The following is a 144,179-nucleotide window of genomic DNA, read 5'->3' as shown; positions in this document are numbered from 1 at the left end:
TTCTTCCAGCCTCCTGCTTGCCTACTTTACATACTCATGTCAGTCTTTCTAGAAACATGGACATGTAATTCAACATTGAGGATTCATATTTTTGCCTTAAGATTTTTTTCTTGATCATTTTTTAATGGAGATACCTTATGACCATAAATCAATTCAAATAGATTCAACCTGGTAGATTCATTTGAGAAATCACTGATAGTAAATAGTAAGAAATCTAAACCTTTGAAAGACTGGAGCAACTGGGCTTGTATACCCTTGAGTTTAGAAGACTGAGAGGGGATCTGATTGAGACATATAAGATTATTAAAGGATTGGACACTCTGGAGGCAGGAAACATGTTTCCGCTGATGGGTGAATGCCGAACCAGAGGACACAGCTTAAAAATATGGGGTAGACATTAAGGACAGAGATGAGGGGAAACTTCTTCACCCAGAGAGTGGTGGCTGTGTGGAATGCTCTACCCCAGAGGGCAGTGGAGGCCCAGTCTCTGGATTCATTTAAGAAAGAGTTGGATAGAGCTCTCAAGGATAGTGGAATCAAGGGTTATGGAGATAAGGCAGGAAGAGGATACTGATTAAGGATGATCAGCCATGATCATATTGAATGGTGGTGCAGGCTCGAAGGGCAGATTGGCCTACTCCTGCACCTATTGTCTATTGACTCAATCCTATCAATTTTCATGACAGTATGCCTTAATCATGGTTTTGAGAGTCTGATACTACCTCACCAAAGTTCCATGACTGCAGGTGAAATACAGTTTGTAGAATCAATGAATCCCTACATGATGGAAGGAGGCTATTTGGCACATTGAGTCCACACCAACCCCCCCCGAAAGCTTCCCAACAGGACCTATCCCCATACCCAATCCCTATAAACCTGCACTTCCCATGGCTAACCCACTGATTCTACACATGCTTGGACACTATGGGCAATGTAGCAAAGTCAATCCACCTAATGTGCACATTTTTGGACTGTGGGAGGAAATCTGAGCACCCGAAGGAAACCCACGCAGACACGGGGAGAACGTGCACTGAATTGCCCTCTTCAATTGACTTCCAATTGTTTTAATCCAAACTACTGATGATGACCTGGAAATCTGATCAGATTGTATTTCAATTTGTTGTCCATAATGAGTGTAGTAGCATCCTGTATCACCTTCAGTCTCAGCTTCAGTGTGAGCTGTATTTGCTAACTTACATAACTCTATATCTGCTATCTGAACCTCAATTAATGAAGACACACAAACATGTCTTTTAAATTATCCTCATTCTTAAAGAGAGTTTTGACCACTGTAACATCTGCTTGTGTTGTTATCCTGGCCTCTGGTGAAGACATTTGCTCTGATCACCAAATATGATAGAAAAATACTTGAAACCTGTACTTGTAACTGTTCCATCTCTTTAACCTCATTTGAACTTTCCATAATAATAAGGAAAGTTATAGCTTTCATTCCAGCCATCCCCAAGACTATTCACTCCATTCACAGGTTGTTTTTAATGACTGCTGGTCCAGGTAATAAGTCACATTCCAATTAGAATTTGTACAATGGAATCAGGATATACTCTCCACTTTTCACACACTTCAGTTTTCATTGAACTCCCTGGAAGTAAAACGAAACACTTTTCAACAATTAAAGTTCAAATAGCCCATACCCCTAATATATCGTTGTATTATTTGATGTAAACAGGGTTATCTTCCCTTTAGGAAAAAGAACCACGGTTCTTTGGGCGGCACGGTGGCATAGTGGTTAGCACTGCTGCCTCACAGCGCCAGAGACCTGGGTTCAATTCCCGACTCAGGCGACTGACTGTGTGGAGTTTGCACATTCTCCCCGTGTCTGCGTGGGTTTCCTCCGGGTGCTCCGGTTTCCTCCCGCACTCCAAAGATGTGCAGGTCAGGTGAATTGGCCATGCTAAATTGCCCGTAGTGTAGGTAAGGGGTATGGGTGGGTTGCGCTTCGGCGGGGCGATGTGGACTTGTTGGGCTGAAGGGCCTGTTTCCACACTGTAAGTAATCTAAACAAACCAATTATTTCATTACACTAATCACCTCTCCTGTGCTAAGAAGCAGTGTTTATCTATGGTCTCTGACATGTATCTACTCTTTGATCTGTGGCATTTTCCTACGTATTGCTTTTATGATGTATACTGAGGAACCTAAAAAGTCCCATGGGCTTCCCTCACAATTTCAGAATCCTAAATAAATGTGTTCCACTTTATTACAATGGAAACACTTCGGTTTTCAATTTTCATGTTCACCCTCTGTATTTTCCTTTCAGAGAAGGAGAAGTTGAGGGTATTCCCAACTGTCCATTCTTTACCCTAGCTACTTGCGTTCCTCGCATTTTCCCACTTTCTATACCTTCCATATATGTGGGAGTGACTCAGAAAAGGTTTAGTTTTTGAATAAAATCATAATCATCAGTCATTACTGCTGCCTGTCTAACAGTTTCAACCATTTGATCTTCAACATGGGTTCTTATCACAAATAGACTGATCACTCAAAGGGTTTTATATATGGTGTCAACTTCTCATGCTCATCACCAACTAATGTGTGACAAGGAACAACATTAGGCCACTTGACACTTACAGGCAAAAGTGAGGAGTGCAGATGCTGGAGATTATAGTCGACAGTGTAGTGTTGCGGTTGCGGTTGGAGGGGTGGGGTTCGAGGGCGGAGATATGGGAAGTGGATGAGATGTGCTGGAAGGCATCATCAACCACGTGGGAGAGGGAATTGTGGTCTTTAAAGAAGGAGGCTATCTGGTGTGTTCTGTGGTGGAACTGTCAGTGTTGATGTGTTGAGACGGTCACCATTGATGGAGAAACATGGACATTTTCTACAAACCCACCGACTCCCACAGCTACCTGGATTACACCTCCTCCAACCTACATCCTGTGAAAATGCTATCCCTTATTCCCAATTCCTCCGCCTCCACCGCATCTGCTCCCAGGAGGACCAGTTTCACCACAGAACACACGAGATGGCCTCCCTCTTTAAAGACTACAAATTCCCCTCCCATATGGTTGATGATGTCCTCCAACGCATCTCATTCACTTCCCGCACCTCTACCCTCGACCCCCACCCCTCCAACCGCAATAAGGCCAGAATGCCCTGGTCCTCACCTTCCACCCCTCCGTATACATCACATCATCCTTCGCCATTTCCACCACTTACAAACGGACCCCACCACCAGTGATATATTTCCCTCCCCGCCCTATCTGCTTTCTGTAAAGACTGTTCCCTCCATGACTACCTTGTCAGGTCCATGCCCTACAATAACCCACCCTTCCCTCTTGGTACCTTCCCCTGCCACTGCAGGAATTGCAAAACCTACACCCACACCTCCCCCTTCACCTCCATCTAAGGCCCCAAGGAGCATTCCACATCCATCAAAGTTTCACCTGCACTTCAACATATATCATTTACTATATCCATTGGTCCTGATGTGTTCTCCTCTGCACTGGGTGAAACCGGCCGCCTACTCACAGAGCACTTCAGAGAACATCTCCGGGACAGCCGCACCAACCAACGCCAACGCCCTGTGCCCAAATACTTCAACTCCCCCTCCGCCAAGGAATTCAAGTCTTGGGCCTCGTCCACCACCAAATCCAAGCCACCCGGTGCCAGAAGGAAGAATGCCTAATCTTCCATTTTGGGACCCTCCAACTACTTGGGATCAATGCCAATTTCACCAGTTTCCTCATTTCCCCTCCCCCCACCTGCTCCCAGATCCAACCCTCCAACTCGGCACCACTCTCTTGAACTGTCCTACCAGTCTGTCTACCTGCTCCACACTTCCCTCTGACCTATCACCATCATCCCTCACTTCCATCTGCCTTCCCAACTATCTTTCCCCACCCCACCCCAACCCTCCTATCCTCACCCACATTGCTGATGAAGGGATATGCTCAAAACATCGATTCTCCGGCTCCTGGGATGCAGCCTGACCTGTTGTGCTTTTCCAGCATCACACCCTTGACTCTTCTAAACTCCAGAGGATGTAGTCCTAGCCTGTCTAGCCTTTCCTTATAAGACAGTGGTTTTCAATCAGTATGCAACAGTGTGCCGTGAGAACTGTCCAAGTGTACTATGAAATTTTGTACAAAGATAATAGAAATCAAGAGAAGAAAGTGAGGACTGCGGATGCTAGAGATCAGAGTCAAAAAGTGTGGTGCTGTAAAGCACAGCAGGTCAGGCAACATCAGAGGAACAGGAGTGTTGACGTTGATATAACATTGTAAAACAAACTTGAAATATTATTGTATTTGATCATTCTTGATTTGTTGAATCCACTCTGTTACAAAATTTACCAGTAAGACAGTAACCACAGTCAATCTAATTAAACATGACATTTATGAGCACCCAATTCAGCTGAAAAAAAAGTGTGTTTGCCATGGAATTGCTTGCGTCAATGAAATACAGTCATAGAGTTGTACAGCACTTAAACAGGCCCTTTGGTCCAACTTGTCCATGCAGCCAGATATCTTAAATTAATCTAGTCACATTTAAAGAATTTGGCCCATATCCCTCTAAACCATTCCCATTCATATATCCATGCAGATGCCTTTTAAATGTTGGAATTTTACTCGCCTCTGCCACTTCCTTGGTAGCTTATTCCATAGTTCGCACCACCCTCAGCGTGAAAAAGTTGCCCTTAGGTCCCTTTTAAATCTTTCCCCTTTCACCTTCAACCTATGCCCTCTAGATTTGGATTCCCTGCCCTGGGAAAGAGACCTTGGTTTTACACCCTATCCATGCGCCTCATGATTTTATAAACTTCTATAAGGTCACCCCTCAGCCTCTGATGCTCCAGGGCAAATGGTCCCAGCCTATTCAGCCTTTCCCCATACCTCATAACACTCCAACCCCAGCAACATCCTTGTAAATCTTTTCTGAACCCTTTCATGTTTAACAATATCTTTCTTGCAACATTTTACCTGAACACATTTCACTAATCACCTTTGTTTTGCATTTTGGATATGAACCTCACCTTTCCAGCTTCTCATTTTACCTATTCCCTTTATAGTTCAAAGGTGTGTATATTTTCTTCTGATAAGACTGTCAGTTCCTTTGTTTACTTTTAAATCACTTGATCTTTTACTTGTTTAAGTCCATCAGCATTGTAGATCCCTCACCTCACTTCTAGGTGATTTGAAATGCTCCTTCACTGATCGTTGCAGTCTTCTTTGTTCTTGCTGTTTCTGTTTCAAAGTACCTTCAAAAGTCTTTTCATGTAATATTTTTAATTTTAGTTCAGCAACTAACACTCCTATGTTGCAAAAAGCAGCTCTGCTTACTCCATTTTTTAAATGAGTAATAACATGAATTTTCCTTCGATGTATCCAGCTCTCATGTGCACAGAATTTTGAAGAGGTATAAAATGTTCAATGCACAATCTTTCTTCATAAATTGAATCAAACAGAATCTTTTCACAAGAGGTCACTAGACTTCCAATTCTAAAGTTAAAGCTGACATTAATTCAAACTCTGATGGAGAATTTGGTATTATCCAGACATCCAAAATCAAAATAATGAAGCAATTCCAGTGTGAGAAAGAAATCTTGATGGCAGTTAAAAACAACAAAAGCTCTGATCAATAAAGTTACATTTTGTGACATCTTTAAGTGCAGCAAGAAATACTCCCTTTAGTTGTAGATGTAGTTTCTAGTCATATAATTAGCAATTTTTGAGTTGTCTCACTGAAAAGATTGGAATCACTGTTATAAGGCAATCTGCTCATTCCAGATATTTGTCTTGTAACGCTTCTTTGAAATGCTTCCGATGCATTAACATCCTTCCAAAGGTACAATGACCAGTCCTGTACACAATACTCCAAATGTGGCCCTCGATAACTGAAGCACAATCTCCCTATTCTTGCATTCAATTCCCCTTGCAATAAAGCATAACATTCTATTAACTTTTCTGATTATTTGTTGTACCTACATCCTAACTTTCTTGCACTAGGACACGAAGACCTCTCTGCATCTCAGAGCACTGCAACATCTCACATTAGATTGTATGCTTTTTTATTCTGTCAAAATGGATAATTTCACACTTTAGCTATTTGCCTCTAGCACTAACTCAAACACAACCAATATAGCTTTTTATAACCCTAGAAACCTTCCCCAACAACATTTATTTCTTGTGCTCTAGCTCCCAACTGCATGAGTAATGTCCAGTGTTCCCCGATCAATTAATTTGTCCCTCTATTTTCAAAAAAGACATAAAGAATGCCTGCACATCCATTTCCTTAAATTGTGTAAAAGCTTGTACAAACATCCCTAAAACATTTTAATATAAACATTTTGTTTATTGGAAATTAGATCATGACTAAGAATCTCCCCATTAGAGCCTAAATTAGCATCTAGTACCTTTCCCAATTTACTTGCCAATTCAATGAAATTGGCTTTTGAAATTTCACTTAAATTCACTGGGGACAACACTGCCACCTGCAGGTAATCCTTCACAATTTCCTGCACCATATCTATTTTGTTATAAAGAACCTCGTGCTCCTTTAATCCCTTATCACTTACTAATGCTACACCCAATCATCATTGTTTCAAAATAATCTCGCAAGAGCATTTAATCTTTTTCAGAACCCACTTGAGAAATTGTGCTCATACTTAACCTTTCGTAGCACAGTGGTAGTATCCCTACCTCTAGTTTGGAAGGCCCAGGTTCAAGACCCACCTATTCCAGACTACCATCTCTCAACAAGTTGATTATCTGGGTGAAGCTTGCTCTGCACACACCCATAGCACCTCAAGCTCCTTGAACAAAGCAACAGTGTAATCCAGCTCAGAGTAATTGCAGTAATTTGCTTTTAAAAAGTACAGCTACTTATACATAGTCATAGAGTTGTTCAGCACGAAAACAAACCCTTCATACAGTTCTTGATTTAAATAATTTCCCATTTTGGACCACCATCCAAAATAGAGAAAAATAAAAAGAAAAATGTGATCTTTACAGAGAAACAGAGAAATTGAGGGGAATTATCAGTGCAGCCGGGGAATTGGAGGAGGATTATCACTGTGATAGTAGGAATAGAGGGGACTGGAGAAGGAGGAAATGGATGGCATTAGCCCATGTGGAGCAGGGTATTCAAACAAGGAGGTGAAATGGAGGGATATTATCATAGCACAACATTGGAACACCACCAGAAGAGTGGGATATGTAGTTGGAAAGGAGGGTGATTGTCTTGGGGAGGGAATGGAACAGGGAATGGAGGGGAATGTGGGAGGATTTTCATAGGGAAGAGAATGAAGGTGAATTATCACATTGAGACTTTCACAGGGAAGGAAAATATTAGATGCAGGTGAAATGGACAGGTATTATCACAGTGAGAGAGGTAATGGAAGTGCATTATCAGTGGGATAGGGAAATTGTAGAAGTATTATAGAGTCTTAGAGTCATGGAGATGTACAGCACAGTGACAGACCCTTCAGTCCAACTGGTCCATGCCGACCAGATATCCCAATTTAATCTAGTCCCATTTGCCAGCACTTGGCCCATATCCCTCTAAACCCTTTCTATTCATATACCCATCCAAATGCCTTTTAAATGTTGTAATTGTACCAGCCTCCACCACTTCCTCTGGCAGCTCATTCCATCCAAGTATTATCCAGATTGGGGTGCGGGGATGGGGCGCGATGGAGGTAGATTATCCCAGCAGGAGGAGAATTGGAGATGTATTGTTACAGGTGAGGAGGGATGTAAAGGAACTCTTACTGGAGGGTGGAATGGACAGGGGGTTTTCCCAGGGAGAAAATTGGGAGGGGATTATCACAGGGGATTGAGGGATATTAACACAAGAGGAGTAGAATTAGAGATGTATTACCGCAGAAGAGGTAAAAAGAGGGGCTATCACAGTGGAGAATTCAGGGAGATTAACAAAAGGAGAAATTGGAAGGGGATTATCAAAGGATGAGGGGGTAATGATGCAATTGTTTCCTTGTTCCACAAGTTTTTCGCTGTGGGTTTTGTTTCCCTGGTGTTGCTGGTTATCATTTCTTTCTCGTTAATGAAAGAAAGTAAAACTGAAGTGTGGCCTCGAGATCTTTGAACAAGTTCGCACACCTCGTCTCATCCTCAAATACGCAGACACAGCAATTGCCACCCGGCTGTCCACCGGAAATGACGCCGATGCCAATCATCGTTTCTCCATTGAATTAATAGATGGCTTTCTGAAAACGTCACAAGATCACGCCTCCAGCCGCCATTGAACTGTAGATGTTGCCTCTACATTCCAAAGATCACCCCTGGACTTTAAAATAAGAATAAAAGATGCGTTGTACGCAGTTTGATTTTGTTCTACGTTGCTTTTTTGAAGATACTTCTACATGATATGCGGGAAAGTGGAACTAAGCTCGACTGCTCTTTCCAAAGACCCAATACTGGATTGATTTGCCGAAAGGGCGAGTTCTGTACACCTGGTGTTTATTATTTAGATATTTGTATCTGTAAAATACGACAATCTGAACGTTTCTGATGTCAGATCTAACAGAAAAGTACTAAACAGACACCAAAAATAATTTGTTTATTCAGTTCAGGTTAATTTATGAAAGATTTTGAATTTGCTTTTCGTGAACACTTTTGATACTGAATTTGGCATTTCAGTATTGGTTGGTAGACGAAATATTTTTTAAAACTTGCATTTATTCAGCGCCCTTTTCGACTTGAGGTGGCTTAAAACGTTTTACGACGTAACGAAAACTTACTCTAATCAGTATTGTAATGTAGGAAGATTCCCTCAATGTCGATTAGCCGCCATCATCTTTTCAAAGGAAAGAAACTACTTATTTTTCTAACAACATTTAACTTTAGTATTGATATATAATATCCGAAATCCTCCTTTCGATGTGATGTAACCTCCAACTCATCTTTACACTTTTTATTGTGAATTTTGTGCTTCGGAGAATCAAAAATTACGGAAACAAGTTTTTGAATTGCTATCGACTCCGCAAAACCTAAAACTACGCGATATTTCTCAGAAATATATATTTCAGCTGAAAGCATTTTCCACACTTTTTAACATCATCAGTATTGCTACGAGGAGCAAATTGCCATGTTTGTAAAAACAAACTTTTTTGTGTGTTCCTTTCGCAACACTTAGTGAGCCACATGAATGTAGAGCTAAATATCACATTTTTGTAAGAATGATTTCGTGCGAGATTCCAGCATCACCTCAACAAAATCGATCTTTTCTACACATTTCCGGGTTTCGTTGCACTATCCGAAAACACGTCCGGAGTTATCGAGCGGGAGTATATAGCTTTATCGTGGTTTTCTCCAATCAAAATGCGGGTATAATATTTAGCAGTGAATAAAAATAAAATTAAGGAAGTACCTTGGAGCTTGTATTTTCATTTGTTTTGCATACTTTGATTAGTGACACTGCGACATTCTAGAAACGCGTTAAGCAGTGAATCGGGCAAATGTATTCTCAGTGAAATTTATGTGTCAATTAAAACTTAAAAATCGAGAACGAATGATTATTCAGAAAACTAATTTCGTGGGATTATATCAATTCATTTCAATCTTGCGTTCCTTTCTTTGTCTCCCTATTTGCTGTGGCGGATGTACTCACTTCTAACTATTGAGTTTTCTGTTCATATTGGGTCTGTGATTCGGCTCCTCACTTTTGGCCCAGTGGCTCCATGACGTCGTCGAAGTTGGCGACGCAAAGTCTGCGATTCAAAATCCCAGTGAATTTGTATCCACATCACCGCAAAACAATACAACATCTGGAGCTGGCACATCAAACTTCAAGGTGATTTTCAGCGGTGATTTAGCACTTCTTAATTTTACTTCAAAGACTTTAAATTCACGCAACAGCGGAAAAAAAACCTAATTTTCCATTCTTTACGTGTGCGATTTTAAACATTTTCTGTAAAAGGCACTAAGCAGAAAGTTTCACAAATATCATACGTTACTTTATCTGCACACTATTCGAATTTTTAGTTCCGTTGTAAATTTATCAGCATTTACTTTTTAGTAGAATGCAAGTTACTTGATGGGTTGTATAAATTATGATACATTAATATTAAAAGTTAAATACATGGTGTCAAGCTGGTTTAGTTATTGTCAATTAAAACTAAACGTTGTTAAATTGTTTGTGTTATCTTTTTCTAAGCATATTTATATAAATGATTTAGATGAGAATATACAAGGCATGGTTAGTAAGTTTGTGGATGACACCTAAATTAGTGGTATAGTGTATGGTGAAGAAGGTTATCTAAGGTTACAAAGAGGTTTTGATCAATTGAGTCAATGGGCTGAGGAGTCGCAGATTGAATTTAATTTGGATAAATGCAAGGTACTGCATTTTGATAAAACAAAAAAGGGCAGGACTTAAACAGTTAGAAATAGGACCTTGGATAGTGTTGTAAAACAGAGAGACCTAAAGGTTCAAGTACATAATTCTTTGAAATTTGTGTCACATGTAAACAGGGTGGTTAAGAAGGCATTTAGCACACTTACCTTCATTGCTCCAATTTTTGAGTATAGGAGTTGGGACCATGCATTGAAGTTGTATGGGATGTTAGTGAAGTCTGTTCTGGAGTGGAGAAATTTGTAAAGAGAAACACCTTTGACCACAAGCCCATCAGGAAGCGGTCAATGTGTAGCATCTTCGGGACCTTATCGGAAAGGTAGAGGCTGGATACTATTGGATTGTTCTCTGAGCAGACTATCAAAGTCATTTGGCAGAATGCTTCATCATCAGAATTTTTCAACAAGCACCAAAACATTGCTTGGCTGGTGGTAAGAAGGGCTGTCAGATCCTTCATGTACACCCAGACTCTCTGTGCCATCACTGGCCTCGAACTGGCTGCAGTGGGATAGAGACATCCCACATCTTCTGCTGGAATGTTGCTTTGCAACGGAAGTCTGGAGAAAGATGCAGTAGTCCCGAGCAACTCTGTGATGCAGGTTTCTCTGCTGTATGGTTGGTTCCCCAGAATGAACATTGAGACAAACATTGACTGTGCCTGAAAGAGCATCAACTTGGTGAATGATGTTCTTTGGTATGCCTGCAACTTGTAGGTCTTTCAGAGCAAAACATTGACCTCGACCAAGTGTCACAGATTGGCACATTCCAAGGTCTAGCTTGGGACAGCTGCTGCCAAGGTACAGCGGGGAAAGACCACCGTCTAAAGCCTTCCTGCTGAAATGAAATGGGAGCACATTTAGTTATTGGACCCTCCCGCTACCTTAAATATATGTAGATATAACCTTGTATAAGTAAGATGTGACTTTGGCTTGTTTGTTGGATTGATTCAAATTCCAATGTTTGTTTGTTTTGTCTTATACTACTGTACAGAACCAAACTGCTTTAGTGACTGTGTACGCATATAAAGATATTTTTAGGAATAAAGTATATTTTTGAAATTAAAGAAAAGTGATGCCTCTTCTGGAGTACCTTGTCCAGTTCTGGTTGCCCTGTTATTATTATGCTGGAATGTGTTCAGAAAGGTACTGGTACGTAGCTAGGAATGGAGGATTTGAGTTATAAGGAGAACTTGGACAGGCTGGGATTTTTGTCACTAGAGCTTAGGAGGTTGAAGGGTGACCTAACAGAGGTTTATAAAATCAGGAGGGGTATAGATAAGGTGAATGGCAAGTGTCTTTTCCCTAGGATGGGAGAGTTCAACTCTAGGAGGTATATTTTTAAGATGAGAGGAGAAAGATTTCAAAAAACATCAGGAGCAACTTTTTCACTGGTTTGAGTGTGGAATAAACTTCCAGAGGAGATGGTAAATGCAGACACAGTTGCAACGTTAAAATACATTTGGATAGGTACATGAATAAGAAATGTTTGGAGTAATATAGGCCAAGCACAGGCAGGTGGGACGAGTTTAGTTTGCGATTATATTCAGCATGGACTAGTTGGACTGAAAAGACTGTTTCCATAGAAAAGACTCTATCACTCCAAGTGTTATTTTTGAATTTGCAAATTTTGAAGAGGCAAGTATTGGAAGTTCTGACCTAAATTGCTGCTTGTTTTGTATCAAAGATCATGGTGAATTTCCTCGGGACTTTTCAATCTCATAGCTCTAACTTAATTACCCAGCTTGAAATACAATGTTATGGTCTTCACCTGTCACTGTAATAACAAGAGGTGTTTTTTTAAAACAACCTGTTCATACCTGTTATTTCATACCTCTGGAGATGGGGGTGGGGGGACTTGAAACTAGACCTCCTGGTCAAGAAATAGAGATTACTGGACCACAATGAGTAATAACAACAGGATCCTCTCTTCCCACAGTGACTTTTATTTCGAGGGACAGTAACTCAATATTGCAACTCCACCATTTATAATTGTGTCAAATCTCTTGTCTCCCATTTCAAATGAAACAATAACTAGAATTAGTTTATGTATCAAACCATTTTATATTAGCACTTATAAAAATAGCAATACATTTCCAAATGTTTAAGGGACTGTTTATAACTATGGCTACTGATAACAGGAAAGTGGAAGTTTGTGAGGGAGATGGTCAGAGACTGTTTTGGTGAGTTCTTTGCCTACAGTGGAAAATGAATAGTTTCCAGGCAAAAACTCATACTCTTCTCATAATAAAATGTGGCATGGGGAGTGTTATGAGGTTGCATTTGCAGCTTCTGCTGCAGTTACTTTAGTGTTTGATTTTCCAAATGAACATGCTGTAACAGCAGGTAATTAAGCACAGAAGTTAAGATAACATAAAAGTTATTACATTGTTCAGCCAGAAAGGTGGTTTACTTGAGGATAGTCATGATATCAAATAAGTATTTTCACAGGAAACTAAAAGCTATCTTTCTGAGAACCTGTAGTTTGACTCTTTGTATAAACTAAAACATTTTAACCAGATCGCAGAGGAGGAAAGGCTAAAAGGACATTTAATAATAGTGTTTAAAATCATGAATGGCTTAAATGAGTAAATAAAGAGGAGACTGTTCACAATGGTAACAGGATTGATAACCAGAGATCACAGGTTTAAGGCGATTGACAAAAGAATCTGAAGACACGAGGATAAAACTTAGACCAGTAGTTACGATTTTGAATGCACTGAACATCCGGAAACAAAGCTACTCTACCAGCTGCTCCTACCACACAACACAACCCTGAACCATCAAAATCCACAGAAAGTCCCTGGACAACATGATTCATTTCCCTTACCTTGGGAGCTTCCTTTCCAAGTGAGCAGACATTGAGAAATCCAACATTGACTCCAATGCAGCTGACAGACATGTGAGGAATAGTATTCGAAGTGCTTTCCTGAAGTTCAGTACCCCAACTCATGAATTACAGAGCAGCCGTGGTTCCCACCCTCCTGTAATGCATCAAGAAATGTGAACCATGTACAACAGACACTTCAAATCACTGGATAAATATCACCAGCACGGTCTTCGCAAAATCCTGCAAATCACACATGACCAGTTGAAATGGGTGGGTCACATTGTCTGCATGCTGAACATGATACACCCAAAACAAGTACTCAAGTACCAGCTTGTTGTGAATTGAGTACAGACTTGAGAAGGGACTTCATTTGCCGAAAGAGTAGCGCTCCGAAAGCTTGTGATTTCAAATAAACCCATTGGACTACATCCTTTCTGGCTCTGTCCACCCCAGTCCAACACTGGCAGTTCCATATCATGTCTAAATCTACCCAGACAATTTAGGATTAGAAACACTAACTTTGTATTTACAAATACAACTCAACCCTGTGTCCTGTCTGTTGATCTGGCTTAAGGAGGTAAGTGATGGTGTCATTGGAGATGTGAGCTGGTTGGATTTTTCTTCTGCCCATGTTATTCTCTAGCAGTTGTTGTGAATATAGCATCCACCAATCATCCCAAACATGTTATTGTCCAGGTTCATTGTAGCCTGGAAAGTTTGGAATCTTTGGAATTGTGAACATTGCTTTGACAAATGTAGTTGTTGTGTGTCAATCCTTTTTTCTCCTGCAAGTCCATATGCACCTATTCAGCAAGATTTGAATAGAAGAAACAAAGTGAACGTTCAGGTATCGCAAGCAATTGGAAACATATGTGATACGCCAACCTATATTGGAAAGGATTAAACAACAAGATTTGATTTTATTTGATTTATTACTGTCACATGTACTGAAATACATGTACCAAAATGAAAAGTGTTGACTCACATGCTTGACAGGCAGGTCATACTATACAAATTCATTAGGGTAACAGAACATAATGCAGAATACGTTCTGAAAAGGTGCAGAGAGAGAGAGATCAACATTAACATTGAAGAGGTCCATTCAAAAGTCTGATAATAGCAGGGAAGAAGCTGTTCTTGAATCTGTTTGTACATGTTTACAAGTTTTTATATCTTCTGCCCAATGGAAGAGGGTGGAAGAGAATATAACAAAGATGGATAAAGATTTGATTATGTTAGTTACTTTCCTGATGCAGTGGGAAGTATAGATGCTTCTCTTCCTGAAGTCAATGACCAGCTCCTTCATTTTGCTGACAGTGATGGAGATATTGTTGTTTTTACACCATGCTATTAAGCACGCAATCTCCTTCATGAGCAAACTTGTAAATAGAGTTGGGGCGGAATTTGGCCACACAGTCGACAATGTATAAAGAGTATAGTAGGCGGCTGAGTACGGAGCCTTGCAGGGCACCAGTGTTGAGGATTATTGTGGAGGTGATGTTATCTCCTTACGGACTGTGGTCTGTTGGTCAGGAAGTCTAGGATCCAGTTACAGAGGAGGGGAAGCAGAGACCTAAGTCCCAGAGTTTGGAAATTAGTTTGTTGAAGGTGGAGCTATAGTCAATTTGTAGGAACCTGACGCAAGTATCCTTGTTAGTCACAGGTTCCAGGGATGAGTGAAGGGCCAGGGAAATGGTGTCTGCCATGGACCTGTTGCGCCGTTAGGCAAACTGCAAAGGATCAAGGCAGTCTGGAAGCTGGAGTTGATGTGAGCTATGACTAACCTATCTAAGCACTTCATAATTATGGAGGTTAGAGCTACCAGGTAGTAGTTATTGAGGCACACTGCCTGATTTTTATTTGGCACCAAGATGATGGTAGTCTTCTTGAAGCTGGTAGAGATTTCAGATTGTAGTAAGAAGAGGTAAAAGATGTCTGTGAATATTCCCACTAGCTGGTCCACACAGGAACTAAGTCCACAGCCAGGACTCCATCCAAGTTGGTCGCTTTCTATGGGTTCACCCTTAAGAAGCCAAGCTAATGTCTGCGGCAGTGACCATGAGGCTGCCGGGACAAGTGACATTGTTTCACTGACCTGTTCAAAGTGAGTGGAGAATGTATTGAGCTTGTCAGGTGGAATGTACTGTTGCCCGCAATTCTGTTCAACTTCACTTTGTAGCCTGTTATGTCACGTAAGCTTTGCCACAAATGATAGGTGTCCATGTGGTCAGTCTGGATCTCCACCTTAGTTTGTTATTGCCTCTTGGCCTCCCAGTTGGCTTTGCGAAGGGCATAACCGGATTTTCTGTACAGGTCAGGGTCACCCAACCCATGGGATGCCTCAGACCTGGACTTCAGTAGAGAGTGGATCTCCCAGTTCACCCTTGGTTTCTGGTTGAGCAACGTTTGGATTAACTTCTTTGGCACGCAGTCATCTGCACACTTAATAATTAAGGCTGTAACAGTAGCGTGATACTTATTCAAGAACTCAATGGCCGATTTAAACATGGATCATCCATCAACTCTAAGCAGTCCTGTAGATATCCTTCAGTTTCCTCAGACCTAGACTGCACTAGTTTCTGCATTACATCCTCATGCTTCAATTTCTGCTTGTAAGCCAAGCAGTGGAACACAGAATTGTGGTCTGATTTTCAAAATGTGGATCGGGTAGGAGTGGTACGCGTCCTTTACGGTTATGTAGCAGTGATCAAGGATTTTCAGACCTCTGGTAGGATAGGAGATTGTTTGTGGAATTTTAGTAGCAAATTCTTGAGGTTGGCCTGGTTGATGTCACCAGCTATGATGAACAAAGTTTCAGCGTATTTCGTCTCAAGACTGTTTGTAGTGTTGTATACTTCATCAAGTGTAGTCTTTACTTCTGGGTTGGGGGGGTGGGGCAGAAGAATGTGGACTGCTGTTAGGATAGTGGAAGTGAACTTGTGCGGCTGGTAGCATAGACAGCATTTCACTGTCAAACATTCTAGGTCGGGGGAGCAGTAACTCACTGGGGTCACCAGGTCTGAGCACCAGGAGCTGTTGATTAGGAGGCAGATCCCACTGCCCCATGCCTTGTCCGAGAATGTCGAGCAGTCCATTCAGTGAATTGGGAAGCCCCCAGGTTGTCAGGCACAGTCAGCTGAAGCAAGAGTGAGCCAAGTCTCTGTGAAACAGAGCACACAGCAGTCCCTCAATTCTCTTTGGGAAGTAAATCTAGCTTTAAGTTTATCCATTTTGGTCTTAATGGCTTGGATATTTGCAGGAGTATGCAGGAAAGGGTGGGCTTGAAACCTTGGAGTTTCAGATGGAGTTTCAAAGAGCAATTAAGTCATGCTGCAGCCTTACAGGGATTTAGTGAGAGTGCATCAGTAATGAAGTTTTGTTCAGTGTGTGGTTTTGTAAACCACAACTACAGATGTACATAATTGCCTTAATTCTGATGCAGTGAAGGTTCACTAGATTGATTTCTGCATTAGAGAATTGCCCTTTGAAGAAAGACTGAGTAGAATGGGCCTATATTCACTGGATTCTGGATTAGTGGTGCTGGAAGAGCACAGCAGTTCAGGCAGCATCCACGGAGCAGCGAAATCGATGTTTCGGGCAAAAGTCCTTCATCAGGAATAAAGGCAGAGAGCCTGAAGCGTGGAGAGATAAGCTAGAGGAGGGTGGGGGTAGGAGAAAGTAGCATAGAGTACAATAGGTGAGTGGGGCTCCCTGACCTATCACCTTCTTCTCCTCCCCCACTCACCCATTGTACTCTATGCTACTCTCTCCCCACCCCCACCCTCCTCTAGCTTATCTCTCCACACTTCAGGCTATCTGCCTTTATTCCTGATGAAGGGCTTTTGCCCGAAACGTCGATTTCGCTGCTCCTTGGATGCTGCCTGAACTGCTGTACTTTTCCGGTACCACTAATCCAGAATCTGGTTTCCAGCATCTGCAGTCATTGTTTTTACCTCCTATATTCACTGGAGTTTAGACAATCTCATTGAAATCTTTGAAGGCTTCACTGTGTAGATGCTGAAAGGCTATTTCAGGAGAAGGGTACAACCATTTCAAATTGAGATGAGAACTTTCTTCAGAGTGGTGCTAATCTTTGCAATGTTTTATCCCAGAGGGATGTTGATGCTCAATCCAGGTGTACATTCAGTACTGAAATCAATAGGTTTTAGGTCTGTAAGAAAATCAAGGAGATCAGGTGAGAATGAATTGAAGTTGAGGATCAGTCAAAAATCTCTGAATGATAGAGAAGGCTCAAATAACTTACTCCTGCTCTGAGATCCTACTTACCATGCTTTTGTAACGTAAACCATACAGGTGTTAGATAGACCACTGCTAGAATAGTACAGTTTTGATCCCTTTATCTGGGATATACTGGCATTGGAGTAGTCTAGAAAAGATTCACTAGATTGATCCTGCGTACAGAGGAATCTTCTTAGGAGGAGTTGTTAATTAAGTTAGGCCTAAGGGGATTGACAAGCTAGATGTAGAAAGGTTATTTCCCTTTGTGGAAGAGTCTAGCATCAGAGGGTATAATCACTGAGGAAGGGGTTACCCAGTTAGGACAAAGATAGAACATAGAACAGTACAGTGCAGTACTGGCCCTTCGGTCCTTGATGTTGCGCCACCCTGTCATACTAATCTGAAGCCCATCCTACCTACACTATTCCATGTATATCCAATTGCCTGTTCAATGCCGACTTAAATGCACTTAAAATTGGCAAATCTACTACCAATGCAGGCAAAGCATTCCATAGCCTTACTACTCTCTGAGTAAAGAAACTACCTCTGACATCTGTCTTATACCTATCCCCCCCTCACTTTAAAGTTGTGTCCCCTCGTGTTTGCTGTCCCCATACTTGGAAAAAGGCTCTCCCTATCCACCCTCTCTAACCCTCTGATTATCTTGTATGTCTCTATGAAGTCACCTCTCAACCTTCTTCTCTCTAACAAGAACAGCCTCAAGGCCCTCAGCCTTTCCTCGTAAGACATTCCTTCCATACCAGGCAACCTCCTAGTAAATCTCTTCTGCACCCTTTCCAAAGCTTCCACATCCTTCTTATAATGCGGTGACCAGAACTGTACCCAATACTCAAGTTTGGCCGTACCAGAGCTTTGTACAGCTGCAGCATAACCTCCTGGTTCCGGAACTCAATCCCTCTATTAATAAAGGCCAAAACACCATATGCCTTCTTAACAATTCTGTCAATCTGGGTGGCAACTTTCAGGGATCTGTGTACATGGACACTGAGATCTCTCTACTCATCTGCACTTTGCATTCCGATTACTCCGGCCAAAGTGTATCACCTCACACATGTCCACATTAAACTCCATTTGCCAACTCTCAACCCAGCTCTGCATCCTATCTATGTCTCTCTGCAACCTACTACATCCTTCGTCACTATCCACAACTCCACCGACCTTAGTGTCGTCCGCAAATTTACTAACCCACCCTTCTAAGCCCTCATCCAGGTCATTTATAAAAATGACGAACAGCAGTGGACCCAACACCGATCCTTGCGGTACGCCGCTAGTATCTGGACACCAAGATGAACATGTTCCATCAACTACAACCCTCTGTTTTCTTTCAGCAAGCTAATTACTGATCCAAACTGCTATGTCTCCCACAATCCCATTCCTCCGCATTTTGTACAATAGCCTACTGTGGGGAACCTTATTGAACACGTTGCTGAAATCCATATACACCACATCAACCGGTTTACTCTCATCTACCTGTTTGGTCACTTTGCCAAAAAAGTCAATAAGATTCGTTAGGCACAACCTACCCCTCACAAAACTGTGCTGACTGTCCCCAATCAGATTATTCTTTTCTAGATGGTTATAAATCCTATCTCTTATAACCTTTTCCAACACTTTACCAACAACTGAATTGAGGAATTTCCTCTCAGAAAGTAGCAAATCCTAGGAATTCTTTACTGCAGAGTGCTGTAGAAACTGCATCATTAAGTATATTCAGTGCAGAGACAGACAGATTTTTAATCAGTAAAAGAATTAAGGGATACGGGGAAAAGGCAGAAAAGCAGAGCTGCAGATCATCAGATGAGCTATGATCTCACTGAATGTGAAGCAGAATGATTAACTGAATGGTGCACATCTGCTCATGTGACTTCTGCAGAAACTTTAAAATTCAAAATGTTGACCAATGTAAATTAAACTACTATTAGTATAATTTAGTTTAATTTCTTATTTCTTCTTCAACGATAGCAGGAATTAATAGGTCATCTTATGAGGATGTGTTAGACAGGCAGAGTTTGTTTCCACTGGAGCTTAAAAGAAATAACTTGATTCAACTGTATAAATTCCTGAATGGTCTTGACATGGTGGCCCTGGAAAGGCTACTTTCTCTTGTGGGTAGTCCAGAACTAGGGGGCATTGCGTTCAAATTACGAATAACCCTTTCAGGGCAGAGATTAAAATATTTTTTTCTGAATATTGTGAGTTTGGAAGTCTCCGGAGATGGTTGGAGCAGGGTCATTGAATAATTTTTAAGACAAAGGTAGTTTGACCTTCTTGCCTGACAAGAACCTAAGATTAAGGAATGTGGAATTCAAAACACAAATCACTTACTGAAGAGCAGACCACACCTGAGGGACCAAATGATCGACTTCAGCTCTTAATTTGTTTCTGAATTTTTAGAATGTTATCAAATTGTATTTCCACCATTTACAGTATCATCTGATGAAAAAACCCAACAACTCAGTTTTAAAGTGTGATCTTTTCCCCTGAATTACAAGTCTTCAGAATCTAGTATTTACCAAATTATTTCTTATACGCACTAAAATATGCAAGCTGCAAAGCACCAAGACCACTGATCTCTGAATTCACAGGTTAAATTAATACAATTCTACATCAAATTGGTGAATACTAACTTGTTTTCATTTTTATATAAATTCTAGCCAAAGGTGGTTCAACAATAAAAGTACTAGCAAATGACCAATTGATATTTAGTATTGCTGCTTGATGATGCGTTCAGTCACTCATTAATTTTGAACATTCAATAAAAGAGGTTATAAAACCCATTGCTCAATGGGTTGTACAATTAACAATTGTTAACAATAAACAGATAGCAGAGGCTATAGAAATCATATGAAGAAATAGATATTTTACTCCAAATGAAAACTAGATTGAGCTCATTGAAAGGAATATAGCAATTTTAAAGATAGTTGTACATCATTTGCTCCAGAATAGCATTACTATTGATAACTACTGAAGGGTTTGTTGCCATGGGACAGAGAGAAAGTAGAGAGTAGAATAACTCAGCATACAAACGAGGTAATAAACATGCACATAGCATGTCAAATAAGGAATGGAGGACCTGCAACAGAATCAGCTATGTAGACATAGCAAAGAAACAAAGCACGCAAGGTACAATGAGATAGTAACTAAAGTGTGTTATTGGTCTAAGATCTGCAGAAATAATTATTCTTTTGTATTTTATTAGTAGCAGTGAAGATCACCCTCTACCCTCCACATTTAAGTTGATTTTCTTTTTCATTCATTCATTCATTAGTGAGATGTGAACACTGGCAAGACTGAGAATTTACTACTTATCCTACAATACCTTTGCAGAAGTGGTGTTAAGCTGGGTTCTTGAACTGGTGTAGTCTATGTGGTGTACGTCAGGTTCGTGACGTGTGATCTGCTAACCATGTTAGTGTAAAATACAAGTTATTGATGTACAATGCCATGATTGGGATCATCTTGATGAGATGGGCCAATGGGCTGAGGAGTGGCAGATGAAATTTAATTTAGATAAATGTAAGGTTCTGCATTTTGGAAAAGCAAATTAGGGCAGGACTTATACACTAATGGTAAAATCTTGGGTAGCATTGCTGAAAAAGAGAGATATTGGAGTGCAAGTTTATATTTCCTTGAAAATGGAATAGCAGGTATACAGGATAGTGCAGAAGGCATTTGCCTTTATTGGTCAGTGCAATTATTATATGAATTGGGAGTCATGTTGCAGCTGTACAGGACATTAGTTAAGCCACTTTTTGAAATACGGTGTGCAGTTCTGGTCACCCTGCTATAGCAAGGATGTTGTGAAACATGAAAGGGTTCAGAAAAGATTTACAAGGATGTTGGCAGGGTTTGACGGTTTGAACTGTTGGGAGAGGCTGAATAGACCAGGGCGGTTTTCCTGGAATGTCGGAGGTTGAGGGGTGACCTTATAGAAGTTCATAAAATCATGAGGGTAATGGATAGAGGAGAGACAAGATCTTTTTCCCCAGGGTGAACAAATTCAAAAATAGAGGACATAGGTTTAAGGTGAGAGGGGAAAGATTTAAAAGGGACCTAAGGAGCAACTTTTCCATGCAGAGAGTGGTGCATGTATGGAATGAGCTGCCAGAGGAAATGTTGAAGGCTGGTCCAATTATAGCATTTAAAAGGCGTCTGGGTGGGTACATGAAGAGGAAAGGTTTATAAAGATATGGACGAAGTGCAGACAAGTGGGATTAGATTAATTTAGAATATCTGGTCAACATGGACGAGTTGCATTGAGAGAGTTTACAGCATGGAAACAAACCTATGACTCTATATTAGAAACACTCATTCTCACTGCTCTCTTAACATCACAAACAAGACCAGCTACACCAGCGTAGTACAAATGATCATGTGAGAGCCACAGCAATATAGTTTATAAAGCTTTGTTATTATAGGGTATAGAACATTACAGCGCAGTACAGGCCCTTCGGCCATTGATGATGTGCCGACCTGTGAAACGAATCTGAAGCCCATCTAACCTACACTATTCCATTCTCATCCATATGCCTATCCGATGAGCATTTAAATGCCCTTAAAGTTGGCGAGTCGACTACTGTTGCAGGCAGTGTGTTCCGTGCCCCTACTACTGAGTAAAAAAACTACCTCTGTCATCTGTCCTATATCTATTACCCCTCAATTTAAAGCTATGACGCCTCGTGCTGGCCATCACCATCCGAGGAAAAAGGTTCTCATTGTCCAAAATATCTAACCCTCTGATTATCTTATATGTCTCAATTAAGTCACCTCTCAACCTTCTCTCTAATGAAAACAGCCTCAAATCCCTCAGCCTTTCCTCGTAAGACCTCCCCTCCATACCAGGCAACATCCTCAAAAATCTCCTCTGAACCTTTTCTAAAGCTTCCACTTCCTTCTTGTAATGCAGTGAGCAGAACTGTACGCAATACTCCAAATGAGACTACACCAGAATTTTATACAGCTGCAGCGTGGCCTCACGGTTCCAAAACTCAATCCCTTTACCAATAATGCTAACACACCAAAAGCTATCAACCAGGGTAGCAACTTTCAAGGATCTATGTACCTGGACACTGAGATTAGATTACTTAGTGTGGAAACAGGCCCTTCGGCCCAACAAGTCCACACCGCTCTGCCGAAGCGCAACCCACCCATACCCCTACATCTACCCCTTACCTAACACTACGGGCAATTTAGCATGGCTAATTCACCTGACCTGCACATCTTTGGACTGTGGGAGGAAACCGGAGCACCCGGAGGAAACCCACGCAGACACAGGGAGAATGTGCAAACTCCACACAGAGAGTCGCCTGAGGCGGGAATTGAACCCGGGTCTCTGGCGCTGTGAGGCAGCAGTGCTAACCACTGTGCCACCGTGCCGCCCACAGAGATCCCTCTGCTCCATCTATACTATCAAGAATCTTACCATTGGTCCAGTACTCTGCATTTCTGTTACTCATTCCAAAGTGAATCACCTCACATTTTTCTGCATTAAACTCCATTTGCCACCTCTCAGCCTAGCTCTGTAGTTTATTTATGTCCCTCTATAACCTATAACATCCTTAGTCACTATCCACAACTCTACTGACCTTAGTATCATCCGCAAATTTACTAATCCATCCTTCTACATCCTCATGAAAGTCATTTATAAAAATAACAAACAACAGTGGACCCGAAACAGATCCTTGCAGATCTTCTTCCAGCTAGCCAATTTCTGATCCAAATTGCTAAATCACCCTCAATCCCATGCCTCTGTATTTTGCACAATAAACTGTAATAACGTGCATTTGCAGTAATGGATTTTCAAAATTGAAACTGAAGGTAAGGAAGGATCACCAGTGAACTTGAAGCCAGACTGAAGATATTCTAAATATCAAAGGATATATAAAGTATCTTCCAAATATCCAAGTGTCTGTATATAAATTGCTCCTGAATAGGACCACTGTCATGAATTTTGAAGGGTGTTTCACAGCAGGAGGGAAGCAAGGATAAAGAATCAGAATTCAAACATGGTGTAATAAACATAGATTTCAGCTTGGAATCAGACATGGGGTCTCATCAAAAGCAGCGCTATTCGCGCCATTAATTCTAATGCGTTTTTTTTCCCCAGTGGCCAGTGAACGTGAGTTGTTAGGATTAGTACCTAAATATTCATCTAGGCAAAAGTGAGGACTGCAGATGCTGGAAACCTACAGCAAGTGGACTGCAGCAATTCAAGACGGCAGCTCACCACCACCTTCTCAAGGGCAAATAGGGATGGGATATCAATGCTGGCCAGCCAGCAACACCCAAGTCCCACAAATGAATAAAAAAACTGCTTGAACTCTTCTTACTGTTTATATTCTGTGCAAAAGTAAGAAACATACTTACATTGACAAAGCACTAAACACAACCTCAATGCTCCAAAAATGCTTCAGAAATGATAGTCGCCAGTGATTTGTGGGAGAAGAAAGCAGATAATTTGTGCACAGCATAGTTCCAAAAACATAATTAAGAGAGATTTTGTCTGTTGTGGTGATAATCACGAATGATGTATACTGATCAAAACAGCAAAGTTATCTGATTATTTCTGCAAGGTCCATGGAATCTCAAGTCCTTCCAAAATTAATGGATTTGAGTTTAATATTTCAAGCAACAGGGCCTTACAACAACGGAACACTCCAGTATACCTACCAACCTAAATATATTTGCTCAAAAACCAAATTTGATTGCAACCACAATCTTTGAATCAGGAGCAAGAGCATTGCCACTTACCCATAATGACACGATAATCTAAATGGTTTCACTTTAACTTTACAGCCTTCTGTTAAATCACACTTGGTTAAGAAATCAAAGAAATGTTTCATCTTATTACAACTTTCAAAGTTGAAATAACAAATTATACAACATGGAACTTGCTCACTGCTATTCAACGTGGATTAGTGTAAAACATCTCCAATTGCAGCAAGGGTACATATAATCACTTTAAAGTACTTATAATGGAGAGGATTAAATCAATCAATCAATTTCCTTAATCACTGGTCTAGCTTACTACTGCATCAACTGAACCATTATGCTAGTAGAGTATCATGGAGAAATTCAGAATTCATACTATGATTGATACAAATTAAGTTATTCAACAATCTCACTAATGACTTTGAGAATATAGTAGTAAATTTGCAGATGACAACATGGAATAGCAGTCATATGACTGATAAAAGAAACAAGCAAAATGGAAGAGACAAATGCAGAATTAGAGTGAGTCAGAGGTGTCAAATGTCAACTTGCACTTGAATCAAAACTTTTAAGAGTCTCCCATGGCACAATTCGGAAAAAAAAATTCATTCTATAACTTCAAACTTTGTGCACAATTATTAATTTGTATAATTGAAAATGTATGGATGTATACCAACACTGCATTTTATTATTCTTTGTTGCTAAACTGGACTGTCAATTATACACTTGTTTTACGAATCAAACTTTTAATTTACAAACTTATTTAAATTACATTGGTTCAGTTTTTATAAGATTCAGATAGCTTGCAACGTAACCAAAATATTAAATACAATGAGTTAATTTTTAAAAAGGAGCTTTCTGTAGAGGGAAGTGCTTTAAATGAAAAGGCTTTCATCTGTTATGAAATATCAATAGCTACGTCTTGCACTACTTTTTAAGTTAAGATCCATTTTTGTAAGTTGGAATTAATTAAACACAAAATATGAAGTTAAACATTTTACATGTAAAACTACTTCCATCAACAGAGACCCCTCTCCAGCAACATTAAGAGATTGACTGTATAAGGGAAACTAACATTTAAGTTTTTGTTCAAGTCCATATACAAGTGTCTCTTTTCATTCAATTCAAAGCAAAACTGTAATATTTAACCAATGGGACTTGGATCAATTGATCATCCCTGTGGTATTAGCAATGCAGTCATTAATCATATCAGAACAAAAAGCACATGGCTCAGGCATCCAATTCAGTTCACAAAGGAAAATGGTACATAACCCACTATTCAATATCACATTTCAGGTCTATGATACAAACACAGTGAATGGAATGAACTAATTGCAAAATTAGATTTATTTTCTACTGGATACTCAGATGATGAAAAGGTAAAGAGTTACAATTAACAATTTTATTTTAAAAATTGATGTAAAAAATCTTAATTCTATTTCTTACTTTAAACAGGATAAATTACAACATTAATAACAAGAATTTGATAAAAGCATAAACAAGAACAATGTTTTAAATGAACTCATTTATGTTGAAAATTAATAACAGGACTGTCATAAAATAAGCTAAATACCCCAGTTGAAATTCCTGCTTTTAGCTGTTTAAGTCAATTGAATTAGCATAATAATAATTTATAGGGCATGAGTGGAACTGGAAGCTTTTTCCCTTCCATTCTAATAGTGAAAATTCCACTCTACAAGGCATTAAAATACTTTGTGAACACTGCACCACACAATAAACATGAACATAAAAAGGTCTAGCCCTGAAATAATTTTATACCCACAGCCATCCTTCAGGAAGAATGCTTTTTCAGGCATGGATATGTAATCTCAAAATAAAACCACAAGGTTATTACAATGCACAAGTCCATGTTGCTACAGCTTATTATTCTATAAAACAAGCAAAACAATGTGATGTAATTTTCACTGCAACTCACCTGTTCAAGAAAAACAAAGAGGAAACAAAAGGAAAACATAAAGTGGGGGGGGGAAGAAATAGTGATTAATAAAGATAAAAACAAATAAACTTAGATCAAAGTATAATCCAAAGGGTCCTACTGGACCGCTGCAGATTGACTCTAGCCTGGCTTCCCTCTCATGTCACATACTGATCTGGAAAACAATGAGCAACAGCACAGCATTTACAAATGTTAAATGGCAAATGTTTTCTTCTTTTAATAAAAAAGCAGCCACGTTTAATACCTCTAGGCAGTACAATGCCAAATATCTCCAAACTGTGTGTTAGGAGAATAACACTCATTTTGTAGTAAAATGTCTGTCTAAAAACATCAAGATTTGATAAAACGTCTCAGCTGTGGTCAGTGCTGTTTGCTGTTGGTTTCTTCTTCTGATGTCCCAGCTGTGCCATTGTGGTTGTTAGTTAAACCTGATCCAAGACCATACAAATGTCCACAGTATTTTGTGTCATCAATGTTGTCTTCAAAAAATAACTGAGAAATAAAAGTATAAATATTTAGGGTAAATTTACAACAAACAGTAAACACTGGACAGGCACTTCTCAGGATCACCTGTGAACAAAGCAGTAATCTAGCCCCAGAACCCAAGGTTAACTAATCTAGTTTGTGTACTGCATGGTACCATATCACAATTAATGCACTTGGAGGTGCAGTGGAACCAAAATTTGGGCAGCAACGATTACCAAATTTCTGTTGGCCAAGCCCACAGCATTAACATTTATTGTGTCCAAGAGGGAAGCCACAATTCTGAATGTGCGCACTTGTTTTTCCTTTAGATAAATAAATTTTAGTCTTTGATTTCATGTAGTTTTAAATACAGTAACTTCATATTAAAATTGCATCTGGCAACAATAACGGAGATAAACTGAGTTTCTCATGAAACTTCCAGTCAAAAACTCTTCTCACCCCATACCTCAGGAAAACAGGTTTACTATTTGTTTATATCATAGTTAATGGATTGATTTGACTTCTGTAAAAGTTTGTGCCAGTGATCAACTCTTAATATAGATTAACATTTTTAAAATAGCTTTTTCTTGACATTTGTCACTTCCATACCTCCCTCATTCTGAAGAAAGCCATGCCTGTCAATAGTGAATCTGAGCCTGCCTGGTGCTGTCGTCCAATTCGCTCCAACTCAAGCTGTTCAGCAACTTCTTGTAGACCACCCTGTGGAAAATGTCCACTCACTGTTAAATGTGACTGATTAATTTATATTAGACAGCTATTTCAACAACTAAATTTGCTAGCACTGTTTTAGTTCAGAAGAGAATGTTATTAGGAAGATGACAAACTGGGATAGAAATTGGATTGAGCCAGCCTGCTGATGCAGAATGAACATGAGGTATCATCCCTTTCTCAGAAAGAGGAAACCTAAGGCTGTAATGGCCAGAAGCCTCACTTATGTTCGACTGACAAGCTACAAGTACCTCCTGGATGCCCTCAAGCAGATTGCCAGTGAGGACCATTTGGATTTCAGCTGCTCTGTTACTGGCAGTGGGAGGAAACAATGATCAGGAGTGAAAATTGAGGCAGTTGGGAATGGGGTCCTCAGGAAGGAGACAGATAAAATATTCAGTGGTGAGCTGTGGTTGCCATGTGCAGTTGGGAAGATGTTCCTGCGCTTGAAAGGAAACAAAACCACAGTGAAATGAATCACTATGGTTGATATAAACTGAAGATTTTCATGGTTTTAGATATTAAAAGCATTAAGGGTATGGAGAGTAAGTGGAAATATGGCCTTAAGATAAAGGATCTGCCATGATCATATCAAATAGTCAGGGCACTTCAAGATACCCCCCTACTCATAGTTTCAATGTGTTCTACTCAATAAATAATAAATGTTTAGACTTCAGAAGAAATTTTGCCAAGTGCATTACAATAATTTTAGCCAATGACAATTTCCCTAACATTTGTAAAATACTGACATATAGATAAGTACACACTGACAAAAATTCACAACACCAGCCTACTTGAAATGATTTCCCTAACATTGATGGCACCCATCACAGACACATTTGCCGAATTACTACTGTTAAGTTGTGATTTTCAACCTAATCAGAAAACATGCAATTTAATTTCAACTTCATGCAAATACCTTAAGATTTTTACAGCTTTTCATCAAATATTTCACATCATAGATAGCAGGAAAGAACAAATGCAGGATATCAAAGAATTCTTGCTCTTCTTCTGGTAGTCGTGAATGGGTTAGAAGCTTGATCAAGTAGCCAAAGTCATAACCACTGTATCAGATACAAATTTCTCAAGGTTAATACAATTTTAATAACTTGTATATTAAAGTGGCACTTTGATGCTTAAAATGTAAACTTACAAGTTTTAAATAAAAACAAGTGTTACAAGACCAGAAGAACAAACAGAGATCATAAAGATTGTGAAAATAAAGATTACTGAAAGGAAACGCTCTTTTCCCCATACATTTTCACCCAATGCAACACACATCTGACATATTAACTGAAAAGGTAGCAATGTTTCTGTGAATATTTTTATTCAGCTGTTAAGTCATAAATCTGTGAAAACAGTTGAATATTCCGAAGGATTCTCCTTCTCAACCTCTTCCCTCACCTGAGGCGGGTGACCCTCAGATTAAACCACCTGTCATCTCTCACTGATGAGAACAGAGTCCTCTGGTTCATGTTTATTATGGTGACTTCACTGCTGTCAGTGATCTGTGGATACACACTAAGATGGCTCTGTTTTGTGACACCTCAAATCAACACCTGACCAGTTATTGTGCAATCCTTTGCCTTGTTTTCCCTCCACCTTCTTTGTGCTGAATTCCTCCTGCAAATTCCTGTCCACCTGGTGAGTACATCTTCCTACAGTTCCAGTTTGCTTCCTCACTATCAACCACATGGCCAATTTCATTATCATCTATAAACTTATTAATCTGGGTCCCTACATTTATATCTAAATTGTTGATATATATCTTGAAAAGGAATTTATCTGGCACTGAGCGCTGAAGAACCCCACTGGAAACACCATCACAGTCTCAAAAACAGCCATCAGACATTACCTCTTACTTCCTGCCACTGAGCTAACTTTAGATTTAACCCTAACAAAAAGATCTTGGAGTGCAAGTTCATAGTTCCTCGAAAGTGGAATCGCAGGTAGATTGGACAATGAAGGCGACATTTGGTATGCTTGCCTTTATTGATCAGTGCATTGAGTGCAGGAGTTGAGAGGTCATGTTGCAGCTGTACAGGACATTGATTAGGCCAATTTTGGAATACTGCATGTAATTCTGGTCTCCCTGCTATAGGAAGGATGTTGTGAAACTTGAAAGGGCTCAGAAACGATTTAAAAATATGTGGGAGGGTCTGAATACACTGGGGCTGTTTTCCCTGGAGTGTCAGAGGCTGAGGGATGATGCTATAGATGTTTGTAAAATCATGAGGGGCACAGATAGGGTGAATAGCCAAGATTTTTTGCCCAGGGATGGGGAATTCCAAAAGTAGAGGGCATAGGTTTAAGGTGGGAGGAGAAAGACTGAAAAGGGACCGAAGGGGCAACTTTTTCACACGTGTATGGAATGATGTGTGATGGAGGAAGTGATGGAGACAGGTATAATAACAACATTTAAAAGGCATCTGGATGGGGAAATGAATAGAAAGGGTTTAGAGGGATATAGAACAAATGATAGGAAATGGGACTAGATTAATTTTGGATACCTATTCAGCGTGGACAAATTGGAGCGAAGGGTCTGTTCTGAGCTGTACAACTTTATGCCACTTTCCCTTGGACAACGTGGGCTTTTATATTTTAGACATGTGTGCCATATGGGATATTTTTCAAAAGCCTGACTAAAGCCCATGTCTGGTTATCAACTTACATTGTTACCTCAGCTTTTCATTTCATCAGCTTATAATTAGAAATGATCTACCTTTAACAAGTCTATGTATCTGTCTCAGAGTTATAGAGATGTACAGCATTGAAACAGACCCTTCGGTCCATCTCATGGCTGACCAGATATCCTAACCTAATCTAGTGCCACTTGCCAGCATCCAGCCCATATCCCTCCAGACCCTTCCTATTCATATACCCAACCCGATGCCTTTTAAATGTTGCAGTTGTACGAGCCTCCACCACTTCCTCTGGCAGCCCATTCCACACACACACTACCCTTTGCACGAAAGAGTTACCCCTTCGGCATCTTTTATATCTTACCCCCCTCACCTTAATCTATGCCCTGTGGATCTGGACTCTCCCAACCCCAGGGAAAAGACTTCATCTATTTATCCTATCCATGCCCCTCATGATTTTATAAACCTCTATGAGTTCACCCCTCAGCTTCTGACGCTCCACGGAAAACAGCCCTAGCCTATTCAACCTCTCCCTATAGCTCAAATCCTCCAACCCAGGCAACACCCTTGTTAATCTTTTCTGAACCCTTTCAAGTTTCACAACATCCTTCCGATAGGAAGCAGACCAGAATTACACACAATATTCCAAAAGTGGCTTTACCAATGTCCTCTACAGTCGCAACATGACCTCCCAACTCCTGAACTCAATACTCTGACCAATAAAGTAAAACATACCAAATGCCTTCTTCACTATCCTATCTACCTGTGACTTTACTCTCAAGGAGCTATGAACCTGCACTCCCAAGGTTTCTTTGTTCAGCAACACTTCCCAGGACCTTACCATTAAGTGTGTAACTCCTGCTAAGATTTGCTTACCCAAAATGCAGCATCTCGTATTTATCTAAATTAAACTCCATCTGCCACTCCTCAGCCCATTTTAATCTGAGGTAACCTTCTTCGCTGTCCACTACACCTCCAATTTTGGTGTCATCTGCAAACTTACTAACTATATCTTCTATGTTCATATCCAAATCATTTATATAAAGGACAAAAAGTAGTGGACCCAGTACCGATCTTTGTGGCACTCCACTGGTCACAGGCCTCCAGTCTGAAAACATCCCTCCATCACCACCCTGTCTTCTACCTTTGAGCCAGTTCTGTATCCAAATGGCTAGTTCTCCCTGTATTCCATGAGATGTAACCTTGCTAACCAGTTTCGCATGGGGAACCTTTCCAAAGCCTTACTGAAGTCCATATAGATCACGTGTAATGCTCTGCCCTCATCAATCCTCTTTGATTTTTATTTGAAGAAGCAACATTCAAGTTTGAGAGACATGGTTTCCCACACACAAAGCCATGCTGACTATCCATAATCAGTCCTTGCCTTTCCAAATACATGCACATCCTGACCCGGAGGAAGTGCTGGATGTCTTGAAAAAAAGTGCATAAATCCCCAAGACATGATCAGGTGTACCCTCAAACTCTGTGGGAAGCTAGGGAAATGATTGCTGGGCCGCTTGCTGAGATATTTGTATTATCGATAGTCACAGGTGAGATGCCGGAAGACTGGAGGTTAACTAACGTGCTGCAACTATTTAAGAAAGATGGTAAGGACAAGCCAGAGAATTATAGACCAGTGAGCCTGACGTCAGTGGTGGGCAAATTGCTGGAGATAATCCTGAGTGATTCAATTAGCTACCTCTTGATCATTGTCGAGAATGTAGTTAGAAAACTGGTGCTTTCAACGAGTTTCTCTTGCTAGTAACCATCTTTCACTTTTTGGATTGTGAAGACCTTTACCAAGAAACTTCTAGCAAAATTCCTTCAATGATCGGCAAGATGTAATGAGGTCTCTTCAGAACTTTAGTTCAGTTCTTTGGGTTAGTGACTATTCTCACCTTTCCAGATTATTTCACTACTACTATACTGTTAATACATTTTGTAGAAGTTATCACCGTCTTAACTCCACCTTATTTTTCTCGCTACTCAATCCTGCCTTGTAGGCTGGCCTTTTTGAAAGGCTGGAGTTTTCCTTGGCAGATGCTGAATTGATCTTACACTGTTATCTGCTTAAAAATTATATTCCTCAGGAAGATATCCTAAATGTGTAAGTACATGATTTTACTTCTCTAGGCCTGTTCTGCAGTTTATGGCGTAATACAAGTTGCATATTGGAGAAATGCACTTACTGAAGGCATGGAAATTTATTCAGTTCAAAACTAATGTCATACGACATCCAAACTACTCTTTGAATAACAAAAAGCTATTGAAACCTTAAGCAGTAACAGGCGTGAGTGGCTACATCAATATGAAATAACAGAAAGCCAACCATTGCTCGAGTTGAGTATTAAGAGACAGCTCAAGTAGTAACTGGACATATATGGAGTAACAGTCATCTTGATCATGTATGGTGGAAGAGAATGACCATAGGTATTGTTGCAACCTTGGGCAGTTACAACTGGAGAAACTGGCCTCCATCAGTGAAAAATCAAATCAGGAAGATATTAACTCATCATCTGCACAGAGCACAGATGAACCATCAGTCCCAGAGGTCCACACCCCTCCAACAATAGAAATGAAACAACAGGTACTTTTGCAACTGTAATTTGGAATTAAAACTGTAATTTGGGTGAAGGCATTGTTACAAAGATGAACATTAAGAGATCTGCACAATTTAAAAACTACAAATACAACGCATCTTCAGAGAGATATTCCAATTCTGCTTCAGGCAAAGAAACAGAGATTATGTTTAATTATTAGCACTGTTTTAAGAGATTAGGGGATACAAAAGTCTCAGTTCACATGTTATCCACTAAAATGTTAATTAATTTTTAACATTTTGTTGTGAGAAAGGTTCAGCTGCGATTGGAGTATGTTTTACTTCAAGACTATACACAGAGAAGAACAGACTTCTTGTCAATTCCGAATAATTTCCATTGTCATCCTTGCTTCTGTTGACACAAGGTCTAGATTACCTAATTTAGCTTAGGTGATTAATCTTTCTACCCAGTTTTAAACTCACACAAAGAATGGCCATAGGGATGAAATGGCAGCTGGTTCCTACTGTACTGTTGCAACATAAGCCAGTGTTTTCAGGACAAGAGTAAAAAACAAAACTAAAGGGAAGTGAGAAGCAAATGATTGGCTCATAAACTAAATAAATCAGTGTCAAATACTCCATTTTGTTTGTAGGGACCAACCTGTGAAACGAAAGCCATTTGACATTATCACACAGCACCACCCCAGATGTCATGAGGAGCTCTGCAAAATAAGAAGTTTCAATTCCTTCTTCTTCATGTTTTTTGAACTGTAGCCCAGACGTTCTCAGCAGATCTATCGAGTCTTGTGAGTACATGTCCTCCCTTTAAGATAAACAATTTTCAAAGTATGTCTTTCACTTCCATTAACAATAGAACATAGAACAATACAGCACAGAACAGGCCCTTCGGCCCACAATGTTGTGCCGAACATTTGTCCTAGCTTAAGCACCTATCCATTTACCTATCCAATTGTCGCTTAAAGGTCACCAATGATTCTGACTCTGCCAATCCCACAGGTAGCGCATTCCATGCCCCCACCACCCTCTGGGTAAAGAACCTACCCCTGACATCCCCCCTATACCTTCCACCCTTCACCTTAAATTTATGTCCCCTTGTAACACTCTGTTGTACCCAGGGAAAAAGTCTCTGACTGTCTACTCTATCTATTCCCCTGATCATCTTATAAACCTCTATCAAGTCACCCCTCATCCTTCGCCGTTCCAATGAGAAAAGGCCTAGCACTCTCAAACTATCCTCGTACGACCGATTCTCCATTCCAGGCAACATCCTGGTAAATCTCCTCTGCACCCTCTCCAAAGCTTCCACATCTTTCCTAAAATGAGACGACCAGACTGCACACAGTACTCCAAATGTGGCCTTACCAAGGTCCTGTACAGCTGCAACATCACCTCACGACTCTTGAATTCAATCCTTCTGCTAACGAACGCTAATACACCATAGGCCTTCTTACAAGCTCTATCCACCTGAGTGGCAACTTTCAAAGAGCTATGAACATAGACCCCAAGATCCCTCTGCTCCTCCACCTTACTAAGAACCCTACCGTTAACCCTGTATTCCACATTCTTATTTGTCCTTCCAAAATGGACAACCTCACACTTGACAGGGTTGAACTCCATCTGCCACTCCTCAGCCCAGCTCTGCATCATATCTAAGTCCCTTTGCAGCTGACAACAGCCCTCCTCACTATCCACAACTTCACCAATCTTCGTATCGTCTGCAAATTTACTGACCCACCCTTCAACTCCCTCTTCCAAGTCATTAATAAACATTACAAACAGCAGAGGACCCAGAACTGATCCTTGCGGAACTCCACTTGTAACTGGGCTCCAGGCTGAATATTTACCATCTACCACCACTCTGACTTCAACCGGTTAGCCAGTTTTCTATCCAACTGGCCAAATTTCCCACTATCCCATGCCTCCTGACTTTCCACATAAGCCTACCATGGGGAACCTTATCAAATGCCTTACTAAAATCCATGTACACTACATCCACTGCTCTACCCTCATCCACATACTTGGTCACCTCCTCAAAGAATTCAAAAAGACCTGTAAGGCAAGACCTACACCTCACAAATCCGTGCTGGCTGTCCCTAATCAAGCAGTGTCTTTCCAGATACTCATAAATCCTATCCCTCAGTACCCTTTCCATTACTTTGCCTATAACCGAAGTAAGTCTAACTGGCCTGTAATTCCTGGGGTTATCCCTATTCCCTTTTTTGAACAGAGGCACAACATTCGCCATTCTCCAGTCCCCTGGTACCACCCCCGTTGACAGTGAAGACGTTAAAGATCATTGCTAACGGCTCTGCAATTTCCTCTCTTGCTTCCCACATAATCCTAGGAAAAGTCCCGTCACGCCCGGGGGACTTGTCTATCCTCAAGTTTTTCAAAATGCCCAACACATCTTCCTTCCTAACAATATCTCCTCTAGCTTACCAGTCCGTTTCATACTCTCCTCTTCAACAATACTGTCCCCCTCATTTGTAAATACTGAAGAAAAGTACTCATTCAAGACCTCTCCTATCTCTTCCAACTCAATACACAGTCTCCCACTAATGTCCTTGATCGGACAATTGTCAATAGAATAACAATGTTATTCTATTGACATTAAAACTCAACAGTTAATTTAGTTATTTTTCAATAAATTGAAGTAACCTTTGGAAGTTTTTTCACCCATTATGCATGAATGATTTCTATAGTAAAAACAGAGTCTCTAAGTGTGAAGAACTAAATTTAAAATCTTGAAGCTAATACACATTAAGGAAATTAAATAACAACCAATTAAAATGCATCAAGAATCCCCCAATCATTTAGCATGTTTATCCAGTAAAAAGGGGCTACATAAGAGATAAATCTTCAATAAAGGTCAGTCAACCTCATGCAGGGCACTACAACCTCCATTCATACATTTGGACAGGAGAACTGGAATCCTGCTCCCAAATACTATCCAGCAAGCCCTATTGCAAGTGTGTTTGTGACACTGGCTCAGGTGCAATAGGATTGAAGTAATTTGTTGCATAGCATCCACTTAGCTGTGATTCTCGAGGAGGAAGCAAGGACTGCAGATGCTCGAGATCAGACTCAAAAAGAGTGGTGCTGGAAAAGCACAGCAGGTCAGGCAACATCCGAGCACAGCAGGAAAGTTGACTTTACAGGCATAAGCTTCCTGACCTGCTGTGATTCTCAAGGGTTGACTAGGACGAGCAACCAAACACAGGAACAAATCACAGGAGAACACAGTACAACATTTTCCTTACTTACGTAAGGTTGAATTTAAAGTTGAATTGCCAAGTGGAGGTTCCAGGAGGATACTGGTTTTTCTCATTCATAAATGTCAATCCCAGTTGAATGATTTTCAGCAAGTCCACATTACATCGAAGAAGCTGGTACTGGTAATCTACAGTGCTTCGGAATTCTCCGATTGGTCTTACCACAACACCAGGAAACTCCGTATCCTAGTAAATGTTAAATATTTATTATCAAAAGTTGATCAACTATTAATAATTCAAAAATGTCATAAATTAATTATCTAAGCGATATAAAATATAAACAGCTCATGAACTAAGAATACAAGTTATAATATGGATTACAGATAACACTTGTTAACTGAACACAGAAGAATTTCATTTGTGCTGAGAACCAGTACTGAAATAACTATTGTAACAATTTTCACACTGGATAGACATTTCAGTAATTAGGTAAAAGAATCAGAGGGGACAGAAGAAAAATATTTTTGGACAATGGTATGATCTGCAATTTGCTATCCGAAGGAATGGTGAAAGCAAATTCAATGATAAACATTTTCTGAAAAAAAAGAGGTAATTATAATACTGGAAGGGGGACCATTTAAGGACAATGAAGAACAATGGAGGGGGACTAATGGATAGCTACTTCAAAGAGCAGGCACAGACACAATGGGTCAAATGGCTCCTTTAATGCTATATGATTCTATTACTGTGCTAAAACCCATTCATACTGTTTGGCAATTTCAGGAATAGTATTTCTGCTGTTGATCTGCATGCTGGCTGATATCCACAAAGCATGAAGGTTAAAAGACAAGAAATATAATAAAAATGTGGAAAAAACATATAAAGTAGTTGGAGAAGAGGCAGGAACAACAGTTGTGATTATATTTACAGTACTGTTTGCTAATTTGGGTACTTAGATACTTTCAAAACATCACTGATGAACTGATCATCAAGGAAGATAGAGAGAAACAAGTTGAAAGTGCAGAAATTGGAACCGCGCTTGATTTTATTGTAACCGTGATGTGGAGGTGCTGGTGTTGAACTGTGGTGGACAAAGTTAAAAATGACACAACACCAGGTTATAGTCCAACAGGTTTATTTGGAATCACTAGCTTTCAGAGCGCTGCTCCTTCATCAGGAACTCATGGGGCAGAATCATAAGACACAGGATTTATAGCAAAAGATCATGGTGTCATGCAACTGATACAATACACTGAACAAACCAAGATTGCGATTAAGTTCTTCATCTTTTAGAATGATTTTATTGTGGAAAAGATGTAGTGGAAGTCACTAAAATGCAGAATCCAGTTACCAATAAAGATTATAGGGAGCCTTGATTTTGAATTTAAAATTATTGGCATAGTGGAATGAGTCAGATTTGAAATGAAACTGTTACACAGGTGGAGGGAATTACTACCTCATGTTTACAACGCAACAACATGGTGAATGTAGTCTAAGTTTACAGCAAAACAACTAGAACTATACCAGTTAATTCCTCCAAAGATTATCTAAATTAATGCAGACACAGATCATAATTATTCCAAGTGTTCATTAATTTCTACACAATTTGGTTGTCACTATTAAATTATTGGAAGTTTTAAGCAGTTCCACAGAATAATTTGTTGGAAGAACTTTTTAAAGGAACTTTAACGTAAATGAAGTTAAACAGTGGCTAGAAGGTAAAAGTAATATTCAAGAATAGACAGAAATTTGTTTTTAAAATACTTGAGTTTCAAACTAGGCATTGTCAACAATAGAGTATACAGAAAAGAATTTAGCATTCCAACATAAAAACCAAAGAGTGCACTTTTCGCCATACTAGGGAAAACAAAATTGTCTTGCATTATTTAATTTCTAGACTGAAAAATTATTTTCCTTGGCACAGGAGTCATGATAAACAGGTTTGAGGAATTCTGCATGTTTTGGTACATGCTAATTCATGAAAAACTGTGATATGTATTCTAGCAGTAAGGCATGCCACCTACTATTACTTGTGCCTGAATTCACATCAGGAGTGCTATTCAAATTTTACCCCTGTACTGACTGATATAAAAAGGTAGTTTCTAATCCAGGAAGACTTCAGGTTGAAAATTCTCATTGTTTTCACATTCCTCCATGGCCTTACTCTTCCCTATACCTGTAACCTCCTCAGCTCCATAACTTTGAGACATCTAAGTTTTTTTTAATCCTGGCCTTTTGAAGTTTTCAGATTTTAATTATTCTACTACTGGCAGCTGTACTTACTGTGTTTGTGCTACATAATGTCCTTGAGATACTTAGGACATAGTGCAGCACAAAAAAAAGCTGCATAAACACAAATTATTTTAAGTAACCAACAAATTTATTTCTTATTTCTTTTCTCACTGTGTTTTGGTACAAAATGAATAATTAGAAAGCCATTGCAATGTTGCAACTTTGGCTTTGTTCAGCTTTTCTAGCATATGCAAACACATACCTTTTCATTAGTTTTCTTGAAAAATATCAATCTCATTCATCAGGCAAAAGGTCTTTATTTTATACCCACTACTATATTGATGTGGCAATATTCAAAGAGCAGGAATTTTTCCCAATTGTCCTAGCATTTATTCCTCAGCCAACTTAATTGAAAGGTAGGCGAATGATATCAAGTCGTAATGCTAATCCCATGTTTTCATACAACACAAAACAGTAATAGTACATCATTAGCTGTGAAGCCACTTTGGAACTCAGATCAAAAATGTGCTACATAAAGTTAATTCTCTTTCTTCATTCTATGAAACAGTATGTATAACAATTTTTCTTTTGAAGAAAATACATCTCAACCTTACCAATAAAAGTTTAAAACTTCAAACCTTTTTAAATTAGTGCTTACCCAATTGATTTTCCTATCTATGCTTTTGGCTCACCTTTCTAAGAGTTGCAGCATGATATTCAAAGCTAGGAATTAAGATCTCTAAAGTGGCTAACTCACGCTTTTGTCTACATATTATAACCCAATCTCAATTGTACAGAACCCATTCATCACTTTAATATAAACTACAGCCCTTAATTTCTAGTCCATCTCATGAAAATTTATGTCTAGTGAATACCATCATATAACAATGTAATATTAAGAAACATACACAGCAAGACTTACTTCAATTCATTCCCTAGGCTTTTAACCAGTTTTTTTGCTCCACTGACAAAAGTGGAATATTAGATACTTATAATTGAAATACTCTTTCACATGGTTCATGAAGACTTACCATAGCTATATAGTTATATTTTTGAATAATTAAGCGAATTTTTCTCATCTCTTCTTCCAGGTTATTTGCCCATACCTCACGGATTATCTGACTGTGGTCTTCTTCTGCAGCTGGCATTTTGAAGAGGTTGCCAAAGTGGACTGATGGGCACTGGAAACAGCAAAGAACATAAACTGTTTAAGTCATGCTAATTCTAGCAAATTCAAAGGTTTTGCTCATGATTTTGTGCTGGAACTTTAAAACCACCCTTTTTTAAAAAAATGACTGGTCTGCTACTGTAGAAGTCTGCAAAATAAACTCTCTAGTGGTGGTGGTGGGGGGGGGGGGGGGGGGGGGGGCGGGGGGGGAGAAAAACAAAACAAAAAAAAGCCAACCAAATTGAATAAGTTCACAGTAATTAGTCTAAGACCCATGTAAGCATTTTACAGATCACACCCTGGTATTGGCCAAATTAGTATTCATAGCAATAACATATTTGGATATTTAACAAGCTCAAGACAGATTCTTTTTGTATAAAAAAAACTTCTCAAAATTAGAGTTGCCTTCTCTTCAGTTCCATTAGAGTACTCACTTGAATATAACACTGCCAGGAACATTTTACAGACCTGTGCAAATCTAACCCAGTTTCTATGTATTATTTGATGATTTAAGGAATATAAATTGCTACAACTTAAAGGAAGATTTAAACAAGGTAAAAAGATAACTGTGCCATGAAAAATAAAAATAAGTGATGAACTTAAATGGAAATGCTGATAATTTGGCTATATTTGGATACCATTTGCAGATAAGCTTTAAATACATTAAAAACAATTCAGTTGACATGCACTATAATTTTAATATAGTCTTAAATTATCGTTTATCTTTGCTTTATCTGTCACTGTCTAAATCGGTGAAAGAGTCCTCAAATTGCCATCAATATTTGAGAATAAGAACGAGGGCATGAAAAAAACCATTTGCTCCTTTCAGCCTGTTCTGTTGTTCAGGAAGATCGTGCTGATCTTCAGCCTTAACTTCATCATTGTTCCTGAATCCCTCAAGTTTTTTAATATTAAAAGCCAATCACAACCTTGAACGTACTCAATAAGCGAGCATTAGTGACTTCAGAGACAGAAAATTCCAAACAGTCACGTACCTTTCTGTGAAAAAAGCTTCTCACTTCGGTTCTAAAAGAGTGATAATTTATTGAGACTATGATCCAGATTCCCCAACCAGGAGAAAATTTTCTCCAACATCTAGTCTGCAAAGTCCCTTAAGAATTTTATGTTTGAATTAGATCATGTCTGTTTTCCAAAACTTCAGAGAAAACATGCTTGGTCCATTCAAACTCTCCTCATTGGTTTTTGGAATACAGGATTTCCAATCTGATAACTCACTCAAAGTGACTAAGGTAAGATTAAATCTGCATGGCATTCCAAGTATGATGTAAACAATGCCCCTACAAAATTGGAGCAACACTATTTTATTCTTATACACCAATCTCCTTATAACAAAAGTTAACATATCACTTGCCTCCTTCAGTGCTTGCTGTGTGTTTGTGTGTTAACTTCGGGATTCATTTGCAAGGCCCTCTGAATGCAAATATTTCCCATTTTCTTACCATGCATAAAATATTCCACTTTATTTCCCTACTAAAGTGGATAATTTCACATCTTGCCACATTTTATTTCAGCTGACGTGTTCTTGCCACTCATCCAACTTCTTTATAACAAGTCTTTTTTGTGTCCTCCTCACCATTCACTTTTCTCCTAATTTTGCTATCAGCAGCAAATTTGGATTCATTTAGCTCTGTCTCCTCACTTAAGCAATATTGATTGTAAATAGTTGAAAGCCAGCAAATACTGTTCCTTATACCAGTTAACCTGCCTATGTCCAATTTTCAGTTTACTCCTGTTTTCTGTTACCCCAATCTTGTAAACTGTTATCATTTACATGAGAAGTCCCTGATTGCTAATCTATCGGATAGGTTTTAGCCACTTTCTCTGAATTGTTAGCATTTTACAGTGTAAGAATTGAGAAAATGCATTAATGCTCATGTTGTGCATGTTCCACAAGCATTTTTTGCAAGCTGCATACATCTAATTTGTGAAATTCTTTACTACAGAGGGCTGCAGAGGCTAGTTCTTTAAGGCTATTGAAGTCTGAGATAGACAGACTTTTAATCACGAAAGGAATCAAGGGATATGGGAAAAAGCAGGAAAGTGGAGTTGAGGATTATCAGATCAACCATGGTCTCATTGAATGGCTGAGCAGATTCAACAGGCTGAATGGACTGCTTCTTCTGTTCCAATGGCCTGTTGTGTAGCCAACTGCATTTTGCATTCAGCCAACTGTTTTTCTAATCAAGTACAATCATGGCTAAATCACAATGAATAATTCATTGTAAATTACTTTTATTAAATCCTGTCCAGACTTATTGTGGTTTTCTTCCTAATTGGTGAAAGATATAATAAATTCATATAATATTGAAGTTAGGCAGGAGACATGTTTTCCTTTTTGACCATTATGGTTCCATCTTTTCATATCTGTTTATATGTGTTTGGGGCAAAAAAAAAGCAGCAACTTGATTTATCGCTTGAGCTTCAATTGTTTGTCTCTTGGTTTGAAATGACATTGGCATTAATGCAATGTTAAAATCTTGACACTGGGATCCAACACCATTTTCACTCTATCAGGAAATAACTTTTCATGTACAAGACTTAGCTTGTATGCTTTAATTCAGAATACAGATGACCTAAACATGTTCCATCATCTTCAATGCTACACCAAATATCGAGTGATCGAAGAATTTTGCGCAGATTTTATCATATTCAGTGGCACAGCACTATGTCCCATAACTAGTCATCTAATCCAAACTGAAGTTTACGTAAAATAAATTCCTTGATGCGAAATCTACGGAGATGGCAACGTCGTCTTGATAACGGATTGCTGCAATAAGATGACATTCAAGTAGAGACTATTGGTGTAATAGCTCTTGAATCAGCAACATCAAGGTCAGGTATAAAAGAGAGTCCCAGGAAAAAGTAAAAGCGCGCTGGACGAGTTAACGGGCGGACCGTCTGTACTGCGCCCGGGTAGTAGCGGGAAGGTTTTAAACGTTGGGCTCCCCTCCCTCCCGCCCGCCCGGGAACCACGTCGCTTCTCAGCATCCGCTTCAACTCCGACAGGCCAAGACAGGCCAGGACAGCCGTACCCCATCACTGCAATTAAAACCCACCGCTTACCTTGTATCCGTCACTTGCCAAAGTTAAATATGACCTGCACTCACAGAGCGGACCAGCTTCCCATCTGACTAACAGATTTCCTTGTTTTAATGTTGATTCGTGAGGCTCCAGCAGTTTGCCAACCACCCGGAGCGAATTGTGAAAGGACAATGACGGCAGCCGTGGACATGCGCACTGGGGGCTCGGGGCGGGGCTAACGTAAACGGAAACTGTCAATCATTTGACAATGAGCTCAGAGCCCGCGCGGATCAGGGAGATGCTCACGATGTGGTCATGTCCCTGCTTCTGGGTCAGGGGGGAACCGGCTTCAAGGCTCATCTGGCCTGGAGTTAGCTCATAACATGTCTGAGCAGGTTGATTTAATAGTATCTTAATGTGCCTATAACCGTGTAGAATGGGCTCCGCCATTCAGGCTTTAATCAGACATACATGTAATTCTTCCACCAATTCCAATTGTAAATCAATATTTCATGTTTTGGCTTTATTCAAAACAGTTTACGTGGACTTTACACACCAATGAGGGAATCAAGGCATGATATTATGGTGGAATTCAGGTTGAAAATCAGCCAGGATCTCGATGAATGGCGATGTAGCCTCAATAGATCTTCTTGCTTACTCTCTCTTCCATCAACCTCCTCAAGTGGGACTTTCCTCACTACTCAGACAAATAACCGCACGGTCATAGAGAAACTGTAGCAATGGTTTCCGATCTTGTTATTCTCTGCATCACTACTGAATAATCTCCTGAGTATCCATCATTAGCAACTCTAAAGATTGCAAACTCTACAAGAGACATCCCTGATGAAGGGCTTATGGCCGAAACGTCGACTCTCGCTTCTTGGATGCTGCCTCACCTACTGTGCTTTTCCAGTGCCACACTTTTTGACTCGAGAAACTGTTCATGCAGAGTCAATCGCTTCATGTATTCATCATGCAAAGTATGCAATTGTTGTTGCATTTACCGTATAATGGTTGGTTTTGCTAAATATCTTTGCTTGTAGTCATTTAGCAGAACATATGTTCATGAACATTGCTGACAGTTTGTCAAGATGTTTCATCTTACACTCATCAGGACATTTTGCAACAACAGCGGTTCAAGGGGAAACGAACATTTATACTGCATTAGAGGAGAGCAAACCTCTAATTTTCCATGACAACTTCTCCACCAATCAGAGTTAACTTGTCAACCAATCAGTCCTGTCATTGAGCTGTACAACATGGAAGCAGACCTTTTGGTCCAACCCGTCCATGCCGACCTGATATCTTAAATTAATCTAGTCCCATTTGCCAGCTTTTGGCCCATTTCCCTCAAAACCCTTCTATTCATTTTCCCATCCAGATGCCTTTTAAATGTTGTAATTGTACCAGTTTCCACCAATTCCTGTGGCATCTCATTTCACATACGCCCCACCCTCTGTGAAAACGTTTCCCCTTAGGTCCATTTGAAATCTTTTCTCTCTCACCTTACACCGATGCGCTCCAGTTCTGGACTTCCCCAACCTGGGGAAAAGACCTTGGCTTTTCATCCTATTCATGCCCTCATGATTTTATACACTACTCAGCCTCCGATGCTCCAGGGAAAATAGCCCGAGCCTATTCAGTCTCTCCCTATAGAACAAACCCTCCAATCCTTGTAACATCCTTGTAAATCTTTTCTGAACCTTTTCAAGTTTTACAACATCCTTCCTAGAATTGCACACAGTATTCCAAAAGTAGCCTAACCAATGTCCTGTACAGGCACAACATGTCCTCTCATGAAGTATCAATGTTGGTTTTCATTTTGAGTACATATTCTTGCAAATGTCCTGATGAGTGCAAATTGAAAAACTTTTAACAAAATACATTTTTCAGCATTATTCATCTTCATTTATAGTTTATTTCTTCTTTCAGAGGATTTGGCCAGAGCTGGCTGGGCCAGCATTTATTGCCCAAACCCATATACCTTTGAGAAGGTGACTTCTTGAAACCTTGCAATCCATTTGGTGTAAGGACATCCACATGGCTTTAGTACATCTTCTAAATGGTATATATTACTGCTATTGTGTTGGAAGGAATGAATGTTCATAGATGTGCCAATAAAGTGGATTGCTTTGTTAAGTTTCTTGACTGGTATTGGAGTCGAACACATCCAGTCACGTAGCGAATATTCCATCACACTCCTGACTTGTGCGTTGTAGTTGATGGACAGGCTTTGGGGAGTCAGAAAATGAGTTACTGGTTGTAGGATTCCAACCTTCTGACCTGTTCCTATGGACACTATTTATATGGCACGTCCAGTTTAGTTTCTGGTTAGTGGTAACTCCCAGGCATTGGTGGTGGAGAATTTAATGATGGTAACGCTTTTGAATATTAGGGCAGTGGTAAAATTCTCTTTTGTTGGAGATAGTTATTGCCTGGCACTTAAGTAGCATTAATGTTATTTGATACATCAGTCCAAACATGGATATTTTCTAGGTATTGGATATGGATAGGTCTAGGTTATGAATATAGAGTTATAGTCATCTATGGATTGCTTAGTATCTGAGAAGTTGTGAATAGTGCTGAACATCTCCACTTCCAACCTTATGATGGAGGGAAGGTCATTGATAAAGTGGCTGAAGATGTTTAGCTCTGGGACACTTCCTTGAAGAACTCTTGCAGAGATGTCCAGGAGCTGAGATGACTGCCCTCCAACCATCATAACCATCTTTCTATGTGCTAGGTATGACTCCAATTTGCAGAGAGTTTTCCCTTGATTTCCACTGACTCTCACAGTCAGATGCATCCTTGAGGTGAAGGAGTTTCACTCTCCCAGTGTGGAATTCAGCTGTTTTGTATTCATTTGAACCAAACCTGTAATGAAGTCAGCAGCTGCGTGACCCTGGCGGAACCCAGACTGGGCATCAGAAAACATGCTTTACGTATTCAGCCTGTTGCTAGACGTTGCATGACAACAACTTTAAACAACCGCTTTTCATTTTCCCTCACTAGATTTAGATTGACGGTGTGAGGAATTTGTATTGGTCACTCCAAGACAACTACACAAAAGTTACTCCTGAATCCTTTACTATACGAAGTGACTCAAGTTCATATACCAATAGCTTATTCCAAAGTATTTCAGATCTAAATTGTGTTTTCTACATTGTCAAAATATTGGTTACTTTTCCTATTCTATTTTAATTAGCATTTAAAACTATTTTTCCTTGTTTCCACTGATCTTAAATCGTTGGTGACGTTACAACACAATCAATCCTTCAAATTTCACAACAGAACTGTAAAGATGCAGCACAGCAAATCCCATTAAGGGATTTTAGTACATCAATTTCTAAAAGACATGATGAACCATAAAGCTATAGCTAAAGTGAAAAAGTTATTCATGTATATTTCCAATGCAATTCATTATAAAATGAAGAATAACATTTTATCCTTGTATAAGACGTTGGTTAGGCCCTGGAGTATTGTGTTCACTTAAGGATTCCTCATATGTAGGGTGACGTTGAAGCTTTGAAAAAGGTGCAGAAAAAAGAATTTCCAGTTTCAAGGATCTGCATTATTTTAAAGAAGTCTGCATGACATGATTTGATCAACATTTGTAAGATGACTAAAGGACTTGTTTGTGTATTCGTGGACGTATTATATTAACTAAATAGATTAGGATTGATGAGGAGTCAGTCTTACATAAGGTCATAAATGTGCTCAATGTTCTGAAATTCATAGTTTTTTCAACAAGTATTGGATCTGTGAAATAGCAACTCATACTTCCAAATGAAAAACTGGAAAAATAAGTCCCTAACTGCTTCTGTACTGTTTTGATTGGATATGACATCTGGTGTAGCTAAACAGCCATCCAGTTTTTCAGTTTCAATAGACTTCATTGCTTGCAGCTCCCAAGGCTTATTATTGTTACGAATGATTGGCTGAATTTCAAAAAGGTCCAAAAAGACATAACTCAGGACAGTTTAAGGAATTTATTAAAAGATAATGTGACTTTCATGTGTTAGTGATATGTTTGATTTTACAACAGACTGACCACTAGAGGGAATTTACATTTTCAAAATTGAATTTCAAATGCTTCATTTAATAGTAGAAAATGTACAATAATTTTTTTAACCATTTCAAAAAATATAAGTTTCCAAAGTGTGTATTGGGTGGGTGTTATGGACGTTGCATGACGTGCAAGGAGGATTATGAGGTAGTGGAAGTAACTCAGGGAATGAGGGGACATGGAGTTATGAAGGTGCAATGGCATTATGAGGATGCACATGGGCAGGGTGAAGGCCTGATCTTTGTCATTAAAACTGGTAAACTGAAGAGGGTGTTATAGCCTGCCAGCCTCAACGCCTACCTACCTTAATTTGGGCGGCACGGTGGCACAGTGGTTAGCACTGCTGCCTCACAGCGCCTGAGACCCGGGTTCAATTCCCGCCTCAGGCGACTGACTGTGTGGAGTTTGCACGTTCTCCCCGTGTCTGCGTGGGTTTCCTCCAGGTTATCCGATTTCCTCCCACAGTCCAAAGATGTGCAGGCCAGGTGAATAGGCCATGCTAAATTGCCCATAGTGTTAGGTAAGGGGTAAATGTAAATGTAGATGTATGGGTGGGTTACGCTTCGGCGGGGCGGTGTGGACTTGTTGGGCCGAAGGGCCTGTTTCCACACTGTAAGTAATCTAATCTAATCTAATCTAATCTAATTGTTGGTTTGGACTCACCTCCAGAGGTAATCCAGTCACAGCCAAATTGCAGATGCCTTTTAAACAGGATTGGTTGGGCAATGTCCTGATTTGGCATATTCATTTAATCCTTGAAAATTCAACAAGTTGTGTCCGATTCAGAGCATTTACAGATGATTACAGAAGTGAAGAAAGACCACAATAATTATTCCAGAAAAAAAAAGGAATTCAGTTAAATTGATAAAGCCAAACAGTTCTTCATGAAGATTTTGAGAGAGATTTGACAGAGACGCTCAAAATCACAACGTGTCTAAACAAAGTAAATTTCATAGAGAAAATCAGTTACCACTGGCATTAATGTAGAGAATAGCAAAAGATACACAACAGTATGATGAAAACAAATTAAATAGTAAATGGTTAGAATCTGGAATGCACCACCCGAACGACACTTTCAATACTGGATGTTAAAGGCAGATTTAATAAGAATCGGAAGTTTTAAATAAAATGCTGAGACTGTCGGAGCAGGAGCAGGAATTTGTGTGAGACAAGTTAATTAGCTCTTGGAGAGAGCCAGCACAAACAAAATGGGCTAATTAGCCTTGTGTGTTACAAAAGAATAAGACATTTTTTAAAAATCTAATACCAGGTAAGACCAACTCTTATTACTCGCTGAGAATCTATGGGACTGTAAGTGTAGTTTCGCTGTGGGAAGTCGCAGGTTGATTATGGAGCAGCTCAGACTCAATACTTTCCTACGCTGGCCGCCATCTTGCCTCCCACGTGTCGGCGTAATTTGCATCCATTGACGTCAGGACAACGAGCGGCCTCTTGGCCTGTTCCCAGGATACCGCGCGGGCGGCGTCTTCCATTGGCCGCTGCCCAGAGCGTGGTCACCTGACTGGTAACCTGCTTTCGGTGACGTTGGTGGGAGGCAAGTTACAAGGTCATCGGTTTCGAAGCTGTAGCTTGGCAGCTGCTGGCAGCCTGTGCCAGCTGGCTTTTAAACCTCTCAGACATTTCCAAAACAAAAACTAGAGCACAGATACAAAGTTATACAGAAAGGGAGGGAAATGGGAACAATGACTCTTGAACAACCTTCTACAAGTACATCTATGACAGTCACTGGAGAAGATAGATGCCAAAATCTCACAGTACCTGAAAATCAAAATACACTGAGGAAGACCCTTGTGGACGTGAGGCTACTGAATTCATACCTCAGTTCCATTGGAGAGACCAGACAAATTTATGAAATAAAGCTTGACAAACTTGATTGCATCTTGGCAGATTTTATTGTCTCTGTACGTAAAAAGAACGGGGACGAATTTGAACCCAGTTCACTCCGAGGAATTTTGGGTAGTATTGACCGGTGGTTGCGACGTCACAAGTATGGCCATTCTATCTTTCAAGGAACTGGAAACCAGTTCAAAAAAACAAAAGATTCTCTGAAGGCAAAGCAAAAGCAACTTAAGGAAGAAGGCAAAGGTAATCGACCAAATCGTACGGAAGCACCAACAGAGGAGGAATTAAATAAGTTGTATGAGTGTGGAGCAATTGGTCTACAGGACCCTGCTGCATTAATTCACATGCTATTCTTCAATATCAGCATATATTTTGGTTTAAGTCCCAAGGAGCAATATGATTTAAAATGGGGAGATGTTAAATTACATGTAGATTCGTCAGGATTGGAGTATCTTGAGTATTGGGAAAGGCAAAGATCTAGTAATGGGGTTGATGTTCATGATATAGATGCATTTAGGCTACGCATGTATACAAATCCTAACCCAGAACGCGATCCAATAAAGGCGTACAAAATGTATTCCAACCAACGCCCTCCCGATATGCAAAATTCAGAATCTCCTTTCTATATTGCCCCAAACTACATGTACAATCCTTCTTATTCATTATGGTATCGAAACATGAGAATCGGTAAAAGCACCCTGCGAGCTATGGCAAAACTTGTGAAACAAATGGACACTCTAACAAATGATAATCATTTCACTGGTCATAGCCCAAATGAAGCTTCAATCCAGGAACTTGTGGAGATTTGTGTTCCTCCAATGGAGGTTCCTCAATTATCAGGAAATAGAAATCTTCAGAATATTAACAATTGTTCTGAATTGTCTGATGGAAGAGAATATATTGCACATATTCAAACTCGATCCATTCAGAATTCCAGCCTAAATGCTACAGTAAAGCCTAACGTGTCTTGTTTTGACAACGGTGGACATGTGACTGGAAACTCTCACTTAGAAGATACTCTGAATTCCAGCAGCATGTATAAACAAATCAAGGAAGAACCACAGAGCAATAATTCGCCTAATAAGTTGCAAGTAAGAAATCTTCCACTTATATCACAGATCCACAAGGGAACAGATGGAGTTAGTGCACACAACACATCTGGAATTATGTCCAGTACAATCCAGTCTATCCTTGAGCTTCATAAATCACATGGTGACATACATGTTCATATTCATGATAGTCCACCACAGACACATTTTAAGTGTATCATCATCAGATCTGAATGTGATGATGACTAAGTTTTCTTCCACCAAAAAAACTAAATCTTTACAATGTAAATATGACATTATTAATGTTGCATTTATAATTTTGGAATTTAAATATTTCAATTTGGTATCTGTTGTGTCATTGTTTATTTTGTTAAGAGATTTAACCTCTGCTGTATTGCCAAGTTGTATACTGTATTGTACATAATAATGAATGAAATACTGTATCAGGTATTTAAACATTAGTTTGACTTGCCATTGGTTAGGTAAGATTCCTTTTCAGTATTTAGACTGCTGTGAAACCACAAGAGATAAAACCATCTAGGATCATTTATACTATTCAATTTAGATTATTATTCTTGATTGTAAATGCTACCATGGAAATCTTGATGGACATCACCTATACTGACATATATCATGCAAAACATTAAATACTGACTCTGTGTACTGTCTGTATATATGCTGTTTCTGTTGTGAAACTAAAGTTGCTCAATACCTTTTAGTTGCAACCACTGAAATGGAGCCCACAGATTTAAAATTAATTGACTGACATTCAATCCTGACTGTGAAATTATCTTATTGATTTAATGTAAGGGGGAAATATTTACATTAGATTGAAAGATTTTCAGTGTGATGTATGCCAGGATTGAAGTTAAATTCACGGTCACTTTATTATACTACTCAGTGCACCCAGAATTCTGAACTCAATTTTAATCAGAAGAAAGATTGTACTTTATTTAATGGGAAAAAAGCATGTTATTTTACCTTTAGGATCTGGGTTTAGACCCAGCCCTGAATTAAACTGCAAAGCTATTGTCTTTTTGTAGTCGTTAGTAAAAAGCTTGGACATTCTGAAGCCTTGTTGCAGCACCAATAGTTCAGAACAGAACACTTTCTGTATTTTGATGTCTTTCAGTTGTTTCACACAGAGACCAAACAGTATACCAAAAATAAAAACAGTAATTTCTGTAGAAACTCAGGGTCTGGCAGCATCTGTGAAGAGAAAGTAGAGCTAACATTCTGGGTCCAGTGACCCTTCTTCAGAATTAGCAGGAGCTAGGCAAGTTGGCCTTACGACTCTGAGTTCTGAAAAAGGATCACTAGATGTCACTGCACCCAAAATGGTAACTCTGCTATATCTCCATAGATGCTGCTAGAATTGCTGAGTTTCTGCAGCAATTTCTATTTTTGTTTCAGATTACCAACATCCACAGTTTATGTCTTATATCAAAGACGACTGAATGTAGTCTTTAAAAGAGACCCAATCTATTTGCAATAATGCTATGGGATTTTATGAGAACCTTTTGGCATGCATGTGTCTGAAACATATAGAGTATATGATTACTCATTGTTGAATACAAAGCATGAGCTGCGAACAATTACTCAGCAATATAGCAACTTCTTTCATTATGATTGGCTTAACCAGAATTTCCAGTTCAGTTTTGTTAAGTTTCTAATTTTAAATTGTAGTATCTAATTGATGAACATACAAAAGGTTAATAAACCTTTTGACTTCAGTCTTTTAACTCATTCACTGCCATTTTGTTTGTTCATATGTATTTCTTCTAAAGAATTTGGCAAGATAGGACCTAATATGGAAGATTAATGCACAAAACAATCTGTCAACATAATTCATCATGTTCAGATAGGGATTCACATTATTATTAATTTGCGACTGAAAGCTAGTGACTAATAATGTTAAATAAAACGTTCACATGAATAACTTTGTTTTCCAGTTTCTGGTTATATAAAAAATGTGCTGTCACTTACACCACTTGGAATGTGAAATGTGTCGAGCTGAGGAGTTGAATTTTGACTGGGGGATCACTTCTGTATGAGTCAAAAGATTGTAGGTTCAAGATCCATTTTGGAGAGCAGCATAAAATCTAGACTGACACTAAAACACATTAAAGGGGAGCTTCTCATATTGAGGATAAGACATTAAACCAAGATCCTTCGTGCAGCTGAGGTGAACAGAAAAGAATACATGACAGCTGAAGGGGAGCAAATGAGTCCTCCCTGATGTACTTCAAATATTCATGCCTTGCTCAAATAATCAGAACAATAACTTGTATTTAAGTAGTACCTTTAACATTGTGACATGTTTTTGGACATTTTATAAGAAAGTTATAAAATTTGATTCTGAACTGCATAAGAGATATTAGGATCCATAAAAACTGTCAGATAGTAAGGATATGCATAGCAATGTTTTGGATTATTTAAAGCTCACAGAACATGTAGTATCAGAAACCAGCCAGGAGTGCATAGATGTAACAGAGAACTTCCATGGTCCTAGATGGTGGTGGAGAAAGACACTCCAGCCGGAGCTCATCCACTCCACATGTTCTTCCTGTTCTTTTCTTTCTTTTCCTATTAGTGTTTTTTCTCTTCTTCTCTCCTGGCCTCAGATGACTCTTAGCCTCCAACAACTCCTGGCCTGGAACAGTAGCCTCCCGTAGCAGCCTTGTGACATGGCATTGTGACCTCCCGGCTTGGCACAGCGGTCTCCCGGCATGGTGTGGCAACCTTCCAGCCTGGCACAATAGCTTCCCCAGATGGCCTCGTGGCATGGTGTCCTCCTGGCATGGTGTGGGCATCTTCAGCTCAGCGTGACGGTCTGAAGTGATCTCTCAGCCCTACGATCCTCAAGGTGAAGCCCGACACAGCCTGGAATCAGGCACCAGCGCGGACTGGAGGCTAGGTGCCAGTGTGGTCTGGGTTGGAAGACCATGGTTCTGAACTTTTATTTCTACAATACTGTACCATTTATTTCTCTATTTTCTAAGAGGATTAAAGTAATTAAAGTTGTAGAGTCGAAGAGTGCGGTGCTGGAAAAGCACAGCCAGTCAGGCAGCATCCGAGTTTCCTGATGAAGAGCTTATGCCTGAAATGTCGACTCTCCTGCTCCCTGGATGCTGCCTGACTGGCTGTGCTTTTCCTGCACCACTCTTTTTGACTCTGACCTCCAGCACCTGCAGTCCTCAGTCCTCAACCTTATATGGTTGATTGTAACCTTACTGCGAAGCCTCTTCCAAGCATGCCTACCTTGAACAAGTTCTCTTCGTCCCTTTACGAGGATCTCAGTGAGTCTCTCTCTCTCACTCCCCCACCCACCAAGGTCATTTCCTCTGCACTGAAGCTCTTCAGCCACATCCTGAAGCAGACTCTCTACCACAGCCACATCTTCGACAGCGCCTGCCTGCAGAATGGACCAATGGCGCATGGACTCTGGACTACATTCAGACCATCACATTTTGGACCTGACCAGGACAACCAGTACCTACAGCAAATCCAAAGCCTCCAGAAATGACTCTCCCTCCGGATTCTCCACTCCATGCTTGCAGCCATACACTGCCACCTACACTCTGCAGTCATCCCTGCCCCAGCTCAGGGCCACACTCTCCCAGATGTGCAAAGGACCTCTGTTATTCTCCATCCTTCGATGAATTCACACCCTCAACAAATGTTTTTTTTTTCTCCATCATATCAGACATCAAGGAACTTTCATGTACTTACCTCTGAACTCGCGATTTCTCAACCATTCCAGAAGCTTCCTCTGGCCCTGGAACCATTTGGGTGCCGTTAGCCATGTGGCTGCTCCAGCCAACACCACTTCAGTGAATGATGACATCACTCCTGCACCCGTCACCCCACAAACTGTAGTCACTGCTGACTATGCTGCCTCCGTGATCTTTGTCCATACAACTACCTCCGCGACCGCTGCAAGATCCACCACTGCCGAAACCAAGGTGAAGTATACCCAGCATATCACTTCTGCCCCCATTGTTGCTGCCTTTGCAGCCACTTCCGCCCCCACTGATGTCACTCACCTGAACACAGACAGCAACATTGCCTACGTCCTGAAGGGCTTATGCCCAAAACATTGACTCTCCTGCTCCTCAGATGCTGCCTGACCGGCTGTGCTTTTCTAGCACTACACTCTTCGACTAGACAGACAATAAAGGCTAATTCTAAAAATTACCACAGTCAGGCAAAGTTGGGTCTTATAACTGAGGCAGAAACTGGTCATCTTTGTAATGTCTTGCATATGTGCTCAAAAGCTCATCTCAGGATCAAATATGATATCAAGATTGTGAACAGCCTGGTTCAATGTTAGGTAGATGCCAGGGAGAGATATAATGATGAGGTACCAGGACTAAAGGCAACAGCTTTGTGCCTTTCAAAACTTAATCAGGAGATATTTCTGTTCCTCCAGCACCAGATATTGGCCATGCAGTCTAATCATTTACCAGTAGACAGTTGAGAAGTCAAAAGACACGATGGTGAGGTGGAGTTGAATGTTGTCAGCATTTGTATGAAAGCACATGCACTTCTGTTGATGTCACCAAGGCAAAGTATATCATTGCGAAATGGGAGGCAGTCAAAGATGGATCATCCAGGCACACCAGTGGCAACTAGGAGAAAGTGAGGACTGCAGATACTGGAGCTTAGAGTCGAGTGTGTAGTGCTGGAAAAGCACAGCAGGTCAGACAGCATCTGAGGAGGAGGAGAATCAACATTTTGGGTATAAACCATTCATCAAGAATGAAGCTTGTGGGTTGGGGCTGAGATAAATGGGAGGACGTGGGGTTTGGGGGAAGGTAGCTGAGAAAGCAATAGTGGATGAAGATGAGGGAGAAGGTCATAGGTCAGAGTGATGTGTGATGGACGGGTCCAGAGGGTAGTGCTAAGTTGGAGGCTTGGGACTGGGATAATGTGGGGGGAGGGGAAATGAGGAAGTTGCTGAAATCCACATTTATCCCGGGTGTATTGCAGGGACCCAAGGCGGAATATGAGGTGTTCTTCCTCCACTCATCAGGTGGTAATGGTTTGGCGGTGGAGAAGGCACAGGACCTGCATATCCTTGACAGAGTAGGAGGGGGAGTTGAAGTGTTCAGCCATGGGGTGTTTTGCCTAGTTGTAACTTGGCAAGAGAAGGCAGATAAGTAATTACAGAAGTAATTAAGGCTAGAATTAAATAAATGTGCACAGAATCTACAGAGGACAGTTCCACATAAACGAATAATGGAGGAGACACTTTGGAAAAACAGAGTGTTATGATTGTTGGCTTTTAATCACACAGGTTGTAATTGTGATATGAACATAACAGTATAATGGAAATTAAATAAGATTTCATAAAAAGGGGTTACAACAACAAGACAAATTTTCTGTTCTAGTCTTTGCACAAGAATGAAATAACAATAGATGTATATAAATGTCAATGAAGTTCTGTACATATTGGATTGGTTAGATCAAGATTGGATGGATGTGGGCCACAAACAACAGACAGAGATCAGAGAGAGGTGGAACAGAGCTGGGATAGAATATTACATAAAATTCTGTTTAGCCAGTCTAAAACTGAGATTGTTTGAACAAACACAAAATTAATCTACATGTTGTAGCCTTTTGTGATTTGTGTGAGAATAACTACAACAATTGGCACAGGTGGCAGGATATTTATACCAGATCCTTGGTTTGGCTCCCTGGCAATTATTAGTTATTTGGTTTCTTTCAGAGCCGCAATCATTTTTGTTTTCATATTTTATACAGGTTCAAGCACATATGAGAACTATGAACTGACTGCAATCACTTACGTCTTGAATATAAAACCACGAAGCCTAGACATAATTGTTTCTGAAAAGGAGATTGATAAAATTACTTGAAAAAATTATTAAGTGCATGCACACAATGGGAAATTTAATTGAAGTTGGGATAAATTTAAATTTATTTAAAACAAGAGCCAATGGAAATAGCCTAGGTGGTTTTAATTTCTATCAAAAATGGAAAAGATTGTTTGGAAAGAAAACTAATCGACCATTTACAAAACCTGTCAGCCCAACAACACTGCTGTTAAACAACAATGACAAAGGAAAGGTGGCAATATCGAATGGGAATGAGTCATTTGAGGTTTAGTTAAAATGTAATATATCAAGTAAAAGTAAAATGTAGTCTTTACCCTGAGGCTTTATTTTTAAACACAACTGAATTGGATGATTTGACAGAAACAAAAAGCGAGGATTCACATGCCGTGCCACTCCTTCCAACCTCCCCAAATTTCGATTTTTCCCAAAATATTATCTGAAAGTCAATAATGCATGCTGTGATCTTCGGATGCAGATGTAAGTGTACAGAAGTGATTGTAACATTTGAAGTAACTAACGGGAGGGAACGCATGGTGTAAATGCACTAAAGAACAGGTCTCAGACATGCGTACCTACTTGCAAAATGGTTATTGTGGTCTGAACAAGAAGAAAACATTTTTAATGATAACAGTTTGATGTCTTTTGCCAAAAAAGTGTCGTTACATGAAAGAAGAACAACAGTCTTCTGTGATTATTTTTAGTAATGATCCACCACGGTAATCAATTGCAAATATTAAACTTCAGCTATCAAGCATCATTTTACCATAGGAGTTGACTAGTCCAGAATTATCAGAATCTTAACAGATCACAACATGAATTGAAAATAACTAAACTACAGTTGTGGTTTTGTCCAATTCCACTTTGGATCCTTCTCTTTTCGACAAACTACCACACCCAGTTTTGATTATTTTCAAAGCCATCAGATTATCATTGGTACGCATATGTCGAAGTTGATAGCTGGCATTAACTGCAGAATTCACTCCACTTACAACCAGTATACAATTGATTAACACAATTGTTCCTCAATTTTAGGATAAATTCCATGACCAGACAAACAGATAGACCAACAGATTTTTTTGAGATCACAGGCTTTCGAAATGCTGCTCCTTTGCCGTACTTCACCTGACAAAGGTGCAGCTCTCCAAAAGCTTTAAAATACATCTGTTGGACAACCACCTGGCATCTCATGACTTCTGACTTTATTTCTGAGCATTATTTATATATTACAACAGTGTTCGGGTTGTTTCAGTTTGTTGGTAGGTTTGTGGGCTCCCATGATGCCAAGGGGCCAGAGTAGTCTGGTCATCATCTCAGAGGTGTCTTTAATGTATGGTAGTGTGGCTAGAGTCTCTGTGCATGTTGTGTCTCCTTGCTTAGGTTTGTTGTTTAAGAATGAGGGGAATTGTGCTTATCCCATACCTGTTGTTCTTGAATACAGTGTAAAGGTGTTTTCCTTTGGCTTCTCGTAGTTCCTGGATGCTACAGCATAGTGTGGCTGTACAGGACATTAGTTAATGTCCTGTACAGCCAAAACATGACTTCCCAACTCTTGTACTAAATACTCTGACCAATAAAAGAAAGCATACCAAACACCTTTTCACTATCCTATCTACTCCAAGGTCTCTTTGTTCAGCAACACTCTAGCACCTTACTGTTAAGTGTATAAGATCTAAGATTTGCTTTCCCAAAATGCAGCACCTCGCATTTATCGGAATTAAACTCCATCTGCCACTTCTCAGCGCATTGGCCCATCTGGTCAAGATCCTGTTGTAATCTGAGGTAACCTTCTTTACTGACCACTATACCTCCAATTTTGGTGTCATCTGCAAACTTACTGACCGTACCTCTTTTTTATATAAATGATTTGGGGATGCGAGCATGACAAAAAATAGAGGACCCAGCACCAATCCTTATGGCACTCCACTGGTCACTGGTCTCCAGTCTGAAAAAACAACCCACCACCACCACCTTCTATCTTTTACCTTTGAGCCAGTTCTGTATCCAAATCGCTAGTTCTCACTGTATTCACACAGTGGGTGGTACGTGTAAGGAATGAGCTGCCAGAGGATGTGGTGGACGCTGGTGCAATTGCAACATTGAAGAGACATTTGGATGGGCATATGAATAGGAAGGGTTTGGAGGGATATGGGCCGGTTGCTGGCAGGTGGGGCTAGATTGGGTTGGGATATCTGGTCGGCGTGGACGGGTTGGACTAAAAGGGTATGTTTCCATGCTGTACATCTCTATAACTCTATCTAACCTTGCTAACCAGTCTCCCATGGGGAACCTTGTCGAACGCCTTACTGAAGTCCATATAGATCACATTTACCACTCTGCCCTCATCAATCCTTTTTGTTACTTCTTCAATAAAACACAATTAAGTTTGGGAGACATGATTTCCCACGCACAAAGCCATATTGACTATCCCTAATCAGTCCTTGCCTTTCCAAATACACGTACACCCTGTCCCTCAGGATTCCCTCTAACAACTTGCCCACCACCGAGGTCAGGCTCACTGGTCTATAGTTCCTTGGCTTGTCTTTACCACCCTTCTTAAACAGTGGCACCACATTAGCCAACCGCCAGTCTTCCGGCACCTCACCTGTGACTATCTATCTATGATACAAATATCTCAGCAAGAGGCCCAACAATCTTCGAGCTTCCCAGAGTTCTAGGATACACCTGATCAGGTTCTGGGGATTTATCCACTTTTATGCATTTCAAGATATTCAGCACTTCCTCCTCTGTAATATGAGCATTTTGCAAAGTGTCACCATCTATTTCGCTACTTTCTATATCTTCCATATCCTTTTCCATTTAGTATCTCCCCTATTTTCTGTGGCTCCACAGAAAGGCCGCCTTGCTGACCTTTGAGGGGCCCTGTTCTTTCCCTAGTTATCCTTTTGTCCTTACAAGTATTTGGAAAACCCGTTTGGTTTCTCCTTAACGCTATTTGCCAAAGCTATTTCATGTCCACTTTTTGGTCTCCTGATTTCCCTCTTAAGTATACTTCTTTAGATTAGATTACTTACAGCGTGGAAACAGGCCCTTTAGCCCAACAAGTCCACACCGACCCGCCGAAGCGCACCACCCACACCCATTCCCCTACATTTACCCTGCATCTAACACTACGGGCAATTTAGCATGGCCCATTCACCTAACCTGCACATTTTTGGACTGTGGGAGGAAACCGGAGCACCCGGAGGAAACCCACGCAGACACGGGGGAGAATGTGCAAACTCCACACAGTCAGTCGCCTGAGGCGGGAATTGAACCCGGGTCTCTGGCGCTGTGAGGCAGCAGTGCTAACCACTGTGCCACCGTGCCGCCCATCTACTGCCTTTATTAAGTAAGGTCCTTGTGCAGCTCCATTGGTGGGTTGCTCCTGTAGTTCAGCATTTGGTCTGTGTGTCGCTTTCCTGTAGATGCTCATCTGCAGCTCTACATTGGCGGTTTGCTCCTCTGTGGCATTTAGGAAGGAGAGTTTGTTGTTGTTCTGTTCCTCTCGGGTGAACTTTATCCCAGAAGGATGTTGTTCGTGTTTCTTCTAGTTTGTTCCATTTCATGACAACAAAGGTATCATCCACATAGTGGATCCAAAGCTTGGGCTGCATCATGGGGAGGGCTATTTGTTCCAATCTCTGCATAACTGCCTCTGCCAAGAATCTGGATATTGGTGACCCCATGGGTGTCTTGATTTGTTTGTTGGTCTTGTCATTGAATGTGAAGTGGGTAGTGAGGCACAGGTCTACCAGCTTGAGGATAATGTCCTTGATGGGGTTGGTGCTGTCTGGTGTTTGTGTCCTTGGTTCATCTAATAGTGAAGCCAGTTTTTCTTTGGCCAGGGTGATGTTTATGGATGAAATGAAGGAAACCTTGACCTCATCATCCTCTACTTTAGTGTTGCTGATGTTCAGGAATTCCTAGGTGGAGTGGCGTGAGTCTTCGAATAGGTATTTCAGTTTACATTGCAGTTCCTTTGCTAGTCTGTATGTTAGTGTGCCAGAAAGTGAGACCATGGATCTGAAGGGGGAGAGATTACCTTTGGTAATCCATAGAAACAGAGTGTGTTGGATCCATAAGGTTTCATATTTTGGAGGGGTGTCTTGTTAATTTCACCTAATTGTTGAGTTTCTTCAGGTGATGGTGTAATACAGTTTTCTAGCTGTTGAGTCAGATCTAGCGCCACTGTTGGTAGGTGTTGGTATCTGTAAGTAGGGTGTTTTTTCAATGTACGGTGTTCTGTTCAGGATGACGGTCATGTGCACTTTGTCTGCTGGTAGGATTACAATATTGGTCTTTTCTGACTCCTTCCAGGGAGTTCGTTTCCTGTGTCTTTCTCCCTGCTTAGTGTTGATGTTACTGCCTGTCTGATGTCCTGGTGGGTTTCTTCAGCAAGTCCATTGTCCTTCAGGGTTGATTTTAGTGTCACTAGGAAGTCTTTTTGTCTGCCTACCTGTAGTTGTAGTTCATCCCTCATACTAGGACAGCTTTTTCCGTATCGGAATGTGGTCGGTCCAACAGGTTCTTTATCCAAACTTCTGAAGTGTCTGTTATTGTCCTGATGAAGGGCTTTTGCCCGAAACTTCTATTTTCCTGCTTCTCGGATGCTGCCTGACCTGCTGTGCTTTTCCAGCACCACTGTAATGTGGACTGCTATTGTGTGAAAGTTTGTCCAGTTTTTCTTGTAGAGCTAGTCTTTTCTTTGTCTTGGTCAGCTGTTTAGTGTTGATGGCTCATTCTAATATACTTGTCCATTCCTGGATGGTAATGTTAGTGTAGTTTTTTGGCTCAAAATTTCCCCTTTGTATTTGTGTACACCATTTATCATTTCCTGTAACATTCTGCAGCCGTTCTGTTCTGCTGTTCTTCTGGCTTGTGGAGTGTTGAGAGGTAGTCTATATTTGACACATCGCAGTAATAACTTTTTCCTGACATAGTGATGTAAAAAGATTTACAAAAAAAAGGAAGCTTACATAAATGGATAACATCAATAAATAATAATGTTCCATTTATTTTTATAAATGAAACCAAAATTGATATACATCACTACATATTACAGATTCTAAATTAAAATGCAGAATATTTACGACAAAATGAATTAAGTTCCCCTTACTCCTTGGTGACTACCAACTTCCTGATATTGAAAATAAGATTTAGTAAATACTATTTTCTCTAGGCAATATCAGACTCAGTTAAAGGAAGAAGGTGCTATAACTAATGAATGGGAACCCAAGGAACTAAGAATAATATATCCTCCATTTGCTGGATGTGAATGTAATATTGCTGCTACTGCAGGTGAGTGATTAAACTTAATTTAAGATGATATATTAAAAGGGTTGTATAACTAGATAGGCCAGCACCAAAAGATCAGGCTTGAACACCTAAAAACCTCTTAATTCCTTCACAGAAGAGAAGGAAATGCTATAAGTTGTGGCAGCTACAATATACTTTACCCATAACTATAAGCTGAACTCACAGATTAGATTACTTACAGTGTGGAAACAGGCCCTTCGGCCCAACAAGTCCACACCGCCCCGCCGAAGCGCAACCCACCCATACCCCGATATTTACCCCTTACCTAACACTACGGGCAATTTAGCATGGCCAATTCACCTGACCTGCACATCTTTGGACTGTGGGAGGAAACCGGAGCACCCGGAGGAAACCCACGCAGACACAGGGAGAATGTGCAAACTCCACACAGTCAGTCGCCTGAGGCGGGAATTGAACCCGGATCTCTAGCACTGTGAGGCAGCAGTGCTAACCACTGTGCCACCGTGCCGCCCACCAAGCTATCTTGATTTACATAGAAACATGTTTATATAAAATGCACATTTTATCCAGAAGATTCATGGGCCATTGCATTTTACATATAATGAATTACTTTGAACTGCATCTGCTTTAACACACAAGATGAGGGACTAGTTTATCTTTTTTTAAAAAAAGTTATGGTTGAACAAAGAATCAGGTATGACACTGACACAGCTCCCTGCTGCTCTCTGAATGGTGCCAGAAGAGCTTAAACTATGGCATTATGAAAAAATCTAGAACATGTTAATAATAGCTCATCTGGATAAAAGGCAGACAAAGCTCCATGGGTTTCTCTCAGCATGAATTTAGATCTATTTATGGGTCAATTCTTAGTGTATTCAAAATAACTCACTGAATTATCTCAAATGTTTGAGATGCAAAATAAGAATGTTTAAATGCATCTAAAGTGAATTTAGTTAAATGATCAGACTGGCAACCGACATTAAACTATAGTGAAATACTGCCACTAGGTTAATTACTTCTGTGCATTCTCCATTACTGTATTTACTTTTATAAAAGCTGATTTCATGTAAACTTAACTTCAAAATTTGTGGCCTAAAAATAGAAAAGTTTCATTTAAAAGTCACCCCTAGAGTTTGAAGGTTCAAATGACCAAATATTTCAGAACAAAAATATAATGCTGGAGACCTTAAATGACTTGATTTTACTGTAAATATATAAATACTAAATGAAAATAGAAGTGTAAATAAAACCTGATTTATTTACAAAGTGGGTAATGTTTAAAAATGTTAGCTAATCAATACGAAGTCTTTAGTGTTTTTTTTACTTTATTCCATTACAATGTTTGTTTATGTATTTCATTTGGGGCCTAATCTCAAATATTTGATTTTTACACAAGTCCTTTATATTGTATATAACATACTTACAAATAACATTTCATTTTGTACAAATGCAAGTAATAACTGAAAAAATATGTATTTTGTACTGGACAAAAATATATTTAGAGGCAATTAAGGCATGAAGCATTCTGTCACTTAAAGACAAAAGCTTTAATTTCAGGAAATCTGAGCTAACTCTTATCCTGACTCTAATATCGGAATCTTGCAAAAATCAGACCAAAAGAAAGAAAAATGTTTTTCCAAAAAACATTCAAACTCATCGAATGTCCAGCTTTTATTCAGAGCAGGATTGCTTTTCCTTCACTGTTAAACTCCACCTCCCATTAGGATCTATTTCTAAAACAGCCTCCACTGCTCACAAAATGCAACCTTAAATAATCCGCACTTGTTAATCAAGTTTTGGCAGAGAACTTGAACAAAAATTTCGTATCAGGCAAATGAATAAAGTCAGTGTACAGTGATGTCTGAGCGAATCTGGATTTCAGAAATTTGAAGAACTGGAAGCAGGAGCTGAAATGCATCCTGAATGTAGGTTGCACTATTGGAAGCCTGAAAGAGAAGTATAAATATGTTACAAATACAGCTGGAGAGACTTACCTTTGCACAAAAATACATGGATATTGACTAGCATGACTGAAGAAGGATGAACTGCTAAGTTTTGCAGTTCTGCCTCTTCATTTGAATTATTGAATGAATCTTACTAGCATAATATTGAGATCTCAAAGTTTGAATGCTTCCAACTTTGACTATTCTCCCTGCCCCAAGTTTTATTTTATAAGCAATCCAGGGTAAAAATCAATACTGATGATCAGACATCCCCAAATGTTAAAGGAAATTGAGTGAATACCAGGTAAATTACAAAATTATGTTCAAGCAAGATCAAGTCTTCTGGCTCATCAGAAATAGCAAACACCAAAAATTGCAGGAGGTGCACTTCAGGATCAGCATTTCACGTGGCCAGCAGTGTTTTCAATATTTGATCCTCTGAATAATTTGATGTTTTCTTTTTTGCTGTTAATGGCTGCTTTACACAAAACAGTTGTTTCAACTGACAGTTTTCTTTTGTGGTGGTGATAGAATTGCAAAAATAAAAGATATGCATTTTAATATTTCACTTGTGTAACTTTGCAAGTTAGATGCATATAAGCACAACATTTAATAATTGGGGAACAGTTGCATTGGAAGAGCAATGGGCCACAGGCACAGGATAGGTGATACCTTTTATTAAAAAGCATTTAAAGGAAATTCTCTCCAGTTAATTACTTAATTTCCCAATATATTTTATGGTATCCTATCCACATTGGCTCTTTTTACTAGCCTTGCTGTAGACAAATATATTTACAGAGTTGTGCAAAATGTACTAATAATATTTCTGCACAATGAAATGTAGTGGTAACTCAACTTCAATAAAAAAAACTTGCCTATATGTTATATACCTGGGATGTTCTAAACCACTGGTGATGCAATGAAGTACTTTTGAAGTGTCACCACTATCATAAAATCCCTAAAGTGTGGAAGCAGGCCATATTGGACCAATAAGTCCACACCAGCCCTCCAAAGAGTAACCCGCCCTTTATTCAAGTAAATTGAGCAAACACCTGGACATGGGGCAATTTTCTCAAACAATGTGAAATGACTAATAGTGTTCTTTGTGATACTGTGAACAGAGATATTGTGCTAAATTTGTTATTGACGCGAGTTAGGTTTTCCTTAAAATACATAAACTATCTTCAATAACAAAATAATTACTTTAACATTTGACTGGATGCTTTGATATTTCAACTAAATGATGCAGAAAAAAAGCATTTTGCACTTGTGTAGCAGGTGACAGATCCTTAGGTCTTTACAAAATGTATCACAGCTAATTAAGTGCAATTATTGTTATTTACATACCCCCAAGGACACATATCATAATGATATAAAAGTGACCACGTACTGTGGTTTATTTTTGGCGTTGATTAAGAGTAACAACATTTAACTAGGCATCCTCTGCTTCAAGTATACTCTGCAATATTTTACCTCCACGTAAGTGAGGCCTTAGTCTTTCCTCAAAGTCAGTAGCTCCAACAATGCATCATTCCTCCAGTTCTACATTGATGTGTCAGTCTACACTCAATACTCAGATGCTGACACTGAGGATGCAATCACTGAGCCACTGATATATCTGTAGTGGAACTTTGGTTAACGTAGTGAATTCAACCAGATGCAGTGCATACATTGATCTTGATATAAATTACCTCCAAAAATACTCCAGTAATTAATGGATTAAGAACCTCTACCTTCTCTTTAGCCTGTAAAGAAAAAAAGTGATTGGTGAGTATATTTGCACAGGAAAGCATCAAAAATAAAATACTGCAAGGAAAGGCAGGAAACACACATTTTTAATATTACAACGAGGAAACCAAGTCATGACTAAGAAACAGGAAACAATGCTTTTTATTTTCAACTGAACAAAAGGTGCAATCTCGATTGCAGGCTTTGTTACTGAGAAGTGAGCCAGCATGCTTGGAGCAACTGGCAAATTTTTAAAAATTCTCTTCTCCAAGTTACAAAGGCTCAATAATAAAGTTAATGTAAAAAAAAAACTTATGACAAGCTGAATGAATTCTACTGGATGTAACTATTTGCTTAGCCAAAGTTGTAAGTTCTACACATCTCTGCCTACTTCGAGAGATATAACCTGATTTACAGTTCTGCACAAGAGGAAAAAAGCTCAGTTCCTTACCCCTATTGTTGTCAAACAGGTGGTAAATTGTTTAGAAAGAGCAGCCACTTCCTTACACAAGACAATAGTCACTCTGTAAATAGAAAATGGATTTAGGAAAAAATGTTCAACAATTCAAAAGACATTAATACTCATGAGGACAGATACAAGAATACCAGATTTCAAAGGGAAAGCCAATTCATACCCTATAAAGAAAATAGTTCTGACTGGTTACCAAATAGCTTCTGATTGGTTGAATGCACCAGTGAACAGTTGTATCCCAAGTTTAATTGGGGAAAGTCTTGGTTTGCAGAGGACAAGGCATGTAGCTTCTAGCAACCATGAGTGAACCACATTGAGAAACTGAATGGATTGTTAGGGTAATTCTTAGCATAGTTCGTATTGTTTGATAGGTGTTATCCAATTGTGGAATCAGATCTATATAGACCTGTTTAGTAGAGTCACTATTCTGCCTGTTGCAAACAGTGTGGAGACATGCTGCTTGGTATTAAGACTTAAGGCCAACATATCTAGCATTACAGCAGCATTGAGACTCGGTTGGGTGGGGGTGGGAGGGATCAAATATATAGGTAATACATGAAAAGTTAAGAAAGAAAACAAAAAGGAGCATCAGTTCTTTTCAATTACAAGATAGAATGTTGTACCAATGTAATACATTCCATCAAAGCTGTCTACTGGCAGCCCCATTATGACAAATCATGGTGAAGTAGACACCAGTATCACAGATTGTCTAAAATAAACTCATTCAGAAGATTAAGAAAAAATCATCTTCTATTTAAAATGACATTGCCTTTTCTGAACAGGGTTGGCAAAACCTGAATGCAGAACTCAAAGAAACTTAACCATCACCTTGTAAGAAAGTTTTCCATTGTTTGTTTTACAATTTGTGCTCTTATTTACAAAACCTAAAAACTGAAGGAACCTTTTTGTGGCATTATTTTCCTGATACATAAGGATTTTTAAAAGGTGAAATCAGGTCTTGATAGTGTAAAAAGTGGAAAAACAAGACAACATCTCATTTCAGACTCTGTTTATAATGGAAAGCAAAATCAGATCAACTATTCCTTGGCTCCATCCAAGACTAAGTTTGCCAGTTAAATATTTGATTTCCCAACTCCTTCTGTTCCTCTACATTCACTCCAGAACTCAAATGTAATTGGGAACAAAGCTCAAGATTCCATTATAAAGTATATGTTCATCAATTTAAAAATGCAAAGCAAGCATTCTCTTCTAATCTGGAAATGTTTAAAACCTCCTATGAACAGAAATGCTAGACATAATCAGCTGGCCAGACAGCATTTGAGGAGAGAAACAGTGTTAACATTTCAATTTGCTGACCTTTAATTAAAACTGCAAATCATTAGAAATGTATAGATTTTAACTAAGTGAACAGGAGGAGGTTGGGAAAAGAATAATAAAATTCTGTGACAGGGTGACAGAGAGGAGAGGTTAATGACAGAAGAAAAAATAGACCAAAAACAAAACCTTCAACAAAAAAAAGTAAACAGAAGAGACTGCAGTCTGAAATTAGTCAACTTAGCATTGAGTAGGGAAGGCCACAAAATGCTTAATTGAAAAAGGAAGTCCTGTTCCTCATGTTTGTAACATCAGTTCCAAAATGCAATGCTTTGTATAGGTGTTCTTTAACCCTCAACCAAAGACTCTCCTACTATGGTTGATAATGTCCTCAACAGTGTTTGCCCCATTTCCAGCCAGCCATTCTGAACTCACTCCTCCCCAGAATCTCGTCATCACCTTCTACCACTGCAGCCTCCATATTCAGCAAATTATCCTGCACTTTTTCAATCATGATGCTACTACCAAACTCAGCTTCTGCTGCCCTTTCAGCACTCCCATGTGATCACTGCCTCCATGACACTTGGTCCACTTGTCAATCACCTCCAATACCCATCCAGTACCTATGGCCCATTTCCAAAGAAGCTCAGGAGATGCAGCACCTGCTTTTTCACTTTCTCTATCCTCACTGCCCAAGGTCCAGAGCACTCCTTCCAGGTTCAAGAGTGATTTTGTTTTAAAAGGACTTTAGTTTGTTTGCTTTTCTGATGGCAGCTGTTCAAACTACCATTCACATCTCCCTTAGATACACCTTTTGTTTCTTCACTATTCCCTTTGGCATTGAGCTGTATATACCCTTTCTTCAATTAAACTTTCTTGCCTTCCAATGTACCGTAAGTACAGTTTCTTTTATTTTCCTCCAACATCCTCACCCCACCATTTCACTTGCTTAAACCTATTACATTTCTAACTTTTCCCAATTTCAGTGAAAAATCAACTTGAAATATTAACTGTTTCACTAGCCACTGATATTGCCCAAGTTGGTAGGTAACATTTTCTGATTATGTTTCAGAGTGGAGCATTTACAGTATTTTACTTTTGTAATAGTATTAAAATATCATACTTTGACAGTGTTTTTGCACGATCCAGAGCACCCACATCATGGTCCTGACCGTGAAGAATTAGTACTGCCACTTTATGGAATTGTTCAATGGATCGAGCAGTAAGTTCTGCCAGGCTTCTGATCGCAGATGTATGGATGTTCTGTGAATTTTAGAAACAAATTATGTATTTTGAGGTTAGATCAAGCAGACCTATTTCTCCTCAATCAATTTATCTATTTAAAGCCAAGAAGTATAGCTGAAACCATCATCCAACTTTCTTACCGGGTAATATAATATAATGGAAACTTTGACATTCAGATTCTGATTACAAACCTTTATCATCCTTGTTGAATATCAAGTAGTAGGCAGTGAACAAAATACGTGAAAATTACAGTGTTTGCTTACAAGGTATATATTTGATTTTAGTATAACAATGTGTGCAAAGAATCAGTGAACATTGAAGATCTGCCCTGCATGTTTTGTCCAGTGATAGATAGAGCAAACATGATTATTAAATAACCAAATGTCATCACATGGCATGTGTTTGCTGAATATATTTCTAGGTAAAGAAGACAACACATCATATAGAGTTGCTTCGACAGGAATCTCATCAACAACTATCATGAAGCAGTGCAATTTTCTTGTCACATTTTTAAATGATGTATTGGGTGCCCCACAAATTATTCAGTAATCTGCCTGAGCCAGATGGTGTGTTAGGGCACATAACAGAGACTTTTGTTCAAATCAGACTCTACCTGGAAAATGCTTTTCTCACAAAGTCACTCAGAAGATCAAACTAACAAAGACGCAACGAGATACAGAAATACAATCTCAGATTTGAGTCAACATAACAGCCAGCAGGTTCTCGATCACCTGAACATAAAGTAATGAGGCATTTAACAATGAAAAATAAAATGATTAAGTGGCTAGTCATTTGGACTTAAATTTAAAGATTGTAAAGGGAAAGTTGTTATAGTCTTAACAGACCATAAGGCTACACTCTCATTAAAGAGAGACAACTGATGGTGGTTTAACCACAGCGTCACCACACCTCAGGTGAGGGGAGAATCCTTCATGGTAACCTCAGCTAATGTGGTAAATGGACACACACACACACACTTGGTATTATTATGCATCACAAACCAGCTGTCCAGCCAATTGAGCCAAAGCTCTAAGTTAAACTCTCAACTGTTATAAGTAATGTATATACTCGTGTAAAAGTTGATCTTATGTAAAAGTTGGCCAAAAATATGTATTTTCCACATATCTTGTATAAAAGGTCAACCCTACTATATCACACTATAAAACCTGATACAAAGGAAACTGCAAGCTCCCATTAACACACTTAAACAAAATCACATTCATGCTGGTAACGGTACACAATCTGTTTACTATATTGCGTCTCTATTAATTCATAACTCTCCTTAGCCCACTTGTTTTACTACAGCATGTTTTGACTCTCATTCATTCACACTGGTACTAAGCGTATTGGAACTTATCACACTTTGCTCACGATACATCTAAACGTTAATATCGTTAAAAAGTAAATCATGTCATTACATCTGAATAAATGTGAGGTACATTAACTACATATATCTTTAATTCTTCGACAAGTTTGTTAATGTTGTGAGGTTCATTACATAAGAGTAAATGGGAGGTAAACGGAAGAATTTGGCAGGAAAGTTCAAGATGCAAAATTTAACAAATGTTTAATTTTAAGTGTGCCATTATACCAGGCCATGATGATGTTGAACAGTGCAATTTTGCAGGATTTCAATGAATCTTTGATATGTTAAATTTTCATACCAGTATGTATAATATAAATTTATTACCAATAATTAATTTTTGTTTCTCTTGCTTTTATCCAGTAATTATGTTTACCACAATTCATTGTGTTTTTCTTCTTTACCTGAGATTAGTTGAATGATCAAATTGACTTTTCAAACTGCAGCATGATAGTTTCATTTTTTTCATGTGAAAATGACAATTTTTTTTAAAAAAGTAACATTCACAGGTTAACTAACAATTAGTAACATATTGTAACATATTATCTGGCTGACATCAATTGTTACAGTTAACCTGAGAATGTAACATTTTTTAAAAAAATTGTCATTTACACATGAAAGAAGTGAAACTATTATGGTATTCGAACAGATGAAAGACTCCACAAGCAATCAAGGTATTTTTCAATGTATAATTTCAGTTACATCACACTGTAAACTTCTGCTATAAATTCGGTGTCTTACAATTGTGTACTCCATAACCACCTGATGAAGGAGCAGCGCTCTGAAAGCTAGTACTTCCAATTAAACCTGTTGGACTATAACCTGGTGTTGTGCGATTTTTAACTTGAAATAGTGTTGCCGATCCTTCACTGTTGCTGGGTCAAATTTCTGGGACTCTCTCCCTGTACCAAATGGACTGCAGTAGTTCAGGTTGGCTGCCTACCAAGTCATTTAGATTTGAGTAATAAGTATTGACCTAGTCAGCAATATCCCCATTTCATTTCTTAAGAAATTTTTTAAAAAGCCATAGTCTTATTGGAAGTGAAAAGACCCACCTACTGACCTGAACAGCACATTACCAACAGTCATTACTGGAAGTAATGTGCAAGTCTGTCTCCTATTTTAGCACAGATGTTTATTTATGTAAATAAAATTGGTAAATATCAGAGTTAATTTGGGATGTTAATATGCTGCAAACACAAGCAAAATGTTTCACTGTATATTATGGAAACAATTTCTAAGCTAGTTAACCATTATTGGAAACCAGTTCTCAAAAATTTTAAAGCAGCTTCCATTACCTCAATTGAAAGTTTATGACCTTTGCTCAAATCATCAGGTTTAGATTCTTCACTGTGCTCTTTCTTCTCTGGATCTTCTGACATATCTTCTACTTGCGTCAGGGACATCACATTTATTTCACTTATATGATCTTGAGCATGCTTTCTGGCCTGAAACAGTTGCAAGTCTTGGATTATTTAGCAAAACAACAATAAACAAAAACAGATTTAAGTTTGAAGATAAAACAAATCATTGTAGCAGGGTAGAGGGGATCTGATTTACCAGTATTCCAGCAGATGCCAGAATGCTTGGTAACTAAAATAATAAAGCATATTCTTCCCCTGAAACAAATATAAATAAAACCTATTGACTATTTGTTAAAATCAAAGGGTTTGAATATTTTGTAATCCCTAAAGTATGATCATATTGTGGATTGGACACATTAAAGTTTCTTGACTTGTAAAGAAAAACAACTATCTTAATGCTTATATTTTCAATGTTTAAGGGTTAAAAACAAAAACATCTGATGTTGCAAGGTTAATTCAAATGAAAGGTCTTGTGTGTCTTAACTGTTCTTCGATCTGCCAACATTTTCCAACTTTACTTCTCTGATTTTTATTTTCTATTTGTGGTACCAATATCTTTCTGGCAATTTAAAAAAAAAGGGTAATTACAGATTTATAGATTCAGGAGAATTTAAAAGGCTTTAATGTAGTAATAATGCATGTGCGTTTGGCATCAACTGTTGGAAAACAACTAGTTACCTAATTGATTTAAATAGACAGGGTAAAACAGTTAAAATTTCACCTTGTTTTAAAAAAAAATGATTTCTCTCCCTTCATTTTCCAACAAACAATCCAAGTTCGAACAACTCCTTGCAATGAAAAAAAACCCTCCAAACTTCTTGTTATCCTTAAGTGTTTATTATTATAAAGCCATGAGACGCAGCAGAACTAAGCCATTCGGTCTTCAAGTCTGCTTCCCCATTCAATGAAATCAAAGTTGATTTAACAATCTACAACTTCAATTTCCTGCCTTATCTCTATAATCCTTGACTCTTACTGAGGAAAAATCAGTCTATTTTAGTCTTGGTTGCTATTGACACATTATCACCTCTCTGCATCTAGCCTATCAAGCCTCTTTTTGAATAAGGGTGTTACATCGATTTTTTTCTAAATTTCGAGATTTCCTGGAAGATTACAATCAGTGCATCCACTATCTTTGTAGCTACTTCCTTTAATATCCTAAAATGCAACCCATCAGATCAGGGGACTTATCAGTGTCAAATCAATCTACACTTACTTGGCCCAGTTTGTCAGACGTAGCAGCAATTTTCATCTCTGATAACAACTCAGACAATTCTTTCACAAATCCAGACCCGTCACCCCCTGCAAGGTCAATCACATTGTTTAGAGTAAACCTTTAGTTCACACTGGCAACATTGAGCAAATATGAATATGCATTAAATTATGGATATTGAGAGGCAATGTCTTAATTGGGGGGTTAACATGGAGCTTCAAATCAAATATACCAGCCATTTTTTTTTGGGGGGGGTGGGAAAAAAAAGAGGGAGGTAGGCGTTGCAAAGTCTTTCTTGAAAGATAGTAGGATTTTTTGAATAACTCAGCAGCATTTTAAGGTAGTTTTTAAAAAGGTGAAGTTCCACAATCCTATGATTTTTCCTCAGCCATACAACTATGTTATATGTTCAAGAGCAGTTTCACTACTTTCCATTTCAACCCAAACACCCCCCAAGAGTTGCTGGTTGAGTACCAAAATAATCAAGAGCACATTAATGTTGATTCACATTAACATGTCATTTGGTTCAAATAGGATTGAAATATAGAATGGTTTCCTATATCCTATACAATTTTATGATGTAACCAGACTCTAAAGTTATTGAATGTGATGTTGAGTCATAGAAACTGCAGAAACTCGAAGCTAAAGAGGAGTTGTTGTTCTTGGAGCTTGCCAACTAGTGAAAACAGAATTTCCTTCTTTACCCTGTCAAAATTATTCATAATTTTGAACATCTCAATGAGGTCACCTCTTGATCTTCTCTGCTCCAAGGAAAATAAGCCCAATTTCCTCTAATCTTTCCTTGTAGCTGAAATCCTCCATTACTTGTATTGTTTTAATAAATCTCCTTTGCACCCTCTCTAGTGCTTTTACATCCTTAAAAGTCCTTCATGTTTTTTACCCATCCGCACACTCTGATCCTGTCATGGCATGGGTTGCTTTCAGCATAGCCAAGTCAATCTCACACTTTTCGTCCTAGTAGCATATGATGTGCTGCTTTCAGCTCATCTACACATTCTCTCCAACTCTTAGCTCTTATGATTACTTATTCAGATTCTCTTCAGTCCTGTCTTACCATCTTTAATCCCCTTTTCTCCCTACCCCTTCCATATCTCTCCCTCTGGCCCAGTTTCAACTCGTCTCTCCGCTCCGCTCCCTCTTCTCCTTCCCCCGCCCCCCATCTTCACCATAAATACCACTTTTACTTAGCTGCTATCAGTTCTGATGAAGTATCAATGGATTGAAATGTTAACTCTGCATTCTCCCCACAGATGCTGCCAGACCTGCTAAGTTGCCCCAGTAATTTTTGATCCAGTTTCAGATCTCCAGCATTCGCAGTTCTTTGTTTTATTTCAACTTTGATTTATTGAGGTTATTCCAACTTAACATTAAAAGTTTATGTAGGTATGACATCAGTAACATATGGGCAAATTTTAGGTTGAACACAGAACAAAAAGAGATGAAAGAACAAAGAACAAACACAGAGATGAGAAACAGAATTAACATTGCAGGTTAATAACTCTCTGATGCTGCTCGACTTGCTGAGTAGTTCTAACATTTGGTGTTTATACTTTAGATTTACAGCATCTGCAATATTTTGCTTTTGATATAGAAATTATTCATTCATTCTCCTTTTTACCTTTGTTATCTTCTTCATCCTCATCATCAAATTCAGTTAAATCAAAGGCTTCTTTTATGGCTGTTAACTCCTCCTTCAATTTTTCTACATCTTCTCCCAACAAGGCATTCAGTACTGACTTAACCTACAGAATATAATGAACATCCCACACATGCACAGTGTGAACAAATATATGTAAATAAAATCAGTATTTGGTAACAATTTATACATTCTCATGCAAAATCGAGAGAGTTAATATCACACATGTAAAGGAAATTAAAATAGACATGAAGGCATGACATATAGCAGACCAAGAAAATTCGCTATATAGAACAACCTCTATTAATTGAATGAGACGGGCAGAGAGTATTTTGTTCAGATAACTGATCGTTTGGATAATGATCTGATCATAAAGGAAGCATTCTCATGTGTAAATGGACCCCATGACAAAGCCTCAGACAGAAGCACCGACTCGTATATTACACCAATCAACTTGACCAAATCAAATCGAAAGACACTCTGGGATGGAGCAGGGCTGTCTTTGCTGTAGTTTTATATGGCTTCTCAAATGTCTGCCTGGGTTTCTGTCAGTGTCTCTGCTCAGAGCTGTGCTGTTTCACTCATTCATTGAATGAGGTATCAGAGTATAAAACCAATTGATAGTCAAACCCAAACTTCGGATTGTAATTAAAGTACAAGGGAAAAAAAGCTGTATACAAATACACCTGAAAGAAGAGATGTCAGAAACTTTCAGCTGTGTATTGGAGGCGGGGGGGGGGGGGGGGGGGGGGGGGGGGGGGGAGGGAAAGACGACAGAGACAGAGAGAAAGGGGCAGAGACAATGTGAGAGATATTGAATGCGGCAGAAGGGCCAGAAAAGTCGGAAGGAAAGATGAAAAGAAAATTAATGACAGAGGTAGAGCAAGAGAGAAGCTCTGCTGAGTTCAATGGTGGGCAGTCTGTCTCGGAAAGAGTTTCTGCAGGTAGTGACAGAGTATGGTTTCTGAACTCAAACTTCGGGACCTTGAGATCTTGTTCGGATAATTCGAATTTGATCAACCGAATATAAATTAATATACACAAAGTTGGAATTTTATTTAATAATCACAAAATATATTACTGCATGCCTGGATAGTCCAGATTTCTAATGAAGTATGATTTTCTGTACTTGGGACTTAGTTTCATCAAATTACTAAACAGGCAAAAAACAAAAATCATATCCCTTATTTACCTTCACTTCACTTTCATTTGACAAAATCTCCAAAGCTTCTAGATGGGATAGACCTTGAAACTCATCAAATAACATTCCATAATGAGCCTTCTCTTCTGTATCCACAGAAACCTCCTCAGCTGTTTGTTGCTGTTCTCGCTCTTTAGCCTCTCGAAGAACCTAGACAGAGAAAAATAAGGCATAATCAACTTCAAGAAAATGATTTAGGTTAAAAAGGGTTTAACATCATTTTCTCCGATTTATCTATATTCCAGTTTGGCTAATAAGACATAGCGGAGGACTTTACTTCAGAAAATATCAAATGATGATTAGTGATAATTTCCATCCTGTTCCTTGAAAGCCTAAAATTACACATGAAATCTATCAAGTATTCAGCTGAGTACTCCAATATTCAATTTAACAACTTAATGGTAACTTAATTTACAGCACTTGGAGTTTAGTAACATCGTGCAATTACTGGCACAGTTCTTGCCTCAGTGCTATTGTTTTCGAGAACAATTCCTATTTGTTATTCCAACACCCAATATCCTCACATTCATCAGCATTATACCAATTCTTGCACAAGTCAATACCACCTCCGCCTGTTTCCATAGACAGTCCTAGTTCATCCCGATACAATCTCCTGCATTCTAAAAGTTACAGAATTGCCTTTCCTTTCTTTCAAAATTGCAAAGTCATCCTCCCAATATTCCAATATCTGTTCCTCTTACAAAAATTCTTCCCACTGTAGCTAACCTTTATTTAGGACTCCTAATGAGTTCCTTAAAAATGGGCGAGAAAACGAAAGTGATTTTCCATGAGAAAACATAGAAAGGCGAGTTATCTTCCTGACCTGTATTTTTTACACTAAGATCTGATTGGTGCTTTGAACAGAACGGCACAAAATTCTCTTATTAAGACTGAATAAATTTATGAGTTCTTTCTATTTAAATGTGTGATTATATCATAGCTTCAGCTCACTGTCTCCCATGAGCTGCATCGTCCAATCTTCCTGGTGGCTGACTCTCCTATCATTGTTTCTTTCCCCTAACACTCCCACTTGTTGGTCCCTCTGCTCAGTGCCTCTTCAGTCCTGAGCTCAGGTCCCCTAACCCTATGAGAGTAACAGGGGAAGGAAGAAACAGCTGAGTAGTAAGCACGAGACTTGCAGAATAGAGCTGGGAAAATATTCAGGATACGTAGCAGCACGCAGAAAGACTCAGGGTACGATGTAATTTCTTTAAAGGACTGAGAAAGCTCAATAGCCAGTTATGACAAGGTGAATATGGATCATTGCTCCCACCTTACTTAAACTCCTATTGATCAGTGTCAATGTTTTCTTTCTCTTGTTTTTAGTGGGTAGCTATTACACAAACTAAACTTTGGTTACAAAAGATCAAAAACTGAGGAGAGTCAATTTTAATTTTTCTTCATGAAATTAAGTGGACTTCTATTACCTACCACCCTGAATAAAATAATAAAATTTGGTATCAAACACAGGTATAGAAACAAAAGGACATTAGCTTATAAATAAGAAATGGGAAGAGGGGTGTCTACCTTTACCTTCCTGTCATGTCTAAAGGTAAAGGCAAATGCAGTTACAGATCCTAAGAATCCCTTGGGTTGAAAGAATGAAAAGATTAGTCCAACTGTTATTTTTTTTGGATGTAGCACAGTTCACAGATCTTGAATTCTCAATTTTGTCAGGTTGCATTTTCATCAGAACTAATTTCTGTGACTGGGGTTGAGGCTGATAGAAGGACAGAACTAAAATATAGTATCCTTGCTGTTATCAATCCATTTTGCTTAAAGGCTGATGTTGGTATATCATTCCCTAAAAAATTCTGGAAAGTTGTAAAGAACGTTTCATCGCTCAGTATGTGCAGTAAACATGCAAATGAGACAAACAAGAGATTCTTGATGCCTCAATGAGTTTAAGTGCCACTTCATAAAGTACTAAGTCTGAGGCAGCTGCTTATATATCTTACAAAAGTCATCTGGGCTTGTCTCATGATCACACCAGCTATTTTAGGTCAGCTGTGCTCGTTTCTGAAGCAAATTTCAGTCCACAAAAGTTTCAGCTATTAAAAGGCAAATGATTAAAGTTACACATTATTAATCCATTTTCACTATAATTATAACAGTAGACTAAAATGGGAGTGAGACACACTTGGGAACGCTTCTAAATTTACAAACTATGCTAAGGCAAAAATATTCCAATACAATGTTCTTAATGGAAGAATGTATTCTCACATCTAGTCTACTCTCCCAACATGAAAACAAATTAGATCAATAGTTCATCACAGCTCATTCCTACCAGCAACCGAGAATAGCTCTTACCATCTGCTTCTTAAAAAAAACCCATAAATTTCAAGACATTGTTATTTAATGCAGATGATGATTTCCACAAGAATGTAGGTATAAACACAATTTGAACTCCAATATATAGCCAGCACTTCCATGACATTTCATATTAATTTAATATATTCAATTGCTGTATGTTATCTGGGTCACCAAATTTATTATACACTGCAAAATATGCAGTCTCAAAGAGCAGATTCCTTAATGTATTATTAGAATATATACACAATGGACCTTCTGGAGAGCTGTTAGACATGTTCAATTCCTGTAATAACCCACACTGAAAAACTTAATGTTACAAATGTATTATTCTTTAAACAATCATAGCCCAGTAAACTCTCACTCAGTTTTCAATGGAGTACAAATGTATTTGATAGCATTGCAATAACATTGCAACATTCCTATCATAGCTCACAGGATGATCGAAAATGGTCAAGTAAACAATGCTTCAATACCAAATAATTATTTTATTTTACTTACTACCAAAGGTTAGAGAATACCTGAGACAACGTGGTTGTCCTATACATTAGTCCTTTTGTCTTTTTGAAACCAGGATCTCCTTCTGCAATAACATCCATGGTCTTTTTACCGATAAATTCAAGTGCATCCAAACCACCACTCAGTACAGATTTCCCCTGAAAGTAAAGTAATTTATATTTATATTTTATTGGATAAATATACACAAATTTGATTAAATACTTCTTTTGAATGTAATGGCCTAGATTTTCTGGTTACTGTGAAAACAGATTTAATCAATGGTAATCCTAATCAGGACTTTCCACCAACCTGTCACCAGGGTTTTGAGCCATCTGATTCTGGGTCTTTCTCAGAAGCCTCCATCATAGAAAACCAGTAATGAATCTAACCATGCAGTAGGTGTTCAAGGCCAAAACATCTTTTTTTTCCAAAAAAAACAGCAATTGCAGCCATGTTCCAGTGTAAAATATTTTAAAGACCCAAAGCCACTGTCAGGTTTTGCAAGAAGGGAAATATGCAAATTGGGAGGGACGGTGAGTAGGGGTAGGTGTAGCATCAGGGTGACAGGTGGGTGAGGAAGCACCAGTGGCAAGTAAATGAATGAGAGGGTTGTGTGACGGTCCACAACAGATATCTGATCTGGGGATGAGGGGGGGTGGGGGTAGATTCAGTATGAATGTTAACAAAAGCAAAGTACTGAAGATAGTGATCTAAAACACAAACAAAAAAATTGCTGGAGAAACTCAGCAGGTCTGGGTGATCAACAGTTCACCTGCACATGCCGTTAATGATGTAACAATACAAGCTTTAAAATTTCCCCTGCTGGGGAAAAAAAAAACAGCCAGTCTGGCAGCATCTGTGGAGGGGAAAAAAAAAATTGGAGTTAACATTTCATTTCCAGTGACTCTACATCTGAACGACCTCAGGTCACTGGATCCAAAACAGTGACTTCTCTCTACAGATGCTGCCAGACCTAAGATTTTCCAGCAATTTCTGTATTTGTTTCTCAATTTCCAGCATCTGCAGTTCTTTCAATTTTTCTTTATGCTTTAAAATTGTTGGATGCATTAGGTCATTAACATTTGCATCAGTTAATATTTCAGTGATATCAGTCGTTCCAAACATTCTTAGATATGAATAACCTATTATGCATATATATGTTAACTTTGCAATACATGAAGGAATCATAGTATAGTGGAGTAGGTCATTAAATGATCTAAAGATGTGGGAATAATTTAATTAAAACCAGAGTTCAAAGTAAAGCATAGTCACGAGTGAGATACGCAGAAGGAAAATGCTTTACTGGTTAAATATTCCCAGACTTCTCTTAACAGTTTTAAATTATTCTAATATAATACTATTTAGTGACATTTGTATAAAAGACATTAACTATCAGTCAAATAAAATACATACTCACAGTGCTCTGAACGGCATTAGTGATGGTAGAAAACATCCCAAATGCTCCACTGCTTGGAGAGGTGCTTATGCTCTCTGCTTTCGGGCTATTCTTACCATTCTTGATTTCTGTTTACAATTAGAAACAAGCACGCAGTCCTTGGAATTATTCCAAGTAAAAATAAACAACACACCGCATAACTACACTTATTCAAATAAGTGAATTCTTGACAACTACTCATATTTCTAAGGAACTTTTTGCTTCTACTTCACTTTCCCCCTTTAACAGATTCCTTAGTCCATGGTCAAAATTTTTGGTCACCTGTCCTTTCAAAAAAAAACCCCTTTAAGAAAAGTACCACAAATGTTGCTGCTAAGGGAAGACATTCAAAATACTCAGGCATCACATCTGGAGAGAGGTAAACATGTTAAGGTTGAAAAGACTTCACACACTTGACCTGAGCTGTGTCATGTTTCCAAAATTTGTTTATATTTCTAATATTTCCACTCAGTGGCTCAGTGTCAAATTTGGTTTGAATACTTTTTTGAAGTGTTTTGGAATATTTTACGATGTTAAATGTACTGTACAATTGCATATTTTTATTATTGCTGCTTTTAGCATAGCAAAACACCCCAATGTATTTCAAAGAAACAAAGTCAGATTTAGACTTTGGAGCATAATTTTAAGAAGCTTACCTATCAGTCTATTACCCAACAGTACATTTTTATTTGTGCATATATTATTGATGGCTTTAAGAATCACAAAAGTGATCAGGCCCAATTGGCATGACCACCCTACTGTGAGCACTAACATGCTAAATAGTAACTTTTCAAAATATTTATAACATTTAATCAATTTCTTGATATTATCAAGCAAGTTTTCAGAACAACCTATTGTTCAATAATTACAAAGGACAGGGGTATTCTCTTTGTCAAGGACCTGTCTTTAACCCAGATATGGCAGTTAAGGTTCAATTTCATGATCCATACATAAACTAACCATCAGAGATAAAGTTATCATAGGCTCTTGAAAGGGAAAAAAAATCACTTTGATAGAGTTTTTCTTGGTCATCTTTTCTGAGCAAGAGGAAAGAAAAAGAAACAAAACAGCAAAAAAAAATTGCAAACAGAATAGATCAAACTGTTAGCCCGAGCTGCAGAACTTGACTTCAAACATTCAATTGCCTTCTAGAACTTAGAAACTATCACTTAACTGTCCATGTTGCTTATACATCATATTTCAGCTGGTGCTTCTTCATAAACTATTCCCAAATCACTTATGCACTTGAGCTCCTTTGCAGAGTATTTGGACACTTCCAAACATAAGTCTTATTGACCGTCTCTATTTACTGCTATTAGCATCACAAAATCTAACTCATGAACAATTGGTGCTTTGGCAAGATACCAGAGCCCCAGGAAGTCATTAATTTTAAACTAGAACAGGGAAAAAAAAACTAAAACTTCACTATGTACAGCAAAAACAAAATACGTAATATGTAAAAACACAATCATTTTACATGAAGTTCAAGACTGACTACATTTGCAGATTCCGTCTAAATGTTCCTCACAGCATCTTCATCTTAAACTCACCCATAGGCTTGACCATTGATACAGCCTAACTATTCAGAATTAAGATGTAGCTCTTTTGTCATCACCTTTGTCTTCATTGAACACGTTCACTTCTGTTGAAACTTCTGTGGGGCTGGGAATCCCAAGAGTGGTCTCAGCTTTTTCAATCACATTGGAAATCCCATGACCTTAGTGATAAAAATAAAATAATCTATAAGAAAAGTTAGTTAACAAAGGAAGCAATTCAGTTTTGTTAACTAACAGTGGAATTATCAGAGATGGCAGTTGATGGTATTTAGACAATAGACAATAGGTGCAGGAGTAGGCCATTCTGCCCTTCGAGCCTGTACCACCATTAAGGCTGATCATCCTTAATCAGTATCCTGTTCCTGCCTTATCTCCATAACCCTTGAATCCACTATCCTTGAGAGCTCTATCCAACTCTTTCTTAAATGAATCCAGAGACTGGACCTCCACTGCCCTCTGGGATAGAGAATTCCACACAGCCACCACTCTCTGGGTGAAGAAGTTTCTCCTCATCTCTGTGCTAAATGGTCTACCCCGTATTTTTAAGCTGTGTCCTCTGGTTCAGCACTCACCCATCAGCGGAAACATGTTTCCTTCCTCCAGAGTGTCCAATCCATTCATAATCTTATATGTTTCAATCAAATCCCCTCTCAGTCTTCAAAACTCAAGGGTATACAAGCCCAGTCGCTCCAGTCTTTCAGTGTAAGGTAATCCCGCCATTCCAGGAATTGACCTCGTGAATCTATGCTGCACTCCCTCAATAGCCAGAATGTCTTGCCTCAAATTTGGAGACCAGAACTGCACACAGTACTCCAGGTGTGGTCTCACCAGGGCCCTGTACAGCTGCAGAAGAACCTCTTTGCTTCTATACTCAATCCCTCTTGTTATGAAGGCCAGCATGCTATTAGCCTTCTTCACTACCTGCTGTACCTGCATGCTTACCTTCATTGACTGGTGTACAAGAACACCCAGATCTCTCTGTACTGCCCCTTTACTTAAATTGATTCCATTTAGGTAGTAATCTGCCTTCCTGTTCTTGCCACCAACACCCTGCCACCCAACTTAGTATCATCAGCAAACTTGCTAATGTTATTACTAATACCAACTTCTATATCATTAACATATATTGTAAAAAGCTGCGGTCCCAGTACTGATCCCTGCAGTACCCCACTGGTCACTGCCTGCCATTCCGAAATGGAGCCGTTTATCACTACTCTTTGTTTCCTATCAGCCAACCAACTTTCAATCCGAGTTAGTACTTTACCCCCAATACCATGCGCCCTAATTTTGCTCACTAACCTCCTATGTGGGACTTTATCAAAAGCTTTCTTTATACACTTCTTTGCACTATAAACATTCCAATTCATCTGGATTTTATTTATCCTGGATGAACTAAATATCCTTGATGTCAGTATGCTCCACTGTCAAATTTGAGATTGTAAAACAAAAGCTGCAAAGCATTTTGCCTCTGCAATCATGCACTTTCTCATTTACTTCCTACTCACGATAGTAAATTGTTACCAACTTCAAAGACTTTTAAACTTCATGTGACCAGTGAATATTCTAAAGACTGTCCATTTTCTGAAACACAAAAAGGACTGTTTTAAATCAAGCATGGTGGCAAGGATCACTGCACTTTTTTAAAAGTTACTTAATACTCAGTGTAAGTAGGGGCAGTCTATTTGCAGACAAGTTAGATCAAAGGGGTATGTATGAATGGAGAATCAGCCAGCAAAGATCTGATTGGTGACCAGTTTCAACATCAGAGACGTTCTGCCTGCTAACATCTACGTGATTGGCTCCCAGGCAACTGAACTGTTTGTGGATGTGAATTAAACCTCTGGATAAACAGAAGCTATCCTCCTTTCTTCAGTAAAAATACCGAAGAAAGCCAGTGTATGTCCCTTCAATCAACTGCAGTAAGCAATGGCTCTTAACCAATAAGTCAGGTACTTCATAAGGGTTAAAGAGTCACTCTGTGCCTCTTGCAAGCAAGTAAAAAATACTTGGAGAAGGAAGGAAGGAAGATATATCAAGCAGCAGCAAGTCCTGACAAGCTAAAAGGATCATCCATGCACCGGGGCCACTAAACTGCCTTCCTCGTGTTCCACTTCACCACAATACTCTTTGTTTCTGTATTTGTGCACGGGCCACAGTAGGTGCGTTATCTGGGACTGAGTTTTATAAGAGAGAGGGTTTGAGTTACATGTCAATAGCTCATATAGTTTATCTATAGCTAGAATCTATTTATTTGGAATAAGTATAATTCTTGTTAAGTTCAGAAAACCGGTTTATGCTTTGCCTCACCTAGAGGTAAAAGACAAAATCATTGAGGAACTTTGGGTACTTACTTTATAATCTTTTACTTTTGGTGGTAAGTGCAGGAATAGTGGGATTTGATTTCTAGTACACTACCCCAATGACATGTAACGTTGGGCACAAACTGGATTACAGGATTCTAAGAAAACTATGAGAAGAGTTGAAGGTGCAGATAAAACTTGGTTTAAGAACAAACTCTCAGGCTGAATCAAGAGTACTGAAAAGGAAGAAATTTTAAAGTCAGGCCCTGACTTTAACAGATTTCGTTTAACAAACAATAATATAAAATTATGTGCATGAGAGTAACAGCCTTTTCAATAGCTTTCTCAAAAATGCAGTCATTCAAATAGATAATAACTAAAACTAAGAACAGTAGTAAAAATTATTTTAAACTTCCAAATCTTCAAATCAACTTAATAAATAAGCAATGCGTTCAGTTCCATTCTACACGAGAATCAAGTCATTCTGTTGTCATTCTTGGCTGACCTGCCACCCTCTGATCTTCTAATCAAATGATATTACAATAATTTTGTATTTATTATTACACACAGAAAGCAGCACAAGCTATTTCATAATGCCCTACACAGTCAGTCTAGTTAGTCTTGATTAGCTTCAAGGTTTTGCTCTTCAAAGTCTTTGAAAGTAGTAAGAAAACATTTCTAAATATTATGTTTTACAACTATATTGAATAGCTAAATGCTAATAGTTTTAATGAGAATATTTTTACAAGAGTTAATGTGGATTGGGCCTTTCAGATTGGAGGCTCATGGTTAAATCTAATACAGTGATGAGGTCAAATGTTACTCCGTCTGATGCTATAAAACGTTGCATGTGGAAAAAGCTAGGGCAGTCTGAACAAGTACAAGTAGGCATCAACTTACCATGCTTATTGAGAATGAATTAGAAACGATCCTTGGAGAGGCCACAGAATAGCACAAATGGAAAATGGAATAAGTCACACTGGTGATAACAAAGGTGATTCAAACATTGTGGGATGGGACTTTGATTATACATAAAGTGATATATAGTGGTGTATATGACTATAGTTTAATGTGCTATGTTAATTAGTGGAGAGCTACCTATATATACTATTAACTTAAAACTGTGAAACAAAACAGGTCCAAAATTAGTCTTTTAATTATTGTAATTTCTAAAATTCCCAGCATTCTGACTTTTTGATCCGTTATTTTGAAAATAAAAGTTTGAAAACTGTGTTGGCTTATGAATAAACAGTAATTACAATATAATACAGACTTTACATTCATCTTTCAGCACAAAGATGAATTAACCTGCTACTAATATAAAGTACAACTGTACAGGAACACTGCAAGATTTGGAACTGTGAGGGGTATAAAGGTACAATTGGATAAAGCTGCAAAGGCAATAAAACAGATGTTGCAGTCCAGACTTAAAACTGAATTTTTAAATAATAACAACAAATATTTTAAAAGTTGATACCAGGACAGTTTGACAAGAGTACGACCTATAAAACGTGTTTCACAAAAATTGGAGATTTATGCAGTGAGTCATGCGATATGATAATATCCTAATACTTATCTTCTTGGGACATATGAGCAGGAGTTTGCTATCCCTTAGACTCTTGATGCTCCTGCATTCAACAAATAGGTTGCTTTTGATTTTTACAACAACTGCAATAGTTTCACATCATATGAGCTTACTCATTAAACTTAATAGTGTTCTCTAATCAGACAAAGATTTTATACTTTCTACGTTTGAAGTATTGCTTCACCTCTCATCAAATGAACTAGAAGATAATCTGTTCAGAATTATGGTTAAAAGAAACAGGGAGCTCACCAACAGATGCAACAGTGGCTGTTGCTGTTGTAAGCAATGACTTTCCCCAGTTTCCCCAGTAGCCCCAACTTCCTGTCTCTTGATTAGGGAGATCTTGCACCTGGAAAATAAATGGAGTAAAGTTACTGCAGCTATTGGATAGTTAGTCATATTTTTCAATATCAGATTGAAATATTTAATTACATTTTTGTAACTCAAGTAGGCAAAAATTATCAAGCACAGTACGAATCCAGATTTGGAGATTAAAATTTTTTTTTATGGAAGTCAATGGATTAGGGTGTAAGTTTTCTTGCTGATTTGGCAGGTTTGTTTTCAGACGTTTTGTCACCATGATCAGTAACGTCATCAGTGAGCCTCTGGTGAAGTGCTGGTGTTCTGTCCCACTTTCTATTTGTGTCTTGGTCTCTTAAGGTGGGCGATAAATTTTCCAGTTCTTTTTCAGAGGTTGGTAAATGGGGTCCAAATCGATGTGCTTATTGACGGAGTTCCGGTTTGAATGCCAGGCCTCTAGAAATTCCCAATAAACACATAGACTTGGACACTATTTACCAATCTCTGAGAAAAAGAACCGGAAATGATACCACCTGCCTTAAGAGACCAAGACACACAAACAGAAAGCAGGACTAAACACCAGCATTTCATTGGAGGTTCACTGATGATGTTACCTAGCATGGTGATGAAATGTCGGAAAACAAACCTGCCAGCTCAGTGAGCAAACTTATAACCTGAACCTCAACTTGAGCTACAAATCTTCTCAAAAATCACAAGTCAATGAATACTCAAAGCCCTAATATTGCTTACCTGGTCAGCAACTCCCAAAGGTGGTTGTTCAGATAACCCTGCCTGACTGGATCCTTTTGATTCCGGTCTTTTTCTTGTCCTGTTGACAGACTCCTTCCCCTTTCTTGGACTGCTTTCAAGTATGCTTCCAGCAGACCCACACTCCTCATTTTGTGCACTGCCTGTCGTGCACTTGCCAGTTTCAGTCTCAGACTCAGAGTGCTGTCCTAAATCAACACCTTGTTGATGCTCTTTTTCCCTGCATGTTGAAACACTTCCTTCCAGTGCCACAGATTCTTTATTCATAGATTCGTCACTCGTCTCATTATCCTCCATTTTTGATTTATCTGTAAAAGAAATAAATAAATCACTTCATAACAGCATAAGAAACAGGATCAGGAATACGTTATCCAGCCCATCAAGCTGTCTCCATTATTTAACCAGATCGTAGCTGAAACCCTAGCTCAATTCCACTTCCCCATCTACAAGATGCATTCAAGAAACTACTGAAGGTCAAACCATCTCGAAGGACAAGGGCAGCTGATACATGGGAATAGCACCATCTGCAAGTTCTTCTCCAAGACACTATCTTGGCTTGTGAACATATCACCATTGCTTCAGTGTTGCAAAGTCAAAATCCTGGATTTGTCTCCCTGACAGCACTGGGTTCTACCTACAGATCATTGAATTCACTGGTTCAAGTGGGCAACTCACCACCATCTTGTCAAGAGCATCTAGGGGCAGGTAAGGAATGCCCAGCCAGTTATGCTCACATCCCATGAGTGAATTCAAAGAAAAGCTTTTGAATCCCTCAAAGCCCAAAAATCTATCACTCTCAAGGTTGAATATAATCATTGCATATGAACATCCATGTATATCAAAAATTCCAAATATTCATAGCACTTCAGAGGGAAGAAATTTCTCCTCTGCATTCATAAATTGCAAACCCCTTATCCCGAGATAATGGCTAGTTGTAGACTCTTCAACTACAGTCTGGAAAGACCATATAGACTTTTGCATGTGTCAGAGATCACCTTTCCTTCCTCCAGACTTCAAATACTAGGCCCATTTTACACATTCTATTTTCATGTGACAGCCTTTTCAGCCTCGAATTAATTCAGCACACTATTGTTGCACCCCTTTAAGCACTCATACCTTGCCTCAAGTAGGGAGACCAAAACTGTACATGGTACTTCATACATTATTTCTACAAGGCCCCATGAAATTTCAAAGCTTCCTTGGCAATAAAGGCGAACATATTATTTATGATGAAGAACCACCGGATTGAAACATTAACTTTGCTTTCTTCCCACAGATGCTGCAAGATATGCTGAGTTTTGCTTGCAGTTTCTAGTTTTGCCTTAATTGCTGACAGTAGGTTACTTTTCTGCGATGAATTTACAAGAACATCCATATCCATTTCTGTTTTTCAGCAGCAGTAACTCAAAGGGTGGGAGCTTGGACCAACGGCCTGTCGGGAGCAGTGAGTCACTGATTTGAGTCTTTACGTCTGACATCAGACAGCAGAGGTCTCTGGGAACAGAGAGACTTTTTAAAAAATTTCCCTCCAGCTATATAAGGGAGTTTTGTTTCTAAACCTGAGACCCTACCTTTGTAGGGTCAACCATCTTTAACCTTTACACCAGGGACACATCAGGTAAGCTTCTCTATTTTTTATTAAACATTCTGATAAGGGGACTAGCAGGGATAGCAGTGCTGGGAGAGGAATGTTCCTCCTGCATGATGTCTGAGGTGAGGGACATCATTAGTGTCCCATCCAAGTATATCTGCAGGAAGTGCACCCAACTTTCGCTCCTCCGAGACTACATTAGGGAACTGGATGAACTTTGGATCATTTGGGAGACAGAGGCTGTGATAGATAAGAGTTATAGGGAAACAGTTACTCCTAGGCACAAAGAAAGTTGGGTAACTGTTCAAAGGGGGTGCGGGGAAGAGTCATTTCAGGGATCTCCTGTGGTCGTTCCCCTGAAAAACAAGTACACCGTTGGATACTGTTGCGGGGGGGGGGGGGGGGGGGGGGGGGAACTACGACTTACCAGGGGTATGCAATGGGAAGGAGAAGAGTGTTAGTCATTGGGGACTCAATAGTTGGAGGGTCAGATAGAAGGTTTGTTGGGAACAAATGAGGCTCACGGTTGGTGTGTTGCCTCCCAAATGTCAGGGTCTGTGATGTCTCATATTATGTCTTTGGGGTCCTGATGGGAGAGGGTGATCAGCCCCAAGTCATGGCCCACATAGGTACAAATTTCTTAAGAAGAAAGAGAGATAGAGATGTAAGGCAGGATTTCAGTGAACTAGGGTGAAAGCTGACAGCTATCACAAACAGAGTTGTTATCTGTGGTTTGTTACCCATGCCACATGATAGCGAGGCAAGGAATAGGGGGAAGATATCAGCTGAACATGTAGCTGCAGGGATGATGCAGGAGGGAGGGTTTCAGGAACATGGATAATTGGGACTCATTTCAGGGAAGGTGGGGCCTCTACAGAACAAGGAATGCGGTAAAAGAGGGGGGAGGTGTGGCTTTATTAGTCAAGGATAGTATAGCAGTGGCTGAAAGAACTTTTGATGAGGACTTGTCTACTGAGGTAGTATGGGCTGAGGTTAGAAAGAGGAGAGGAGAGGACACACTGCTGGGAGTGTTTTTATTTTAAAAGTAGGCCTTCGCACAGTACCAGGGATGTGGAGGAGAGGATTGGCAAAACAATTCTAGGTAGGAGTGAAAAGAACAGGGTGGTCATTATGGGGGACTTTAACTTTGCCTACATTGATTGGAAATGCTATAACTCTATGGGGGTGGCGTCAATCAAAATGTCAAGCTGGTTTAAGGAACAGATATTGCATGTCCTTGATAGCTACGTTCCTGTCAGGCAGGGAGGAAGTGATAAAGTAAGGAAACCTTGGTTTAATACAGATTTGCATCTCTTGTTAAGTGGAAAGAGGCGGCTTATGTGACGATGAGATGACATGGTTCAGATGAGGTGATGGAGAGTGGCAGGTTAGCTAGGAAAGATTTAGATTGAGAGGTAAGAAGAGTAAAGAGAAGACATGAGCAGTCTTTAGCAGGTAGAACAAAGGAGAACCCTAAAGCTTTCTATAGGTATGTAACGAATAAAGGAATGACTAGGGTAGGAATAGGACCAACCAAAGACAGAAGTGGGAAGTTGTGTGTGGACTCCGTGGAGGTTGGAGAGGTGTTAAATGAATATTTCTCATCTGTTCTCACTCAGGAAAAAGGAGAATATTGTAGAGGAGAAGAATGAGGTACAAGATTAGACAAGAAAGAAGAGAGGTTAGTAAGGAAGAGGTGTTATCAATTCTTGAAAGAGCAAATGTAGACAAGTCCCCTGAGCCAGATGGGATTTATCAGAGGATTCTTTGGGAAGCTAGGGAGGTGGTGTTGGAGCCTTTGGCTTTGATCTCCGAGTAGTCATTGTCTACAGATTTAGTACCAGAGTACTGGAAGATTGCAAATGTTCTGCCCTTGTTCAAGAAGGGCAGTAGAGATGACCCAGATAACTATAGACCAATGAGCCTTACGTGTTTTGTAGGAAAAGTTTTGGAAAGGATTTAAGAGATAGGATTTGTAATCATCTAGCAAGCAACAATTTGATTTCAGATAGTCAACATGGTTTTGGCAAGGGCAGGTCGTGTCTCACAAACCTCATTGAATTTTTTGAGAAGGTGACCAAGCATGTGGATGTGGGTAAGGCAGTTGATGTGGTGTACATGGACATCAGTAAAGCCTTTGATAAGGTCCCACATGGTAGGCTGTTGGAGAAAACGCAGAGACGTGGGATTAATGGCGATTTAGCAATTTGGATTAGAAAGTAGCTTTCTATAAGAAGGCAGCGAGTGGTGGTTGATGGAAAATATTCAGTCTGGTGTCCGGTTACTAGTGGTGTGCCACAAGAATCTGTTTTGGGACCAGTGCTGTTTGTTATTTTTTTATGCATAGGTGGATGGGTTAGTAAGTTTGCAGATGAAGTCAGTGGATTAGTGGACAGGGTGGAAGAATGCTGCAGGTTGCAGGGGGACTTGGATAAACTGCAGAATTGGGCTGAGAGGTGGTAAATGGAGTTCAATGCAGTTAAATGTGAGGTGATGCACTTTGGGAAGAATAACAGGAAGGCAGAATACTGGGTCGATGGAAAGATTCTTGGTAGTGTGGATGTGCAGAGGGATCTTGGAGTCCATGTACATGGATCCCTGGAAGTTGTCACCCACGTTGATAGTGGTGTTAAGACAGCATATGGTGTGTTAAGTTTTTTGGGAGAGAAATTGTGTTCTGGAACTGTAATGTCATGCTGCAAATATACAAAATGCTAGTGTGGCTGCACTTGAGAATATTGTGTACAGTTTTGGTTGCCCCATTACAGGAAGGATGTGGAAGCATTGGAAAAGGTGCAGAAGAGATTTACCAAAATGTTGCCTGGTCTGGAGGGAAGGTCTTATGAGGAAAGGCTGAGAAGATTTGGGTCTGTTCTCATTGGGAAGAAGGCAGCTAAGAAGGGATTTGGTAGAGATATACAAGATGATCAGAGGATTAGATAGGGTAGACAATGAACGTCTTTTTCCTAGGATGCTTACGTTAGCTTGTACGAGGGGGCATAACTACAAATTGAGGGGTAATAGATTTAAGACAGCTGTCAGAGGCAGGTTCTTTACTCAGAGTGGTAAGGGTGTGGAATGCCCTGCCTGCCAATGTAGCTAACTCAGCCACATTAGGGAGATTTAAACAACCCTGGGATAAGCACATGGATGATGGGACTGTGTAGGGGGATGGGCTTAGATTAGTTCACAGGTCGGCGCAACATTGAGGGCTGTATTGTTTTATGTTCCCTCTGAATGTTAATATTTATCAGTCTCCCACCTTGATAAAACATTTGCTTCATCATTCTTCCTATAAAGTACATAATTTCATGCTTTCCTACATTACTTTATTTACAGTCTACTTGCACAAATACTTAATGGATCTATATCCACTAGCACTTTCTTTGCAATCTCCTTTCAGCTTTCTTTTGCACCTAACTTTGTAAACTGAAAATTTGAATATTTTTATTAAACATGGTATCTCCGATTTAAATTGTGAGCAGTCACAACTCTCGCTCTGATCTTTCTGGCACCCAAAAAGAAAAAGGCCAAATTGTTTAATCCACACTGTTTTCAGTCATCATAGGCGAGGTTCATAACCAAAACACCAATAAGCACATTGAACTTTAATTCAAACAAGTGTCTTAACAAAAAAAGATTTAGAACCCAAACATTGATTACAACGTAAATTCAGTGGCTGTTTGAAAAAAAAAGATTCTGAAATATCACATGATGTGATGACAAGGAAGCCAAAAATGCAGTACAAGTTAACCTGTGATATTCCAGAGGTTATCTCAGACCGTGAACATGAAGATAAGACAGCATTTAGGAGAGATGTATGCATTTACTGTCCTCCTTCAAGAAGGCACATGGACAGGTCTGAATTTGCTACTGGAAGATGGTGTGCCCATGAGTTGAAGTGTTCATGTTCAGTGGTGGGCTGGGATACAGATATACTAATCCAGGTTTGTGCACTAGCGTGCTGTGAAGGACACAACTGGAGATGTACTACCAAGGAACCATAATGTTCTCAGTAAAGGAAGCTCTCACTTTGTTGTAGAAGTTGTAGAAGCTAGCTGCTAAAGGAAATAGGACAAAAGGAGGATCTTCTTGTTCTGAGCACGGCCAGCCAACCACCACCAAAAAATAATAGGGGAAAAGGATTTCTACAAAATAGTTAAATATCCTGAAACTGACTGTTCAACTATAAATATTGTACTATACACTCTTCACTAACGACCCATAGAAACTCTAAAATATTGATATTTTTTCATCATGTCTCATTTCTAATTTTGTGTTGCATTATTATTTCTTCTTGTGTTTAGTAACTTATCCCACTCGTAATTGGTTTCTTTTAAGATAAATTCATTAGCTAAGGAAGAAAGTTATCTACAAGGAGATGATCCTTTATAAACTAACCTTATGACCAATAAAAGGTGCTGTTGAAACTGGAAGGACAGCCAGTTCATAACTCCTCACCCATGAATTTGACAATTTGAGGTATCTCAGCTGGAATAATACTGAAATGAGAAATGTCACCCAGGATTTGGTTGTAATATCTATTCATGATAGAATGCTTCATCTATGCTTCAGAATAGTTCTAGTGCAGAAGGAGACCATTTTGCCCAGCGTGCATGTGGTGGCCTTGTGCCTTTCCCCTTTTTGTGTCTATTATCATCATATACAAATAGCCAATAGCATTCTGAATATCTCTACTACACTTTCAGGCAGTGCTTTGCAGACTCAAATCACTCCTTGTGTGAAAGTTTTTTCTTATTCCATTTCATTATATTTGTGAATCCCTTTAAATCTTTGCCATTTTGCTCTTGATCCTTTTATGATTAGGTTCAGTTTTTCACTTCCTATTTTATCCAGACCTCTCATGATTTTGAAAATTATCAGATCTCCTCTTAGCTACCTTCTCCTCAAGGAAAACAGTCCTGACTTCTGCAATCCATCCTCATAACGGAGGTTTACTATCCCTGTTTTTATGACTCTTTATATAACAAACATAAAAAGTTACTTGCATTTTTAAAAACAACAACATTTCAAACATGGGTAGAGTTCTTCAATTTATTTCATTTGAACTTATAGAATGTATGGATAACTGACTATGCAATGGGAATAACATGTTTGAGAGAAAACCAAAATGAGACAGGATAACAAAAACATTTACACACAGTTTGTATCTTTATCAAAAATAAGCAAATGTCAGACTTTATAATCTTTCCACTTAAAAAAAATTCATAAAACTTAACTTCTATTGATACAGTGCTTTTAACTTAGTGTAACAGTTAGATGTGATTTACAGGAGGATTACAAAACAAGTGTGATACCGAGGCAAAGGAAGAGCCATTAGGTCAGATGACCAACAACTGGATCGAAGAGGAAGGTTTCAAGAAGTGTCTCAAAAGAGAAAAAGCAGGGAAAGCAGGGGAGAGCAGTACAGAGGGTATTTCAGTGTTAGGTCTCTATAGTAGAAGGCAAGGCCACTACTAATAGTGGGTTTATTAAAACTGGGAATTGGCTTGGCTGCAGAATTGAAGAAACATGGATATTTAAGTGTTTGGAGGGTGGGACGAAATTAGAAATGGGATGAGTGGGACCAGGGGCTGAGTATTACATGTCCCTTCCAGATGTGTGCTCATCCCATTACCCATCCCAAGCTCACTCCCATGTCATAAAGTGGGCTGGTGACAAGGGTCAATTGAGTTTGTTTAAAAACCTTTGTGCATTAGAGGCTTACCGAAATACCCCAAACCCAAAGTGAATAGTTTTCCCTTCCAAATTAGATTTCAAAACTCACTCATGACCCAATGCACTTTTTTGACCAGGGTCCAAAGATCCTTGGGCCTTCAACCTGCAGTTAAAAAGATATTCAAACTGCAGTCCCAGCAGAGACTATTAAGGAGCTCTGGAGCTAATAGGCCTACTGCTGTTACTGGCCAAACACAGGCCAATGAATCCAGAGGATGGAACTTGCTTCCACTGAGGTGTAGAAGTCTTATTATTCACTAACTGAGTTGACATGCAGTGCATTCAGGCTGCAAGACCGGCTTATTCGGTGTTGGCTTGATGTTAACTTCCCTTCTGTCTGATCCATGTAGGGATTTGAAAAAAATGATTATAATATTAGCAACCATGGGTGATTAGGAAAATAGGACCTGGTATTATTTAAAATACCACTACCGGATGGTTTTAAGTTCACAGAAGGTAGAATGCAGAATACCAGTCAAAAGTAGTTTGAAACATCTAAGTTAAGGTAACAACTGCTTTCAGTAACAAATGAACTGAGACAGAAGTTTGGAAAATTGCGGAATGGGAAAATGGATGACTGGAGTAAATGACTCAAGCAGTGACTAGGTTGCTAGATAGTTGAAGGAAAAAAATCAGATAAAGGATTTGAAAGTAGGAGCACTTTATGTAAAGGATAAAGTTCATGTAACGGTTCAGGTGGATGTTTTGCATCATGAAAGGTAACTAACCTAAAAAGTTAACTAATTTTCTTGGCACAGATGCTTCCTAACATGAATAATTACACTCTGTTTTAAAGGAAAGTTTTCAGCATTTTTAAAATTTCAATTGCTATATGATTTCTATTTTCTGGGTTTGTGTTCTACTCCATTGGTTTCTGTTCAGCATGAAGTTTATTTCTCATAGAAATTTCCATCTCCTTTCAAAGAATTTGTTATCTATTCCCAAATAACCTAAAACCCAATCACAGCTATTTCAAATAGGAGCATTCAAGTGTTTGAGGAATTCTAAGTGTATCACATTTCGGGCTTTACAGAGTCCACTTGAGCTTCATTATTTACGGGTCTCCAAAGATGCACCCCAAATAGTTTGACGGAGCTATCAGTTAAGGCTCATTCAGTAGTACTTGAATTAAGGCAGCTGAGAATTTAAGTTCAAATCAAATAACGAGTACATAATCTAGGCAGACATAAACATTGTAGCATTTCTTTGCGAGACTATTAAGTTGTCATGTAAGATGAGAAATTATATCAAGTTCATTTGTGTTCTTGGACAGAAAGAATCTTGTGGCAAAACATGTATGACCAGGTGAATTATCCCTGGGGTTCTGGCCAAAGTTCCCTCTAAATTTTCTTTGTTTACTGAGCAGGTTACAAATGCTTAAGCACTATATTTTACCCATAGGCAGTTTTGATTTTAAACATCATAGCTTACAATAGGCTGAAAATTCCTCCCGAGGAACTGGTTGGTAAGCTTATTCTAATGCACATCACATTCCAGATCATAACCTGGCCATATACACGGATCGTACAAGGAAACATTGGCCCTGGCCAAACATCACTAACATGCACTGCTCATTATGATGTTTATTTAATGGGACATTGTTGTTTATAAACTGGTTGTTGAGTTTCCTAAACCAGCACAGTCACAACTTTGTTATGAACAAATTGGTTGTAAAGTGCTTCAGAACATCCTAAGGTTGTGAAATTCAAGACATTCTTTTAAACTTCTGTAACATAACCCAGATAATTGCAGAAGCAATTAATTTCACTCCCTTAAACCATTTTATTCTTGGAAAAAATGCTTACCAAGATTAAGCAAAAGCACTAGGCATTAGGGATGGACAATAATGTTGGTCTAGCCAGTGATGATTTTTTAAAATATCAGATAAGGGCAAAGGCTACATATTTATGAGATTAAGATTAATCTGATTAAGAATAACTCTTACAAGAAATTTTCCTGCTTTTAGAAGTGATATTCCAAGTCTTTGCACCTTTTGTTGTTATGGAGCGGAGTTATAGATTATAGTCTGGACTCTGGGTTTTTACAAATACAGTAACGACAAAACGGTAACTAGGGAGAGAATAGGGCCCCTCAAATATCAGCAAGGCAGCCTTTGTGCAGAGCTACAGAAAATAGAGGAGATACTAAACGAATATTTTGCATCAGTATTTACTGTGGAAAAGGATGTGTAAGATATAGACTGAAGGGAAATAGATGGTGACATCTTTCAAAACGTCCAGATTACAGAGGAGGAAGTGCTGGATGTCTTGAAACGGGTAAAAGTGGATAAATCCCCAGGACCTGATCAGGTGTACCCGAGAACTCTGTGGGAAGCCAGAGAAGTGATTGCGGGCCTTTTGCTGAGATATTTGTATCATCGATAGTCACAGGTGAAGTGCTGGAAGACTGGAGGTTGGCAAACGTGGTGCCACTGTTTAAGAAGGGCAGTAAAGACAAGCCAGGGAACTATAGACCGGTGAGTCTGACCTCAGTGGTGGGCAAGTTGTTGGAGGGAATCCTGAGGGACAGGATGTACATGTATTTGGAAAGGCAAGGACTGATTAAGGATAGTCAACATAGCTTTGTGCGTGGGCAATCATGTCTCACAAACTTGATTGAGTTTTTTGAAGTAGTAACAAAGGATTGATGAGGGCAGAGCAGTAGATGTGATCGATATGGACTTCAGTAAGGCATTTAACAAGATTCCTCATGGAAGACTGATTAGCAAGGTTAGATCACACGGAATACAGGGAGAACTAGCCATTTGGACACCAAACTGGCTCAAAGGTTGAAGACAGAGGGTGGTGGTGGAGGGTTGTTTTTCAGACTGGAGGCCTGTGACCAGTGGAGTGCCACAAGGATCGGTGCTGGGTCCTCTACTTTTTGTTATTTACATAGATGATTTGGATGCAAGAATAAGAGGTACAGTTAGTAAGTTTACAGATGACACCAAAATTGGAGGTGTCGTGAACAGCGAAGAGGGTTACCTCAGATTACAACAGGATCTGGACCAGATGGGCCAATGGGCTGAGAAGTGGCAGATGGAGTTTAATTCAGATAAATGCGAGGTGCTGCATTTTGGGAAAGCAAATCTCAGCAGGACTTATACACTTAATGGCAAGGTCCTAGGGAGTGTTGCTGAACAAAGAGACCTTGGAGTGCAGGTTCATAGCTCCTTGAAAGTGGAGTCGCAGGTAGATAGGATAGTAAAGAAGGCGTTTGGTATGCTTTCCTTTATTGGTCAGAGTATTGAGTACAGGAATTGGGAGGTCATGTTGCAGCTGTACAGGACATTGGTTAGGCCACTGTTGGAATACAGTGTGCAATTCTGGTCTCCTTCCTATCAGAAAGATGTTGTGAAACTTGAAAGGGTTCAGAAAAGATTTACAAGGATGTTGCCAGGGTTGGAGGATTTGAGCTATAGAGAGAGGTTGAACAGGCTGGGTCTGTTTTCCCTGCAGAGTCGGAGGCTGAGGGGTGACCTTATAGAGGCTTACAAAATTATGAGGGGCATAGATAGGATAAATAGTCAGGGGTCAGGGAGTCCAGAACTAGAGGGCATAGGTTTAAGGTGAGAGGGGAAAGATATAAAAAAGACCTAAGGGGCAACATTTTCACGCAGAGGGTGGCACGTGTATGGAATGAGCTGCCACAGGAAGTGGAGCAGGCTGGTACAATTGCAACATTTAAGAGGCATTTGGATGGATATATGAATAGGAAGTGTTTGGAGGGACATGGGCCAGGTGCTAGCAGGTGGGACTAGATTGGGTTGGGATATCTGGATCGAAGGGTCTGCTTCCATGATGTACATCTCTTTGGCTCTGTGTAGGCTAAGAAACAATAGAAGTGTTTGTTGCAGCACATCAGATTCAGGGACAAATATAATAAAAATCTCTATATGGTGTTCATTAACTGAAGTTTGATCATAAATTAGATTAGATTACTTACAGTGTGGAAACAGGCCCTTCGGCCCAACAAGTCCACACCGACCCGCCGAAGCGCACCCACCCATACCCCTTCCCCTACATTTACCCCTACATCTAACACTACGGGCAATTTAGCGTGGCCAATTCACCTAACCCGCACATTTTTGGACTGTGGGAGGAAACTGGAGCACCCGGACGAAGCCCACGCAGACACGGGGAGAATGTGCAAACTCCACACAGTTAGTCGCCTGAGGCGGGAATTGAACCCGGGTCTCTGGCGCTGTGAGGCAGCAGTGCTAACCACTGTGACACCGTGCTGCCCACTATGAAAGACTGTGGAAATTGGTATATGATATGGCTGTCATTCAAAGATATTCAGCATAATTTGTTCATTTCAGATCATGTACCAACCCACTTCTGGCCATGTATTCAAAAACCTCAGTCACTTCAACATTACTGAAGTTTTGCTATCTTAAGAGTTTCTTATCCAATACCATTAACTGGGTGTTAAAATCAATCGTCACCTTACAAAAACAAGATTATTTGGCAGACTCACTCACATACTTTAGAAGGAGTATGATTCTGTCTCAGAAGATCAAAGTCTACTTGGCAGTGGTTTTTTACAACACTTCCTTAAGGGAGTGCAACTTGACCAAAATATACCAATGTCACATAATGCAACTTGAAGCATTATCATTGCAGTTGGAGATCTACTTGCATCATCATGAGATAGAACAAACTAAATACCAAGGTCTTGTGATGCACTATATACCTACACCAACAGCATGCTCTTCAGAGCTTAGCTTCGCTAGCTCAGACATTTAGTTCATGTGGTGGACTCCTAGACAGCAAAGGCAGTACTCTACAGCAAACTGAGCATGAGACCTATCGTAGAATATCCTAAACTAATAAAAGGTCTGAAAACCAGTGTTAGAAAGATGAGTCAAGTTAAATGGGGGAGAAATCTTGGATAAAACAGAAGTCTGTCAAACAATTTTGACATTTCAAGAGAACAGAGAAAACTGTAGAGTACGTGTTCAAAATAAACAGTTAAAATAGTAACTTTTACATATAAAAACAGGGAATCGAGTACAAGAGTCAGGTTCGAGAGTGTGGTGCTAGAAAAGCACAGCAGGTCAGGCAGCATCCAAGCAGCAAAATTGACGTTTCGGGCAAAAGCCCTTCATCAGGGATGCTTTTGCCCAACATGTCGATTTTCCTACTCCTTGGATACTGTCTGACTTGCCGTGCTTTTCCAGTGCCACACTCGCGACTCTAATCGCCAGCATCTACAGTCCTCCCATTTGCCTACAAGAGTCAGGTTGGCATGTTGCATCTTTGTAAAAGACTTCAGTCAGGCCACCAGCATATTGCATTCAATTCTGGTTACCACATTACAGGAAGGATGTGGAGGCTTTGGAGAGGGTGCAGAAAGGATTTATCAGGATGCTGTCTGGATTAGAGGGTAAAAGCTGGAGGTTAGAAAAACCTTGGTTGTTTTCTCTGGAATAGCAGAGGCTGAGGGAGACTTGATAGAAGTCGATAGAATTAGGAGATGCCAAAAAAAAAAGAGTTGATGGTCAGAATCTCTTTCCACAGAATTGAAATATCTCAAGTTTGGGACAAAGTAAAAAATCACACCACCCTAGTCCAACAGGTTTTTTTTCCAGATGCACCAACTTTCAGAGCACTGCTCCTCCACAACCATCTGTTGATGATGGAGTAGAACTCCAGAAGCTAGTGCGTCCAAATAAACCTGTTGGTCTATAAACCTGGTGTTGTGTAATTTTTAATTTTGCTCACCCCAGTCCAACACCAGCACCTCCAAATCTAACATTAGGGAGCTTGCATTTAAGGCGAGAGGGGGAAAGTTCAAAAGGAGATGCGAGAGGTAAGATTTTTTTTAAAAACCCAGAGTGGTAGGAGTCTGGAACACGCTGCCAGTGGTGGCAGAGAGGAGGCAGGTAGATAGGGGCGTTTAAGAGACTTTGAGATAAGCGCGTGAATATACAAGGTGTGGAGGGACATGGATCAAGGGCAGGCAGAAGAGATTATTGCAATGTGGCGTCATGTTCGGCACAACATCGTGGACCGAAGTGCCCATACCTGTGATGTACTGTTTCATTGTCTAATTAAGAGAAAGCAGACAAGTTTCCACACTGTAGGGAAACTAATCTAATCTAAAGTCGCACCTTTAAATATGACGTTGAATTCAAAATGAGAAAGTCACAGTTTAAATATATCCACTGACACTAGATTGCTACCCTGGCAGCTCAGAATGGTTGGCAGACACTACCGGCATTTGCTGGTCTCTATTCCCTCCAAACCCTACACCTAAAACCTCAGAGACCTAACCGAGTGGCCGGAGACTAATAGCCACATTAACAGCCCGAATCCACCTCCCTCTCTCACCTGCCACTTCCCGACCTCAATTTGTCTCGCCACGTCACTCACCTTTCACCCCGGAAGCGGTAAATGGTGTCAGCCGACCGCGTTTGAGATTAGGGTCGGGGGGCGGGGCCTTGATGCGCACGCGCCAAATCTGTTAGCCCTTGTTTAGGCATGCGCATAACTTTCAGTCTTTCCAGGAGAAAAGGGATTGTGAACTAAATACAATACAGATACTGTTTTAAATCCGAGATTACAGGAATAGGTGCACACTGCAGACAGGTTTACATTCAAATGTCGAGCAATAGCTGCACTTCGTTACTAAAAGAAAATCCATGGTTAAGTCTTTTATAGCATCTCCCGTAGAGGAATATAGACATTTGAAGGCAGCTGCTTCCCAAGACATTAACGGATGTGAAATATAACTCTGTCAGCTGGTGCCAGAACTGCTGAGTTTTTCCAGCACTTTCTGTTTTTACTTCAAATCCATAACATGTCGCATTTATTTGATTAGCCACTGTTCGTTGCGCATGCTCTGCAGTTACTCCCTAAACACCGCCATCTATTGGCGGGGGAGGGGTAGGATTCCCAGCGGGGTTCAGTGCGCATGTGTCAGTTGTTGGACTCCAGCAAGAAGAAAAACAAAGGAAGCGAAGGTCAGTTGGCAGAAAGCTGAAGACGATTGACAAATTCATCTTACTTTTCGGTTAGCTGGATGTACTATAATGTAATTAATCGCTAATAAGTAAGATAGAGTAAACGTGTTTCATCGCCAGAGTTGTGGAATTCCTTTCTTCCTATTTTAATACCGTTACCAATATCTGAAATTGCCCACGGAAACTTCAGTTCATAAATCGTTTTTACTTAATATCAGGCTTTTAGTTCCAGTAATTTGTATTAAGCTAATTTGAGGATTTGTCCTTTTATTGTTAAATATATTTGATTGCATGATTGTTAGTGTGATTTACAATGAGCGTTTGTTATTCCAACGGTTTTATGTTTGCTGGACTAATCAAATCAGCTTTTTAACAACATTTTGGCTAAGTAAGCCTTTCCTGTTTAAAATTAAAATGGCGGTTTTGAGGTATATGTATTCATTACTTTGAATATCCAAAGTTCCACTTAAAGATGATTAATACAGGAAGTTGAAATAATTTGGCTGAAAATAAAATCTGTCCATTGAATATAGTTATTATTTTGCTGGGATTACACTGATATATCTAAATGGTTAATTTTTCTCTTCAGTATATATGTTGTTAAGGAATCAATCTTACTTGATTCATTTAATGAGAGACATAATATAACGTAACATCAACTTAAAAGTCCCACCAAATCTGAATTTTGAATTTCACCGATTGTTATAGAAGGTTAAGAAAAGAAATCTGACATTTAGTGAGGATCTTTTGCAAACACAAGATGCCCTGATGTTGTTTACAACTACTTAACTGCAACAGGCAGTTGCACGCTGCAATGTCCCACAAAGTCAGGACTTAATGATCGGATAATATCTTCCAGTAACATCAGTTGAAGAATAAATCTTGATCAAAACCGAATTCATCAGTTCTTGCTCAAATTAGTGCCATTAACTTTGCTTAATGTCTTAAGTAAAAGACAATGACTTCAGCAGTGCAGCACTCCCTCAGTTCTGCACTGAAAAGTATTATGTGACAAGTTTCTCGAGTGACTTTTTACTCAGGCAACTCATTTGATTGATTTATTGTTGTTACATGTACCAAGATACAGTGAAAAGTGTTCTTTTGAGTGTTGTACAGGCAGATCGTACTATACAAATTGCACCAGAGTAGCAGAACAGAGTGCAGAATACAGATGCACAATCGAATAGAGTACCCTTTATTGTCATGTTCACTTGAATGAGTGCAGGGAAAAGTTTGTAATGTCACCTTTCAGCGCCATCTTAGTTACAGGGTACCTAGGTACAAATACTTTAAATGATTTTTGCAAGGTTTGTGAAGGCTTGTAGCTCAGGTTGAGGTTTAGGGTGTAGGTTTGCTCGCTGAGCTGTAGTTTTGATATGCAGACGTTTCATTACCTGGCTAGGTAACATCATCAGTGGCGACCTCCAAGTGAAGCGAAGCTGTTGTCTCCTGCTTTCTATTTATATCTTTCTCTTGGATGGGGTTCCTGGGGTTTGTGGTGATGTAATTTCCTGTTCGTTTTCTGAGGGGTTGATAGATGGCATCTAGATCTACGTGTTTGTTTATGGCCTTGTGGTTGGAGTGCCAGGCCTCTAGGAATTCTCTGGCATTTCTTTGCTTAGCCTGTCCCAGGATAGATGTGTTGTCCCAGTCGAAATGGTGGTTTTTTTCATCCGTGTGTAGGGCTACAAGGGAGAGGGGATCATGTCTTTTTGTGGCTAGCTGGTGTTCGTGTATCCTGGTGGCTAACTTTCTTACTGTTTGTCCTACGTAGTGTTTGTGGCAGTCCTTGCATGGAATTTTGTCGATGACATTGGTTTTGTCCATGGGTTGTTCTGGGTCTTTTAAGTTTGTTAGTTTTTGTTTGAGAGTGTTGGTGGATTTGTGTGCAACTAGGATTCTGAGCGGTCTTAGTAGTTCAAAGTTTGTGAGAAGATTTGTAGCTCGGGTGCTCATTGTTGTGGTTCTGTTCTCTGAGCTGGGAATTTGTGTTGCAGGCGTTTCGTCCCCTGTCTAGGCAACATCCTCAGTGCTTGGGATTTCTTCCGGTTGTCAGTTCCAGCTGTCCGCTGCAGTGGCCGGTATATTGGGTCCAGGTCGATGTGCTTATTGATTGAATCTGTGGATGAATGCCATGCCTCTAGGAATTCAGAAAGTAGAGAACAGCCAGGGAATTCCTAGAGGCATGGCATTCATCCACAGATTCAATCAATAAGCACATCGACCTGGACCCAATATACCTGCCACTGCAGCGGACAGCTGGAACTGACCACCGGAAGCGGCAGATATAAATCACTATAAATGCCGGAGGAAACATCACAGAAGCGCTTCACAGGAGGCTCCCAAGCACTGAGGATGTCACCTAGACAGGGGACGAAACGTCTGCAACACAAATTCCCAGCTCGGCGAACAGAACCACAACAATGGTCTTAGTAGTCTGGCTGTCATTTCTGAAACAACGGCACACCCATGGGATCTCCACTATCAGGATTCATAGCAGAAGCAGTAATGCAAAGACTAGAACAAACAGCCCTACCAACCATCAAACCAAAAATCTGGGTCCACTACGTAGATGACACCTATGTCATCACAAAACAAAACAAGATAGAAGAGACATTTAACATAATCAACAACACCCTCACAGGCATAAAGTTCACCAAGGAGGAAGAAACCGACAACAAACTTGCATTTCTGGACATCACAGTCGAAAGAAAGGACAATGGAGAACTACAAACGACAAACACTGACCAAATACTTAACCAGCAACCATCCCAACACACACAAACAAAGCTGTATCAAAACACTATTCCAACGATCCACCACACACTGCAGCACAGACGAACTTTGGAAAACAGAGGAGAACCACCTATACGACGTATTCAAGAAAAATGGATACTCAAAAAATACAGTGCGCAGATTCCTCAAGAACAAACCACGACAAGCAGACTAAACACAGCCAGAAACCCTAACCACCTTACCATACATCAAAGAAGTTTCAGAAATGACAGCCAGACTACTAAGACCCCTCCAGAATCCTAGTAGCACACAAACCGACCAACACGCTCAAACAAAAACTAACAAACTTAAAAGACCCATGGACAAAACCAACGTCATCTACAACATTCCATGCAAGGACTGCCACAAACACTACGTAGGACAAACAGAAAGAAATTTAGCCACCAGGATACACGAACACCAGCTAGCCACAAAAAGACACGACCCTTTCTCCCTCGTAGCCCTACACACGGATGAATAAAACCACCATTTCGACTGGGACAACACATCTATCCTGGCTAAGCAAAGACATGCCAGAGAATTCCTAGAGGCCTGGCACTCCAACCACAAGGCCGTAAACAAACACGTAAATCTAGATGCCATCTATCAACCCCTCAGAAAACGAACAGGAAATTACATCACCACAAACCCCAGGAACCCCATCCAGGAGAAAGATATAAATAGAAAGCAGGAGACAACAGCTTCGCTTCACTTGGAGATCGCCACTGATGATGTTACCTAGCCAGGTAATGAAATGTCTGGATATCAAACCTACAGCTCAGCGAGCAAATCTACACCCTTAACTTTAAATGATGTTACAGAATTGAAATAGTTAAAAAAAAGGCTAGCATGGGAATACAGAGTTTAAATAGTCCACAATGAGAATTAAAACTATCTTTAAAGTACTCAAGTTATAGTCCTTTTTTCAGAGTGCGTGCATGCCAGGCTTCAGAACACAAAGCCTCGCTGCCTCCGTGTGCTGGCCTCCATTCAGGACTCATGGCTCCCAGCTCAGCTTATGTGTGCCCTGCTCCCTGCTCTGGGCTCCAGCCCAGGACTGGTTTCCAGGATTCGGCCCACGCACGCTTACAGCTGCTGTTACAGGCTTCAGCCACGACTTTCTTCCGGGACTTGGCATGTGATTGCTCTTCTCCCGCTCCAGCTGCGACTTGATTCTGAGACTCGGCCCGCAATCACTGTGCTCCCTTGACTCGCTTCCAGGACTTGGCCCGTGATTGCTCTGCTCCTGGTCTGACCATGACTCATCTCCCGTACCAGCTGGTCTCTGAGTCCATTCTCCATTCCCTCCAGCAAAGGTACATTAAGAGTTGGAGGTGGGGTAGAAAAAAAGCTGCAGAAAGAGGAAAAGGAGCTGGAGAGCAGAGGAGTTCCAGTTAGAGAGTCTTATTCTGCTGTCATCTTAACTGGAGAGAAGTGCAGAAAGAGAGATCAGAATTAACATTTGAGAGGTCCATTCAAATGTCTCATAGCAGGGCAGAAGTTCTTGAATCTATTCGTATGTGTATTTTCCATCTTTTGCCAGACGGAAAAGAGTATAACCAGATTGGGACGGGTCTTTAATTACGTTAGTTGCTTTCCTGAGGCAGCGGGAAATATAGATGGAGTCAATGGATGGAAGGCTGGTTTGCATGATGGACTGGGCTGTCTTCATAGCTCTGTTGTTTCTTGTGGTCCTGGGAAGTGCAGTTGCCATATCATGCTGTGATGCATCCAGATAGGGTTTTTGGTGCTATCCATGTTGGCACTGACCATCCTTTGCTTCGCTTTTCAACATTACGCATTCACCTTTAAACATTAAGGAACAATCTAAAAAAGGGCAGTAAAATAATCTTGTTTCAACATATTAAAAATTGTCTTTTGGTGCATACATTTTCATGACATGCAGCCTTTGTTGAAGGTTTGCCTGGGTTTTCATGCTCTAGCCGGGTCGAACTCTGCTCTGATCATTTTGCATGGTCATATGCCCAGGAACAGCCAATCTATAATTACCTGTAGTCAAGAACTTTGGCCTATCTCAGGCATCTTCATATTGGATTTCCCATTCTGGCTTTATGATTAGCTGACAACTTTGTCACACTGAAATTTCTGGTTATCCAGATTTGGCTTATTGTGATTTTACTGTATTATCTTTCAGAAGGTCATGGTGAGCTACCTTCCTGAACTGTTGCAGTCTATGTGTTAAATTCTTTCTGGCATTATTGTTAAAAAGGAAATTTCAGAATACCGTCTCAACATTGATGGAATAGTGATATAATTCTGAGTTAGGATTGTGTGTGACTTGAATATAAATATGCACCTCCTGGCTCATATCATAATCAGTGATAAGAGTTCATGGGTTTGGCACTTTGCTGCAGTACAACTTTTAACTAATACAAATTGAGTAGTGGAAGGAGTGAATATTTTAAGTTGAATGCTGGCTGGGCTACCAATCAAGGACGCTGCATTCTCCTTAAAGCTGAATGAGCTTTTTGAGTGTTACTGGAGCTACGTCATCTGGGTTTGGAGAGTAACGCGTCACACTGATGACTTGTGTCTTGTAGATGTTAGACAGACTTTGGGAAAGACAGCTAGTAAGTCACTTGCCACAGAATATCCAGCTTCATGTTTTAGTCCCATTAAGTGAATGGATGGTTGAAGTTAAGCTTCTGGAAACCGTAACTCCCAGGATGATGATGAAAGGTCAAAGCCTGAAACTTGTATGGCATAAATATTTCTAACCATCTATCTGCACAGCCTGAATGTTGTCCAGGTATTATTACATATTGTCATGGACTGCTTTATTGTCTGAAGAATCGTGATTGAAACTGAATAGTGTACTTCCATCAATGAACGTTCCACTTTTGACTTTGTGATGGAGAGAGTGTCATGGATGCAGCTGAAGATGGTTGAACCCAGGACACTGTTCTGACGAACTCCTTCAGCCTCCAACAGCCACAACCTTATTCCTTTGATACCACTCCTGTTGTTGTGTGAAATAAAATTTTGTAGGATATCATTTTCAGTTAAATACTAATCTGTCACTATTATTGGAACTTTTGTATTATTGAGATCATAAGTCTCTCTAATGCTGCGTAATTGTAATTGCTTTTTCTTCATGGTTTTGTTTAATATTTCTGCAGCTGCTACTTTACAATGTCCTTAAAGCATCTGGTAGTGATTTGCTCTTTTAAAAAAAAATTGTAAACAGGCAAAACACAATAAAAGCAAATACTGTTAAAAGCTCGTTTTTGGTTTTCTTAACTTGCTTTGTGAGAAATTTATCCATCATTATTTGTAGCAGAAAACAATTTTACAGTGAATGTCCTTTATAATTTTGTTGTGATTTGTAAAAGATTGTCTTGTTAATGAATTTAAGTACATGAATTTGTGTTCATGGATTTCTGTTTTTATAATTCCAGATTTTTGTTGAGCTTGGACCAACATGTGAGAACCTAATCAGGACTCTACATGAATATCACAGAACTGGACAGCTTAATGAACTTCTTTTTGGAAAGCTGTGTTTCCGCATGAAACTTAAATTATATTGCATTGGATTTGCTTGAGATTTAAGTCGTACTTACACTTGCCTATTGTGTAAATGCTGAAAATCTCATTCTTTTCCATGAAGCGCTCAGGTTTAACACTAAGTTTGATTTTCAACTGCTGTACACTTGTTTGCACATTATATAATGGTACAAATTACAGTACAGAAAGGACCATTTTGGCAACAAATGCAGGATCACGTCTTCTTTCAAGCCTACCAGCACATCGTGACATAATAGTGAAAGAAGGAACCAGTGTATTGATTGAGTGCAATGTGAACAACAGTCAGTTGCGCAATGTACTATGGTACAACTCGAAGGGTGATCTTTTGGAGGAATCAGGAGAACTAGGTAAAGTGAAGTTTAAATCCCTCAGCTATAAATAATTGAGCATTTTTCTTAACCGATGACATCATATGTTTACTTTAAAAATGTACAATTTGGATAACATTAAGAATTTCTATTATTTGAAAAATTATATCTTAAAATAAGTTCTGTCCTTAAAGTGTAGATGCCAGTTTTTAGAATGGTAATATAATTTCAGTTTCAGACAGACAGTCAGTATTGGTTTTTGCAAGACAATTTTACATCCACTGGTGAAGCTGTACCTGTGCTAATCAAGTTAGGAAATCCTTTTTTGAATAACTTTTAAGTTGGAATTAAGCCTGGCAAGATTGGCTGAAGGCCTTTTGTGAATTGAATGTGGATGTGATTGGCTAGGTCAACATTTATTGCTCACCCCTTATTGCGCTGGAGAAGATAGTGATGATTGGTTGCCTTCTTGAACTGTTCTTGTCCTTGAGTAGCAGCAGTGATTTTCAGATGTGAGTTTAAGGATTTTGATCCAGGAAGAGTGAAGGAATAATGATATACTTTCAAGTCAGGATGGTGTATGATTTGAAGTGAAACTTGCAGATGGTAGTATTTCCATACATCTGCCCTTGTGCTTTTAGGTGGCAGAGGTCACATGTTTTTAAGATGCTTCAGAGGAGCATTAGTGAATAACTGCAGTGTAGCTTGTACTTTGCTGTCATTGTGCATCAGTGGAGCACAATGTGAATGTTGAAGTTGGCATATGGGCTGCTAAATTAATATGCTGCTTTGTCCCAAATGAATTGAGCTTATTAAGTGTAATTGGAGTTGCATCTATCCAGGCAAATGGAGAGTATTCCATCACACTCCTTACATGCCTTGTAAATGGTAGATAGGCTTTTGAGAAATGGGGAGGGGGGGTGAATTACTCTCTGCAGAATTCTAAGCTTCTGACCTGCTGTTATATTCAGTGGTATTTGGATGGCTCATCTCATAGAGTCCTAGAGATGTACAGCATGGAAACAGACCCTTCGGTCCAACCTGTCCATGCCGACCAGATATCCCAACCCAATCTAGTCCCACCTGCCAGCACCCGGCCCATATTCCTCCAAACACTTCCTATTCATATACCCATCTAAATGCTTCTTAAATGTTGCAATTGTACCAGCCTCCACCACATCCTCTGGCAGCTCATTCCATATACGTACCACCCTCTGCGTGAAAAGGTTGCCCCTTAGGTCTCTTTTATATCTTTCCCCTCTCACCCTAAACCTATGCCCTCTAGTTCTGGACTCCCTGACCCCAGGGAAAAAAACTTTGTCAATTTATCCTATCCATGCCCCTCGTGATTTTATAAACCTCTATAAGGTCACCCCTCAGCTTCCGACGTTCCAGGGAAAACAGTCACAGCCTGTTCAGCCCCTCCCCGTAGCTCAGGTCCTTCCAACCCTGGCAACATCCTTGTAAATCTTTTCTGAACCCTTTCAAGTTTCACAACATCTATCCAGAATTCTGGAGACCAGAATTTCACGCAATATTCCAACAGTGACCTAACCAATGTCCTGTACAGCCACAACATGACCTCCCAACTCCTGTACTCAATACTCTGACCAATAAAGGAAAGCATACCAAACACCTTCTTCACTATCCTATCCACCTGCGATTCCACTTTCAAGGAGCTATGAACCTGCACACCAAAGTCTCTTAGTTCAGGTAAATGGTGACCCCAGAGTGTTGATATTGAGGGATTCAGTGATAATATTGTCATTGAATGTCGAGCAATAATTTCCTTCTCTGTTTTTGGAAATGTTGTTTGCCTGGCGTTTGTATTGTACAAATGTTGGATTGGCAGAATAAATTATAGCTTACTTTTATTTCCTGCCAGTGAATAGTGAAAAGATATTTTCATATTTTGCAGAAAGCATCAAGGGACAAAATGTAATCATGGAAGAGTTATTGCATAATATTATAGGCTTACATTATTGGATAATCCTTTGGTAAACATTTGGGAACTTAGAACATTTTCAGATGCATAATATTTTGAATACAGTACAAAAAGTGCAGAGAATGAAAGGTGGAGTATGGGGGCAAAGAGAGCGTTAGACTCTGTGTCTGTTGAGATTAAATTGGTAACATTCACATCACTGTGTTAGAAGCTTGTGGGTTCAAATTTAAGACCTGACTACAAAAGCTGATGGTCCAGCGCAGTACTGAGGGTGTTATATACTGCCAGAAGTCTCCCCTTTCAGATAAAAGGTTAAAGTGCTATTTCAGGTGTTTGTTAGAGCTTTCTACGTTAAATATCTATAGTCATACATCCTACAATACAGCTGGCCCTACGCTTTGAAAGTGCTTTATTGCTGTACAGAACTGTCTAGTTGTGAAAAATGCTATATAAACAATTGTTTCATTTTAATGAGTAACATAAAAGGGATTCGAAACATGGTCTATGAGCAATAAATGGAAAATTGAAGAAAATGTAAAGCTTATTTCGGGATAAAGAGGAGACATTGTGCCACAGTGAACAATTATCGACACTATCTTGAGTAAATCCATGTTTAACGTTTTGACAAATTCCATATTCACGGCCTCCATAAGAGCCAGTGTTTCAATAGCCAAAATACTTTAGCCGCCTCATAATTTTCTTTGTTTCCTAAGCTAAAGGCAAATTTCTCATTCTTACTCAAGAAATATTATGAACCCAACTTCAGGTGAAGACTTACCTGAAAGATTATTTTGTGAAGCATTGGTTTAAAAAAAAACTCCAACAGACCAGAAGCTGCATCTGGTGTAGTCTGAATATCCAGCTATTTCATTGACTGACCTGACTTTGTGCCTGGGTAAAAACAATGACTGCAGATGCTGAAAACCAAATACTGGATTAGTGGTGCTGGAAGAGCACAGCAGTTCAGGCAGCATCCAACGAGCAGCTCGTTGGATGCTGCCTGAACTGCTGTGCTCTTCCAGCACCACTAATCCTGACTTTGTGCCTGTTTTGTCCCTTCTTCTGATACAGGTATCCCCCGCTTTTCAAAAGTTCGCTTTATGACACTTCGCTTTTACAAAAGACCTACACTAGCACCTGTTTTCGCTAACTGAAAGAAATCCGAAGAAGGTTTTCGCTTTTATGATAAAAAACAAAATTTTTCCCATATAAATTAATGCTTCTTCACTTTAGGCCATTTTGGCTTATGAAAGGTTTCGGAGGAACGCTCTACTTTCGGACAGCATGGGATACCTGTACGCTGTCATCTTCCTATGATGATTTAATATCTTAGTTGCACTTTTCCATTCCCTTTGATCCTTTCTTTTTATATATAATGCACTTGGCTGAATTTTGTGAGAGCTCAGCTTGTGCCCCTGCCTGTAAAGCGTTTAAAGTGCGCAAAATTGCATTGATTTTAAAGCAGGAGGATTATCTCACATAATAGAAAACAATTCATTGGCCATGGATTAATTGAATTGAATTATAACCTCCAACAATGTAGAATAAATTCTTTGCATGAACTACCCATTGCTGAAAAATGTGTTGCTGGAAAAGCGCAGCAGGTCAGGCAGCATTCAAGGAGCAGGAGAATCAATGTTTTGGGCATAAGCCCTTCTTCAGGAATGCCATTCTTTGGTTGTCATCTTGCCGTCAGGTTGATCAGTGAAAATGTTTTATTTCATTGTGAGTTGCAAATATCTTCCACAGAGTCTTCCTGAAAGTACTTCCAGTTATGTTATGAATAACCATGACGTTCATATTTGCTTCATGTTTCTGAATGATCATTGGCAAACTCTCCTTCATTATCAGCCAGAATCATTGCTGGTATCTCAAGTGCAGTCTTTATATATTTCTCAGTGAATTTGTCAATAATTACTCTCTTTTACTGTTAAATATTATTGTTGAAAATTTAAATCTTGTTGCTAGGTCTATAAAATGTAGAGTGAAACTATTTCTGTCATTGTCCTATTCCTTCTACAAGTGTACCTCTATGAATTCTGATTTCCTCCTCTTTATTATACAGATGCAAAATGGCTTATTTTAGACAGTGGAGAGCTAAATATCACCAGAATTACATTTGCCGATCGAGGTCGTTACACATGTGTCTCAAAAAATTCTCATGGAACCTTAAATTATACAGTCACCTTGCGTGTTGTCTTCACTACTGGCGACATGGGTGTTTATTATATGATCGTTTGCCTCATTGCTTTCACAATTGTTATGATATTGAACATCACTCGTCTCTGCATGATGAGCAGTCATCTGAGGAAAACTGAAAAAGCAATCAACGATTTCTTTAAGATGGAAGGAGCAGAAAAATTGCAGAAGGCATTCGAAATTGCAAAACGCATTCCTATTATTACATCTGCAAAAACGCTTGAACTAGCCAAAGTAACTCAGTTCAAGACCATGGAGTTTGCAAGGTACATTGAAGAACTTGCTCGTAGTGTTCCTCTACCACCTCTTATCTTGAACTGCAGAGCATTTGTAGAGGATATCATCGAAGCTGTATGGATGGAAGATACAGAACAGGCAACAAATGAAAATAAAGATGGACAGGTAGTTAGGGGCAATGAGGATATTTACACTATTGGTACTGAAATACAACGCAGCAGTTCACCTGCAGGTGAATCAGATGACTCCTATGTGCATGAGGAATGCCAAGAGATTGCAGTTCAAGTTTCAGTACATTCCCAATCAGAAAAACAGAGCATTGACACACTATCTCAAGGAAGCAGTCGACTTGAACATAGTGAAGAGAGTTTACCTAAGATACAAACAAACAAAACAGATGGGGTAGTGTATGAAAGCCATATATAGCTTGTGTTAGGTATCTTTCATATCAACAATGACTCTGAGTGAAATGTTCGGTGGGTGAAGCAATTTAAAGCTGGTTTGCTGACATATTAAGTTACAAATGGATCAGAAGGCAATTATATTCAACCCACAGCAGAATTATATGTAATTGTCACTGTGATGTTACTTTTCATAGAAATATGTATGTAATTTGTCAGTTGCAGACTGCTGCTGAAGAGATTAATAGCTGTTTGTATCTAGAAAGATGCAGGGTATGAGTAAGCCTTTGTAAGTAGTTGTTTGATGATCGTGCTCTATTTAATGGATGTAAAGATGATTTGACTGCATTTATGAAAATGAAAGGATTGTTGTGTAGTAGCAAGTCACCAATGCATTACAATGTCATTGGAATTAATGTAGCATCTGGTGTATATATTATTAATAAGTATTGTAATAAGCCTGAAGTTTCCATTGTAAGCAAACTATCTAAAATCTCATGATTTTCCAGCCACTTTTCTTGAGAGTCAATCCGGCTTTGAGGGCAGGGCCTGTACAGTGTAGTTTAAGCAAAATATTTGAGCATTGATTCATTATTTCCCTAGCAATCCCCACCCACCATATCATACACTACAGACTTGGAAAAGGTCATGTGAGCCATGATTGTCCAGAAGATCCACGTGGTAAGGTTGTATCCTTCATGGTTGTAGTTGTGCACTAATTTTTAAATACCTAAAAGGATTAGCAGCAATGTTTCTTCAGTCTTCAAAAGTCTATTTTAAGATACGTTTCATGATGTCTGTTTTGCTATACTGAGGTGTGGAAGGATTTTTGTCTGTGATAGACCTGCATTTTATTTTATGTCCAAGTGCATGATTTGCTTTTGATGTGTCTTTAAGCAATTGAATATTGAATTCATTATTTTCTACATAATGCATGCAACTGCTCCTATACTCTTTATTCCTCTTGTATCACATTAGTTTGCCAATCCAAACATTTCAGTCTAGCAGCTATGATCCAAATCTTTGATAAAATAAGTCTTACTTTGTCGATTCTATGTTTTCTCACTTATACTTCAGAGTGGTTTATTACAAAGCCCAAGCAATCTTGTACAAATGCAGTGGTGCTTTAAATTGAATACTCAGTAAACTGCATAAGTAGACTGACTCAATACCTCATCCATTTTCACTTTACATTTTTGACTGAATCATTATTATTTTATTTCTTCAGTCAGTTTAGTTGTATTTCAAATTCTTCCATGGACGTAAATGATGTTTAAATTCCTGGCAGCATAGAATAATCCAACAACCAGCAGCAGTCTTCATGACTGCTTACAGTATTTCATATTTTATTTCTCTTTGTTTAACTCAAATGTTCTCTTAATCTTTAAGTGATAGCTAATATAACTTACAAATTTCATAGATCTATTTTTCCATCTTAAGCAGTCTGGAAATGTTAGTCATGTATACACTTTTGTAGCTAAAACAAAATTCTTTAAAGTTGTAATTTCCACTCTCATTCTGTGGTACAGCTTTTCTATGAAGTAAAAGTTGTTTGTAACTCATGCTGAAATTGTTTAACAGTTTGTTATATCAAATAATTTGTTTCATATATGTTCCATTTTGTCAAGGCAGATTTATCTGTTTGTTAAACCTATCACCTATAAAAGATGAAGCATCCAATGGAATATATGTCAATTTGTGAAAACATTTATTTATTTTCATTCTTTACAGATGTGTAACCCCATGTTCAGTTACTCATTGCTATATTTGTAATAGTTTTGACTTTACTTAGCACATGCAACAATGAATACAATAAAGTATTTAACCAGTAGTTTACAAAATAAAATTGAAAATTTGTTAGAGGGTTAGTTAAATAGTTCAGTTAGCTGAATGGCTGATTTGACATTTTGGAGTGATGTCAACAGGCTTAAATTCTGTCACCAGCTGAGGTTACCATGAAGGATCCTTCTTCTGAATCCTCTCCTCTCACTGAGGCATGGTGACCCTAAGGTTAACCATTTACGTCTCTCGAATGAACGACCAGCTTATAGTCCAGAAGGTTTCTCATGACTTTTCCTATTACTCATTGCCGTTTGGTAGAAAATATGACTTTGTTCCACGGATGCTCTATTTTGTGCTTGTTCAGTCCTCTACCTAGAATTAATTGTGAGTTGCCAATCATTCCTTTGAGATTCCTGAACACCTGTTGTCATACCATACCCAAAACAGCTGTCACAATTTAACAGATTTCTCCTTCCCCTTTTCCCTTGGGCCATGAGAATCAAGAATTGTTCTTGATGCAAGCCTGCACACTTGGTTATGACAGGTCAGCACACGAATATGTCTGTAGCATAAGGAATGTATCATTATTAACAGTTGTATCTCCCACAAGGTCTACTTTATGACCTGTAATACTTGCATAACATACTGTTATTTAGTAATGAAACAATTGTTCTTCCCTAATTTTGAGATGTACGGAGACTTGGTAAGACTTGTCTGTTTGGATAAATAAACTTTCAAATGAGTAACAATTCCAATAATTCTACCTGAGATGTCCTTACCATAACATTATTCACTTTATAATGCTAATAAAGGAATGAGCTTAATATAATTTTATAATACATTCTGTAGGAATTTAATATTATAAATAATAAGGGAGTTATTATTCCTCTGAATTGTTTTACAACCGTTGCCAGAGAAGTGAAAGAAAACTGTGTTCCTTCCATTTGTGAAAAACTGTAGATGCAGGAGATCTAAAACAAAAGCAGAAAATGCTAGAAATACTATACATGCTAGGCAACATCAGTGAAGCGAGAAATAGAATTAACATTTCAGGTCAATGGCCTTCTAACTGAAGATACAGTCAGTTCTGCTGTAATGCATAGTTTAATTGTGCAACCCCGTGTTATAAGAAAATCATGTAATAGTAGCACCATTTAAACTAATGGGGCCAGAATCGCATTATAACCAATACACAGTTTAAAATTTTGCACTTTAGAAACAGTGTCCCTAATTCATCAAACATGTTATAGCGAATTTGTGTTAACAAAATGTGGGTTATAATAGAACGACCTGTACTTAGAAATGTAATCAAGCAAATGGGGACGGCAAACACGAGGGGACACAACTTTAAAGTGAGGGGAAATATGTATAAGACAGATGTCAGAGGTAGTTTCTTTACTCAGAGAGTAGGAGAAAGTGGACTGCAGGTGCTGGAGATCAGAGCTGAAAAATGTGTCGCTGGAAAAGCGCAGCAGGTCAGGCAGCATGCAAGGAGCAGAAGAATCGACGTTACGGGCATGAGCCCTTCTTCAGGAATTCCTGAAGAAGGGCTCATGCCCGAAACGTCAATTCTCCTGCTCCTTGGATGCTGCCAGACCTGCTGCGCTTTTCCAGCAACACACTTTACTGAAGAGAGTAGTAAGGGTATGGAATGCTTTGCCTGCAACGGTAGTAGATTCGGCAAGTTTAAGTGTATTTAAGTCGTCATTGGACAGACATATGGACGTACATGGGATAGTGTAGGTGGGATGGGCTTCAGATTAGTATGACAGGGAGTCGCAACATCGAGGGCCGAAGGGCCTGTACTGCGCTGTAATGTTCTATGTTCTGTTCTATGTTAAGTGAAGGGCGAAAGAACAAAAAGCAAGGTCTGTAATAATGTGGAGAGATTATATAATAGAAAAAATGTTGGTGGTGCAAGGTGAAAGGGAGTGGTAATGGGAAAAATAAAGAAAAAAAAAAGTCAAAGACCTGACCATCCAAAAGCAAAATGAGGAGGAAAAAAAGTTTAAAACCAAAGCCTGCAATGTAGAAGGAAATAAAATGGGGTCAAGGTTAAAATCTGAAGTTTTTGAACTTAAGTATTGAGTCCAGATGATTGTAAAGCACGTAAGTAAAGGTGAGTAAAAATGAGATTCTTGTATGACTTGGCAGAATATATGTGGAGAGGTTTTTTCCCTTTGTGAGAGGGTCCAGAACCAGAGGGCATAATTTCAGAATAAGGGGTCACATTTAAGATGGAGGTGAAGAGGAATTTCTTCTGAGGTAGTGAATCTGCAAAGCTGTTTTCCACTGAGGGTGGTCAAGAATAGGTGGTTATATATATTCAAGGTCGAGATAGATTTTTAATCAGTAAAGGAATGAAGGGTTTTCGGGAGAAGGTAGGAAATTGGAGATGTGTGTTTTAAATAGGCCATGACCTTATTGAATGGCAGAGCAGACTCAGTGGGCTGAATGGCTTACTGCTGCTTATATATTCCATGATCTTATGAACTTGTAATCTTGACCATACGTTGAGTTTTATTGAAACACTACTGTGGGCCAAAGAGAGGTCAATACTTCAGCAATGATCAGAAACCTGGGGTCACCCTTGCAATTGGAGGTTTTTCATGGAGGATTCACCCAATCTTCATGTTTCCCCAGCATAAATGTGACTGCATGTTGAGCAAAAAAATCATGTTTTGTTTTGAAGAAAACTTATCATGCAAGATCCACGTTATTACAACTTGGCATTAATTGCTTTGTTTTTCTTTAATGATTCTATTAGTGTTATAGAATATCATTGCAGCAGTACAATCAGTCCTGGATAGTTGTGCTTTAATGAAAAGCTCACTATGATCACCTCCGATCGACTGATGAGGTATGTAGATCACTGGCTGCATTCTAATCTTGTTCCTCAGGAAAGCAAAATGTGCCATCAAAAATAAAATTTGTTTTAATATTCAGTTTGGTGCACATTACTGTGTAATAGGGGCGTGGAATGCCCTGCCTGCAACAGTAGTCGACTCGTCAACTTTAAGGGCATTTAAATGATCATTGGATAGGCATATGGATAAGAATGGAATAGTGTAGGTTAGATGGGCTCCAGATTTGCACAAGATTAAAGGCTCAAGTGCCTATACTGCACTGTAATTTTCTATATTATTGAATCAATACAGTTTTAAACATTGAATTCTTAATGACTAACTTGCTTTGAACATATGCTATACTCTTGTCCTCAATATGTTTGGTTCTGTATTAAACTTGTAACGTTGGACAGTGAATAATTGACTGGACAGCTAATTAACCACAAAAGGTGACCTTCAGGCCCTTTGTTTCACAGTCCAGTTTCTTACAATAATGTTATTAATGATCAACTCCAAATTCACTTGTGAAAGTATTCCAATGATAGAGAGACTGTCTTAGTCAATAAGACCATAGAAATAGGAAAAGGAGTAGGCCTTTCTCCAAAGGGGACCAAAACTGCTCACAACTGTTTCAACTGTCTCACCAGCACCTTGTCAGTATTTTCTAATCAACTTCTTTAGAGATATGGTGACTGAGGGCATTGTTGCTAAGTTTGGAGATGACACAAAGGTAAGTCGGGGACAGGTAATGTTGAGGAAGCAGGGCGACTGCGGAAGAACTCGAACAGGTGAAGAGAGTGGGCAACGAAATGGCAGATTGAATACAGTGTATGCACATCGGTAGGAAAAAGAGGCATAGACTATTTTCTAAATTAGGAAGAACCTAAGAAATCTGAAGCATAAAGGGACTTGAGAGGCCTAGTTCAGGATTCTGCTAAGATTAACAAAGGGTCTGTTTCCGTGCTGGACATCTCTATGACTCTATAGGTTCAGCTGGCAGCCAGGAAGGCAAATGCAACATTATTCATTTCAAGAGGGCTACAATATAAGGGCAGAGATGTTGTGCTGAGCCTGTTTAAGGCTCTGGTTAGACCACATTTGGAATATTGTGAGTAATTTTGGGCCCCATATCTAAGGAACGATGTGGTGAGAGGGAGTCCATTGGGGTTTTACAAGAATGATCTTGGGGATGAAGTGCTTGTCACATGAGAGTAACTGTGGACTTTGGGTCTGTCCTCGGAGTTTAGAAGGATTAGGGGAACTCTCCTTGAAACTTACAGAATACTGAGAGGCGCAGGCAGAGTGGGCATGGAGAAGATGTTTCCACTAGTAGGAAAGACTAGGATGCAGCCTTGGAGTGAAGGGATGACCCTTTCGAACGGGGGTGAGGAGCAATTTCCTCAGCAAGAAGGAAATGAATCTATCGAACTCTTTGTCACAGAAGGCAGTGGAGGCCGAGTCTTTAAGTGTGCTTGAGACTGAGTTAGATAGGTTCTTGGTTTGTAAGGGGATCAGAGTTTACAGTGGGAAAGCAAGAGAATTGAATTTAGAAATGTATCAGCCATGTTCAAATGGCAGAGCAGACTCAATAGACCAAATGGCTTAATTCTGAACCTATGTCATATTGTCTTATGATGCACCTCTAAAGCAGATGGGACATGAACCTAGGCCACCTCGCTTAGAGATGGGAATGCTACCACTGCATCACAAGTGCTCCATCAACTGTACCTTGCAGGGGCACAGTAAGATATCCCTACTCTTATACTTTAACATCCTTGAAGTAAGGGCCAACATTCCATCAGCCTTTCTGATTACCTGCTGCATGTGTGTATTTGCTTTGTGTTTCATGCAGAAATATCCCCGAGTTCCATTGTGTTGCAGCTTTTGTCCATTTAAATAATGCTATTTTATTGTCCAATCTAACATGAACAACCTCACATTTTCCCACATTGTTACTACGTTTGCCAAATTTTTGCCACTTACTTAACCTATTGAAATCTCCTTGGTATATCCTTCACAAATTGCCTTTCTGTCTATTTTTGCATCGTCTGCAATTTTGGCTACAGTACATTCGTTTCTTTCCTTCAAGTCATTTATGTATATTGAAAATAGTTGTGATCCTAGCACTGATCCCTCCAGAACTCCATTGGTTACAGATCGCCAGCCTGAAAAAGAACCCCATTCCCTATTTCTTGCCGATTAGCCAATTCTTTATTCATACTACATCCAATACCATGGGCTGTTTTCTCTTGAGTTTAACATTTTGTGAGGTACCTTGTTGTATACCTCCAAGAAGTCCAAATACAAGATGTCAATCTGCTGGTTCTCCTCTTATCCATTCTGGCTGAGACTTAAAACCTTTTTTAAAGAAAATATAATCAGATGTCATTTCTCTTTCACAATGCTGACTCTGCTTGATTAGATTGATTTTCCAAATGTGCTGTTATTACTTCCTTAATAATTAATTTCAACTTTTTTCCAATAATTGATGCTAGGCTCGTTATCCTTTTGTTACCTACTTTTTGCCTCCCTCCCTCTTTTTTTTAGAAAAAGAGTGTCACATTGGCAGTTTTCCAATCCTTTGCTACTTCTCCAGAACCCAAGGAAAATTATAAACAATGCATCCAGCAGCTGCCTACCTTACATCATAAGATGCAAGCAAGGGAACTTATTTGCCTTTAGCATCATTATTTGTCTAATACTGCTTCTCAAGTGATGGTTATAGTACTTAAATTCCTCTCCCATATTCATTAGTATTAATGGGCTGTTCAAAGTATCTTTCATTATAAAGACTTGTGGACGTGCCAGTAAATTTTGATCACCTCTGCTCATGTTAAAATTATGATAAGGTAATGCTTCACAGTGGGTGTCCAAACTTTGAAAAATACACTGAACATTGCAATGAATAGCTGATGTGGTTCATGAATGGTATGAACTGTAAGATTGGTTAGGTTGCAAAGCATTCTTCATCCATACCTGTCTTAAATAAAAGAAATTGTGCTAGGCAGCATTTGATTACATTCAGTAACAATTTTTACATTGAATGATTTTTGCAGTTTTCTAAATTGGCTGCATGGACTATTTTGATCAGTCATTAAGAATGAATCTCACACAAAAAAAAATCCAAATTTGGAGGGTAATGGGAAAAGCAAATGGGCTGTTGGTCTTTCAAGGGGGATGGAGTGTAGATATAGATAAACAATTTCCACTTGTTCGGGATTCTAAAACTAGGGGTATCATCTGATAATTCAGGTCAGACCATTCAAGCGAGATGTTGGGAAACACTTCGACACACACATGGTGGTAGATGTCCAAAAAGAGTAGTGGATGCTGGTTCATTTGTTAATTTTAAATCTGAGATAGATAAAGGTTTGTTAAGTAAAGGTATTAAGTGATATGGGCCAAAGATTAGCCATGATCTGATTGAATGCCAGAGTGAACTGAATGACCTATTTCTGCTTTGACGTCTTTTGGTCTTATGTCTAACAATAGATTTATTTGATCACTGATCATGGTGCATGGATTGGAAAATGTGATTGGTTGCAGCAGTAGCAGTGTAGTTGGCAGATAGCAAACTCAGCCACAGAAAACAAGAGCAGAATAAAAGGGAATAATTGCTTCCATGAGGGTGAGGATATGACCAATGGGAGGAGTGGCATAGAAGATGGTAAGGTTGCTAGGGAATGATAAAATTAATTTAAATGTGGCACATAGGATATCAACATTTACAGCTTGTTCAAATGCTGTCCTTGAAGGTCTCCTTCAAACTGAATTCAGAAATTTTTAATTAAATTGAAAAGAAACTTGCTCATCCATGCTTCTGGTAAGCTAAGGTCTCTGCTCCACCTTCTGCAACTGGATCCTCAGCTTCCTGACCCATAGACCACAATCAGTGAAGACCAATGACTGTGCCTCCTCCATGAAAACATACAACACTTGGACCTGTCAGGGATGCATTCTTTGCCCCATACTGTACTCCCTGTACACCTGTGACTGAGTAGCCAAATTCCAGATGAATGTCATCTACAAGTTTGCCAATGACTCCACAATGGTAGGATGGATATCAAGCAACAATGAGTTAGAATACAGAAAATACACAGAGGGCTTGGTGATGTGGTGCAATGATGACCACTTCTCTCACAATGTTGGTAAAACAAAATAACCAATCATTGACTTCAGAAAGAAAGGAGGAGAACATGCACCCGTTTACATCAATGGAGCAGGGGTTGAGAGCATGAAGTTCCTATGAGTGCCCATAACCTGTCCTGGACTTCCCACATTGACCGTCATGAAAACATAATACTGCCTCTTCTTCCTCAGGTGGCTTTGAAAATTCAACATCTACATTAGGCCCATCACCAATATTTGCACCATAGAAAGCATAATAACAGGACACAACAGCCGGGTATGGCAATTGCTCTGCCCAGGACCATAAGAAACTACAGAAAGTTGTGTGCACAGCCCAAACTATCACAGAAGCCAATCTTCTATCCATGGACTCCATTTAAATTTCTCATTACTGCGGAAAGGCTGCCAACACCATCAATGACCCATCCCACCCTGGTAATGCCCTCCTACAACCTCTACATGGTCTAATGCCTTTTTCTCTCCTATTGTAAAACCCCACAATACAAACAAACTCACATTCATATTCGAGGAGGTCTTCCCATCATCTGCTTTCTGATACATACTGGCTTAACAGCATGGTTACAAAAAGATTGACCTGATTAATTATTAAACCCCACTCCACCAAAAAAAGCCACTTACTTGAAATTCAACCTCTTAAAAATAGTGATATTAATGTACATATAAATCACACATTTTTCATCCCAAACAAGAATGAAAATGTATCTTTGAAGACTTTTTATTTCTCAACAAAAAAACTTTTTAACACTCTTTCTACATTAAATCAACAGCCATATTATATTGATGTTAAACAACCAATAAACTATATGACAACCATCCTTTACATGTCTGTTTCCTTCATATACGCTGTTCCTGTGCCCCTCTGTATATTTTGACAAAATCATTACAGGTGAAAACTATGGAAACATCTGCCTGGAGCTGAACAGGTCCTAGTCTCTGGCCGTAATATTTGTTCCTCAATCAGATACAGGAGTGTCAATGATGTGCTCACCAGGTTGTGGTCCCAAACATTATCTAGATTAAAAAAAAACCCAAAGAGATGAAAATCTCCAACCTTTGTGGGTACAGGTGATCACTTTGTTGGTGTATTTTCTGAACATTTAGTGGTTCCATCCTCATGTTCCAAGTCAAGCTGAGGGTCTTTGTGTGATTCACTGGGTCCCACGAATGTCTGCAGGAGAGAAGAGAGGAAATTAGTTATGTCAAAGGGATAAAAGCTTGTGCAGGTTGAGAATGAGTTAGCATTGGTTTTAAAGGGCCAGTAGCACAGCACAATAATGGTTACCCAAGATTGTTCATGAACGTCACCTTGTTCTCCCACATGAATGATTGTATTCCTCACTGGCCAAACCAAGCATTTTCTCCTCATTAGTTGAGGAGCTTCATGTCTGCCACCATGTTGCCAGTCTTCTTCTCATCTAGCATTAAGACAAAAGGAGATAATGATATTTTTAAAGTGGATGTAATTGTTGTTCGCAGTGATTCAGCACCAGAAGTGGTGGTGAAGTGTTCCTGTTCAATGTGTAAGAAGTTCCAAGGGCAGTAGTTTGGGAGAATGTGGTGGCTGAGATCCAGGAAGGGACTATATGGCATGCAATAGTAAGCATTGTCGTCTCTGAGCCTTGGTGAGAGCTGTGTGCAGTGACAGAGTCCAAGTGTTGGTACTGTGAGTGTGAGGTAGCAGAGAGAAAATGGTGGCACTCACCCTTGAGGAATATAGAAAGCCATTAACTGTCTTTCTGCACTACTGGGATTGCATTTAACCCTGAGTACTGCACTGACTTGAGTCACTACCTCTGTTCAGGCTGACTGGCGGTGTGGTCTTTTTTAATGATCTACAGGAAAAAGAATGATTCTCCTTTCCAATACCAGTTCCAGCTGCATTTTAGGTCCCTAGTGGTGCAACAAGGTGCTTAAATATGATGCCAGTAGTATTTATGTTGCAAAGCCCAGCGGCAAGAACTTCCTCCTGTCCTGCTGTATGATTCCATGAGGCAGTGCTAAAAGGCTGGTGGCATTATTAATGAGCTGAAGAGTGGAAGACTGCATGAGAAAGGTTGACATGAGCTACAGTGGATCTCACCCAAGAAAATATTGTGTTGTAAAAGAAAGTGAACATTCAGCATTTACAACTTAGGAGAAAACCGTTTCCCATAGGACTTTCATATTCAATGATGAATGAAGCACAAAGCTAGATTCTTATACCGAATTTGTATTGATGTTTCTGGGCTACGGTTCCTCCTAATTTGGATCTCTGAGGTCCATGCACAGCAGTGGCTTTCAGGACTGGAAGTCAATGCATCAGCATACTGATTGGCATGTACAGGAACTCCAGCTTAAAGGCCTCTACCTAGGCCTGTTATCACTCATAGACAGCTTTATGGAGCTTCTTTCAGAAATGGAAAGTTTTGCTTCTGTTTAGGTCTTTGGGAAAAGAATAACTAGAACTTGTGTATCTAAAGAAGAGAGATTACAATAATGAGATTATATTGAATACATGATTTGTGGATCTCTGATATTTCATAGGGACACAATTGCTGGGCCACAACAGCCCTATGTTGAACTCGGTCTGGATTCATGTGCCACCTGCTCCAGAGTTGTGCATTAACATTTCTGAACAGGTCGATTAGGAAAATATCTACAATGATTTCCTTCTGTTGGACACCAAATCTAACTAATTTTATTGTTAGTTAACTTCACTGGTATCTTTCCCAGGATACACCACGTCCATTGAATTTTAATTTTCAGTGCCTAAGGATTCCTATAATCTCTGAATGCCCAGTGCTATTATAATCATGGTAAAGAGCATAACTATGAATATAGAGTTGGGAGTTCAGCTCAAGTCAATCAACAACATTTTCCCAGTTGCCTGACAGTACTTTTCTGGTAAGATGGCAGTAGGCAGTATAGTGGCTCAGTGGCTTGCACTGCTGCCTCACAGCACCAGGGACTAAAGTTCAATTCTACCTTCAGACAACTATCTGTAGGGAACTCGCACATTCTCCCTGTGTCTGCGTGGTTTTCAGCTGGGTGCTGTGGTTTTCTCCCACAGTCCAAAGATGTGCAAGTTAGGTGCATCTAAAAATTGTCCTGTGGGGCCGAGTGATGTGTAGGTTAGGTTCGTTATCCACGGGAAATGTTGGGTTATAGGAAAAGGCTAGGGAGGGTTGGTATGGACTTGTTGGGCCGAATGGCCTATTTCTACACTGAGCGTGGAGCTGGTCTGCTCCATCTGCATTTTTTTCTCTTTTTCCTCTCTCTTCTCATTTCTTTTCCTTTCCTCTATTTAATTAACCTCTTAGCAAAAGTTGGGCACTCAAAAAACCTTTCCACCTTTATATTCTATATTTTCATTTGTTTCACTGTGTTTTAAGATGCCACTGGAGAGTAGCTACATTATACAACACTTCTGACTGTATTTTGTAACGAAATGCACATGATGATAAATAAATCAAATTAAAAATCAGTGCATCAAGATACCTTTACTGCAATTTGATCATGGTTAAGTCAGTCTGATTTAATGACTTTGGGTTGCTGAACATTTTTTTAATGGATTGTAATTGCATCTAACAAACACCAGAGGGATCTTATTTCCTGCCACAGGATTGATAGAGTCATTAGGATGGATTTTAAGCTCCCTTGCCAGTTGATTTGAAGGTAACTGTTATGTAAAATTCAGTGAGCAGCTTGCCACCGACCCACTCACTGTAATTGTATTGGGAGTGATAGCATTGGGGAGTTCCTGCCAGTGAATTAATTGAGGCCCCTAAGTGGGCAATTAATTCTCTCTTCGGAACCATATCTTGGTACTATTGGGATTGTTGCAGAGGGATTTTAAAGAGGAGTCTAAGTCTATGTTCAGTAGAACAAATCATTCTTTGTTCAGCGCTCCTTTACCAGAGACCACTCCGAATCTGGCTTTCAGGTGGGACCTGTTTGTCCTCTTCACCACAGCTCAGATCAGAGGTCAGTGACACTCGACCTTTCACAAGATAGCAGATATTATCCACTCATTTCGATGCTGCTGGCAAATGACTAGGAAGGCACATAACAATCAGTGTTGTAATGTGGTCAATAATCGGAAGAGCCTAAGGACAGGTGATAGTGGGTCTGGGACACGTCATGAGATGATGGAAGAACTAAGGTGGACCATGAAATTATCCATCATTGATCATGTATTCACAGGATTGGATGTGTAGGCCAGAGGTAATGTGGCAAGCAATGATATCAATGTTGCATATAACCATTAAAATGCATCATGTATACAGGATTATGCACCCTGTACTGTATTGGGAAAGATAGAGTGTCACTGGTCTCCAATCTGAACTGTCATTAAGAGGACAATTGGGCTCCATGTTAAAGCCAGATTTGGAGTGGTCTCTGGTCTCTCCCACACATGTAAGTAAGGGAGCTCCAAATAAAGATTGATTTCTGCTACTAAGCACGGGACTCAGACTCCTCTTTAAAATCCCTCTCCGTTGTGGATCTAACTTATGGTGCAAGAGACCCACATCAATTAGTCAGTCTGGCAGATTTCCTAGTGTCAACCGGGGCTTCCTCCTAAGTACTCTCTCTGGGACCATTGGACTGTCCCATCCCCTAAGGTTTTATACCCTTTTTCATGTTTAAAGATAAAACGTTACAATGTTGGAAGGTGAAACAAGGAATATATTACTGTTATGGTTTGCATCAATAATTAAGCTGCCCTTTCTAATGTTAGGAAAATCTAAAAAGCCATCTTGTCAAGATGCTTCCCACATGGCATGATGCTAATAAAACTACCCAGATGAACTCTAACGTTTGAGATATAGATCAGGAAAGTAGCTGAAATGCATCAACCAAAGAAAAGGAAGATTGTCATTATTACAATCAACTGCCCCCTGCATCCTGACATTACTGGCCTTGAGCATCAAGCTGGTGTTCTTACTCACAAATGCCAGGGTCAGCCAAAAGCCAGTGGAATCAACTACTGCCAGCAGTTGTACTCTCACATTATTGAGGCTATCAGTAAGAAGCAGAAGTACAACCCAACTGTTTGAGAGGCTATGTTAGTGATAGTGACGGAAGGTGGTGACAGAAGCCATAAATATGAACTGCAACCACCACATTGAGAAATAGGAGCAACAGGGTGATGCAGACCAGTGATGAGGCTCTTTATGTTTATCTGTAGAAGGCTGGCATAGACATTCAAGCAGAGACAACCATAGAAACTTAGGTCTAGGTGGTCAACATTGTACACTGTACACAGAACTCATAGGTAAGGCAATCATTGATGCAGAATGTTCTTCATCTGAGGCGGCCTATGGTCATGAAGAGTCTGATGAATGCCAACTCGCTACTAGCTTCCTTCCCTAGCTAAACTTGCAAAACTGTAGAAGTGCTCTGGAATATCGCGCTGCAGCACAAAAACATGGAAAAGACTTTTGACTACATTGATGACACTCATTTTATTATACTCATTCTTGAAACAGTATCACCAAGCAGGAAAATATTACTGAGCAACTCCCAATATTGTTCAATGTGATTTAAAATACAGGCCTTTGTATGTTGTGAACAAATTGAATGATAAAGATATTTGCACACATTTACTGTATCATGGTGTTTTCTTTTCATTGACATAAATACCTTTGTAGGCAAAATTTGTTTACTCAAGGCTCTTTTGGCTACCTCAAAACACTGCTTAGTAAAAGTTTGTGAGTGGGTCCTTGTGATTTGATGTATTGCAATTTTGCAATATATCAAGAGAATTGGTAGAAATTACTTTGTCAGAAATAACCACCTTCTGTTCTGCATTGAGATTTACAATTGCAGTATCATAATTAACTCATATTTTCTTTTAATATTATGAAAAGATGCATCTACTCTTTGAGACTTGCATTTGAATTTTGTTTAGGATAGGAACAAAATGAAAAATCTGGTATAAAATTGATGTATGAACAGCAGAACATTTTAGTCTCAATAGGTTGTTTGGGCAGTCAGCCAACAATGCATTAAATTATTCCTATTAATCATTGACTTAAGTTCTGTTTATTCATGTGTTAGTATAATTTGTCATGATATTTACGGGGAAATTGGAACAGAGCACCTATTTGTGACTAAGAAACATGGGAATGCAGAGGTTGGGGTGATTTAACATTTCTTTACTCCAATTCCTGACCAGTCTTAAGGGGCTGGTAGAAGCATTCTTGTTCTTATTGGCCCACCTGGAGTGCTCTTTAAAGCACTTTCCTACATCAACCAGCAACTCCAATGTCCCTTTAGCTGGAACATTGGAAACACATCAAGTTTAAGAAAATTGCAGCCATTACATTTAAGAAAAAGCAGTAGTTGCAGTGAAATATTATTATGAATGCCTTCTCCAGATTGAGTTACTAGCTGTTCTTACATGACTGACTTTAAAACTGAGTAAACATATGCATGGAGTTTTAGGATTAAGTTTCATAATTTGCCAAATTTATCATTCATTATCAATTGTTCCCTTTGAGGTTTGGTATTATTGCATCCATCCTGCTGAGTGCTAGGCAGAATATCTCTATCAGCAATATTCCTTTCTGCACACCTTCTATATCAGCAGCTTCTATTTAAATATTCTGAGACACAACTTTTATATCATAGCCATAATTCAAATATGTGGTTAGCTAGATTTATAGCATTCATTTCATAAACACAAAATGCATTGCTATTTTTTGTGCCAGTCTCAATGACTATAACACACAATATTAGCAATTCAGTAAAGTAGATATCAATTAATTATTCATATCTTCCTGGACACAAATAATTGGAATCTGGAACAAATCACACTATGCAGATTAGGGTTGGAAATGGAATCTTTAGAGCTCTTACATTTTATGAGATTGGCAGCAAATGTCAGAGAAGCATTGAAAAATAGTACTAAAGCTATGATTCAGCTGAAACAGCAACAGATTTAGTTCATTGTGTGCTTTAGGAGAGGAAACAAATAGAGCCAGTTGCGTTATCTGGTAACAGTTGGGGAGAGAGAAGCTGAAAATGTAAAGGGAGATTTTAGTGATCTCATACTTCAAAAGAATATTTACATGTGAAAGATTTGTTTAAACTCAATGTTCTATAAATGCTTATTGTCACAGTTCATGGGTTTTAGAAGTATAGTTTTAGTTTTAGAAATTGAACTGTAAATGTAAGTTCAGAGAAAGAATCTCTGGTAAACAACAATAGGCTGGCTCAGCCCAAGTAGTGGACTTGCCTTTGAACAACCGCCAAACCTCAAACAGATCATTGTTCGTAGCAAACTGCCCGGCTCTCAGACAACTCCATACAACCCTGTCACGGTGGATGCTGCAAGACATGTCAGATTGTGGACATAGATACCACTATTACGCGTGGGAACACCTCCCACCATGTACATGGCAGGTACTCATGTGACTCAGCCAGCGTTGTCTATCTTATACGTTGCAGGCAAGGATGCCCGGAGGCATGGTACATTGGGGAAACCGAACAAAGGCTACGACAACGGATGAATGGGCACCGCACAACAATCAACAGACAGGAGGGTTCCCTCCCAGTTGGGGAACACTTCAGTGGTCCAGGATATTCAGCCTCGGACCTTCGTGTGACCATCCTCCAAGGTGGACTTCGGGGCAGGCAGCAGAGGAAAGTGGCCAAGCAGAGGCAGATAGCTAAGTCGGTATCCATAGGGACCTCAACCGGGACCTTGGGTTCATGTCACATTACAGGTGATCACCATTACACTACACACACACACACACACATACACACACACACACTCTCACATATACATGGACACCCACATACACCCTTATAGACACACACACTCCCACACTCTCACATACACCCCCTCACAGACTTAAGACACTCTGCACTCACTACACACACACACACACACACACACACACACACACTTTCTCACACTCACAACCTCCACCCCAGACAGACACACACACACACAGACAGACAAAGACCCACATGCACGCATATATTTTGTGGGGTGAATTTGTACTTGGAGTTACATTGCACTTTGCTCAAAAACTGCAAACATTAATGTAGAACTCTGAGCTCAAAAACTGCATGAATTTATGTACAACTCTGTTATCTCACTTTTTAGATTAGAATCAATCTAAACATCAGGTCATAGACAGAGAACACAGGGGGCTAACCCCTTCAACATATTGTCTAGCTATCACCATTGTTAACAGCTAACCCGAGAATGCAACTTTTAAAAAAAGATTTTGTGATTTACACATGAAAGAAGTGAAACTATCACTGTATTCTAACAGATGAAAGGCTTAACAGACAATCAATTTTTCAATGTATAATTTCAGTTACATCACACTGCAAATTTTTGCTAAAAATTCTGTGTTACAATCGAGCCCTCCACTATCACCTGATGAAGGAGCGTCTCTCTGAAAGCTAGTGTGCTTCCAATTAAACCTGTTGGACTATAACCTGGTGTTGTGTGATTTTTTAGCTTTGTACACCCCAGTCCAACACTGGCATCTCCAAATCATGATCAAAGCAAGGCTTGCATACTTGTGTGTTATCAGCAGCATTATTAATGTTATTAATGAACACAGACATGACTTCATAATGAAAAGTAATTCAGACCAGGTTAGTGGTTGGAAATTACACATTGTAAGGACTGTGGTAATTTGCAAAAAATGAGAATGGCTAAACATGTACATTTGTGACACAAACGAAATGATGATGCTAAAAGTATACAAATGTCAAAACCAAAGAGTAAGTTTATAATGTGACAAGAGTATGAAAGTGAGAATAAATTTCACAAATATGGTTCATACAGAAGATCAAGTTGAATCACTTGTTGATCTCAGGATGAACAAATATTCTCTTCTTAAGCAAAATATGGGAGCTGAACATAAGATTATACTACAGTTAAGTTAAAGCAGCAAAGTATAAAGTTGAGTGAGATTATTGCAAATTTGGTTATGTTCTCTGACCATAACACAATGCTGCAGAAATATGAAACATTGCTTGGAAAAATAAAGAATAAATGTTAAATATTTCAATCACACAATCTGATTCCTTAGCATCCATGTCTTCAATGCAGGGAGCATCACTGGATGTAGATAAAGGAGGAAGATTGTAATAATGTCAGTCAGCATGTAATATTGATTTGACTGTAGCAGTGCCATTGTTGACACTAATTCTACAGCTAATGCCCACTTTTAAGCATATTTAATCAATATGTTTGGACACGTAATGCCACAGCTTCATGGCAGGTAGCATTTGAAATTTGCCAGGTGTAGGAACACTGCCAACTTGTCACAAGAGCACTCCCCCTTCCCCAGCCCCCTTTTAACCTTCAAGACGACTGTAGCAGATTAGCAGCGTTCAGGTTACTGAACACAGAGCTCATCTACTTGCATCTACTTTTCTTTTTTCTTATTTTCTTTTTACTTTCTTTTTTTTAAAGTATTATCTCTTACCTTTTCACCTCAGTTGCAGCAGTATTGGTGAGAGTGGGCCTTCTCTGGAATGGTGGACAAAGATGGCAGCATGGACCTGTGGAATGACAAAGGTGAGTAAACGACGAAGTAGAAGTCTTCTGGTGGTGGAGGCAGCAATGTCAGGATAAGGCAGACATGGCTCCAGCAAGCCTGAGCTCTCCTGGTGAGTGAAGCGCAGGTCCCAGACTTAATCGCCTGATCCAGTTGCAGGCTGAGCTGATGTTTCAAGTTTATGGCTAGGCCCAGGTGCCTAATGGCAGAGGCAGTGACAGCAGGAAGTGTGGTCCCAGTGCAGGAGCCTGCAGCACTGGTGGTGGCTGAATCAGCAATGTTGGCCAGTGTGAACTCATGGCAGCAGTACTATTGATAGAGGCGAAATGGTGCTGGAGAGTGGTGACTGTTTCTTCCAGCAGTGGTGCAGTGAAGTGCGGTAACAGTAGCGTAGTCGGTTTAGCAGCAGAGACCCAAGGCACTGGGATGGAGGAGCCTGGATCCAGGCCCCTGGCGAGGCTAGAAGCAGGTGCTGTTCCAAAGACCACCTAAACTTATAGAGATAAGATTATTAAGGATGAACTTTATTTTTTCCTTTTTCTGGCTTTATATTCTGTATTTTGATTTATTTTCTCTGTTTTAAGATGACACTGGAGACTGGTGACACTAAACAACAGGTTTCATTGTATTTGTAGTAAATTAGTGTGACAATGAATCAAATTAAGTGTGTCCACACAAGTAACATTGCAAAGGATCATCAATTACTTTCAGGTCAATTGTTAGTTGATTTCTACTGGCTATTGTGATTATAGAAATATTTCCTGGTTTCTAGAGTTCTTTAAAGTTGCTAAAGTATGGTAGTTTTCGATTTCAAGGGTTCTATGCAAACTTTCACTCCTATGTTGCCTAAATTAGAACGAATGGGCATAAGCTATGTTACACCAGAATCCATACACCAGCTTTTGGGCTTTCTCCAATTATATAGCCTACAGCTTCAAATGCTGAGGGAATGAGTACAGTCATGCTTTGCGACTCGAGTCAGGAGGTAAGACTGATCAAAATAATTGGTGTTGTCACAAGTGACAAATGCCTAAGCATGAGTGCAGAGCATATTGATAAATGTAAATACTTGCATAGTTGCATAGAACTAGCATTTGGGCCACACAAATGCCAGGCAATGACCACCTCTAACAAGAGAGAATCTAACCATCATCCCCTGACACTTAATTGAGTTACCATCATTAAATCCCTCATTATCAACAGCCAAGGGCTTACGTTTGCCTAGAAACTGAACGGACTAATCATATAAATACAGTGGCTGCAAGAGCAGATCACAGGGTAGGAATACTGAAGTAACTAACTCACCTCCTGACTCCCCAGAACCTGTCGACCATCTACAAGGCATACTTCAGGAGTGTGATGGAATACTCCCCACCTGCTTGGATGAGTGCAGCTCCAAAAACACAAGAAGTTTGACACCATCCAGGACAAAGCAGCCCATATGATTAGCGCTACATCCATAAACAGCCACTCTCTTAACCACTGACAATGAGTAGCAGCAGTGTGTGCTACCGACAAGATACACTGCACAAATTCACCAAGGCTCCTTAGACAGCACCTTTCAAACACATGACCACTTCCATCTGGAAGGACAAGAGCAGCAGATACATGGGAACACTAATACCTGCAAACTCCCCTCCACACCCCTCATCAACCTGACTTGGAAATATATCGCTGTTCCTTAGTGTTACTGATGAAAATTCCCTACAACAGTTCAAGAGGGCAACTCACATCACCTTCTCAAGGGATGGACAATAAACACCGGCCCAGTCAGCGATGCCCACAATTCACAAATAAATAATTTTCAAATATTGAAAAGTAGACACTGTTTTCAAATCATAGACAGTTAGTTGGTGAAATTTGGAGTACAAGAAGCTTATCTTCGTTCACTTGCAAGCTTTTGTCTACAGAGCCACACAATGCATGCTCATTATTCATCCATCCTGTTCCAATTAATACACACAATCTGAATACAATTAGTACTCAATTTGAAAGCAACTAACAAACATCATTAAAGCCAAACATCATTAAAGCCAAAAACATCATTAAATTCATTGATCATGGTATTTCAACTTTGTGATAATATTTAGGTCATGACTACCGGAAGAAAGTGCTAATAAACATCACCGCCCTGTTCCACAAACCATTCCAAAAATAAATAAATGTATAAAACCCCCTGAACCACTGAAGTTTCCACCTATCCACTCCACCCTCTCCTCTTTGACCTATCACCTTCATCCCCTCCCCCACTCACCCATTGTACTCTATGCTACTTTCTCCTCACCCCCACCCTCCTCTAGCTTATCTCTCCACGCTTCAGGCTCACTGCCTTTATCCCTGATGAAGGGCTTTTGCCCGAAACGTCGATTTCGAAACTACTTGGATGCTGCCTGAACTGCTGTGCTCTTCCAGCACCACTAATCCACAATTTTCATGACTATCAGGATTCAGAACAGAAGCAATTCACACCAGAGTTTGTCAGTAACAGTAAACAGTAAAATAACTATTTATTATAATACACTTTACTTCAACAAGAGACAGATAAAAGAAAATGATTTTTAATCTATTTCTTTGTAACGTGAATCAGACACCTTCGAAATCCGCAAATACATACACACTCAAATCATAACTAAGAGAGACAAAGGGTTTAACACACTTTTAATGTATTCATTTGTGAGGTGTGAGAGTCGCTGGCTGGCCAGCATTTATTGCCCATCCTTAATTGCCCTTGAGAAGGTGGTGGTGAACTGCCTTCTTGAACTGCTGCCCTCCATGTGCTGTAGGTTGACCCACAATGCCCTAGGGGAGGGAATTCCAGTGTTTTGACCCACCAACTGTGAAGAAATGGCAATATATTTCCACTTCAGGGTGGCTTGGAGGGGAAATTGAAGGTGGAGGTGTTCCCATGTATCTGTTGCCCTTGTCCTTCTAAATGGAATTGGAAGATGCTGTCTGAGGGTCTCTGATGAATTTCTGCAGTGCATCTTGTACATAGTACACACTGCTGCTATTGAGTGTCGGTGGTGCAGGGAGTGGATCCTTGGGTGTACCATCTATGAGTGGAAAAATAATATAGACAGGGTAACCAAAATTCTGAAGATCACAAATCCAAATTTCAAATGTGGTTTAAATTGTCTTACACCATTTTTTTGTGATTTATAGAAATTATGATATGCCATTTGTCTGTAAGCTGTCTGTTCTTCATTTCAATGATATTTAGGTGGACCTGGGTCATTTCCTATGTTAGTGTTCTTTCTTTTAAGCTTTCTTGGTTTTTCTATCCCATTAGGAGAGACAGAGATGGGTATTTGTAGGCTCTAGAAGATTCTTTTCTGTTGCTCCTGGCACTGACAATGTTTCAATATTCAGCAGCTCAACCAGTCAGTGGGTTGTTGTCAGGCAGAATTTCCTTAATTCAAAATACTCTTGCTTAGTCTCAAGTTCTCTCTCTTATTATTTCAAAAAATTGCAGCTCTTGATTTTTAAGTTGCAAAACCCTTCTGGTAATTCAGTTGTGGCTGTCCAACTTCCATTTCAGTTCATAGCCAAAAAATGAAAATATGTGCCTACTGACAATTGTAATTAGCAACATGGGATGCTAACACCAAAACACCAAACCATGAAGTTGTCATATGGTGATAGTGAATTAAAACTATGACCTTGTGAGAACATACCTTCCACCTAATGATTTATTATGTTACAGAACAAAGAACATTTTTCAAAGCATGTTGGATGAGAATGACATAGACTGCAAGCTTGAGAATCTCAAAGGCACTTGGTATTTATACTGAAAACTGGGATGATTGGGGAGGGACGGGGGGAGGGAGTGAACGATAGGTGGAGATGGAGTCCAGACAGCAAGAACAACCATGTCAGTCCTTCTGCAAGGACGATTCCCTCTTGGACACCCTGATGCATTTCTAACATCTGCCCACACTTCTATGGTATGTTCCCATGCAATCATAGAGGGTGTAACACCTGCCCATTTACTTCCTCACTCCTCACAATCCTAGGCCCCAGAAACACCTTCCAGTGCAGCTGCAATTTACCCGCACTTCACTCAATCCAGACTGCTGTGTATGCTGCCTATAATAAGGTTGTGTCTACTCTAGGGAGATAAAACACAGACTAGGTGACTGCTTTATGGAATGCCTATGATCTGCCCACAAAAATGACTGATAGCTTCTGGTTGCCTGCCATTGTGTTCCCTGACAAGCATCTCTGTCTCGAGCTTGTTGCAGTGTTCCAACAAAGCTTAGTGCAAGTTTTCGTTTTCTACCTGGGGACCCCACAGCCTTCAAGACTCAATATTGAGTTCAATAATTTTAGAGTCTGAGCATTTTCTCTCGTCCTTTACTCACACCCTGGGTCTTGCCAGCACGTGAACAGCTTTCACCATAGATTTCACACAAGTTGCATGCGCCATTCTTTAAAAACTATTTTTCACAATTAGAACAGGAGAAGCTTAACAGTACTCACCAATCAGATTCTTCCCTTGCACTGAAACTGAATTAAAAGCCAACTACAAAAGTGGGGGGTGGGGAGAGTTAAAAACCAACTACAAGAGATTGAAAGCAATAGAATAGGAAAGTTTCACCAGAATTTGAACTCCTTCTAACTTACCAACTCCCACCTTATATTCTCTACCATAGAAGCAGCACTCAGTAAAGACATGGCAGCACTGAGGGAGGCCTCTATTCATATTTCATGCAAACAACTGATTCAAGATTCAAAAAACAGACTAAACCTGCCACTAATTAAATAGCTACAGCTTCTCAGATAAGAACAAAGATTGGAGTAGACTTCTTTACTTTCACAGAAACTGATTATCTTGTCATCATTGATTATTATTCTGACTACTGGGAGTTAGATTCACTGATGGTAATGACCACCAATGTGATTGCAGAAGGCCTGAAAACACTTCAGTTGTTATGAATTTGAGACACTGTAATGAGCCACAATGGCCCTCAATTCAGGAGATAAGAATTCAGGCACATCATAAATGATTGGGAAATTTAATGCCATGCATCATCTCCACAGTATCCCCATAACAATGGAAAGGCTGAAACGTGAGTAAAGATTGTCAAAGCAGTTCTGAAGAAATGAAGCAAATCCAGTACAGACTTGTACAAAGCAGTTCATGAGTGGAGAAATACATTTACTGAAAGCATGATGAGGTTAATGGCATGCGCAACCAAACTCCTCTTCCACTAGCCCGAAAACTACTGAAGCCAGACACAGTAACAGGCATCAGACACAAAATCCACATGAAATGACAAAAAGCCAAATTTCAGTCTGATAAAACTAACAAGTCATTGCCAGAGCTAACAGAGCCAGTTAGAGTGCAAGTGTTTCATGCTTGAACAAAAGTCAGCCTATGCTATAGACTGGGACCTCAGCAGAGCAGTCATCATAAGCAGTCAACATGAGCAACCAGACATATCATGGCCTAGTGGTATTATCACTGGACTGTTAATTCCGAGATCCAGATAACATTCTGAGGAACTGTGTTCAAATCATGCCATAGCAGATGGTGCAATTTGAATTCAATAAATATCTGGAATTAAGAATCTAATGATAATCATGAGTTGATTGTTGGAAAAACCCGTCTGGTTCCCTAATGTCCTTGAGGGAAGGAAACTGCCTTCCTTACCTTGTCTGGCCTATAACTGACTCCAGACCCATAGCAATGTCGTTGACTCTTAATTGCCCTCTGGACAATAAATGCTGCCTAGCCATCCCGTGAATGAACAAAAGAAAAGAAAGGAGACATGCACAAGAATTCCTAGAAGCATGGCATTCCAACCGGAATTCTATCAATAAACACATCGAGTTAGACCCCATCCATCACCTCCTGAGAAAAAGAACATGAAACAACATCACCATAGGAAATGACATCATTAAACCCAAAGAAACCCAAACATATAAATAGGAAGCAGGAATTATCAGCAGTGCTTCGGCCGGAGGCCCACTGAAGATGTTAATTAGTAGGGTGACGAAACATCTGGAAATGAACCTTCCAGCTCGGTGAGCAAACCTACATCCAAAACCTCAACCTGAGCTACAAATCTTCTCAAAACCTGCCAAGAAAACTGCAATCATCCTCATACAACTAGAGAGGCTGTACGGTCACTGCAAGCAGCTTTTCAGGAAGATGTGATCTCATGACCTGTATAGAGTACAGAATGGCCATCAGTGTCAAAAGTCCTCCATTCACCAGTGAAATAAACTAGCAACAAAAGTTAACATGTTAACATCACTCACCATAGGAGTGGCACTCCTCAGTTAAGTTACATCTCCCTAGAAATGAGCATCTACTAAATGAGCAATCAATGACAACTCAGGAGACCTGCATGTTTTGGCTGGCTCAGTGGCTAGCACTGCTGCCTCACAGCACCTGGGATGTGGGTTTGATTCTAGCTTTAGGCCTATGTCTGTGTGGGTTTCCTCTGGGTGCTCTGGTTTTCCCCACAGTGTAAAGGTATGCGGGCTTGGTGGATTTTCCCTGGGAAATGTAAGGATAGGTAGGGATCTAGGTGGGATGCTCTCAGAGGGGTGATGCAGACTTGATAGGCTGAATGGCCTGCTTCCACACTGTAAGGGTTCTATGATTTGAAGTCCTTTTATGAAACACATGAGCACACACTGACAGACTTACTAGAGATAACACTTAGTCCTTTTAAAGAATGATCATTTTCTTTGTAATCTTGTACATCGGATAATTTTATTGCATGCATTTTATTATTTAATGGGACTGGGGTAATGGCCTAGTGGTATTGCCACTACACTATTAATCTAAAAACTCTAGTAATGTTCTGTGGACATGGGCTTGAATCCCGCTATGGCAGATGGTGCAATTTGAATTCAATAAAAAACCTGAAATTAAGAGTCTAATGATGTCAAATGCCAGAAAAGCCCATCTGTTCACTAACTTTAGGGAAAGGACTCTGCCTTCCTTACCTAGTTTGGCCTACATTGATGTCAGACCCATAGTAATGTGGTTCACTGCAACTGCCCTGTGTACCATATGGGATGGGCAATAAATGCTGGCCTAATAACACTCATCCTGTGAATGAATGGAAATGAGAAAAGTGCCTTTGTGTGCAGCCACTAAACATGCATCACTTGCAACACATTAGATCAGCCACTGCAGTGTCCAATGGAGCCACATATCCAGTTGTCCAGTTTGCTGCTACATCTCTTCTATCTGGGTACATGTTACCAAGCATGCAGGAGGGGGCGAAAGGAATTTTTTTTTGTCTGTAGCTTCGGTGTGCTTTTATATAAGTCTGGAATGAGATAGTGGGCAGATTGGAGAAAGAGCCAAAACGTTTGAGAAAACTCTGAGGTAAGGGATTTGAGGATGCATAGTCATTTGAAATCAACTCTCCTCCATTCTAGAACCAAAACCAAAACATTTTACCCCATTATGTGCTATCAATTATGGAAAAGAATGCAGTAATCAACGTGTTAAATAAATGCTACACTTGTAATTAGCACTATCCTCCAGAACAGTTTATCATTCAGAACAGTTTATCATTAATTGGCTTTTAAGTGTGACAATTTTAATTAATTGCACATTGATGAGCTACTGGGTCTTTGCTTATTTGCATAATATATAATTTTGACCTTTGAAATGTTATTCTTTTACAATTATCAGCATAACCTATTTTATTAAATTATTTTGCATTACATTTTCTTTTTTCTACTCCATAGATCTTTTTCAGGTTTGAGGTATGTTATGTGATTATTCTAACATGTAGAAAAGATATTTTGTCAGAGCACACTATGTACCTTTTCAATAAAGCTTTATCAGGCACAGTAATAAAGTTTAATCTATTTGGATATATCAAAGCTTTATTATGTGTTTTCATTGATTTCCGTTTGTAGGATTTACTGACAGCTCAGTAGGTTGGTGTACAGTTTTAGCAATTAGAAAATCATTCAGTGAAAAGAAGCAGAGTTGAATAAATTTGTAGTATAAGTTTTAAAAATCTTTCTTTGAATGAAAGTATTGATTTGCACTTTGCCAGTCAGACTTGATTGTCCAACCTTAGTTACCTGTTCTGTTTAGAAATAGGAAACAGTGGAATGTATGAATGAATGTCAGCACCAATCTGAACGAGCTAATGGAATCACAGAATATTTGAACATACAACCTAGGGTCAGAACATAAGAAATACGAGCAGGAGTGGACCATTTGGTTTCTCAAGTTTGTCCTGCTATTCTATAAGATCATGGCTGATCTGCCCCAGGCCTCAACCGCTCTTTCAAGTGAGCTCCTCATAGTCCTCAATTGTGTAATGCTTCAAAAATCTAAGTCCTTTTTAAATCTTTCAGTGATCTGGCCTGCACAACTCCCTGTGGTGAGGAATTCCAGTACAGGTACATATCCCTTTATCCGAGCATCCAAAAACCGAAGGTTTTCATGGACTGTGCAGCATCAGTCATGTGTGTGTAACATAACAGGGTTTTCTTGGCAGGCGAAGGCTGCACTCACTCGAACCACATGGCGGCATGGATCAGCACTCGGAGGCGTCAGTTGTGTATTGTATTAACTGTGCAAAATTGTTTAATTTTAGAGTGAAAATGTTAAAAAGAGGTGCAGGTACATTCATGGCTAACAATAATATAAAGAAGAGGAAGCATCTGTCATTATCAATAATGCAGAAAGTAGAGTTATTGCAGAAGCTTGATCGTGGTGTGGCTGTGTGGCGTCTTCCTGAAGAATATGGTGTCGGAACTACCATTGTCTATGATTTGAAGAAACAGAAAGACAAGTTACTGAAGTTTTATGGTGATAATGATGAACTAATGAAAAATAGGAAAATACTGCTAAGGGCAAAAAATGAAGATCTTAATCGTGTGTTGATGGAGTGGTTTAAACAACGAAGAAGTGAACGTATGCTACTGACTGGTTTCATGGTTATGAAACAAGCTAGAAAATATCATAAAGAACTGAACATTAAAGGCGAATGTCAATATTCAGAAGGTTGGCTGCAGAAATTCAAGAAGCGTAATGCTGTGAAATACCTGAAAATCTGTGGCGAATAGGCTTCTGCTGACCATGAAACAGCTGAAAATTATGTTGGTGAATTTGCCAAGCTGATATCTGACAAAAACCATAGTCCTGAACAAATTTACACTGCTGATGAAACAGCTCTCTACTGGCGTTATGTCAACAGCTAATGAGAGAGCACCGACAGGTTTTAAGGAAACTAAGGACAGATTAACTATTCTTGGGCGTGTCATTGCTGCAAGCACACACAACGTGAAATTGGCAGTGATTGGGAATTAAAAACATTCGAGGTGTCTTAAAGGTGTAAGCAACTTGCCTGTGCATTAATATGCAAAGAAAGCATGGGTAACCAGAGGATTTTTTTCCGACTCGTTCAGTAAACACTTCGTACCAGCAGCACGAGTTCATTGCAGACAAGCTGAACTGGAAGAAAAATGTAAAATTTTATTGTTCCTGGTCAACTGCTCTGCACATCCCCCGCCGAACGGCTTGTGAAAAGTAATGTTTTTGGCATTTACCTGACCCCAAATGTGACATCGGTATTACAGCCTTGTGACCAAGGAATTTTATGCTCCATGAAGAGCAAGTATAAAGACTATTTTTTAAACAGTATGCTTGCTGCAGTCAACAGAGAGGTAGGAATTCAAGACTTTCTGAAAGAATTTAGTCTTAAGGATGCCATTTACGCAGTTGCTAATGCTTGGAATGATGTTGATAAAGCAACATTAACAAATGCTTGGCACAGACTCTGGCTTACGACAATATTTCCTGTAAATGAACCTGCAGATGAAGAGTTTGGAGGATTTCATGTCACTAAAGAGAAAAAGATGATTGCAAATCTTGTTACTTATGCACAAAATTTATCAGTTGACAGTGTAAATAAATTACATGAAGCTGGCTTTGAAGAAATGCTGAACATTGACAATGATGTGCCTGTTGTGCATTTCTTGAGCGATGGGAACATTGCTGAAATGGTTTTAAATGTGGGTTCCTGTACAGATAAGTGTGAGGATAGTGATGATGATGATGAGTTAGTGAACACAGTTGAAAAAGTCCCCATTGACAATGTGGTGAAAATGTGTGATCAGTTAATTGCTGGCCTTGAACAATATTCATTTATCAGTGAGCAAGAGATTATGGCAATTTACTCAATTAAAGAGAGATTGCTTAGACAGAAATCTATGTTAATGAGATAGATGACACTTGAAGAAGCATTTAAAACCACCGCCTGCCATGGTGCTGAAGCTGTGTATGTTTGAGTTTTAACAAATGTTTTTATTGGAATGTTTTTTATGGAAATAAAATGTTGTTCAATATTTATTGTCAATGTATTTCATTTATCAGTACACTATATAAATAAAGTGTCATAGTACCTCTAGTCTTTATTTATCCTGCTTACTGTCAGTATTCATACGTTTTTGCTGCAGTACAGTACTTATGTTTGATTATGGGTTGTTGCCCTGCACCCTACAGGGGACACCACATTAGTTCCGAAAACTGCAAAATTCCAATTTTTGCAAAACAGCTGGTCCCGAGCATTTCGGATAAAGGGATACGTACCTATAATTCACTACCCTACAAAACAAGTAATTCTTTTGCATCTCAGTTTTAAATAAGTGTCCCCTTATTCTGTAACTATGTCACTAGTTTGAAATTCATTCACTACTGGAAAATTCTTCTCAACATCCACCTTATCAAATCCACCTAGAATCCTGTATGTTTCAATGAGACCAGCCCTAATTCTTTTAAGCTCAGATGCATAAGGGTTTAGCCTGTTTAGCCATTGTTGATAAGTCAACTCCTTCAACCCAGGAATCAGTGTCATGAATCACTTTTGAAGTGGCTTCAATGCCTCTACAATCTTTCTTCAATAGACAATACTCCAATACACAATACTCCAATACACAATACTCCAATACACAATACTCCAAGTGCGACCTCACTAAAACCCGGTATGGCTGTAACAAGACTTCTCTGTTCTTTCAACTCCAAACCACTAGCAATAAAGGTAGAAATTCCATTTGCCTTAATTGCTTAGTGCACCTGCATGCTAACTTTTTGTGTTTCATGTACAAGAGCATGCAGATCCCTCCGTGCTGTACTTTGTTTGGAGTATCTCTACATTTAATTAATAACCTGCCTTCGGTTCCTTCTACCAAAAGTGTATAACCTCACACTTTCCAACACTAAACTCCATCTGCCAGGCTTTCTCCCCATTCACTCAATCAAACTATATACAGTACCCTTGTAGATTCCTTATGCCCTCAACAAAGTATTTTTGTATCACCAACAAATTTGAATACATTACATCCTCCAAGTTGTTTACGGAGACAGTAAACAATTAAAGCCCTAGGACATTTTCAATACTGTTCGTTTCAAACAGCTTTGTGGCCAAAGAAGTGTAGTCACTGTTGTCATATACAGGATGTGGCAGCCAATTCGTATGCAGTAATCACCCGCACGCAGCAGTGTGATGAGAACTCGAGTAATCTTTCTTTGTGATGTTGATTGAGGGATATGAATTAGCCAGGACGTCAGGGAGAGGGTTCGGGTACATAATGTTTTGAAATTTGCGTCACAGGTCGATAGGGTGATTTAACACACTTGCCTTCATTGCTCAGACCTTTAAGTATAGGAGTTGGGACGTCATGTTGAGGTCGTACAGGACATTAGTGAGGCCTCTTCTGGAGTACTAAGTACAGTTCTGATTGTTCTGCTACAGGAAGGGTATAATTAAATTGGAGAGGCTTCATAAAAAATGTTACCAGGCTGTTGTCTGGAATAAAGTGTTTGAGGTCTAAAATTAGGCTGAGACTTTCTTCACTGCAGCGTATGAGATTAAGTTGTAACTTTGTGAGGGTTATAAAATCATGAGGGGCTTAGATAAGGTGAATAGCAAGGGTCTTTTCCATAGGGTAGAGAAATTCAAAACTAGATGGTATATTTTTAAGAGGAGCAGAGAAAGTTTTTAAAGGGCATGAGGAGGCAACATTTTTACACAGAGAGTGATTTGTGCGTGGAATGTACGGCCAGAGGAAGTGGTGGATGCAGGTACGGTTGCAACATTTAAAAGACATTTGGATAAGTACATGAATCAGAAAGGTTTGGAGGGAAATGGGCTAAATGCAGGCAAGTGGGACTAGTTTAGTTTGGGATTATGGTCGGAATGGACTCGTTAATCTGTTTTCATGCTGTATGTACAAATCTATGACTCCATGCTTCTTGTGGCACTCCACTGGTTACTTCCTTTCAACCTGAGAAAGACACATTAATCCCAACTCTGTCTTATGTTAACCATGGGTGGGTTCATCATTCTCATTGATTCCTTCTTTTTGACCTAAATAAATTTTTGCCAAGAATTATGAGAAAAAATAGACAATTCAACCTCTTGAGTCTGCCCCACCATTCAGTACGATCAGGACTGATCTGTTTGTATTTTGAATTCCACACTCCCAACCCCTCCCATAACCCTTGATTCCCTTGCCTAATGAGAATTTATCCATCTCTGTTCTTAAAAATGTTCAAGTATCTTGCCTCCTACTTTCTAAGGCAGAGATCTCCAAAGTCACACATTCTACTGAGCGATAAAGATTGTCCTCATCTCTGCCCTGAAAGGATGACCTTAACTTTAAAACAATATTGTCTAGTTCTGAACTGAGCCACAAGAGGAAACCTCCTTCCATGCCCATGTTATCAAGACCATTTTATACACTTCAATCAAGTCACTCCTCGCTCTTCTTCCAGTGGAGATGAGTCCAACATGCCTAATCTATCCTCATGAGACAATCCATTCAATCCAAGGATCAAGCTAATAAATGTCCCTTGAACCTCCTCCAATGCATTTACATCATTTCTAAAATAAGGGGATCTAAACTGCACATATTATTCAAGATGCAGACTTGTATACCTGTGTAACTAAAGGATAAGATCCTCACTTTTCTGTTCAATTCCTCTTGTAATAAAGAATAGCATCCCATTAGCCTTTTTGATCACGTGCTATACCAGCATTCTAACGTTTTGTATTTCATGCACCAGAACACCTAAATCCCTCTGTGCCTCAGAATTCTGTGATTGTTTTTCATTTCAGTAATATTCTGCACTTTAGTTGACATGATTTGAAAAGAACAGAACAAATTGTGAACTGGATTTGGGACTTAATGGAAAAGTAACAGTGCCCTCTCCTTGCCAGTAACTTTTTAACAAAGTGCAAAAGAATAATTTTCAGTGCTCGTTTAACTGGTGATTAAGTGAAATTGTGTGTTAGCCAAGCATTGATAGCACATAAAACAGAGATTTTTGATTATTTAACACCAAGTGCCACTGATGCACCAGATGTCTTGAGGTACTACAACACAGTTTGTACTGTGGGGAAATACCAAAGCAGGTAAGCAGCAGCTGGAAAGGTCACACAGAAAGGCCACAAAGAAGCTGTAAGCAACTTCAACGGTGCTAATATTCTGAAGAGAGGAAAAGGTACAGGACATACTGCTATAACATTCCACATACAGCATTAATTATTTGAATAATCTTCCAGGTATTGAAACCAGTTCACTAATGCACAGAGAAAGCAGATCAGAGAGAAAATGCCGCCCATTAAGTCTATCCAACGAAGTTGGTGTTATCCTGTTTTAAATGCCATACAAATGGCTCCAGTTTTCTTTGATGTTGGAGAAAATAGGATGGAGATTTAAGTATCAATGGGAATTGAAAAGTGATGAGCAAAGACGCAATGACCTGAAATTCAATGGAGTTAATAATACTTGAGATTCATTTTGAAGAAATTAAGGTATAGTAGTTCTTAACAAGTATCTCTAAACTGGTTTTAAAGGTCAAAGAACTAAGCATAGATTGAACAGCTGTTCTCAGTAGACCAGTCAAATATATGAAATTGTTACCTGAATTCAAGTTGGAGGAAGCAATTTAGAAATCTATCTTGTCCTTTTGAAAATAGATAACTGTTCCTTAGATAGAAGGCAGTCTGATGATCAAAGTAATGCCATGCATCAAAATCTCCTAAACTCAAAAGGACATTCAAGCGATCATACTAAAAATGATAATTTTTTTCTCATTATCAAGGATAGAATTTCTTTGAGGCCTACCTGTAGTGACTGTAATGAAGTCAGCTAGGTGGACCTCATAGACTATAATGGATCTGTTTATCTGATTCAATCAGGGAGCCCTGGCTGACAAATAAAAACAGAACTGTCAGACATCTTGTTCACCCTGAGACCTTGCTCAGAAGGAGTTGGATCAGTGTCAAGGACTCTCTACATGTAAATAAAGGGGGACATGGTGACAGGATACCAGCCTCTGTGGAGTTATTTCACTTCTTTTCCTGTCAAGCATCAATCATACTGATTTTTCTGCCATGAATGTTGTAGTGAAATGAGTTCCTCCCAAAAGCTTATGGGGAGGTGAATGCTGATGTATGTGGTTGATGTTGGAGATGTTGGATTTGAATCACAAAATTCTTTACCAGCAGATAGTGTCTCAGTTAACAATTCTGATTTTAGATAAGATGCAACATCGGTTTTCCATTTTTGAGGCAATCAACTAGTGTGTGACTTCTCTGTTTCATCTGAATTGAAACAACATGAAGAGATGCTTTCACATGATGAGTTAGGAAAAAGTCACCATAGGGCTGCTGTCTACTAGAAAGAGAGTCAACTGGTGGTGGTTTAACCTAAGAGTCACCACACCTCAGGGAAGAGGATTGAAAAAGAGAATCCTTCATAATAACATGAGTTAAACCCACACCAGTGGTATCACTCTGCATCACAAACCGGCCATCCAGCCATCTGAGCTAAATGAAGCTCAGACATGATGAGTTATACCACTACTAAACCACTGGAAAAAGGTTTGCACTGGCCAGTCGTTATGAATGATAATTACACGGGTACTTCCCAGAGCAGTGCATTAGCTTGTCTTTGGAGTTAATCCAATGGACCAGTGGATCCTTTGAAAAATAGAAAGAAACTGCTGGATTCCAACCTTTACAAAGAGATTTCAGCCTGAACACTCAGCAGTGCACACTGGAACAATAAGACAATGAAACAATAGTGCTTGGTACTTGATTCACACGTACCTTCACTGCACACCTGATAGATTTCTTGCTGACTTTTTAAGAAAGTCTACAGCAGGACTCTCCTGAAGCAGGCAGTAATGCATGCCATAACATCCACGGGAGTTTTTTTTTATAAAGAGCTTTTTTCTCACACCCAGGCCTCCATGTTATGGAGGAAATTGTACTGAAGGGGTGCAGTTTGTTGACATATAAGCCAGCAAGCCATTCAGGAATGCCACTCATCCACCTCAAGAGTGTGGATTTAAGTGAAAATTCAGTCAGCCTAGACCATCTGATCAGTACCACAGAATTTTCAATGACCAATTTCTTTCCATCCTTGCTGTAAGCTGCAGAGATCATTCAAATCTATTTTCCCCAGCCCAAAAAGCTGATTTGCTATCACTTCTGCTTTTCCTGTGGAGAAGTATGCTTTTGGAGGGATCATAGAAATATTAGACATGCAAAGAGGCCATTCAGCCTATTGTGACTGCATTGGCTCTTCAAATTATCATCATTATCTACTGTCAATGTCTTACTTCCATCTCCATACCCTTTCATATTATTTATATCCAAATAGTCATTCAACAGACTCTTGAATGCCTCAGTTGAACTTGTCTCTACCATAATTCCAGGC

At 39.4% G+C, this 144,179-nt stretch overlaps 3 protein-coding genes and 1 long non-coding RNA gene across 6 annotated transcripts; 2 read left to right on the top strand and 2 right to left on the bottom strand.

The window, feature by feature from the left end:
* Positions 1-24,795: 24,795 nt before the first annotated feature.
* cnot8 (CCR4-NOT transcription complex, subunit 8) lies at positions 24,796-39,098 on the bottom strand. Its single transcript, XM_072590722.1, has 6 exons — positions 38,958-39,098; positions 35,747-35,940; positions 33,123-33,284; positions 28,200-28,344; positions 27,161-27,271; positions 24,796-26,578 (listed from the first exon to the last, which is right to left on the bottom strand). The coding sequence occupies exons 1-6, from the start codon at positions 39,072-39,074 to the stop codon at positions 26,447-26,449; spliced, it is 861 nt and encodes a 286-aa protein (XP_072446823.1). The 5' UTR covers positions 39,075-39,098; the 3' UTR covers positions 24,796-26,446.
* Positions 31,697-39,281, top strand: LOC140492058 (uncharacterized). Of its 2 annotated transcripts, XR_011963485.1 has the most exons (3): positions 31,697-31,802; positions 33,115-33,267; positions 39,018-39,281. It is a non-coding gene; the product is annotated as an uncharacterized lncRNA (long non-coding RNA). The 2 variants fall into 2 exon arrangements; XR_011963484.1 differs by lacking the exon at positions 33,115-33,267.
* A 20,676-nt stretch (positions 39,282-59,957) lies between these two features.
* Positions 59,958-98,367, bottom strand: LOC140492055 (protein FAM114A2-like). The gene is given in 16 exon segments (XM_072590719.1): positions 59,958-62,195; positions 63,884-63,937; positions 64,372-64,444; positions 66,791-66,930; positions 69,574-69,723; positions 70,856-70,941; positions 72,492-72,615; positions 73,702-73,860; positions 76,542-76,676; positions 77,936-78,042; positions 79,569-79,670; positions 83,644-83,743; positions 84,445-84,770; positions 98,173-98,235; positions 98,238-98,267; positions 98,270-98,367. Coding segments are annotated over 16 exon segments (1,770 nt in total). The 5' UTR covers positions 98,289-98,367; the 3' UTR covers positions 59,958-62,093.
* A 239-nt stretch (positions 98,368-98,606) lies between these two features.
* On the top strand, positions 98,607-112,713 carry LOC140492056 (microfibril-associated glycoprotein 3-like). 2 transcript variants are annotated; one of them, XM_072590720.1, is made up of 3 exons: positions 98,607-98,762; positions 104,957-105,430; positions 109,402-112,713. In XM_072590720.1, the coding sequence occupies exons 2-3, from the start codon at positions 105,136-105,138 to the stop codon at positions 110,196-110,198; spliced, it is 1,092 nt and encodes a 363-aa protein (XP_072446821.1). In that variant the 5' UTR covers positions 98,607-98,762; positions 104,957-105,135; the 3' UTR covers positions 110,199-112,713. The 2 variants fall into 2 exon arrangements, with proteins under 2 accessions (XP_072446821.1, XP_072446822.1); XM_072590721.1 differs by having other exon boundaries at positions 98,695-98,812.
* The last annotated feature ends 31,466 nt before the right edge of the window (positions 112,714-144,179 follow it).

Source organism: Chiloscyllium punctatum, chromosome 20 (genome assembly GCF_047496795.1).
Source record: "Chiloscyllium punctatum isolate Juve2018m chromosome 20, sChiPun1.3, whole genome shotgun sequence".
NCBI lineage: Eukaryota > Metazoa > Chordata > Chondrichthyes > Orectolobiformes > Hemiscylliidae > Chiloscyllium > Chiloscyllium punctatum.
The sequence above is the reverse complement of the archived record's forward strand: the minus strand, read 5'-3'. Positions and strand labels throughout refer to the sequence as shown.

Excerpts from the sequence above, each read along its gene's own strand:
- cnot8 (XM_072590722.1), bottom strand. The coding sequence starts at position 39,074 with ATGCCAGCTGCAGAAGAAGACCACAGTCAGATAATCCGTGAGGTATGG. Across the intron at positions 35,941-38,957 it reads AATATAACTATATAGCTATG|GATACGGAGTTTCCTGGTGT; the intron begins GTAAGTCTTCAT and ends AACATTTACTAG. Across the intron at positions 28,345-33,122 it reads AAATGGCTTTCGTTTCACAG|TGGTTATGACTTTGGCTACT; the intron begins GTTGGTCCCTAC and ends TATCTGATACAG.
- LOC140492056 (XM_072590720.1), top strand. The coding sequence starts at position 105,136 with ATGCTGAAAATCTCATTCTTTTCCATGAAGCGCTCAGGTTTAACACTA. Across the intron at positions 105,431-109,401 it reads GGAGGAATCAGGAGAACTAG|ATGCAAAATGGCTTATTTTA; the intron begins GTAAAGTGAAGT and ends TTTATTATACAG.